The sequence below is a fragment of the Engystomops pustulosus genome, chromosome 2 (genome assembly GCF_040894005.1).
Source record: "Engystomops pustulosus chromosome 2, aEngPut4.maternal, whole genome shotgun sequence".
Lineage (NCBI taxonomy): Eukaryota > Metazoa > Chordata > Amphibia > Anura > Leptodactylidae > Engystomops > Engystomops pustulosus.
Genome location: NC_092412.1, coordinates 244,315,892 through 244,460,070, shown reverse-complemented (window position 1 = coordinate 244,460,070; position 144,179 = coordinate 244,315,892). Strand labels below are relative to the sequence as shown.

Sequence of the window (144,179 nt, the reverse complement as noted above, 5' to 3'; positions counted from 1 at the left end):
CACCACATGCCTCCCAGTAGATAGGTGGTCCCAGTACATGCCTCCCAGTAGATAGATAGCCACAGCACATGCCCACAAGTAAATAGGTAGCCACAGCACATGACCCCCAGTATATAGGTAGCAACAGCACATGCCCCCCAGTATGTAGGTAGCCACAGCACATGCCCCCCTGTATATAGGTAGCCACAGCATATGCCCCCCAGTAGATAGGTAGTCATAGCACATGCCCCCCAGTAGATAGGTGGTCACTGCACATGCCCCCCAGTAGATGGGTAGCCACAGCACATGCCTCCCAGTATATAGGTAGTCACAGCACATGCCTCCCAGTATATAGGTAGTCACAGCACATGCCTCCCAGTATATAGGTAGTCACAGCACATGCCTCCCAGTATATAGGTAGTCACAGCACATGCCTCCCAGTAGATAGGTAGTCACAGCACATGCCTCCCAGTATATAGGTAGTCACAGCACATGCCTCCCAGTATATAGGTAGTCACAACACATGCCTCCCAGTATATAGGTAGTCACAGCACATGCCTCCCAGTAGATAGGTAGCCACAGCACATGCCTCCCAGTAGATAGGTAGCCACAGCACATGCCCCCCAGTAGATAGGTAGCCACAGCACATGCCTCCCAGTATATAGGTAGCCACAGCACATGCCCCGCAGTATATAGGTAGTCACAGCACATGCCTCCCAGTAGATAGCTAGCCACAGCATATGCCCCCCTGTAGATAGGTAGTCACAGCTCATACTCCCAGTAGATAGGTAGCCACAGCACATACTCCCAGTAGATAGGTAGCCACAGCACATACTCCCAGTAGATAGGTAGCCACCGCACACGCACCCCAGTATATAGGTAGTCACAGCAAAAAAAAAAAGCAGCCATCTCCTCATTGCTCCTACACTCTTCTCTTTGACCCAGGCTTAGACGATGGCGGCGAAGGCGCCTGGGTCGTACAAAGGCTGAGGCAGTGGTAACATCGCTGTCTGTATCCAGTGATCGATCAAAGAGACACACAGCGGCCATCACTATTTATTAAAGATCTGCCTGAGAACCAGATGCAGCCAACAAAAGAGCCATATATGGCTCCCGAGTCGTGGGTTCCCTACCCCTGAACTAAAGACTCGGCCACAAACTGGGACTAAACATAAGATCAGAGGCTACTGTAATTGTGATGACCAGGAGGTGGCCTTGGGCGGTCGAGAAGATGTTGGCAAACATGAGATGAAACGGATGGCACATGAATGTTATGGATATAGAGCACTTGCTGCCCAACTAGAAAGAGTGGCCTAAGAGAAAATCAGGAGGCATTTATGGTGAGAAACTGAATTATCTGTGTGGGTGGCTTAATGTTTCATACAGCTTGTAGATATGCACCCTTCTATTTGGATCATTCCAAGAAAGAAAAGTGTGACCTTGAGGAGCTTGGGATAGAGAGTCTGCGATAGGTGTCAGGAGATCCTTCTAGGAGTGAGTGATGCCTGGAAGGATGACCTGAGTCTTGAGGAGCACATGTGGGTCTCAGCAGGCAGTAGGTCCTGGAGACAGTAAGTCAGGTGAGCTGAGGAAAGATATAGCATGAGTCAGGGCTGACCTGGCCAGATTTGTATTTTGGTGGCCCATAGAAGAGCAATGCAACATTTTCACATTAAGTGGTGAGGTTTGAAGATTTAGACTTCCATATCCTATTGATATGCAATAATTACAGTCCCAGTTCTTATAATTGCTGGGATCCTGTTGGTGATACTCTCAATCGGAAATTTTGGGGTATGTCGGAATACCATTGAGAATCTCGCAGTAAGTATAAGTCTGGATACAAGATGCAACACGTTGTAGATCTTTCCCTATAATATGGAGCTTGTCTATAAAATGTATGCAGCTTTCACATACGTACAAGCAGCACAAGTTTAATTTTCCCAGTGCTCCGAGCTGAGCAAACATAAATAATTAATGCGGAAAGGAAACTCTGCCAAATGCACATTAAAGCAACTGAGCAAACAGTATAGATCTGTCGTGTCTGGCTCGATGGTGCCCCCTACTGTTTCTGCTTTGTAAACACTATGATTTGCAAGAGCTTTGCACAGCAGGATATGTTGGGGGGGCTGAGCAGCATTACAGCCTAAAATCGGAAAAATCACGTCTTTTTAGTAGTTTCTGGAAGGGATGAATAACGAGTCATATGGAGACCATCATAACTCTACCAGTTTTCACAAAGTAGCCTCATACTCTAAATGGTTAATTTGGCCAGTGTTACTAAAGATACAGGACTGCTACTCTTGTGCTGGATGACAACATAATGGGGGTCATTTACTAAGGGCCAAATCGCTATTTGTCTTTGCGTTTCCCAAAAATGACCATTTTGCGCCAAATTGCCCAGGTTTTTTGCGCACGTGATCGGATAATGGCACATCGGCGCCGGCATGCACGCGACGGAAATTGAGGGGTGTGGCCATCGGAAAAAACCTGACGGCGTTGGAAAAACCACCGTCATTTTTTAAAAAAATGTGTCGCTCGACACGCACTTACCTGCACCCAGCAACGGATGGTGAACACCAGTGAACTCCGACGGACTTCAGCGCAAAAAAAATAAGGAAATGAGGAATTGATCCAAGGCTTATAGAAGATAAGGAGAGAGGGAAATATGCCCTTTGCCCTGTCACCCTGGGTGGTACCATAATGCAGTATCAAATATACCACAGCATAAATGATAGAGGTCTAGGACCTCCACAACCATGATGGACGGATGGAGATACTTGAGTACCACAGCTATCTTCATCTGTCTCCTAGACTTTGAATGGAGTGGGGAGTAACTACTGGATGTGACTACAATTATTTGTAGTCTGTAACCATGGCAACACATAGGAACTGCAGGTACAAATGAAAACATATATTCACCTAAAAATCTTTGAGTAGAAAACATGATTCTAATCATGTATGTGTATTTATCAATCCGATTCCTATTTAACAATTACGTATGGTAATTATGTATTGAACATACTGAGAATCAGACTTATCTATAAATCAGTATCTGCCGCGCCCAACCATAAACCCACTTGAATTTATCTAATATGTAAAGTTGGATGTATGTGTGTGTGCATGTATGTATGTATGTCCGCTACAGGAATCTGTACTGTCGCGTTTACAATCACCAAATTTTGCGCAGTTGTTGCCTGAGACTGGAACATCTTCGACCAGGTTTTGAGCCGAAAGAGACTGCAGGCGACAGGCAGACAGTCACTGAAAGAGACTGTCGGCGACAGACAGGCAGTCACTGAAAGAGACTGCCGGCGACAGACAAGCAATCACCAAATTTTGCGCAGTTGTTGCCTGAGACTGGAACATCTTCGACCAGGTTTTGAGCCGAAAGAGACTGCCGGCGACAGGCAGACAGTCACTGAAAGAGACTGTCGGCGACAGACAGGCAGTCACTGAAAGAGACTGCCGGCGACAGACAGGCAGTCACTGAAAGAGACTGCCGGCCACACAGATAGTCACTGAAAGAGACAGTCTATAGATACATATAAAATATTTTTTGTTAACCCATTCTATTCTGTTGTAGCCAAGAGCAGTTATTTACTATCCCGGCCAATGTCAGGAGCTACAGCTAGTATAAAATATATCCCCATCTGTTCCAGTATAGTCTCCAGGATAGAAGGAGATTATCATTTTTATATTTTCTGTTTTATTTGCTTACAATTTGGAAAACAGAGAAACTATTAGAAGATAGTTGCAAAAACTTCCATCCAATTTACACTCAAATAATCACTCGCAATAATAAGCAGGGAGAACCAAAGTGAGGAAAACGGACACTAACAGAAGCCATTACGATTCCATTGTAACCAATGAACATTTCAACGGATCCGTTAGACTTCTCTTATAGTTTAAATGACAGAAAATAATCCTGGAGGTCCAAATACAGGTGTGAACTGAGCCTTAGAATTTGCAGTGAATAGAATGTAACTACGGGTCACAGTTTTGGTATGAAGTTTAGGTTGAGAAGCAGTTCAGGTGATGGGGTCTTAAAGTGTCAGTTAGTACCGAACCACCTGAAACAAGAGGTGCCTGTGAGTCCGAGTTTACATGTTCCTCTTTACTGACGTTGTAGGACTAGCAGGAGAGAGGAACCATTGCCCATGTTCTTAAAAAATGATACATCCAACACAGGCCCGGCGTCAGCACCCGGCTGACCAGGGCAAGTGCCGGGGCCCCAGAGCTCCAAAGGGGCCCACCCACCACGGTCTATTACTTGCCCGCGGGCCGGTCCCCCCTGCCCTACCCACCTCACATGTGACCTGCCCCAACCTACCCACCTCTCCTGTGAAGCGGCGCGCCCTGCGCCTCGCGTCAGGCCCGGCCTTCGCGTTCCGAGTCCTGCCGGCCTGCACAACTCGCATCCGGCCTGCACAACTCGTGTCTGGCCGGTCTGTGTGCCTCATGTCCGGCCTGGCCCGTCCGCGCGCTGTCCACCTTCTCCTGTGCAGTCTCCTACCTGAGCTTGCCACCACGTTCCCACCGGGGTAATTATAATTGCAACATATGTAAATGCATGCATATGTGTTTGTGTATATATGTGCTGTATATGTGTTTTTTGTGTATATATGTGCTGTATATGTGTTTTTTGTTTATATATGCTGTATATTTGTGCTTAGGTGTGTATATATGCTGTATGTCTGTGTGTATGTGTTGTATATACTGGATGTGTGTGTATATATGCTGTATAGCTGTGTGTATGCTGTATATACTGGATGTATGTGTATATATGCTGTATATCTGTGCCTATGTGTTGTATATACTGGATGTGTGTGTATATATGCTGTATGTCTGTGCGCATGTGTTGTATATACTGGATGCGTGTGTATATATGCTGTATGTCTGTGCGTATGTGTTGTATATACTGGATGCGTGTGTATATATGCTGTATGTCTGTGCGTATGTGTTGTATATGCTGTATGTCTGTGCGTATGTGTTGTATATGCTGTATATCTGTGCGTATGTGCTGTGTGTATATATTGGATGTGTAGAGTTCACTGTTAAGGGGCCCGCGGAGGCTCTATCGCCCAGGGGCCCACTGAAACCTGGAGCCGGCCCTGATCCAACATGATCTATGCCTTTCCTCCTAAGGCACCATACCAGCCATATGGATGCATCTGTAGGCACCATACCAGCCATATGGATGCATCTGTAGGCACCATACCAGCCATATGGATGCATCTGTAGGCACCATATCAGCCATATGGATGCATCTGTAGGCACCATATCAGCCATATGGATGCATCTGTAGGCACCATACCAGCCATATGGATGCATCTGTAGGCACCATATCAGCCATATGGATGCATCTGTAGGCATCATACCAGCCATATGGATGCATCTGTAGGCACCATACCAGCCATATGGATGCATCTGTAGGCATCATACCAGCCATATGGATGCATCTGTAGGCACCATACCAGCCATATGGATGCATCTGTAGGCACCATATCAGCCATATGGATGCATCTGTAGGCACCATATCAGCCATATGGATGTATCTGTAGGCACCATATCAGCCATATGGATGCATCTGTAGGCACCATATCAGCCATATGGATGCATCTGTAGGCATCATACCAGCCATATGGATGCATCTGTAGGCATCATACCAGCCATATGGATGCATCTGTAGGCACCATACCAGCCATATGGATGCATCTGTAGGCACCATACCAGCCATATGGATGCATCTGTAGGCACCATACCAGCCATATGGATGCATCTGTAGGCACCATACCAGCCATATGGATGCATCTGTAGGCACCATACCAGCCATATGGATGCATCTGTAGGCACCATACCAGCCATATGGATGCATCTGTAGGCATCATACCAGCCATATGGATGCATCTGTAGGCACCATACCAGCCATATGGATGCATCTGTAGGCACCATATCAGCCATATGGATGCATCTGTAGGCATCATACCAGCCATATGGATGCATCTGTAGGCACCATACCAGCCATATGGATGCATCTGTAGGCACCATATCAGCCATATGGATGCATCTGTAGGCACCATATCAGCCATATGGATGTATCTGTAGGCACCATATCAGCCATATGGATGCATCTGTAGGCGCCATACCAGCCATATGGATGCATCTGTAGCACATATGTCCAGGGGTGTATTTGGTATTTTGGGGTGATGCATAGCTCCACTCTGATTGGCAGAGCAGTGAGACTATTTCTCCCTGCTGCATCATTACTGTATTGGGATCGAGAGGAGGTCAACGTGGGACCCTGGGGTGGATAAAGACTAGACTGCCATGGGCCCTGATCTGTATGAATATTACAGCCCCTATAAGTCTTGAATCACTTTCTACATCTGGTACTAGAATCAGCTTCTTGGGGAATGGAGGATGCGTCCCTTCTGCTGCTTTCAATCTGCAGCTTCAGGACCTTTGGAAGACCTTCTAAGGTCCCAAAATGACTCTTGTGTACAAGTGTATTGAAGGCGGGAACAGATGTATGAGGATTTCATGGGTTTAAAATTTGGATGGCCATGGGCCTCCTAGAAGGCTTTGGGCCTGGGTGACTGCCCCAAACCGCCTATATTATAATCCACTACTGGTAGGACGCCCTGAATTACTTGGGTTGATTTATGGGTAATACCACCCCTCTGTTTATTGTGGTTAAAAAAAAATTACCAGACTGATGATGACTGATATTATCAGGACAGAGGAACAGAACATCATTGGGGGTTAGCACTTTTTAACATATTGGACCTAATAGGCACCATGATGGGATCCTCACTACCGATCATTTTATAAAAGCTCCCATCTAGTGACCAATGGCTTTCGGTAGGCGGCAGCCCTTAGGAGGATTATATCCCTGACAGCGGCTCTAGCGGTTCTATATGCAATATGGGGTATCTTACCACAATGGCTGGAGCCACCAGAGAGATACCGTACATGGAATACATAGGAGGAAATAACAACAAAGACAATTCTCACTTCACATCAATGCAATTGGCACACGATTCTGGAAAGCGCCGCAGTCTGTCAGCCTTTGCCAGCAACAATAGAGAAAGTTGTGAAAGTTCTGTACTACAGTGTGAAGTCTGGATGCGATGTATCTTCTCACCCATCCAGAATATATCAGCACCTTTGTCTTTAAGTGTCGTTGTTGTTTTAAAGCGAAGGATCAGCAATTTATATTTCTATAGAGAATTCTCATTAAAGTGAACCTACACCCAAAATGTATACATGTCCAAGTCCATGGGACACATTTACTTACCCGGTCCCTGCGCGATCCCCGATCCGGACTGTACGACGAGGATGAAGTCTGCCGCAATTCACTACCAGCGTGCACCCGATATCCTGCATGTGCCGCTTCCCCGCTCAGGTCCGACAGAGTTCACCTTCTTCCCGGTGTATGCAAGTGCATGGCTTGCGACACAATTTGAATCTTAAATCCCAGCTCTGGCCAAATCAGTCGGATCGTCCAACGCGATTTGTGTCGCGTGAAAGCGGGCGCGATTGCGACACAATCCCCGGCCGACTAAAATGCGGCCGCGGGACACATAGTAAATAAGCCCCCATGTGTCCATGCAAAATTTTACAGAGCGTTATCGTAATGGACCAAGGATGAGGACTTGGCAGCCACTGTGCATTATTCTGTGACTATATTGTATGTATTAGGTGTCCAAGGATTCCCCTTTAAGAAGCAATCACAAACCTTAAGAGCTGAACAGTAGAGCGAAACTCCACGACATCAAGCACAGTTCAGTAAATCACAGGGACAAACCCTGAAGGACAAAATACAAAGGGTCATGGGGAATAAGGCTCTTAAAGGGGTTGTCCAGGTTCGATTATTTTTATATAATTGACCACGGGTACTAAAGAACGGATACTCACTACCAGTCCAGTGCAGCACTTACCATCACCGCTTGCTGTTGATGGTATATAGAGGCTCAGGGGTAAAGCTGCGTCCTCAGCCTGTGTATGGCTGCAGCAGGTCACCGCTGTGCCTATGCTTAACACAAGAAACAGACCGGCCAATTTAAAAATGACAATATGGCCGGATTTCCTAAAAAAAAATGGCCGCCACAAAACAATAAAATATAATGCAGCAAATATAATACACAACATTAAAAATCAAAGATAAATGTAATGTGGGGTTACAGGAGGCAAACTTTTTTTTTGAAGTTAGAGTTGCCCTTGAAATAATCTGAACCTGTATAATATCCCTCCTATTACTGGCTCCGCATAACCGGGAGCGTCTAATAACTTCTTTCTTACATCTCATATCCCTTTAATTACACGTCGCTTCTGATATTGACTTCTCGGAGATGGAAGTAGCTGCTTTGAACATTTTACAGAAGGTTTTCAACTCAGGAATAATTTGCCTTCCTTCGGGCCTGTACGGACAGGCATAAAAGGGCAGAAGGAAATAAATCAGATTCTGTGAGGTTTTGGATCTCGTGACTGTGAGGTTTTATGGTGTCCCACGTACAGAAAAGATTACAAGGTAACTGAGCTGGGAAAATCACTTAGACCTTACAAAAACATCGTTCCTGCATAGGTTTTTACGAGCCTTGGCGCGGCGCTGATTTTTGTCACCTGTATGATTATTACTAGCGGGAGGACGGTTTACGCTACATTGAAAAAGTGCAGAGCGGTTCCCAGGACTTTTGGAGAAAAGTTCCCCCTTTATGTCTCACCGATCCGCACTGTGAGCCGTAGAATAAATCAAATGTCAAACATGTGCGTCAAATGAGGCATCAGTTTTTGGTATGAATTTCAGAAATATAAAAACTTGGGTAAACTTGTCATCATCGCTATCAAAGACGTGAGTCAGAAAGTGAACGTCTACGTTTTACGATCAACGTTCTTTGCTGATTCATTCCTTGATGTATTTTTGTAGCGATCAGGGTTTAGGTCGTCTGCTACAGAGCCCCAAATCCCCCGCGTAGACAAATGATCAGTTATAGGTTGTCTATCCCTGTTCCCAAACCCGTTCCCCGCAAGTATCAATGTGCATGGAAATTTATAATCTTTCCCTTTTCCCAATGATCTGATATTTTAGACAAAATTATGGGGCAGATTTACTTACCCGGCCCATTCGCGATCCAGCGGCGCCTTCTCTGCGGTGGATTCGGGTCCGGCCGGGATTCACTAAGGCAGTTCCTCCAACGTCCACCAGGTGTCGCTGCTGCGCTGAAGAGCATCGGAAGGTAAGTGCAGTGAAGGTAAGTGCAAGCTCCGCGACACATTTTCCGTTTTTAAATGCGGCGGTTTTTCCGAATACGCCGGGTTTTCGTTCGGCCACGCCCCCCCGATTTCCGTCGCGTGCATAGCCAGCGCCGATGCGCCGCAATCCGATTGTGTGCGCCAAAATCCCGGGGCAATTCAGGGGAAATCAGCGCAAATCGGAAATATTCGGGTAACACGTCGGGAAAATGCAAATCGGGCCCTTAGTAAATGACCCCCTATATGTTAATTTTTTATTGAAAGAAGGTTCCTGCTGCACAATTTTCCTTTTTTACCCCTCTACACAATGGGGCTCATTTACTAAGGGTCCGAACGCCGTATTTTTGTCGGGTTTCCCGAATTTTTCCGTTTTGTGTTGAATTGCCCCGGGTCTTTGGCGCAAGCGGTCGGATTGTGGCGCATCGGCGCCGGCTTGCATGCGACACAAATCGGGGGCGCGGGGACGTCGGACAACCCGACTAATTCGGACAAACCGCGGAATTTAAAAAGCAAATTATGTCGCAAGATCAGCACTCACATGCACCGGGAAGAAGAAGGTGAACTCCGGCGGACCTCAGCGGGGAAGCGACACATGCAGGAAATTGAACGCACAATCTTGGTGAATCGCATCAGACCCGAATCCTCATCGGACAATGCACGGCGGGGATCGCGACGGGACGGGTAAGTAAATGTGCCCCAATGACTGACATCCCCCTATAGTACACAAATAACTGGTACATCAGTAGGAATAGCCCCGCCCCCAGTGCACTGAGAAGGTCATTTGCATATAGATTTATAAAGCTTTTTTTATCTACATATAAGATCACTGGTAAACAAGAAAGTTATGTTTCCAAATCTTGCACAGTTCTCTACAAAGTGCTTTTTGTCACTGTCGGGGTGTAACTAAGAGCTACATACTGCATGAATTCATCCCTTCAGGTCAGCTTAGAAATTATGATTGTCATGATTAAGGGTGGGCGTTCTGCTTGAAACCCGTTGACGTTTTATATTTCTATGGATTGTTATCGGTGATTTTACTCAATAAAGAGGTTTGATGTCGGGAACCTAGCTGGACCGTGACCTTACTTCAGCTTAGAAGTTGACTGCATAATGTGCTGTTCAGTGTATAAACAGAGGGAAGTAAACTCTTGAGCTCCCCCTATTGGTGGCTGCAGGAAAACAAATTTTACCAAGCAAATATATAAAAAAAAATTATACAGTATCTTCCCAAATGCTTCCCCAGTATCCAATCCTTTCACAGTGGAGCCATATTATACATTACAATAGCCGAGGGGGGAGCGGAGAAGCTGAGAAGAACAAGATAGATACAGGATCAGCTCCAGATAACAGTAAATTTTGGATGACTATTGTCAGTGCAAGACTAATCAACTTAGAATGCAAGTTGTATCATAACCAGGAATAGTGTTACTCCTTAGGTACAGAGACTGGGCTACTTCTCAAAGTTAAAGGAAACCTACCACTTGAAGTGGCAGGTTTCTGGTGGAAATACCGGGCACCAGCTCAGGGTGAGCTGGTGCCGGCGCTTATTTTCGTTAGTGTTTTAAACGCGCTCGGCGCTTACCATGCGCGCGGCTACATAGGAAGTGAAGGAGAGCCGCGCGCATGGTAAGCGCCGAGCGCCTACCTGCCTGCGCCGGCAATAAAGTTTAAAAAGTGTTTTAAACCGCGGTTTACAACACTAACGAAAATAAGCTCCGGCACCAGCTCACCCTGAGCTGGTGCCCGGTATTTCCATCAGAAACCTGCCACTACAAGTGGTAGGTTTCCTTTAAAAAGGTGGAATACCGGTTAATTTATTGAGATTTGGAGCACAAAATACAAAAAAATTAGCTTCAGCCTCTTTTTGGTCATTGGATCAGAAAACTGAAAATAGCAGCACTAGATCTGTCGTGTGATGAACCACTTTTCATGGGGCTTTTCCCAAGGCAATTGTATTTTTACTTGAAAAGTTAGCAATGCATAGTGCCCCCACTATCTTTAGGGCCCACATCATTCTACCCATTGTAAGCAAGAGCGTTACTCATCTTGGTTTCTTCTGTGGTGGAAAAGTCCCGTCATCCAGGTAGAGCTATGTGTTATATAGAGGTCGAGACCCGCAGTTATACTGACATGTCGTAATGTAATACACTACTCAGCTTGGCACATTATAATTTAATAGGGATGTCTAGACGGGAGAAGTTTCCTTAAATTGGGTCACCGATCCCGTATAACCATTGAATTTCCCAGCACATCAACAATTCATACTGTCTAATATACTTAGCAGAGACCTACAGAATTCACTGAATTCATCTGAATTTCTAGACTTCCATAATGTAGGATATACTGTGCGACTTTTCAGAGCAGAATACTGAATATCTTTGAGATGCTCCTTGGTGAATATGGTGCAGTCTTGGCAACAGATTTTACTTTAAAGCAAACCTACCACTAGATCCCGAGTGAAATGACCTCCTCACACCACCCTCTGGGCTATGCACCCCTGATCACCTATTTTGTTTAGGGACAAAAACCAATAGTTAAGTTACCCTGGCGATTCCGCGCACCTCCAAAACTTAATTATGCATGCCTCCATCTTTGTTGCGTTCCTCCTCCTTGGACTGAGAGGCGGTGATGTCACTCGGCTCTCGGCACTTCTCGCGCATGTGCAGTCAGTGAATCTCGCGCAGCTGCAATGTGTCGCTGCCAGTGACCCGGCATGCGCAGACACTCGTAAGTATTGCCGTGGCTGTGCTTACCCGTGACACATTGCAGCTGGGCGAGATTCACTGACCATAGGATACATTCCTGACTTTTACAGACAGAGTGGCACATTTACTTACCCGGCCGAAGGAGTTAACCCGAAGTGCAATGTCCGACGACAATGCACTGTGCGGCGCTTCACTAAGATCGTGCGTAAATATCCTGCATGTGTCCCTCCCCGCTCAGGTCCGCTGGAGTTCATCATCTTCTTCCCGGTGAATGTAAGTGCATTGTCTTGCGACACAATTTGAATATTAAATCCCGTGCTCTATCCGAATCAGTCGGATGAAAACCGGCGCCACTGCGCCAAAATCCGATCATGTGTGACACAATCCCCTTCTAAATATCTGTCCCAGCGACGCAAACCCCAAAAAACATGAACAGTCCGACGGAAATGTGATCCGCAAAACCCTTAGTAAAAGCCCCAGAGTGCCGAAACTACCCACTTTATCGCAAAGTGCCAACATCAAGCAGTAACTTAGTTTTCCCTGCTTTGTCAGAGCTTCCAATCATATTGGTGTCCTGCGAAAATCAATACAGCAGAAAGAAGGATGAGACATATGGGTTTGCACTGTAGCTTTCCTCTAGGATTTCTTGAACAACAAGAATTGCTGGGCCTGCAGAAAAAGAATCAATGATAATCCGGCGCTATCCGCACCTTCTCGCTCCTCCTGCAGTCCCTGGTAGCCAAAGACTTGCACTGATCACGGCACTTCCTGGGTGACCTGGGACAGCAGGAGGAGGCCTTGAGTCCTCGTCGGGTAAACTCTGTGCTGGGGTGATGACCTGGGTGCCCACAGAGAGGGCTCTGAGTACCACCTCCGCCATAGTGGAAAACCCTTGGCTCAATTTCCTTTGAATCCTGGGACTGTAATGGGGACCACAACCTGGACAACACTGCCCTTTAGACCTGCAATAAAATTTACTACTTGCTACAAAACATAAAATTGAGTTTTGCAAATCGAAAATACATAAAAAGCCTGGAAAATGGCTTCTCCACTGAGGTCGGTCTCCGATGTCCTGTAATACATCTCATTAGCGAGGAATGCTAATTGTAGCTCTTATCTCCTGCCTGTATCAGTATACATATCCTCAGATGACTTGCAGCGTGCCGCAATTATTATTAGGAGCCAGCATCTCACTGCGAGCGCTCCAGGATTTAAGAGCAATGGATTTTTGTGGATAAGCATTAAGTGCTGGTAATGATAGTGGTAATGGGGCAGAGCACTCAGGGTAATGGGCTTATCTTTATGATATACTTGGTCTCTACAGTTATAGAAGGTATTAAACGTTTTATGTGTATTTTGTCTAAATTAATAAAAATGTTTAAAAGCCAAGAGTCATTTCTGTTAAAGGGGTATTCTCATGTGTACATTCACATTTAATGTAATTCATGTGCTTTATATATACATTTCTTCAATTATTTGTTATATAATAATATAATATAATATCCTTCATATATATGTTAATAATAATGTACATGCATGAAGACTTTCCATAAATGTGGTGACATGGTCCCTTAGAAATGAGTTTGTTGTCCTTGGATACGACCACTTCTGCTGGAGTGATTGCACAAAGAAACTATTTGTTTTTGCATATGAAATGACTTGTAGTTACTGCATATCCCACAGCCGTCCTGTGGTAATGAACTCTGAATAGTGAATGTCTGGTCACTGCATTTAACCAAGGGGGTATTAAAGGAGCAATACATCCTCTGCCCACAAAAGTCCACATGCAGTGAGCCCATTTAGGATAAAGGGCCCTGGTCAAATGCAGCCACTAACGCCAACCCTGCTACTACCTTTATGGACTCACTACTGCCTCATTCTCCTGACAATACCTCAGCATCATCATGTTATCAGTATCTGGATTTAGGATACTGGGCCTAGTCGGTCCTCCATGCCTCTCTCTATCACCAAGGAGACCTTCCATATTCTTGTGGATCCTCCAGTAGGTTTTGGAAACCATTGAGACAACTGAAGACAACCTAATTTGGAGGGTGGTTGTGTCTGTTTCCCAAGGAAGGATGAAGGGTAGCCCCCCAAAAAAATCAGTCTGACACAGACCCTTACCAACTTGCATGGCCATATATGTATAGTACAACACATCTTATATACAGTACGTAATATAACCAATACATAGGGGGAGATTTATCATAAGTCTCTTAGAGCAGAACTATTCTAGCAGCCCACAGCGACCAATCAGAGCCCAGCTTTCATTTCCCCACAGCTGTTTATAAAATTCAAGCTGAGCTCTGATTGGTTTCCATGGGCAACTAGAACAGTTTTACCTCAGAAACTTGATGATAAATCTCCCCAATACAGTACTGTCTATTAGTAAAGTTGTGGTTCATTAAAAATAAAAAGACAGCAGCGATCCACCATGACATTTTCAGATGGGAATAACCCCTTTAATTGTCCCGTTGTTTAATAGACTGGAAAATACTACTCTGGAAAATTGCTTTTTTGGCTTTGCGGAGTTTGCACAGCCGGGACATCTCTAATCCCTGATAAAGACAGTGGTAGGGACTTTTTGGATTACTAAAACATTTAGCTTCTTAACATTGAAAAGGCTGAAAAAGCAACGCAATAAGGTTAATGCCTATAAAGGGATCAAGTGGAATTAAAGAAAGTCATTTTTCAGAACATTATGAAAGCAAGAGCTCAACTAAACGGAGGGAGAGATGTCTGAACGACAATTCCTGGGGCAGCGCCTGGAGAAGAAGCTGTAGAATATAGAGACGTAACAGACAGCCCAACGTGAAAGTTGTAACCGGGCCTATAAGCCGTACTATATGTAGTATTTTGGCTTCAAGTACCAGGGTCCAGTTGCATCCACTAATTACGTATTACTTCTGGCTACAGTCCCTTCTCTGACCATTCCTGTTACACTAAAAGGGACCATTTACTTTATAAACCCCCCGTCCTTGTAAAGACTATGGGGGAGATTTATAATAAGCGTCTGAGGTAAAACTGTTCTAGTTTCCCACGGCAACCAATCAAAGCCCAGTTTCAACTTTGTAGATAGCTGTGGGAAATTGAAAGCTGAGCTGTGATTGGTTGCCATGGGAAACTAGAACCGTTTTACCTCAGACACTTAGAAATCTCACACAATGGGGCACATATACTTACCCGGTCCTGTCGCGATCCCCGATCCGGACGGTCCGGCGAGGATGAAGTCTGGCGCGATTCACCAACATCATGCGCCCGATATCCTACATGTGTCGCTTCTCCGCTGAGGTCCGCCGGAGTTCACCTTCTTCCCGGTGTATGTGAGTGCGTGTCTTGCGACACAATTTGCGATGTTAAATCCCGCACGTTGTCCGAATCAGTCAGATCGTCTGACGGCCCGCCCCCCGATTTGTGAAAGCCGATCCAATGCACCAAAAACCCCTTCTAAATGCAACGCAACGCGGAAATCGTCAGAAGACCTGGCAAAAATGCAGTGCGCGGACCCTTAGTAAATGAGCCCCAATGACTGTAATAAAGAGAGGTCCTGAGGCCTGACCCCATGGAAAAGCTCATCAGTGACCTTTGATATGAAAAGTGAAACTTAAAAGGAACTATTCCCCCAAAAAGCACTCAAGCCATGATCTTCTAATCAACCTCTATTGAAACCCCCATCAATCTATAGAGGGTTGCAAGGAACAAAACTGTAGAGAAAACTGAATGTAGAGCAAATTATGCAAATGAGCCTGAGGGGCTCAAGGCTCCATAGCTAATGGGCTGGAGGGTAGGTCACTGGTTGTGCCACCCTATGTGTAAAAATGGGACGTCAGAAAGGTGCTGGTCATCAGGGGCAAGAGGTTTCCTTTTATTCAAAGATATTTTGGACAACGCGTTTCGCACTCCAACGAGTGCTTCCTCAGGTGCACAACAAGCCTAGACCTGAGGAAGCACTCGTTGGAGTGCGAAACGCGTTGTCCAAAATATCTTTGAATAAAAGGAAACCTCTTACCCCTGATGACCAGCGCCTTTCTGACGTCCCATTTTTACACACAGGGTGGCACAACCAGTGACCTACCCTCCAGCCCATTTGCTATACGCCCTTGTTACCCAACCTTGGGGCGAGGGTGGGGACGCGGCAGTGGTTACTTATCACATATGCCTGACCCAGCGTTGTGCCTGTCTCTAGCACAACCAGCAAAGGTGAGTACCCAATCTCACCCAAGAGCACCTCTTCCTCAAGAGTACCCCCAAACTAACCAAGGATAATCTCGCACTAGGTAGCGCTGTTTCTCTCTGTCCCCATCCCTTTTTCTCTGCATATCCACAGGTTCCATAGCTGTTAATGATGGCTAGAGCCCTCAGGCTCATTTGCATATAATTTAAAGCTATTTTTTCTTAAAAAATGAGGTCAGCAGAAGCTCAAAGTACAGCAGATCTTGCCAGAGGGGGCACACACCAGGATGCCAGTGTGTTTGGTTTACAATCCTTCATCCTGGTGGTAGATGTCTTTTAACTAACCATAGCTGGCACTGTTCATTGTCAGACTGGCCTACCAGAGTAGCAGAGGATCTCCTGGTGGGTGCAGGTTTCAGAGGTCCATTAGAAGACATCCCAACTATAAGGCTACTAAAGTCTACTTCCTAGTATTGATGAAAGGGGGGGCCTTGGAATTATTTAATCTGGCGGGCCCAAGAATCCCTAGTCTAACAATGGATTCCTGATTAGGACATTGGAGCTGCTATTTATTGAGGGCCATGACTGGTTCAAAGAGGACACTTTAGCACAAATGGGTTGGGGGACAGTAAGTTATAATGCTGGGGGCATTATGGTTACTCGCACTGTGAGTACTAATTGATAGATACCTAATGTAATACTATGCAGGACATTGGGGCTAATTTACTAAGGTCCCGCGGCAGGTTTTCCAACGTTTTCGGGGATCGCACCTGGGATTGTGTCGCACGTGATCGGATTTTGCCGCATTGGCGCCGGCTTTCACGCGTCACAAATCAGGGGGCAGGGCGACGGCCAAACCGATGGATTCGGACAACTCGCGTGATTTTACATGTCAAATTGTGTTGCAAGACAATGCACTCACATACACTGGGAAGAAGATGGTAAACTCCAGCGGACCTCAGCGGGGAAGCGACACATGCAGGATCTCGGGTTCACGATCTTGGTGAATCGCGCCAGACTTCATCCGCGTCGGACAGTCCAGATCAGGGATCGCGACTCGACCGGGTAAGTAAATGTCTATTGGGAACATAATATCTGCCACAAATGTAAACACTAGGAATAGACCCAATGGCAACACTGTTATAATGGGGCACTGTGTACTTATGCAGGGTATATAGGATGGAATTCATGAGGGGCATTGTGGGTACTCATTTGGGCACGGTGTCAGACCAGGTTCTACAGTGGTGAGTGGTTAGTGCAGCCCTAGAGCTGGAACGTGGCTGGAGGTCATTGTGGCCCATACCGTCTACCATCTGTCTGCTTTAAGACTGATCAATAGTAAGAGTGGTACAGCAGAACAATCTCTGTATGTGCCCTCTGCAGGAGGCGTGATGACATCATCACGCCACCTGTGTCTCTCTACGGACAGAAATCCTGGGTTAACCGCGCAGCCAGGAACGTGGACAGGTAAGTGTCAAGGTGGGCATCATGGCCGGTACTAATGTAATAAAGGGTAACACTACTATAGGTTCACAAAGGCAAATCTGCTAACTTTATACATGAGAATATTTGCTGTTCAGGATCATAGTAAAGCTGGGTGGGCACCTTATTGCCAGTCTTTATACAATCCATTATTTTCTAATTTTGGAAGAAGAGATAACTGCGTGATATACCTTAATCGTGGAAGTAACAAGAACAGTAGAAACTTTCGCTCTGATCCGCGGCTTGTATTACCGGAGTATATAGAAAGTTAGTGCTTAGCAGACACTAATTGTAGGCACTCACAGGCTTTCTGTACCGCGGCTGTCGTGATTCACATCGCTCTGTGTAGGAGAAATCATCCGCGGCTCTTTGTTACGGATGACAGCGTATATACTTATTCTGTAAGATAACGTAGTTTGCTACAGAAATGGAACCGCAAACAGCGCAACGACGTAAGAGCCCAGAACTGGCGGGTCCTGCGGATGGGCATCCCCATAATTACACAGCAGTTATTTATAATCCCCCCACAGCCCAGGATCAAGGCCAGAAAAATAAAAATAATGTTTAGTGCGCAATTTCCCAAGTGGCGTGTAATGTCAGGGAGATTAAAAATGACATTTCATTCCTTGCATCAATATTTATAGAGATTATCACATGTTATTTCAGGGATTCCCATCATTTGGGCGTAGCGTCATGCACATTATTATGTCAAGGTAAGGGGGCGTTCATCCGTATGGACGTGCACATACAGTACGTATGAATCAGCGCACCGACACAATACCATTACCATACACATAACTAATGCCGCCATACAATGTCCTGTCCTATGTAGGGGGCACATCAAGGATATAAATGAGGGGGCTCTGCTCAGGAGACCAAAACTAATGGCAAACCCACCGTCCCCACTGTGAAGAATAAGCAGAGAAAATCATGCTGGGAAAATAGATGGACCATGGGCCCTGGGCTGTATAAAAAGAAAAATAATAATGGAGGAACCTCCAGCCTCTAGATGTGCAAAGAAGAATGGGAGGAACCTCCAACCTCTAGATGTACAAAGAAGAATGGGGGAAACTCCAGCCTCTAGATGTGCAAAGAAGAATGGAGGAACCTCCAGTCTCTAGATGTGCAATGAAGAATGGAGGAACCTTTAGCCTCTAGATGTACAAAGAGGAATGGGGAACCTCCAGCCCCTAGATGTACAAAGAAGAATGGGGGAACCTCCAGCCTCTAGATGCACAAAGAAGAATGGGGGGACCTCCAGTCTCTAGATGTGCAATAAAGAATAGAGAAACCTGCAGCCTCTAGATGTACAAAGAAGAATGGAGGAACCTTTAGCCTCTAGATGTACAAAGAGGAATGGGGAACCTCCAGCCCCTAGATGTACAAAGAAGAATGGGGGAACCTCCAGCCTCTAGATGCACAAAGAAGAATGGGGGAACCTCCAGCCTCTAGATGTACAAAGAAGAATGGGGAAAACTCCAGCCTCTAAATGTATAAAGAAGAATGGAGGAACCTCCAGCCTCTAGATGTACAAAGAAGAATGGGGGAACCTCCATCCTCTAGATGTGCAAAGAAGAATGGGAGGAACCTCCAGTCTCTAGGTGTGCAAAGAAGAATGGGGGAACCTCCAGCCTCTAGATGTACAACGAAGAATGGGGGGAACCTCCAGCTTCTAGATGTGCAAAGAAGAACGGGGGAACCTCCAGCCTCTAGATGTACAAAGAAGAATGGGGAAACCTTCAGCCTCAAGATGTCCAAAGAAGAATGGTGGAACCTCCAGCCTCTAGATGTACAAAGAAGAATGGGGGGAACCTCCAGCCTCTAGATGCGCAAAGAAGAACGGGGGAACCTCCAGCCTCTAGATGTACAAAGAAGAATGGGGAAACCTTCAGCCTCAAGATGTCCAAAGAAGAATGGAGGAACCTCCAGCCTCTAGATGTGCAAAGAAGAATGGGGGAACCTCCAGCCTCTAGATGTCCAAAGAAGAATGGGGAAACCTTCAGCCTCAAGATGTCCAAAGAAGAATGGTGGAACCTCCAGCCTCTAGATGTGCCAAGAAGAATTGGGGAAACTCCAGCCTCTAGATGTCCAAAGAAGAATGGGGAAACCTTCATCCTCAAGATGTCCAAAGAAGAATGGGGGAACCTCCAGCTTCTAGATGTGCAAAGAAGAATGGGGGAACCTCCAGCCTCTAGACGTACAAAGAAGAATGGAGGAACCTCCAGCCTCTAGATGTCCAAAGAAGAATGGAGGAACGTCCAGCCTCTAGATGTCCAAAGAAGAATGGAGGAACCTCCAGTCTCTAGATGTACAGAGAAAAATGGGGGAACCTCCAGCCTCTAGATGTACAAAGAAGAATGGGGGAACCTCCAGCCTCTAGATGTACAAAGAAGAATGGGGGAACCTCCAGCCTCTAGATGTACAAAGAAGAATGGGGGAACCTCCAGCCTCTAGATGTACAAAGAAGAGCGGGGGAACCTCCAGCCTCTAGATGTGAAAGAAAAATGGGGAACCTCCAGCCTCTAGATATGCAAAGAAGAATGGAGAATGGACTGTCATTACAATTGATGGTGGTACTACAAAGTAATGAGGGGGAAATACAATTGGGTCCCATTGAATTTAATGATATTTATTTAGGATGTTCTCTGTTAGTATCATATCTAGTAGCTATGTCCATCCTGTGCTTCCTTGTGTTTGTGGGTTCCGATGTTCAGTCCATCTCTGGGGAAGGTAAGCCATCAGTAAGAGCCGGCTGAGCACTAGCACCACGAGTGGTGTTTGCATTGATGCTGATTTCCTCCGTCATGTTGGTAAATGACCCTGGAGTATAAATAGATGAAGGGCCTGAGGTTAGAGGTGCATTACTGGGTTATTAATAGACCTGACACAGAGGTCACATCGTGGAGGTCACAACATAGAATGAGCCATCAGCCAGTCACTCTTCCCATTATTATTTACTTCTTCTGGATCTTACATTGTAGGATTACAGGTCGGACTTGAAGAACCTGCGTTTGAAGACCTTTCAACATCTCCAAACTTTTATAGTTGCTGTTTCACTGATTCCGATGCGTTTGGAATTTTATCTCTAGCTCTTCCTGCAGCGCCACCACAGGTAAAATCAGGCATTACACATTTCTACTCTAAATCAATGGGACTAAGTTTCGAGTGTTGACCAGGTTTTTTCTGACTTTACGATACTCACCAGATGACCCTAAACAAACACATCTATGATGGTCCCTAAGGGGTTGTGTCATAAACTGCAGCTTATGAAATGTTTTTTTAGCATTTACTGATATTGTTTTAACTTAATTTCGGGAGAAATTGTAGTCCTTAACCAAATTTGAGGTAACTTTGTATGACCCACCAGAAGTCAGGACACGGGACGTCACAGGAGGTCCCTGTAGGTGGGTTAAGATCCCGTGGCTCCGCTGGGCAGAAGTAAGTGCACTATGGGGGACCCTGTTAGGGGATTGTACTTACCCTGATAAAAAAAAGGGTCCTAGCTGCAGTACCGCACACAACCTGTATACCAGGATGGGGCTGTTTTTGGTAGATCACTGTCATATTTTCTAGCCCTAGACAAGGCATTTAGGATTATTGTTTAGGCCATATTTTTTTTTTTTTTAGGAATGCTGAAGAAAAAGCTGTCTCCGAAAGAAATACATGAGAGATTTTAGAAACAATTATTTATTCATTGTTTGGTTCTTGTCCAACACAGCAGAAGGATTGGAGAGGCCATGAGGCAGCTGTCTGTGGCTTTTCCCAGCCAATTATGTCTGGCATCATACGAGATCACGCTGGAGATTGCTAAGTGTGACACAGGAAGCCGCATAATCCCTAGTATATAGCCAACCCATGTCCCCCAGTATATAGCCAGCAAGCCCCCTGCCCCCCAGGATATAGCCTGCCAGCCCCCTACCACTGAGTATATAGCCAGCCCCCAGTGTATAGTCTGCCAGCTCTTGCCCCCCATTATATAGCCAGCCAGCCCCCTGCACCCAGCATATAGCCAGCAAGCCCCCTGCCCCCCAGTATATAGCCTGCCAGCCCCCTACCACTGAGTATATAGACAGAACCCTGCCCCAGTATATAGCCAGCCAGCCCCCAGTATATAGACAGCCAGGCCCCAGTGTATAGTCTGCCAGCTCCTGCCCCCATTATATAGCCAGCCAGCCCCCTGAACCCAGTATATAGCCAGCCAGACCCCAAGTATATAGCCAGTAAGCCTCCTGCCCTCAGTGTATAGCCATCCCACTGCCCCCAGTATAAAGCCAGTCAGCCCCCTTTTTCCTACTATATAAGCCAGCCCCCCAGTATATAGCCAACCCCCAATACATATATTGTGTAAACATTATATAGCCTGTCAACAGTATACAGCTTGTCAGCCCCAGTATATAGCTTGTCTGCCCCCATTTTATAGTCAGCCCCCAGTATACAGCCAGTCACCAGTATATAGCTTGTCAACTAGTCTGAAAAGGCGGCAGCCCTTGCCCGGCGCATGGCTCTGCCTGGTACATCTAGTCTGTGGACCGATACATTGGTGCTTGGCCTTAAATATCTCTATTTCACTAACTACAAAGCTGCTAAACTTGATACAGATGGGTACATTATTTACATGCATTATACACAATCAATGATTTAATTGGTTTCGTAAAAATCCTCAGCCAAAGATTTTGTGAAAAAATTCTAAAAAGACTGGGCTATTTTTTAAAGTAATAAGATGGCCACCATCGAAACCTGACTGATCGTGAAGAATAAAAATGGACCAGCAAGTGCTGATGGTGTCTATTGAATGTTATATCTCCAGCTTTAAGCCCTTTTAAAAGAAAACAGAATGGGACCCAGTGGCAGACTGTCCCACCAGAGTACCATCGGATCCCCCGGTGGGCCCCCTCTCCAACGTAATCCTGCAACTCAGAGAACACAATGTAATTTGGAGGCAACATTGGATGAAAGGTTGGCCCAAGGAAACCCAAATCAACAATGATGTGGGCAAGGTATCAAGACCCATGCTTGGAGGTTTCTAATTCTGGTGCATCACTGGCCATTGGATGGCGTATATTTTGGCTGCAGCCTGCGCTAGCGTTTTGACACAGTTTATAGTAAATTTAGTTGGCCATGGTGTTCCTATACTGACCTGCCCCAAACTAGGGATACAACGGACCCAATGTCCAGCACAGTTCAAGTACCAAATAATTTTTTAAGTTCCTTAAGAAATTTTGTCCCATTTTACCGGTCTGGCTTTCTCTATGTCCTTATATCAGAGGTCGGTTTGTCCCAGTCGCTGCCCGATGTAATATAGATCTGGTGCCATTTGTGGACGAGGTCAACTGTTGCACGATTTGTGTCCATAAGGGATTTGTACATATTTTCGTGTTTTAGCTGCGCCGTAGATCACCCCAGTGACAGATTCTCATTAAGTCAGACACTGTACACATATTGTTCTCATTGAATATTCGTGTCCTTCTGCAGTAATGATCCTTATTAAGCCACAGACGATCTGTCACGTCCAGGATTAGAATATCTGCGTCCCACTTCCGCCATCTTTATATTTGTAACATATTCCCATTCACATCCTCCGTGGGAGTTCGCTGTGTACTCTCTGATTTCCGATATAACATTGACCCATTCTCCGTGTGTTTGTCTTAGATTTTTATCAGATGGCAGCCGGGAGGGGAGGGGGCAGGGAGCAGGCGAAAAGCAAACAACTGCTCAAGAGCAACCAAAGACCCAAGTTATAAAAATAGAGAGTTTTTATAGGGACATCATAGACCAAACCCAGATCAGGACTACACGTCGTTAGAGAAGGTCTATAGATACCATGCAGTGATGGAAGACCCCGAGAACACCACGTTATACGAGTTTTATTACGATTACTTGGATCCGGTTTCATTCGATGAAAATGAATTGAAGGCCAACAAATGTGAGTACAAGCCGGACCTATTATTTGGTATAGTCCATGGATATATTGCATAAGACTACATGTACACCTAAAGTGACTGTAAGGGACTCTTAATTGTATAAGATATGTGATGCCCTGGGGTAGCTACTCAGAATCCCAGTCCCCTCGCGCTGTGTGTGCATGGTGCATTATCACATAGTGATGCCCAGAACCAACTTACTTTTCTGAATAGTTTAGGTTAATATAAGAAACATTGTAATATCTTATTGGAGGAAACCTTTTTCTCAAGTTATCAGCCAACTCCAGCTGCTTAAACTGCTCACTTCACTGCTGAGATCTTCAATGAGGAGAAGGGTAGTGTCCAAACATAAGCCTCTGAGTAGATACTAACTAATGGGGCTTCACTATGTATGTTGCTGAAACCTACTACAAAACTGTCTTTCATATTTAGCTTCTTTAGAGATGTATGTGCAACATTCCCCACCGGGGCCTAGCCTTTTCTTGGGGCCTGGAGGCAGCCAGGGCCCAGAATACCGGAGTGGCTGGCGATGGGGGCCTAGGGCATGCTGTGGTCATAGTGCTTGATATAGGGATCGGAGGGTTGATGTACAGCCTGGCAGGTCTCCAGCAGGTGGTGTGTGCAAGAAATATGGAAGGAGAGGCTGATGCAATGGTTTCTCCAAGGGCAACCCCTGAGGTGTCTGTAAGATGAGTCCCTGGGTCATGGATGGAGAAGACCGTGGTGGTAACAGCCGTATCCAGGGATCAGACGGAGGCAACGTTGTGCAAATCGACTTACAGTTCTAAAATGAATGGCAGGCAACAGCCAAAACGATGAACAGCAGATTTTTGTGAGCCGGAAGAGTCATGGAGAGCGAGTCCGCAGGAAGGTTGCACACTGCTTGATCGTACATGCAGGCTGGGTAAGCGCAGGTGGAACTGAGTCCGGATGGTGGAGCTGCAGTTCTTGGCTTAAGTCGCCAGACTTGCCCTTGGTGCTAGGCAATAGGCCTGAGGCACTAGAAGTTCCTGGGCCTAATGGCTGGGAGCACTGGCATGTGCTGCTCACTTTGGCTAGACTTTGTATCCTAAGACAGACCATGTGCTTCCGCCTAGCAGGGGTTTATATACTCTCTGGTCAGGTGGTAGCACCTCTCCCATCACCTTCCAGCTTGTGTAACAGAAACATCATTGGACAATTACATCTCAGAATGTTAACTGTTGCCTTAACAGGCAGTAACTACATCTGCAATTACACAATATCCTAGAAGGTTCATGACTCCCCCTAACAGCGCTATTCGCAACTACCAGCCTGCCTATGCATTGGCAGGGGTGTTGCATATGAACTACATTCATTTACTGAACATGGATCTGAGCAGTGGACTAAGCAGATTAGCAAGTAGGAGAGGACTGGTAACAGGAGATAAGGGTACGTCCCTTACAACATAAGGGTTGTATTAGCGATTCCAAAGTTAGAATGTCCACAAAACGCGTCCATATCTCTTACTACTCCTGTGTAACTATATTACAGTATTAGGCTCCATGCTCCACCGGATGTAGGCCACAATTTGTGGCCCTATCTCAGCCCCCATAGAGGTCTATGGTGAGTTAGCCACCTGTCTTTCAATGGAGAGGGGTGAGGAGCGCTCAGTCCCCCCTCCCTTCTCCTCCAGGCCATGTACCAAGCCCGGGTTACGGTCCTCTGCATGAGGCCTTACTGTGTATTTCTAGCCACTATTCACACTGATGCCGTATAATTGCATCCAGCCTCTTGGCTTTATGTAACTCATTCACTTACGCCCTTGATTATATCTGCAGATTCCATTGTTATCGCTGTATGGATCGGCCTTGCTGCTTTTTCAGTGTTCCTGTTCCTTATTTTACTGTACATGTCCAGGACAGACTCCCCCGCAGCCAAGTAAGTGGATGGATTGTACTGACAGCTACAGGTGTGGAGGACACGTGCGCTGTATTTATATTCTTTAAAGTGCTCAACCTTGTCATTTAAAGGGGATGTGATTTAAAGGGGATGTCATCTTGACAAGGAGCCTTTACAAATCATCCTAGAAGTACAAGCAGCATTGTGTAGAGCACGGCATCAGCTTTCCTGTCTCCTATTTTATATTCGTACACCCATTGTCTTCTTCAGGGAATGTCAAATATTGTTTAAAGGAAACCTATCATTTGATTTGATGCATTATGATGCAAACATACCTTGAGAATGCTGTAGCGACACTGATGCAGGATCATATCTTGCTTAATTCCTGGTTTTGATGATAAAACTATGATATAAAATTATAATAATGAAGCTCTGTGGCTTCTATATCTGCTCTGACTCTTGTTTTGCTGCTTCTCATAGCAGAAGAGTTTCTCTCTGATTACATCATCATCTCCTGTAGTTCCCTTCCTGCCAGACAGAATAATCAATTGCTGCATCATCCCCAAGCTGCTGTGTACGAGTCATTCAGCTCAGGTTGATTAGTGCTTGACTAGTCATGCTTTACATAGCAGCCATTTGTAATTCCAAGCTTCAGGGTCTGTCCCAGCTTTCCCAAGGTCCTGAATGGTATAATTGTTTTTTTTTAGCAAAACCTCTCAGCTCAGGGATTAACCAAGATATGATCCTGCATCAGTGTAGCTACAGCAGTCCCAAGGTATGTTTGCTTCATAATGCATCACATCAATTGGTAGGTTTCCTTAAAGGAGACAGCAATGAGTGGAATAGAAAGACGGAAAAAGGGTGCAACCGCTCTTTAAAAAGAAGATCTGCAAAACCACAGACCTTTATGTATGTTATTAGTAGCAGCAGGACTGTGCAGTAATTTGACGTTTCTAATGAATCAAAGTGCAAAAAGGGAAAATAAAAAGTTGGAAAAATCATTCTAACTATAGGTACCCAACTCTGTTCCTGGGTGTTTGCCCATCATCAGTGCATAGCAGGGCTACTGGATGGCCAATAGACAGAAGGCCTCGAGTTCCCAGTTACAGCATTTCAGAATCGTTCTGCGCCCCATCCCGATACCACTTTTGTAAAAAGGAAAACTTAGAATTTGTAGCAGGTCACAGAATGGTCTAACATTCACGTTTTTTACAGCGTCACAGCCAGGAGAACCGGTTTGGCCCGTCTTAACAGAACCGAAGAAGATAATGGAGAAAATCCAGGACGGTCAATGCCCAGGCTGACATGTTTGGGCCACACTGGAAGAAAATGTAAGCAAAGACCAATATTAAAGCTGGATATTATAATCCTGCAGGGAGAAGGGGTCATTCAAAAGTTTTCTGCACAGGAGCACAGGAATCACATCACACAAGTCTAGTAAGAACAGCTCAGTCCAAGCAGAGGTTGTAGTATAAAAGAACTGTCAGCTCCCCCTAGTGGTAGTCGAGTGCAGCTTGAATTTTATAATATTAAACTTACCTCTCATCAGGATAGTTCATAAGCGTATGATCTCTGGGACCCCCATAATGTCTAAAACAATTAGCCTCAGCCGCCCCCCCTCCCCCCCCCAGACATTAAAAGGACACGGTCATCAGATTTAGCAAATTAAAATACTAGACCCTTTATGCCCATTCTAGAATTCCCTCTATTATGATAAATGTCATCCAAAAATCATGTGAAAATGAGTGAGTAGGGTCATGTATTGCCTCAGATGAGTCACTTTTAGAGTCTGAAGGATGACCCAATCTTGGACTATGTAGTACCTAGAGATGGACAGATCCTACCGAACCAGAGATAAAGACAGTGAAAGATATAGTTGGAAATGTGACTTGCAGGTAAATAAGTCAACGGAAACTGAATCTTTACCTGCCCATTCCTCCGGTTCTATAGATCACTGATCCACAAGCCTGACAGTCTGAAAGAGGGGATTCTTATATTTAAAAAGACACCATGGTTCTCGGTTCTAGGTGCTATAGAGCTGCAGATAATGGCCTCTGAAGTGACGTTTTCCCCTCAAGCCTCTAAAAGTGACTCATCTCCGGCAAAATATGACTCTTCCCTGCTCATTATCAGGAAAACAGACAAAATTTCACATAAGAAGAGGGAATTCTAGAAAGGACATTTCACCCCCTGAGTGGACTGGTAATTTAATGGGGTAGAATCTGGTGACTGGTTCCCATAGGCGACCACTGCTGAAGTAGGGCAGAGAACAACAACTTTGGGTCTAGTGGAGGTCCCAGATGTGGGTATTATACAGTCCACTGTGATACAACTCTTCTTAGAGGTAAATAAGTCATCAGAAAATTCATTTTACTAACTTTTTTTTTTTTATTAAAAACTTTCTTTTTGTTGACTCTACATACAAAAATATTGAGACATTTAAAGTCATTGGAGTCCTGGTAATGGTGATGACTGGCTGGTGTATTTGCATTGCCTAAAATTTCCTTCTACATGATGAAAGTAAATCTTACAGTTCATTTTTTGGTCTATTAAAACTTTATACCATGTTGATCAACTTTTACTTATTAAATGGACCCCCACCCACCAACAAGGGAAGATGGAGACGCACGGCAAGCTGCATACTCGCCTCTACCCCAGGCGAGGAATCAGGACCTCAACTCTTTCCTCCCGCAGGCAGCGCGGCGCTTACGTGGTCCCAGGCAGCGCGGCGCTTACGTGGTCCCAGGCAGCGCGGCGCTTACGTGGTCCCAGGCAGCGCGGCGCTTACGTGGTCCCAGGCAGCGCGGCGCTTACGTGGTCCCAGGCAGCGCGGCGCTTACGTGGTCCCAGGCAGCGCGGCGCTTACGTGGTCCCAGGCAGCGCGGCGCTTACGTGGTCCCAGGCAGCGCGGCGCTTACGTGGTCCCAGGCAGCGCGGCGCTTACGTGGTCCCAGGCAGCGCGGCGCTTACGTGGTCCCAGGCAGCGCGGCGCTTACGTGGTCCCAGGCAGCGCGGCGCTTACGTGGTCCCAGGCAGCGCGGCGCTTACGTGGTCCCAGGCAGCGCGGCGCTTACGTGGTCCCAGGCAGCGCGGCGCTTACGTGGTCCCAGGCAGCGCGGCGCTTACGTGGTCCCAGGCAGCGCGGCGCTTACGTGGTCCCAGGCAGCGCGGCGCTTACGTGGTCCCAGGCAGCGCGGCGCTTACGTGGTCCCAGGCAGCGCGGCGCTTACGTGGTCCCAGGCAGCGCGGCGCTTACGTGGTCCCAGGCAGCGCGGCGCTTACGTGGTCCCAGGCAGCGCGGCGCTTACGTGGTCCCAGGCAGGACTTTTAGTCAGGACTGATTTGTTCTGGGATTCTGCTGCTTTTATTGTTGAGGGAAAGTTTATGAAAGAGAAAAGGCACAAGAGTATGGAACATGTGAGGCTTTACCCAGACCTTCCTGACGCTGAGCAGCAAGTCCATTACATGCTCTGTGACTGGAAGTGCGATCCAAGTAATTCGCTTTATGCGGTCCAGTATTTAGCTGCCGGGACGTAGAGTAGAGAGCTTCCTACACACAGACACCATGGCCTCTGGCTTTTCTGATCTTCTCTTCTTCCGTACAGGAGTCTTTTCTATGTAGCCCGATACGTCCAGGTCCGATGCTTCACTTACGAGCCGCACGTGAGTCCTCAGCATCACAGGGGAGTCCGCGCCAAGCCAGATATCCCCAACATAAAGGGAAGCCATGAAACTGGCCGCAGCTGCAACGGGAGGAGAATTTATTATGGCATTGCTAGTATATAAAGACCAAAGAGCAACCTGCAATGTCACCAGGGCAACGGTGCTATAGTACTGCTAGGCATCTACTGCTATACACATGGTCCCCCCTCCTGGGTCCCTAGTGCTATACATGGTGCCACCTTTTGGGTCCCTAGTGCTATACGTGGTGCCACCTTTTGGGTCCCTAGTGCTACACATGGTGCCACCTTTTGGGTCCCTAGTGCTACACGTGGTGCCACCTTTTGGGTCCCTAGTGCTACACGTGGTGCTACCTTTTGGGTCCCTAGTGCTACACGTGGTGCCACCTTCTGGGTTCCTAGTGCAATACGCGGTGCCACCTTCTGGGTTCCTAGTGCAATACGCGGTGCCACCTTCTGGGTCCCTAGTGCTATACATGGCGCCACCTACTGGGTCCCTAGTGCAATACGCGGTGCAACCTTCTGGGTCCCTAGTGCTATACATGGTGCCACCTACTGTGGTCCCTAGTGCTATACGTGGTGCCACCTTCTGTGGTCCCTAGTGCTATACAAGGTGCCGCCTTCTGTGGTCCCTAGTGCTATACAAGGTGCCGCCTTCTGTGGTCCTTAGTGCTATACGTGGTGCCGCCTTCTAGGTTCCTAGTGCTATACAAGATGCCACCACCTGTGTCCCTAGTGCTATACAAGGTGCCACCTCCTGTGTCCCTAGTGCTATACAAGGTGCCACCTCCTGTGTCCCTAGTGCTATACAAGGTGCCACCTCCTGTGTCCCTAGTGCTATACATGTTGCCACTTTATGGGTTACTAGTGCTATACATGGTGCCACCTTCTGTGTTCCTAGTCTTATACATGGTTCCACCGTCTGGGTCCCTAGCGCTATACATGGTGCCAGCTTCTAGTTTCATAGTGTTATATATAGTGAAATATTGAATACATAGACTTTATCCTCTTAATGCCAGATGCCCATTTCAAGTCTGTGACCTATATAGACGCATATCAGGTATGAAGTACCTACCTCTCTGCATGTCATCTGCATCATCTCCAGGATGTAGACAAAGTTCTTTCACAGCATTAAAGGTTATGTCCGTACCGAGGATCTGACTCTGGATCAGGTTCATCATAACATGGTTAGATAAATCTAAAATGTCTTGGGTGGAGTCACAACTGTCCCAGACTCTGTAGAAGAGTTTATAGAGGGTGCTCCTTAACACTGGGTCCTTCACAAGTTCCTGTACTACTTGGCGATGAGGTAAGACGCAGGCCTTCAGCCAGTGTAGAGAAGAACATAGATCCTGCAAACTTCCAGGGTGGGCACCTTCTACCACCATGATCCACTTTGCTACCAGGTAGGTGGTGGCACACACCAGATCATCGGTGGTGGTGGTGTCCTCATCATTGGCTCCTGCCTCGGTCTCCTCCATCTGATCTGTACTTGATTTCTTCTCTTTTGTAGAGTCTGAAGATGAAGAGTTCAAAAAAGTAGGGCTCCAATGTATCAATATGGATTTCATGTGTTTTTTGGATTCTTCGAGATCTGAGACCTCTCGCACATCTGTCTGAACTTCAGCTCGAAGTTTCTTCTTCGAGTGGCGGGATCCTGCCTGCCTGAACTTCTCCTTTATAGAACCTACAAGACAAAATCACAACAGAATCACCAGAAGACCGATAACTGCGCCATAGCAATGGTAAGAAATGTCTCAAGATTTCGGTCAAGAAGTTCCCTGGTCAATGAGAAGAACACTAATAAGCATTCATTATGTAGCTGGAGTAGAGGTTCTTCAAGATCTTAGGTTCCTCAAAGTGAATGGTCCTATCCTTTCATATTAACATATGTGGGATCCTTCTCTTTATTTGGGTCATGTGTTCCTATGTTGACCCTCTGTAAATCTCTGTGTCTAAATTGTTGTCTCAAGGGGTCACCATCTTAGGTACCAGGCTGTCTGGACCCATCAAATAGAATGTCGGAGATTCAAAGTGAATGCCCATCTCTGACATCACTTCCTGCTTTTCTGTCATTGGATTAAGTTTCATCTTAAAGACTTCCTATGTGTCCACCCCTTGCTCACAATCTGGACTTCATTATTAGACTTCTTCCTGGATTTGGACAAGGAAGCAGGTAAAATAACCAGAAAGAGAATTCAAAGTAGTAGGATGTGTAGAGCGCATGCAGGAGTAGGAAGTGCGCAAGATCTCCCCCCTTCAGCCAATAGCTGCAGAGCAGGAAGTGATGTCAGAGAAAAAGGGGAGCCATTTTGGCAACTTGGGAGAATACATAGTAGAGCTTAATGATATCAACCACCAGGATAAAATACTTTATGCAAATGAGCCTGAGGGGCTCCAAGCTCCATTAACACCTATGGAACCTGGAGCCCCTCAGTCTTTCATCCGGGAGATAGGTTCCCTTTAAGCATACAAAATGTGAATGGACTCCTCTAGTATGTCATCCAACCATAATAGCCCCAAGAATACCAGCCTAACCGGGGATATAACTTTAAGAAAGGGCCCGTCAAGAGAATCTGAAATTCAATGAAGTGTACAAATGACAAGACGACAAAGTTGTGATTGATCGGCTGAAAATAGAGGCTGCCTATAAATAGCGGCTCCCGCACCCACGTCCTGCAGAACACATTCAAGTCCTTGTACTCGTTTCGCTCTTCCCCATCATTTCCCATCCCACATAACACTTTGCAGATGGTAATATGTTGCCGTCTAGATCACAGAGGCCTCTGCCGCCGAAATACTTCTACTTCCCGTCTAATTAAAGAGCAATTCAACGCTGTGACTGTGTAGTGCGGCCCGGGATTCATTACACACACAATGGAGGCAAGCGCTGCCTTAAAGGGGACAGTCACAGGCCAATGCTATGTTATGAATGGCTGACCTCGGAGCCATGTATAATAGAGGACAGCCTCATTTCAGGCTGGTCAATCCAAGAGTCGTTACTATTGTGTCTTAAAGGGATTCTACCACCTCCAAAACGACTCCAACAGTAAACGCACCGCTACGATAGCCACTTTTTTGAGACATACATTGCCCCTTTCCCAGCAATGTGTACTGGACAAGTTTTTTATCTTTATGCTAATTAACTTCTCAGTGTCCCAGGGGTGTGGCCATGAAAGCTGATGCACCCATTTTAATTATTTTATGTTGTCCGGCGCCACCGAGTAATCCCTCTTAAAAAAAAAAAAAAAAGATGGATATCCACAACAAAATATTGTCTACAGGAAAACACCAAATGACGTGGTCCCGCCCCTGATGCACCAAGCAGCTAATTTACATAAAGGAAAAAAAAAATATTTTTTTTCCTTTAAATTTTTTTTTTTTAATTTTCCCAAAAAGGAAAGCTGTTCCTCTAGCACCACCTGCTGGCAGGTACCAGGCAATGCCAGGGATGATGCTTTCTTCTATAAGAATGAGCTGCTTTCCCTCACTCAATAGGATCACGTGTACTTTGAGACATGAACCTTGGTTGTTTTTCCGGGGCCCAAATCTGCTTCTCTATTCTAGCACCTGCTTGCGATATCCACATACCCAGCTTGATTTTCCATCTAAAAGACATGTAGCCCTTAAATTTGGGGAAATGCCACTTACTTTTCAGCTCCTTGATTTGGTATTCCTTGGCCAGACTGCTCAGCTTCTCCTGCAGAGCCAGGTCCTTGTCGATGACGCTCCACTTTTGCAGCAGCAGCAGCGCTTTACTGTTCGATATGATCTGCAGGTTGATTGCAAAGCGTCCCATTTCTTCAAAGGCTTCCAGGACTCTCTTGCGGTATCTCAGAACGGAGCTCAGAGTCCCAAAATATTGGTTGATGTGGATGAGATCTAAATTTGCCCTACAGTAGGGGAAAATGAAACATAAAAGACACCATTTAGATCCATCAGGCTCTATTTACACAGCATTACAGTGGCCCATCGGGGGGGGGAGGGGGAGGGGGGTTAAAGGGGTTGTCCAGGATGGGAAATCCATTACAGGTAAAAGTAATAAAGATCTTATACTACTTGGTGCATTGATTCTTTAAAGGGGATCCTTTGGCGACTGAGATGAGACTAGTCTTTGCCATACGAGGTGGTCATAGTTGGAGAAAAATACCTGAGTCTGCTTTTCTATACTCCACCCATAATTCCCATAGACGATAATTGCAGTAAGTGGTTAATAATAATAATAATTCTTTATTTATATAGCGCACACAGATTAGGCAGCGCTGCACAGAACTTGCCAAATCAGTCCCTGTCCCCAATAGGGCTCATAATCTAATCAACCTACCAGTATGTTTTGGAGTGTGGGAGGAAACCGGAGGAAACCCATGCAAACATGTAGAGAACCTACAAACTCTATGCAGATGTTGACATGAACCCTGGTCCCCAGCGCTGAAAGGCTGTAATGAAGCAGCAAGGTTCATCGTATTATACTGTTTCTGTAACTTCTCTTCAACTCTACAGGAGTTACGGAAACAAATAATAACAGATGCGTTTAGCCATTTCTGCAAAACTGGCCATCTGAAGCCACGAATGGTTGAGACGTGAATACTCCTAGTGCTGCAATTAGATAGCTCCCTTTAAAGAGGCCCTTACAACACCTCAAATGTGTAGAGGAACGTACCATAATGTAGGGGTTTCTTCACACTTTCTATTTTCTTTCTAGCCCTTGCTGAGATATCAGTCCCAGTATCTGACCATTGTAAAACTCGCTACTGTCAGAGAAGAAGTTCTAGTGCAGAGAATGTGTGTTATGATAAACACAGAGAAAATTATCATAACACACACCCCCTTCTCTGCTCCAGTGCCTCCTTTCTGACAGTAAACAGAATTACAAAGGTCAGATACTGGGACTGATATCTCAGCAACTGTGGGAGCTAGAAAAAAATTTTAAAGTACCCCACAATCTGTGAAGTAGTCCATATATTAAGATATTTTCATCCCCAAATGTGTGAGGTGGTGAAAGGTTCTCTTTAAATTAACACTTCAGTTCCCAACATGAAATCTTGAATAAAAAAAAAAAAAAAGGCTGTGACTTGCCTAATGTGTCTAAGAAGGATCAGCAACACTGAAAGGAACTCATTCACCAAATGAAGAGGAAGGAACTTTTCTTGCTCCTCTTCTCCTTTGGACTTGGGCTTCTCTTTATTCCCGAGATTCGTAAACCATAGATTGTGCAGTAATGTGATGACAGTGCCCAGGAGTTTATTCTCCACATACCTGGCAGAACAAAACATGACAAAGAGTTTTCGGAAAATATTCTTACAATCAAAACAGGAACATGGGCTTGTGCAGGAGAGTTAGAAAAGATCAGGGATTGCCCACTGGGCTCTGAACTTTCAGACCCACAAGCAGATTCTATGCAGATTAAACCTCTTAAGGCACACACACATATGAAACAAAGTATATCTGTTTGTAAGAAAGATATTTTGGGTGTAAATGTGTGAACATAACATACCACTTCCCCAGTATATTCTGTATCCAGGTTAGAAGGCTGTGATCTTGGATCAATTGATAAGCTGCTTTGGGGATTTTAGAGGCTTGGATGAACACATCCATGACGAGAGTCTGTAATAGGAATATAGGCCGGTCATATGAAGAAGACATTTCTATCATCAAGAAGAATTCATGATAAGTCATAATTAGAGATGAGCAGACCTGTAGTTACAGTTCATATCCATGGCTATTAGTAAGGGGCGTCCATTACGCCGGATTGGCTATTCGGCTGCCGATACAGCAATACTTCCGGTTTGCACAGCCGAACCTGAACCATGACGTCGGGTCCACTCATCTCTAATCATAATGTGTCCATGTGTGACGCTAAAACTGGAGACCATCAATTTACATGGTGCCATAAAGTGTATAATGTAAATTCATGGACTACAGACACAAGACTAGTCCCCCTGGTGCACCAGGGACCCCATTTTCACTAAAGACAGATTGTAGAAGCCCATCACACCTGCAGTGCACATCTGCTTTTCTGATTTCTCTCAGCATTTGCATTACAATATAATTGCGTGTTATAACTTACCTGGTTTCCTGACAGAATCCTCTGTGTAGTCCCAGGGGTTGGGCTTTGGATACATACCAAAAAAAGCACATGTGACTTGTCTGTGCTAACAGGAAGAGAAAATATATGTACAGCTCACCCTTGTCCTTGTATTTCACGTGCCGGAGGTTCACACAGGCATTTCTGTTGTGCTTCAACCAAAAGGAAAAGGAACGAATCTCGGGACCAGTGTAGATTTAAAATCTTTGTATTTACTGTAAAGCTTTATTTCATTTCAAGATCCAATAAAATAAGTAGACATTTTCTTACAGTGTACGAGGAATAAAGCCTACGTGTTTCTAGTGCTCAATGCACCCTTAGTCATGACTTGTCTGTGCTGCAGACTCCTCAATTCTCAGCCCTCGCCTTCTCCCTCCCCCACTGATGTCAGCTCAACACACTAAGTTTTGTGAAGGAGCAGGAGGGAGGAGCTGTACAGGAGCACAAAGGTGGGGGCTGATTTTTTTTTAAATGTATCCAAACCAAAGCCCAGCCCCTGGGACTACACGGAGGATTCTGTAAGGATGCAATGTAAGTTGCAATTATATTGTAATGCAAATGCTTAGATAAAGCAGAAAAGCAGATATGCACTGCAGGTGTGATGGGCTTCTAAAATCTGTCTGGTGACAGGTTCCCTTTAAAGATCCCCAAATATTAAGAAATATCCCCAAATGATATTACCTGAGACACCTCATCTGCTAGGGGGCTGTTATAATAACACATGATGACCATGAAGAGCCTCTGGTAGTCATACAGGTCGTAGCAATACTTGTCCCTCATTCCATCGCTCAATAACAAGAGGATCCACTCCCGCTCCGCCTTATGCTGGTCAGGAAATCAGACGTCACAATCATGATATAACGTGACTGTCATGTAGTTTATCTCTGTACTCAGATAACAGACACCGCTCATCACCTACCTCTACGTCTGAGCTATAGAACAGTCTGTAGAAGTCTGGAACTTTCCGCAGATCCAAATATTCATGAGAAAGCAAAAACCTGGTGGTCCGGATGTACATGTGATCCTCTGTACCAGAGACAAGAAACATAGTGAGGGAGAAGGTGGAATGTGGTGGCTTTTGTGGCCCAAATCCTCCACAGCTTTTGTATTGCAAAGGATTAAAAGAGGTTTCAAGGGGTCAGGGAAGGAAAAAAAAAAACATACTTGGGCTACATTCACACAAATGTATGGGGGACCTATATACCACCCATATACGTCCCCCAAACACTTCTATGGGCTTACGGCCCTGTACGGGAGAGGTATGGTGCCGTACTGCTCCGTAGCCCGGGAAAAGATAGGACATGTCCTATCTTTTCCAGTGATACGGTGCCGTGCTCTGTATCTTACTATGGACTATGCACTCATCCGCTGCTCCTCTCCGCAGCGCCGATGGATGCCCGCCGTACTACGGTACGGCGGGCACACATCGTGTGAATGTAGCCTTACCCTTCTCCGGCGCCTATAGCAATGGGGACTGGAGAAGGGTAAGTATGTGTGATGTCACTTCCTGTGGTCTAAGGAGGCCACTCATTGGATGCAGTGAGTCCGGTTACCCGCCCCCAAAACTTATGGTTGTGAGCAGAACCCAAAAACTGAAGTACAATGGAACCGGGTAAACAATTTTTTTTTTCCTGACCCTGGTCCCCACGACCAGGAAAATTTGGGAGGTGCCATATTTCAGTTTTTGTAGGTCTTGCACGCATGGAGGCAGGATATTAGGAGGCAGGATGATAAAAGCCAACGTATGTAGAGAAGATTAGGACAAAGTTTCTAAAATTGATTTAGTTCAAAGGTTGGGGAAAATTTAAGTCCCATTCACTGTACCGCAATACACATAACCGTATCGATCATAATACCTGCTTTCAGGAGCAACTGGGCGGCTCTGGCGCTATAAAGACCCAAAGCGTACGGCAGTCGGATGTTCTCCAGATGGATTGCATTCTGTACTACATCAAGCAGACACTGCAGCTGCACGGGGACAAAAAGGTTAGGTCTATATCGATTGTCTCACCACAGCAAATCAGAAATCAGTATTCAGAACACTGGATCTAATACAGAGTTACACAAACCCCTGTGAGGACCAAGATAAACTGGGGAAAAGGATATCTGTCTTTGCAGAGCTACCACTAGGGGAAGCTAAGGAGATAACCGCATACAGTTCTACTGGAGAATACAGCAGAATGTACAGAATACACCCTCTAGTGGCAGAAGCTCCTTTTTCTTGAGCTATGTATTAGAAGACGTATTAAATAGTAATGGTGGTGGCTGACTTAGACACAGAATGACAGTCCTTACTTGCATCTTATCCCTGAAGCGTGCCCCTTCCATGTGAGAGACAAAGCTGCCCAGAATGTGATAAGCGGCTGCCCGCACGTTGTAATCGTAACTACTGAGAGCAGCGAACGTGAACCCCAGGGCGTTCGTTTCCACAAACTTCAAACAGTCCACCAGGAACTCTGCAAAAAGAGAAACAAAATTGTCCCAATTCCATCACCGATTGGACCTCCACAGGCCGGTCCTGCCATGACTAGCACGCTCACCTCAACATAACGGTGCATGGCCAAAACAATAAGCACCATAAATAGTCCATAAATGGCTGCATAGGGCTGATCCAAGGGCAGGTGATCTGTATGTGACCCTGCGAGGACTATCGACCACTTACCTGGTCTGAGAAGTTCACTGAAAAGCGGCAATAAGAAGCAAGGATCATAGATATTATGTAAATCTGGTATCGCCCGATCCTCATACACGGAGTTAGGCTAAAGTTAGGAGAAAAAATAAAAAGTCTTACTTGTTACAATAGTTAATCAAAAAACTGATGCATACAGTCAAACTCCAGGAGAGGATCCCTACGGATCATGAGAACAGGGGTATGTTGTACCCTAAATGAATGTAGAGGCTGCTCTCATACTATACTATATACATCAGAGAATAGATGTATATGACATCTTGCCTGTTTAACTATCAAAAAATACTCCTCTAAAATCATGAGAAAATGTGCAGAGAAGAGTCATATTTGCCAGAGAGGAGTCAAGTTTAGGGGCTGCAGGGGGAGTGTCACTTCAGACACCCCCCCCCCCCCATCCTTAGCACCTAGAAACAAGAGACAATTTAGAGAGATTTATCGGATGTGTCTGAGAGCAGAACTGTTCTAGATGCCCATGGCAACCAATCAGTGCTCAGTTTTTATTTTTCAACAGCTATTTCTAAAATGTAAGCTGAATTTTGATTGGTTGCCATGGGCAACTAGACCAGTTTACCTCAGAAACTTCTGATAAATCTCCCCTAATAATCCCATCAGGCTCGTGGTTTTGATGAGTTATGGAACCAGAGATACAGGTATTTAAGAGTTGTAAATGGGAGCTGCAGATAAAAAAAAATTGGATTTCTGAGCCTTGAATGTTGTTAGCGCCGCTCCCCGATCTTGGCGTCACACCAGTGAAGGTCAATGGCGCCGGAGGCACTTGTGCCTCATACTCCGGCTGTCACCGAGGTGACGACCATGGGACGTCAGCGGGGATTTCAATAAAACGACCTTCACTAGAATTTACACACAGAAGAGCGGCAGATAATACATTACCATTATCTCTCGTGTAGCGTTATCAGAGATCAGTACACATCCCTCATATACACTCACCGGCCACTTTATTATGTACACCTGTCCAACTGCTCGTTAACACTTAATTTCTAATCAGTCAATCACATGGCGGCAACTCAGTGCATTTAGGCATGTAGACATGGTCAAGATAATCTCCTGCAGTTCAAACCGAGCATCAGTATGGGGAAGAAAGGTGATTTGTGGCCTTTGAACATGGCATGGTTGTTGGTGCCAGAAGGGCTGGTCTGAGTATTTCAGAAACTGCTGATCTACTGGGATTTTCACGCACAACCATCTCTAGGGTTTACAGAGAATGGTCCGAAAAAGAAAAAACATCCAGTGAGCGGCAGTTCTGTGGGCGGAAATGCCTTGTTGATGCCAGGTCAGAGGAAAATGGGTAGACTGGTTCGAGCTGATAGAAAGGCAACAGTGACTCAAATCGCCACCCGTTACAACCAAGGTAGGCAGAAGAGCATCTCTGAACGCACAGTATGTCGAACTTTGAGGCAGATGGGCTACAGCAGCAGAAGACCACACCGAGTGCCACTCCTTTCAGCTAAGAACAGGAGACTGAGGCTACAATTTGCACAAGCTCATCGAAATTGGACAGTAGAAGATTGGAAAATCGTTGCCTGGTCTGATGAGTCTCGATTTCTGCTGCGACATTCGGATGGTAGGGTCAGAATTTGGTGTCAACAACATGAAAGCATGGATCCATCCTGCCTTGTATCAACGGTTCAGGCTGGTGGTGGTGGTGTCATGGTGTGGGGAATATTTTCTTGGCACTCTTTGGGCCCCTTGGTACCAATTGAGCATCGTTGTAATACCACAGCCTACCTGAGTATTGTTGCTGACCATGTCCATCCCTTTATGACCACAATGTACCCTGTAACATCTGATGGCTACTTTCAGCAGGATAATGCGCCATGTCATAAAGCTGGAATCATCTCAGACTGGTTTCTTGAACATGACAATGAGGTCACTGGACACAAATGGCCTCCACAGTCACCAGATCTCAATCCAATAGAGCATCTCTGGGATGTGGTGGAACGGGAGATTCGCATCATGGATGTGCAGCCGACAAATCTGCGGCAATTGTGTGATGCCATCATGTCAATATGGACCAAAATCTCTGAGGAGCTTCCAGCACCTTGTTGAATCTATGCCACGAAGAATTGAGGCAGTTCTGAAGGCAAAAGGGGGTCCAACCCGTTACTAGCATGGTGTACCTAATAAAGTGGCCGGTGAGTGTACATGGCAGTCCAGTCCTGCTCATCTCCACAACACCATCTCTCTGTGCCCCTGCAGTTCTGTCATGTCCTCCTCTTCCTTGTTACGTTCCTAAGTCCGACTATAAGGTTACATTCACATATGCATACAGCAGCACGCTGGAGAGGAGGAGCGCTGCTCACTCCTCCCCTCTCCATAGGAAACAGCACCGCACAATCGTACACACAGAGAAAGATTGACCGTACATGCTCTATCTGCAGTTATAGCCTCTATGATACTCCAGTCACAGCATCTATGATACTCCAGTCACAGCCAGAGCTGCAGTCTCATATCTGCAACTACTTCTTGTACTTTGGTTTGCAATTAATATAGTGCTTATAGCCAAGAACAGTTACTATCCTGGGCAACACTGGGAACTACAGCCAGTGTACACTCACCGGCCACTTTATTAGGTACACCTGTCCAACTGCTCGTTAACACTTATTTCCTAATCAGCCAATCACATGGCGGCAACTCAGTGCATTTAGGCATGTAGACATGGTCAAGACAATCTCCTGCAGTTCAAACCGAGCATCAGTATGGGAAAGAAAGGTGATTTGAGGCCTTTAAACGTGGCATGGTTGTTGGTGCCAGAAGGGCTGGTCTGAGTATTTCAGAAACCGCTGATCTACTGGGATTTTCACACACAACCATCTCTAGCGTTTCCAGAGAATGGTCCGAAAAAGAAAAAACATCCAGTGAGCGGCAGTTCTGTGGGCGGAAATGCCTTGTTGATGCCAGTGGTCAGAGGAGAATGGGCAAACTGGTTCGAGCTGATAGAAAGGCAACAGTGACTCAAATCGCCACCCGTTACAACCAAGGTAGGCAGAAGAGCATCTCTGAACGCACAGTACGTCGAACTTTGAGGCAGATGGGCTACAGCAGCAGAAGACCACACCGGGTGCCACTCCTTTCAGCTAAGAAGAGGAAACTGAGGTTACAATTTGCACAAGCTCATCGAAATTGGACAGTAGAAGATTGGAAAAACGTTGCCTGGTCTGATGAGTCTCGATTTCTGCTGCGACATTCGGATGGTAGGGTCAGATTTTGGCGTCAACAACAAGAAAGCATGGATCCATCCTGCCTTGTATCAACGGTTCAGGCTGGTGGTGGTGGTGTCATGGTGTGGGGAATATTTTCTTGGCACTCTTCGGGCCACTTGGTACCAATTGAGCATCGTTGCAACGCCACAGCCTACCTGAGTATTGTTGCTGCCCATGTCCATCCCTTTATGACCACAATGTACCCTGTAACATCTGATGGCTACTTTCAGCAGGATAATGCGCCATGTCATAAAGCTGGAATCATCTCAGACTGGTTTCTTGAACATGACAATGAGGTCACTGGACTCAAATGGCCTTCACAGTCCCAAGATCTCAATCCAATAGAGCATCTTTGGGATGTGGTGGAACGGGAGATTCGCATCATGGATGTGCAGCCGACAAATCTGGGGCAACTGTGTGATGCCATCATGTCAATATGGACCAAAATCTCTGAGGAGCTTCCAGCACCTTGTTGTATCTATGCCACGAAGAATTGAGGCAGTTCTGAAGGCAAAAGGGGGTCCAACCCGTTACTAGCATGGTGTACCTAATAAAGTGGCCGGTGAGTGTATATGTGTGTATATAATTTTTTTTTGGGGGGGATAGCTGAAAACTATAGTGAGAAGGGGGGGGGGGGGGGTTCAAAACTTTTGCAACTTCACGACATGAACTTCTCCAACTTCATAGGTCAAAGACATCTATTTGACTGCAGTTTCGACAAATTAAAGTGTAATACTAAGAACAGCCACTGTATGATATCCAGTGCTGTGTCTGGTACAACGAGCTGAGGCAACTGGTTTCATCCAAAACATTACTTTCTCTTTAAGCATTCAACAGTGCAGGGGCGCCGGAAATCAGACCTCCACCACATTTCCTAAGGATAGATGATCATTTGAACAAAAATAATGGAGAACCCCTTCAAGTCCCTATTCCTTTACTAAGACGAATACTCAGTTTATCTATTTTCATCCCTCCCATAGACTTGAAGGAAGGGAGTCTGTACATGTGTGGCCAACTTTACCTTCCACAGATCTGTGGGAAGGGGATCAGCACCCTCGCCGATCACCCATGTAAAGACCATTAATAGTGTAGGTCCAAAAAATCCCCTCCAAATCCAAGGCCTAACCTCTAGTGTTTCCTGTTATCAGCCATTTCACTCTATATCAAAACTAATTAGACTATTTAATGGGATAACGAGCTTTAGGTTTATCGTCCCTTTCACAATCAGTGATGAGACCCGACCATTGTCCAGCATTGTGTATCACCAGAATATCATCTCATCGCCCCCAAATGTGTGAAAATGCGACTCTATGGTTCTGAATAGACTATTCTACTCTGCGGTCAATAAAATAAGCACCCATTCACACCCATCCCCTGCATGCACTCCATCTCTCAGCACCCACGCGGATCAGCTCCATCATGAAGCCCTGATCTTTGTTACGTCTCCTCGTAATTTCCCGTAACAAGCAAACAATCGCTGAATCACTAGATGTGACTCAGCGACTTCTCGATGCGACTCTGATCCTGACCCTCGGTGGCAGCTAAATAGAGAGACCGACGGATTATTTTTAGATCATTTTTTTCATTATGGCGAGATGTAGACAAACAACATTGGACATCGAACCGCTCACCTGTATGATATGAGGAGGTATGAGGATGCCCCTATACTGCTCAGCTTTAGGACCCAAAACCTGGAGACCCCAGTACTAATCGGGAAAAAGATGATGGCTGCGCACCAGTCGTATCAATGTAACTCATCACAAAAATGGATTCTACTATAAACGGCAGGACAACATGGAGAAGTAAGCAGAGCCTTATTCATTGTGGGTGTGTCCTCACACTGCTGTGCTCTGAACTCTCAACACAGTACAGCTCCACTGGCAGATGTTAGCTTTTTCAAGTGCACTTGGGCATGTCCTCACACTGCTGTGCTCTTAACTATCAGCACTGAACAAGTAAAGCGCTCTGCTTTGAGTAAAATCTGTAGCAGGTGTCTGGTTAAACAGTGCATCATGCACTCAGAGAAGAAGGGAGGGGCTTTGGTGCCGCAAAAAGCACAGTGCAAAGCAGTGTGAGGACATTACCCTAATGCAACATTCCTGGAATATGAATACATTTTTCACAGTCCCGCCGTTACAAGCAGCATAAGCAAATGGGGTCATGAGTGATATATCATGGCAAACCTCAGCTTCACTTATCTGCTTTAGAATTCCCAGCCAAAATATGCATTACATTATTTGCCGTGTAATCACCTAACCTAAGGGTGGATGTATATAACATCTGTAGTCACTATAGAAATCCTCTATACTTCCATAAATGTGATAGGATAAAACATAACATACATTATGTATAAGAACATTACCTCCCCAGTCAGTTTCCGGTGCAGCGGGAAGTTCAGGATGGTGTTCATCATCTTTTCCCTGTCTAACAAGGTAAGTATTTCCTCCATGCTGGGCTGCTGCCAGAGGGATTTCCCTAGACTCTTCCGGGTCTTGTGATGCTCCACAGCAGCCGGGCCCCATAACAGCAACCTGGTGGTTAGAAAATGGTTAGCGGGACAGTTAACACTTGATCAAGGACGAAAAATGTGTAATATAATGTACAGTTTTCTAGTAACATCAACGTTGTATGCAGAAAGCTCCCCCTAGGGGTGACACACAGAAGATCTAAGTTTGTGATGTTGATTTGAGGGAAGGGATGGGTGGTCCATGAGTCATATGCACAGTCTATACGACCCACTGCTTTACCTGAAATCGGTGAGGCTTAGGTTGTTCTGTTCATAGGCCTGCAGCAGGGTCAGGATTTTCTGGTCTAGGATTTAACAATATCAATATAGAGATCAGGCTTTTTTACCCCATTACAAGAAAAATGTGCCCACATATGATGAACAGGGCTACACGAACTGTACCTGTTGCACTGAGGGTGGCGCCGTAGGCCCCAAGCAAAATGGCAAAATGGTTTCTATCGCAAACAGATGGACACTTGGTAACAATGGTTCGTAAGAGATCAGCAAGGTTTTCTGTAAGAAATAATAACACAATAATTTGATTTTATCTGCCACTAGAGGGCTAGGAAAGGAAGAATGCATCTGAGCTCACCACGCCCTGCTAGCAGGGAGCCAGGTCATATGAAAGAACGTTTTATAAAGTAGAGGCAGTACTCAGAACGCTGATAAGCGCATTTTTAAAATCTGCACAGCATAGGCGATTGGAACTTGTCACCAGCTAAAAATGACATTCCTGATGACAGGTTCGCTCTCAATCTAGGTGCACTGGGGGGGGGGGGGTCCTCACACTGCTGTACCCTTAACTCTCTACAATGAGCCAGAGTCCACTCCCCTGAGTAAAAGCTTTAGCCCTTGTATGGTTTAATAAAACATCATGTCCTTAGAGCAGAAGGGAGGGGCTAGAATTTAGTTAGAAGCACAGGGCACAGCAGTGTGAGTACTCACTTAATAGAGGGGCTATATCAAGAGTCTAAATATATTGAGTTGGGGGTAAGAAACTCTGTGTATTTATATACATAGAGGGAAAAATTTGCAAACTCCAGTTTGGCAGCTAGTACATAAAATTGAGATTAGTGCAAAAATTCAGTTCCGAGTTACAAGAACTATAAGGAACACAATAGCACCGACCCAGATAACCCACAAGTATTATGTATGGCAACAGTCAGCAGGATGGGTGCTCGAATTTTCTAAACTACAAAAGAAGTATTCGGGGCAATCTGATTGGTCGTCATGGGCCGAGTGCTATATTTATTTTCACAATAAATCGCTATTTTTAAGGTCACTGGAATACAGGTGTGAATGGGAGCCGACGTTGCCAGGGAGATGCCACAAAGACAGGGACAAAGTGATGACGCAGGGATGCGAGGAGAGAGCAGCTATCCATCACACAGAACAATGTCACACACAGAAAGAAAAGAAGAACCTCGGATCACTCTGCACAAGCTCTCATCCTCCTCTCTGGAGCGAAGGAAACTTGGGAGAAACAGCGAATGTTGTGTCACCATCATGTGGATGGCCGGTAACTGCACCAAATCCTTGGTACGGGGTCCGTCCGGCTCATACCAGTGCTCGATCCCGCAACGTAAAGCTTCCAGAAATGCAGGATCCTTATAGCGATACCTAAAGGAAAGACACAATGTGAGTATGAGAGACGTAGAGAAGTCAACTGAGAGGTAGAAGTAAAATAGCAAGGTCTGCGTCACTCATCCATGAAATGAATGGACACTTACTTCAGGCCGCTCTTAACTAGGTTGTTCCATTCAGACGGGACATCATCCTTGACTAGTGGCTGGAAAAAAATATTAATAAAAAAATTTAAATGTTTTTTTTTTTTTTTGCAATATTTTTTTGGCAATTTGAGTCAGAGAAAAGAATAGACATGCACTGGCGGCCCCACTGCAAAAGAAGGAGCTGACATACCGGTGTGTGCCCCCTCTGGCAGGATCTGCTCTTCTTTTAGCTTCTTATGCCCTTGTTTTTAAGAAAAAAAAAGTGCTTTGAAAATTATGCAAATGAGCATGAGGGCCTCCAGGCTCCATTAACTCCTATGGACCCTGGAGCTCCGCAGGCTCATTTGTTTAATTTTAAAAGCCCTTTTTCTCAAAATCAAGGGCATAAGCAGCTAAAACAAGAGCAGATCCTGCCAGAGGGGGCGCACACCAGTATGTCAGTGTGCTTGGTTTGCAATCCTTCATCCTGGTGATAGATGTCTATTAAGCTATTACCACAGCAGACATATCACACAGAAACCTGCTACACATCAATTTTCAAATACGAAACCTCCCAGGTCTAATATAAATGAGGTTTAACAAATAACTTTAATTCATAATATTAAAACGATTTTAAAAACATGGCCAACATGGTTCATTATGGCGAGCAATGGGATAGCTAAAGGTAAAGCGGAGATTTGGATTTTCCTACCATGAGCTCCTTAAGACGAGAGAGTAGAGCCATCTCCGCTTCCGGTGTCGCTTCCTGCAGTTCTTTATTGGTGCCATATGTGGTAGTCAGACACTTCATACATGATGCCAGGAGAGACCTCTGCCAAGAACAGCCCTTCACCCCGGCACAGTCTGCAGCTTGTGATACACAGTCAGCGAGAGCCCATCTGTAAGACGTTAATTGATTACAAGAATTCGGATGACTATGGAGTCCAAGACCAACAACCAAGTCTTAAAGGGACCAAAAAAAGTACATATTTAAAGGGTTTTGGGGAAAAAAAAATACTATAACTGACCAATCTGTAAAAGATTGTGGGAGGAGGGGCCACTAATTGTACTTTATAATTTGCATAACATGATTTTTAAACTTAATTTTAGTCCCTAAAAGTAACTTGCTCACATTTGCTAACTTCCATATAGAAGCAATAATACAGCTCATAGTCCTAGTGCCAGATTCCTAATACTCCCTGCCGCAGGCAAAGAATAATAGGGAGCCGGTTATGGCTGAGCCTTTATAAGGGTCCGGAGAGTCATAGCAACCAATCAGCAATTTTCCTGAGAGGGGTGTGATCAGTGGGAGAATTTTTTTTTTTGCTAAAAAAGTATCTAAATAATATGTATGGTATGTAACATATACAACCTATGCTCTCTGCACACATTGCAGGTTGTCATGTGGAAAATCCAAATCCAATACGCACGGTTTTTATGTGTGCATTTCATGCAGATTTGTCTATTTAGTTGTTGGAACTACAATTTTTTGGGGGAGAAATCCACTCCAAAAAGCGCCATGTATGCACATATGTTGACACGGTCACAATTTTATATGTATATATACACACATACATTAATATAGAAAGCTGAGTTTATGTGTGAGTGTACGTATGTATCTATGTCCACTAAAGGAATCTGCACCGTCATGTTTACAATCAGCAGATTTTCAGCCGCTCCCAGCTTTTGAGCCATAATTGGCACCCCACACTTCGCAAAAATACACTTATAAACCACCATATACAGAAGCCATTGTCTGTTGCTGCTGCTACATTGTCTGCTGTTGCTGTTCTGCCACATGTTATTAATATGAGCTCTGAGCTTCGATTGGTTACTATAGGCAAAGATGATAAGACACAGGGAGAGTGAGTGGCAGGCAGGCAGGGAGAGAGAGAGTGAGTGAGTGAGTGAGTGAGTGAGTGAGTGAGTGAGTGGCAGGCAGGCAGGCAGGGAGAGAGAGAGAGAGAGAGAGAGAGAGAGAGAGAGAGAGAGAGAGAGGCAGGCAGGGAGAGAGAGAGAGAGAGGCAGGCAGGGAGAGAGAGAGAGAGAGAGAGAGAGAGAGAGAGAGAGGCAGGCAGGGAGAGAGAGAGAGAGAAAGAGAGAGAGAGAGAGAGAGAGGCAGGGAGAGAGAGAGAGAAAGAGAGAGAGAGAGAGAGAGAGAGAGAGAGAGAGAGAGTGGCAGGCAGGGAGAGAGAGAGAGAGAGAGAGAGAGAGAGAGAGAGAGAGGCAGGCAGGGAGAGAGAGAGAGAGAGAGAGAGAGAGAGAGAGAGAGAGAGAGTGGCAGGCAGGGAGAGAGAGAGAGAGAGAGAGAGAGAGAGAGAGAGAGGCAGGCAGGGAGAGAGAGAGAGGCAGGCAGGCAGAGAGGGAGAGAGAGCGAGAGAGAGAGAGAGAGAGAGAGAGAGAGCGGCAGGCAGGGAGAGAGAGAGAGTGAGTGGCAGGCAGGGAGAGAGAGAGAGTGAGTGGCAGGCAGGGAGGGAGAGAGAGTGCGTGGCAGGCAGGGAGGGAGAGAGAGTGAGTGGCAGGCAGGGGGAGAGAGAGAGTGGCAGGCAGGGAGAGAGTGAGTGAGTGGCAGGCAGGGAGAGAGTGAGTGAGTGGCAGGCAGGGAGAGAGAGAGAGAGTGAGTGGCAGGCAGGCAGGAAGAGTGAGAGAGAGTGAGTGGCAGGCAGGCAGGGAGGGTGAGTGAGTGAGTGATCTCCGTCTACTCCATAGAAATTAATGGAGCAGAAAGGACATTCGCGGCTGTCTGCTCTATTAGTCTGAGGAACAGCGAGGGGACCCCTCAGCACTGATCCACTATCCCGTGCATAGAGCCTAACTTTGCTTCGTGGGAAAACACCTTTAAAAAGACATTTTCCTTATGGTTCCTTTCCATGGCTGCAACGTTACAAAAATCAGTTTGTAAACTTATATGCAATTCACTGCGCTGCCCTGCCTTTTTTGTAGCAATTGACAGGTCTCCCTGTAAGTACATGTTGTTGTAAAAGAGATAGTGCTCTGTTACAACATACGGCCCCCTATGTCATGTGACCAGTTCTGTTACAGTTGCAACGTCTACCACATGTATGCACCTTATCACATGAAATCATAGCAGCCTCCATGGAGGATGGGAAAGGGGGAGAAGTCCATGGAGGATGCTGTCATTTCATGTAATCAGATGCATACATGGGGTAGACAATGCAAATGATGCAGATATTGCAAACTTGGTAAAGGACCTTAGATGACACCCCCATTGGTCAAATAGCATGCTGATAATGGGACATAAAGAGGGGTAGATGGGAGGGGCCAGATGCGCAGGACACGCCCCCTCTGATGCCAGGGAATATAAGATAAGTTGATTTATGGGGATATAAAGGAAACAATTTTTAGCTAAAAGAAGGGGGTCAGTGAATAGGGCTCTATGGGATCCTGTCACATCTTATCAAAACCAATTGAAGGCTGAAAAACCTCATTGAGCATATATCAAACACATTGCACTTTTGGAGGAGTCTCAAAAATAGATTTTTGAGGACCACAAACAATTTTTTTTTAATATTTTATAAATTGAAAGACTAGGGGGAAGAAACATTTCTTTTGCCCGGTTTTCCGAATCATTGTCTCGGCCTCCTGTAGATTACACTGGGTTAGGCTACATGCACACTGCCGTGTGCCCGCCGCACCGTAGCACAGCGGGCACACGGCAGCGCAGGGAGAGGAGGAGGAAGTGAGCGCCGCTCACCCCCGCCCCTCTCCATAGGAAGTTATGGCGCACGGCGCCGTAATACGGGAAAAGATAGGACATGTGCTGCACTGTACCGCTCCCTTACAGGGCCGTGCGCCCATAGAAGTGTATTGGGGACGTATATCAGCCGTATATACGTCCCCCATACATGTGTCTGAATGTAGCCTTAGTCCCATCAGGGCTCGTTCTATCATTAATGATTATTTAACACAAATAGGGTTTATTTTCATGCAAACTCATGTACAGTTATTCCTCAGCAGCCAAGAGCTCTGCCAGCAGGGGATGAACAGACGGTGCCCGCAGCTGGCGCTCCATCGCTGTACCGACAACAGGCTGACTAATAAACGGGAAGCGGAGCCGCTCTGCCATGTACCGCCACATGTGATAACAGGACACGCTATATGGACACTGCAGGAACAATCACGGCTTTGCTACAAGGAGAAATTGCATGTATTATCCCTGTACTGTGACATCGGTGTGTGCATTATCCCTGTACTGTGACATCGGTGTGTGCATTATCCCTGTACTGTGACATCGGTGTGTGCATTATCCCTGTACTGTGACATCGGTGTGTGCATTATCCCTGTACTGTGACATCTGTGTGTGCATTATCCCTGTACTGTGACATCGGTGTGTGCATTATCCCTGTACTGTGACATCGGTGTGTGCATTATCCCAGTACTGTGACATCGGTGTGTGCATTATCCCTGTACTGTGACATCGGTGTGTGCATTATCCCTGTACTGTGACATCACTGTGTGTATTATCCCTGTACTGTGACATCACTGTGTATTATCCCTGTACTGTGACATCGGTGTGTGCATTATCTCAGTACTGTGACATCACTGCGTGCATTATACCAGTACTGTGACATCACTGCGTGCATTATACCAGTACTGTGACATCACTGTGTGTATTATCCCTGTACTGTGACATCACTGCGTGCATTATCCCTGTATCGTGACATTACTGTGTGTATTATCCCTGTACTGTGACATCACTGCGTGCATTATCCCTGTACTGTGACATCACTGTGTGTATTATCCCTGTACTGTGACATCACTGCGTGCATTATCCCTGTACTGTGACATCACTGCGTGCATTATCCCTGTACTGTGACATCACTGCGTGCATTATCCCTGTACTGTGACATCACTGTGTGTATTATCCCTGTACTGTGACATCACTGCGTGCATTATCCCTGTACTGTGACATCACTGTGTGTATTATCCCTGTACTGTGACATCACTGCGTGCATTATCCCTGTATCGTGACATTACTGTGTGCATTATCGCTGTATCCACTTACTTTTCCAGAGAAGACGGCGATGCCAGGACCTCGGGGAGCTCATTCATCAGTTTCTCCAGGTCACTCCTGTCAGTCAGGGGGATGAGCTTTAATAATACAGCGATGTGTTCTGATGTCTGCTCCGAGGTGTCAGTCCCCAGAACCATATTCACCAGCTTGTCCCAGAAAGCCTCCATCAATATGCGGATAACGGAAGAGGACACTGAAAATGAACAAATAATAACATCCGAGATTCATTCATACAGAAATTCCCAAACCTGCAAGACAACAACAATACAGAGAATCCCAAAAGCAGATGAATAATACTGCAGCCCGCGGAGAAGACAAAATAAATAAATCCTCTCCTTTCCTGGCGCGTCTTCTCTTCCCTGCACCGCTCTGCCTCGCGCTGGTTGTATGCGGTGGCATCAGGACCCGGAGCAGGAGAGGACCCGGGAGCAGCAGGTGAAACCTGGGAGTGGTGAAGACCTCTCAGCTGTACTCACTGCTAAAGCACCAGCACCAATGAACACTAATGAATAACAAATAGTTATGGGAGCTCTCATCGGACTGTCAGCAGGGCACAGGACGCAAATCGGCAACAGGTTGTGCATCCTCTTATAGGTTTCTAGTTGAGATAAATGTGGCTGCACTTTATGTACATGCTCAGTAGTGAAGCTACAGATCAGAGGCATAAGGCACTGGGGAGGAATAACCACTCTAATGTTAGAACTGCTAGCGTGATCAGGGCTATGACCACTGTGGTGGAGTCTGAAATTTGGCTTACCAATGCTGAGGAAGCTCATGAGTGATGGCACCTATTTTTAGCCATAGCTATTAACCTCTTAACGCTCAGCGTCCGATATATCGGACGCTGAGCTCAGTGACTTAGCGCTTAGCGTCCGATATATCGGACGCTGAGCTGATGCCGGTTTGGCTCAAGATCTGAGCCGAACCAGCATCAGGAAAGACGGGGTCCCGGCTGTGACTGATAGCCGACACCCCAGTGTAACACCTGCGATCGGAGTGGTCTCCGATCGCAGTGCTTAACCCGTTAAATGCCGTGGTCAGCGCGACCGCGGCATCTAACATGCATCTGGGGGATCTTTCCCCCACGATCGGCCCCCCGAACTGTTTTCGGGGGGCGCCGATCGTTGCTATAGCAACTTGCTATAGTTACTTGTAAGAATTGCCAGTAAGATGGCGTCTGTGACGTCATCTTACTGGCACAGTGCCAGCCTATGCAAGTGCATAGGCTGACACTGATAATACTCTGCAATACATGAGTATTGCAGAATATTATCATGAACAAGCAATCAGAGGATTGCTTGTTCATGTCCCATGGTATAAAAGTGAAAAAGTAAAAAAAAAAGTTATTCAATAAAAAAAATAAAGTCATAAATCACTAAAAATCCCCAAAACATATAAAGAGACATATAACTCAAAAAAAAGTCTAAATCATAACACAAACCCCACATATATGGTATCACCGCGTCCGTAACAACCCGTAGAATAAAAGTAAATCATTATTGAACCCCCACGATAAACGCCGTAAAAAAAACTGTTATAAACCCTCCAAAAATTATGATTTTGACCTTTTCAATCGCACAAAAAATGCTATAAAATGTGATCAAAAAACCATATGTACTCCGACATGATACTGGTGCAAAGTACAACATGTCCCGCAAAAAACAAGCCATCAACCAGCTCCGTAGCCAAAAACGTAACAAAGTTATGCCACTTGGAAGACGGCAATACAAAAATTATAGATTTTTCCCCACATTAGGGTTTTGTTTGACAAATTTAGTAAAACGTAAGAAAATATATTCATGTCTGGTATCCCCGTAATCGTATCAACCCATAGAATAAAGATAACAGGATTATTAGTCTATACGGTGAACAACAAAAAAAAAAAGTTAAAAATCCAGTACAGAATTGATGCTTTTCTACTCCTGCCCTCAAAAAAAGTTCCTAAATTTTCAACAATAGGTGATACCAACCCCAAAATGGTAACACTGGAAAAAGCATCTCATCCCGCAAAAAAAATGGCATCACATGGCCCAAATAACGGAAAAGCGAAAATTTTATAGCCTTCAAAAAGGGCCAATGAGGAAACTAAAATCCTGGCAGCTATAGGGCCCTCCTTCCCTTCTGCACCTCGCTGTGCGCCCATAAAACAAGTCACAGCCACATGTGGGGGGTCTTTGTACTCAGGAGAAATTGCAGAACAAATTGTATGGTGGGTTTTCTCTTTTTATATTTTGGAAATGTGTAAATTTTAGGGCTAAATGAACGTATAAGGGAACAATATGACCATTCTAAATTTCACCTCCATTTTGATTCAATTACTATGAAGATCTCAAGGGGTTAACAATCTTCGTAAAAGCTGTTTCTGATAGCTTGAGGGGTGCAGATTTGAAAATGGGTTGGTTATAGGGGGGGTTTTGATGCCAAATATATAAAATTTCATTCAAAACTGTATTTATCCCCAAAATAGTCAATTCTGAAAATCCGGAAAAGCGATATTCTATTTGTAAGCCGCGTAACATCAAAATAAATTATCCAGACATTTCAGAAATTATGAAAATGTAAAGTAGACAAATGGGAAATGTTATTCAGCAACTTATTTAGGTGGTAAATCTATCTGCCTGAAAACGCAATGATTTAGAATTTCGAAAATGGCAAATTTTTCAAAAAATTTATCATATTTTCTTTTTTTTTGTAAATAAACGCAAAACTTTTCAGCCAACATTTACCACTAAAATGAAGTACAACATGTGGGGAAAAAACAATCTCAGAATCGTTTTGATAAGTAACAGTGTTCAAAAGTTATAACCATATAAAGCGAAGCAAGTCAGAATCCAAAAAATCGGGCTGAGCCTTAAAGGGGTATTCTCGTCTGGGCACTCACATTCAGTTTCACTAATCTTCCATATATAAACATTTCTTCAATTAGATGTTATTAAAAAAATGTTCCTGTGTGAAGATAATTTCTCATAAATGTAATGATGTTGTCCCTTAGAAACCAGATAGCTTCCTCGGATACGACCACCTCACACTCTGGCAGCGGTGGCCAGACTTGGGCTATAGATTCCTGCCGGACCACCAGGATTCAGCAATCATTACCACAGGACGGCTGTGAGACATGCAGAAACTCCCAGACATTTCGTATACAAAACCTTTTTGTTTATTTGTGCAATCTCTCGGGCAGAGGTGGCCGTATCCAAGGAAGCTATCTCGTTTATAAGGGACAAAATGACTACATTTATGAGAAATTATCTTCACACAGGAACATTTTTTTTAATAACATCTAATTGAAGAAATGTTTACATATGGCAGATTTATCAAACTGAATGTGAATGCCCAGGCGAGTATATGGCTGCGTCCTTAAGGGGTTAAACCGCAGTGTAGCCACAACACTAGTATGATGCGGCCCTACTTGGCGAGACACACAACATTGGATATAGGTTTATGGAGGTAGGCGAAACAGGACAGGCAACAAGGAGGTTTTGGCTCCATCAAAATGCTGTGGGCATGCTCTGTGCCTGAGCAAAGGTCGCTGCATAGGGACGGAAGACGTGAAGAATTGTAGGATCTGTATATTGGCGACACTGGTCATTGTAATGCCGATTTTGCCAATAATTCAGTGATCTCTACAGAACAGGAAGTATCATATGCACATTCACAGCAGCATAAATTACCTTTAGTGATCTGCGTAAACTGTAAATGGCTTGTGGTCTTCAGGTAGGCATTGATCAAGGTCAAACAAGTCTCCATTTTCTTGTTCAAGACCTTTACTCTTCCAGGATGGAGACACCAAAGCTCAAACTGCAGCCTGTGAGTCCTGCTGTGCTCAACCAAGAGACTGGCAATAGCCAGGGAGGATTTATTCATCTTACCAAGACAGTGTGTGAGAGTGTCCACCGCCACCACATGTGCCAACGCTGGTTCTCTCTGCAGGGCGTCCACGAGGACAGACTCTAGGTCAGACCCAGCTGATGTGGACAACAGATGGCCGATACCCCTTGCATGTTCTACTGAGAAGGTCAGATCCTCCTGACAGTGTTTCCTCCGGTGACTATCACTGAGGAGTTGAACTAAAATCCCACCATAATTGGTTAACTTCTGATCGGAAGAGTCATCCTTGTCCTCAAGAAGAAGCTCCTCAGGAAGCTTCAAGAGGGTCATAGTGATTTCATTCAGCTGCAAGGTGTCCATGTACGGATGTAAGGACTGCAGAGCTTCTAGGGCTTGGGGCATCTTCGCTGTCGGCTTCTTGGATGATTCTAGAATTTTAAGGACACTGACAGAAGTGACCTCAAAATATTTGGCCACCAGATGGAGATTTTTGGTTTGCTGCAGTAGAGGAGAGCTGGACTTCAGTAACTTCAGCAGTCCCTGGTTAAGGTGGGAGGAAAGCAGCTTAACAGAGACCGGGTTTAGGTTGTGCAGGGGTGCGGATTCTCGCTCTAAGGCCAAGAACCAACTTTCAAGCAGAGGATGCTTGAAGATGATGGACATCACAGAGTCCAAGATCTGTAAGATGGATAACAAAATAACAAAGATGAAAAATAATAAATATTTTACTATAACTTTATACTCGTCAAAGAAGGGTTTGCCATTTTTGCTACATAAGAAAGCAGGATTCTCCGCTAGGAATGATATCGGTCATTACCGTGTTTCCCGACGTCTCCGGAACGATCACATCGCTTTCAACGAAGAGATCAGATTCTGTGTTTTGTGCTTCCTCCTTCTTACTTTCATATTCTTTCTGGTATTTGCATAGGAGGAGACTCAGCAGGTCCAGGTAGAGGGTAACCAGCCCGGATCCAGTAGCTTTATCAAACTGGGATGAAGTGTGGGGGAAGGGGATTATACATTTTATTAGAGTTTGATACAAAATGCACAGAAAAAAAGTCACATTTTTAAAAGACATCTATCACCAGGATGAAGGATTGTAAACCAAGCACACTGACATACTGGTGTGTGCCCCCTCTGGCAGGATCTGCTCTTCTTTAAGCTTCTTATTCCCTGGTTTTAGAGAAAAAAAGAATTTATAATTATGCAAATGAGCCCAAGGGGCTCAACGCTCCATTAACACCTATGGAGCCTGGAGCCCCACAGACTCATCTGCATAATTTTTAAAGCCTTTTTTGTGAAAACCAGGGCATAAAAAGCTAAGTGAAGAGATCCTGTTAGAGGGGGCACACGCCTGTATATTAGTGTGCTTGGTTTATAATCCTTCATCCTGGTGGTAGATGCACTTTAAAGGTCCTTCGTAGCAGTTTGGAGGGTAGTCTAACATCCAGCAGCCTCACAGATACTTATCTCTGATTCAAATGAATGGGAGCTCATCTGTAGCAACCTGGTCTGGCTGGCCGCTACACAGATCACGAGTGGAGCTCCATTTATCTACGGAGGTTGCCGTGTGTCGAACCTACACCAAATTGTATAATGAGGATTTGTGCTTGGCACCATCAAAAGTTGGCCGAAATAATGGATTATACTACAACCTGATGACATCCTCTGTATGAAGACCTCACAATCTCCCCTAGAGAGGATGCAAGAACAATTCTGTATGTGGAATTTCAGCCCACCTCCTTGACTAAATCAGATATACACCCAAAACTGTCCGGACTTAAGCCTAATTCAGAAAACATGCACAAACTACTTAGCTGGGAGGGCTAGCTTTCAGTTAAAGGTATTGTAGCAATAGTGTGCGTAGTAATATTGTAGTATGGTGTTGAAGTTGTCCACGGTAGCCTATTTTAGAGAACCTGCACACACTGCTTAGATGGGAGTGCATGTATACTGTGCAGTTGGGAGGACTAGCTCTTGGTTAAAGGTATTTTTGGCAATACAGTGTGTAGCAATATTGTAGTATGGTGTTGAAGGTGTCCAGAGTGGCCTAATCTGACGAGCATGCACACACTACTTAGCTGGGAGTGCGTGTATACTGTGCAGTTGGGAGAACTAGCTGTTGTAGTAATAGAGTGCATTGTAATACTGTACCTTGCTGAAGTTGTCCACTGTGGTCCTCAGACACAGCAGGGTATGTCTTACTGCTAGAGGAAATTCCTCTTGGGGAATCCGAGCTATGGAGTTCTTCAGGTTCTTTTGGACCTCTTCTACTAGGCTGCTGCTCACAAACACATTCTTCAATAGGAAATGATAGGACGAGTCCTCCTCCTGCTCGGAGACCTCCATACTGTCATCACTTAGCTCTGTGAACTAAAGAAACAAAGTCACTGACCTCATGTGGTCATAAGAAGCTAAAATCGTCATTCAAGCTTAGAGATATCATCTGGACCAATGTCTCAAGACACCCGGCACCCCAACCGATCAGCTATCCAGACAGAGAACAGATATGCATTCTCTGTGTAGTGGCCAATCTAGGTACTGCAGCTCAGCGACCACTAATCGAATATACTGAGGACTGGCCATCAATGACCCGATAGGAATTCTAACCCCTTTACCCCTCATAACGTTGTGAGAAGTCACTTACTAGAGAGTCTTTGGCCGATGGAGGAAACCACAAGCTGTAATAGTTATACAAGTTCTGAAGATAAAGGATCTCCGGGGAACTTATATCCAAATACTGCAGCACCTCATCATAGGAGTGGAGGGCGAGGCAGAGGGGTAGAGGGTCCCGCTGGGCATGGAGCACGTCCACCATGATGGAGGTCAGGTACCGGATCATAGGCTCTGCTATAAGAATAGTTTCGTTTATAGTGAACAGTGAGTAGAATGTAGGATACTAGTAATATCTTATATAAAGTGATGATACCGTACCGTGTCCGGTCTCCTCAGATGTCAGCAGCTTATTTCTGGCTTCAAGAGCGGCAGGGACCAGAGCGCTGAATGGGAAGGTCTGAAGGATCGTCTCCTCGTCCAGGGCAAAGCCGACCTCTTCATCCAGACCGTCACTGCTCTCAACAAGGACGTCCACCATATCCATTACATCTGGAGGACACAACATTATTAGTACTAAGTCCCCCTGAGCTTTCCGATACTGCACAGGACCCAAAGAAATCCCATCCAAATCAATGGAGTGAAGTGTGAGGACATCCAACCAGAGGCAACTTCTCGCCCTAAAATATCCCGTTATCTGTAGTGTGATACAAAAATACAACAAAATACAAACCATCAATGTGTGAGATGGGAATGCTGACCGAGTCCGAATCCACCTTCCCCAGGTTCATCTGCAGCATGCCCGCTTCTTGTACATACTCCGAAACTTTATCGGTGTACGGGTACGGGTTAGATATCACCTTGACTAATGCCTGTGCAAGAAGAGAGTAAATAGATATCAAGAAACACTAATCCTGTAGTGACTGTCAATATTTTATACTTTAGATCTCCATCTACAATTTATACAAAAGGAGAATAAGCTGGAGACATTGTCCCTGGAGATCTGTGTAACCTTTTGTGAGTGTTGTTGAGAACGGTGAAAGATCGATTTATAGTCCAGGATTGTAGCTGGACTTTAAGCACGGGAGCTCCTCACTGAATACAGCACGACCCTCTTAGTAACTGCTTTAATAGTCAAATAGAAGCAACTACAGCAGAGGGGAGGGGCAGTGGAGGAGTTCAATGAAGAGATCTCGGAGCACTGTGGTAAATTGGCGTGTGGTGTGTGAGATCTCTTTACTGAACTCCTCCACAGCCCCTCACCTCTGCTGTAGCTGCTTCTGTTTGAATATTACAGCAGCTACTCAGAAGGAGGGGCTGTGCGGTATTCAGTAAGGAGACCCCGTGCACCAGAGTGTTCCAAGTCCAGTTACAATCCACCAAACAGTTTTGCCACTATTACAACACACACAAAGGTAGTACACATCATCACATAATAAAGCGGTCTTGCAGTTCCCATATGGCCGCAGTCCCAAAACTGAACGGACTGCAGCCAGGTGAATCTCTGAGTAATAAGGCGATTTTCTCTTACCTGTTCTAAAAAGCGGATGACCCCCTCCTGTGAGCTCTCCGGCACTTTATCCAGTCTCCTGAGCCACATTTCCAGCTCAGACCAGGTATGCTCAAACACCCCGCTCTCACGTAGAATCTAGGAGAGGGTTAAGAGTTCGAGCTAAACTAAGTTGCCGGCAGAATATCGTGTGAATGTTGTGTTCAGAGTTCTAGAACTTGGAACTAATTTTAATATGAAGATGAATTATGATAAATATATCAAATTACCATATGTTATGGATTATTTAGCACAATTTTTATTATATTTTTATGTACTTTGAACTGTGAATTGCTTCTGTCTACTGTGCCGCTGCAGAACACATATAGAAATGCTGCGCTGTGCACACATGGGTCCCCTGGGATGTGTCCGCACTAGCAGTGAACACCTAGGCGCTCGCTGATAGGGGGAAGCCATTGCCACGAGAGATAAAATATTACAATGGATAAATACCTTGATAATTAACCTTCTGGTTGAGGACTTCAGATGCGCCTTGTTACATGTCACGTACATCTTAAGGAGGAGATAAAACACGGACCGTTCTCCTCCGGAATCTGCCATCTCCTGCAAAGCGGAAATAAGGAATAAGCGCAGATATGTGCAAGTGATAAAACTACATTGTGCATAACATGGAAGGACTCCTTTACCTTCCAGCGCTGCAATATGGAGTAAACGAGTAGAGAACGCTGATTGCAGATTAAGGGGGTTCTTGTTATATTCATTTATGGCACATCCTAAAGATGTGTATTAGGTGCTAGTTTGAAAGCTTGAAGGGTTCCTCTACAGGTGGGGAATGAGGATAGATGTGGCAGCTTAGGACCAATTCACTTCTATGGGTGGGAAAGCTACAGAAGGAGCAAGGTAGCAAATCCCATAGAAGTAAATAAAAAGATCTGTTCATACATGCAGCCACCTTCCAGTAATACTATACTTAGAAGCACAGGTGAGATAGGGATGGATAGAACAATATTCTGCAGACAGGCAGCCCATGAGACCCCCATTTTTACCCATACCAAGGCTGAAAAGTGTGGCTATTTGCAGCCACCACTAGAGGGAGCCGGTCGACTCTTTGAATACAAAATAGTTTTCAAGCTTCATAAAAGAAAGAAATAATTTATAAATATTGTTATAAAGATATGTAAATGACCCCACACAAAGACTATAATACATTTTGGAAATTTACTTTAAAATGCAACATCAGCAAAGTCTAGAAACTTTCACTACCAAAAGTGATTGGTCAGAGCAAGTCCTGTAACCCCTGGCCCACAGTGCTGAAGAACCACAAACTACAGAACCAGGAACTAGAGCAGGGCAGGTACATTTTTAGTAAATCCTGTTCCCAGGAAATTCCTGGAAAACCCCTTTAAAAAAAATCTACAGTCAAAATGATGCATAAATCTACACTTGCTCATAGATCCAGGCACCGTGACTGTGAAAATCTTTTTATATTTGTTATCCATGGTCTCCTTCCTTCTAAAAATCAATGTACAATTATGCTAATGAGTCGGTAGGCATCAGTGCTACCAGAGCCCCCTCCCTTGTACTCCTAAAATGTCACACATTGAGAGGGAAGAAGTGCTTGTGCACAGTGTAACAGCCTGTGAAGCTACAACATGGATGGGCTCTGGTAATGGCCCTAGAGCCCTTCTAGCTCATTAGCATAATTATAAAAGTTGATTTTTAGAAGGAAGGAGTCTGTGGAAACAAATATAAGAGGATTACCCCCACGGTGCCTGAATCTAAAAGTAAGTGTCCCTGGTTTATCATGATGGAGTTTGATGGTAGATTTCCTTTAAATATTGGGGACCAGTGTATTGAGAAAGGTAAATGACATAGGACAAACCTGCATTTTAAACCAAGAAAACTTGCTGGCTGGAAGCTCTAGTGCCACCTGAAGGATCTGATGCTGGAGCACTGGAGGCACCTCCTTCCTCATACCACTCTCATCTACAATTCCTAAAAAAACAAAACAAAAATTTTTTTAAAAAGCAGAATGGTAAAGTATAGTATAAACTGCTTCAACTTTTCAAAACTAAAAAATAAAGCAATGTCGTCTTATGTACGGAGCCCCTGAGCACATCCGTGTGTCTGTAGTCTGATGCGTTGCTGCTGCGAATAACAGAAGACAGCTTCGCCATTTGGTTGTCAGAGGATAGTCCCAATTTGGGGACCCTCCTGTGATGTCCATGTGTCCTTGGTTTGTATGCATTAGACGCCCCCTTTAATGGGGTTTTTCCATGAAACAAGTTAGGCCCTATTCACAGGACTGATCGGTGGGGGTCTCAGTGATAAGATCCTCACAAATCACGAGAATGAGGTTCCGATGTACCCCAGTCGAACCCCTTGTTGTACCCAGAGGAGCAGTCGACAGCCCATGGCCAGGCTGCCCCATACATCTCTACAGCGCTCTGCATAGCTTCATAGAGACAAATGGGGCTGCCCGAACATGCACGTCCTGCTACTCTGTTCATCTCAGGGAGTGACGAGGAGTCCGAATGGATTAGAACATACCCCATCAGACACAAAGTTGTTGTGATCTGTGGGGGTTCCATCACTGAGACCACCACCGATCACAAAGTTAAGCCCCATCTTGTGGATAGGGCCTAAATTGTTTCATGGGAACACCCCTTTAAGAGCACCTACATTCAGATATTTGCCATTCATTATTCTTCTATTAAAAAGCCACAAAGAAAACTATACATAACGGCCCTTTTACATAATATCTAATTTGGTAACTCAGTTCTCAGATTAGTCACCAAAACAAGAGACGAAAATACATTGCGAGGGCAGCAATTAGTCGTCTCAATCAACAGAGCGGCAGGTGCCCCAGATACAGGCAGGAGCGCGCTGTTCCCCAGAAAGAATCAATTCCATCCAGGATGTGTGAAATTCAATTAACTCCTACCCGAAAAAGCCAAACTTTTATTCTAAATCAGTTTCCAAAATTAGAAACTGGAAACCAGGTCTAGGAGACCACCGCCATGCAGCCAGGTGTTGTGGGGGATGAGTGGCTACTGCAGGGGGTGCGCTGGACTTACCTCTCAGGAGTTTACTGAAGTCAAAGTTACTCTGCAGCACTAGATGGGGCAGCACCCTCTGGTACAGACACAGGACCTGCAGAAGCGAGGCCTTCACCAGGGTCGTCTGGAAGTCATCTGACAAAAAAAAACAAGAGGAGAGATTAGTAAATGTTGTCTCCATTTATGATGGGAAACGCAATGATAAAGTTGTGTAACACTTAAATGGATGACTCCATGAGTATTTTGGTGAACCATGGTCATGGCTGTGAGGTCCGGTGCACAGTCTCTTTCCCAGGTTCATTAGCAAGCGCCTACCACTCAGCCTCAAAGGGTTTGTCCCAAGTTTTGTTACCTCCTATCAACAGGATCAGACACAACAATCTGATTGCAGGGGTCCAACTGCTAGTCCTACCCCCAAATTACAACAAAAGGGGTCCCCACACTCACTGATGCAGCGTCAGGTCGAGCATGCATCTTTCTGCACCATTGAATACTATGGGAGCTTCAGAAATTGCAGAGCACGGCGCTCTGGCATCTCCTACTCACATAAAAAGTGAGTGAGAGAGCAGGAGATTTCCATGTGCTGTGCTCATCAAAGATCCTACACTGCCAAAGTAGAGACTGGTGCAGGAGGACGCATACTCCACCTATCATTCCTCACTTACTGAGATCTTGTGATCTAGTTGGACCCCCACCGATCATATAGTGTAGTTACAATCTAGTCAGTGGATAGACAGGGGTTAACAATCCAACTTGGGACAAATCCTTTAACTTACTCAGAAAAAGAGAATGTGTAGTCTAGCATTGCAACCTTCACCTGGTGCATGTCCTCCCCTCTACGCTAAAAGACTTTAGTATTCATCCAGAAATCTGTGTGAGCTTTTACTCTGAGCAGAGAGGAGATGCAGCTCAATGCACAGAGCTAAGAGAACAGCAGACACGCTCTTACACAAGGTGAGCAGCTACAATCCATATTTCACAGTCCAGCTTCTACTAACACCACACACAAAGGTCTGGTTATGTATCTCGCCGGGGACGATGCCTAACACCGTCTGCAGCTTTGTGTGGTCAACACTGCGGGCACACTCCCTTTAAGTTGTCATTTGCTTCTAAAAAAATATTCAGTTACCAGTCTCCGTTGCCAATCCTGGAAATTCCTCAGATGCGGAGGCCACATGTTTTTCAACCATAGATTTATCCTCCTCCTTTGCTTCAGTGTTGGTTTCTTCCGGTTTGAGCAGAGATTGCCAAGTGGAGATTACAGTGTTAAGATCTGGAAAAAGCTGAGAAGAGAAGACCCCATAAGTGCACCCCACAAGTTATGGATATGTGAACAGTAGGTGATGGGCAGCAGTTCTGTACAGAAACTACATGTACAAATCAATGGCCCGGTAACTGGGGAACTTATGAGAAACATTACTGTCAAACTGCTCTTGCCCAGTATTTGCCATCACTGGGGTTGACTGCACCCACTATAGTAGGAAACTCCCATTGCAGGGTCCATCCAAGACTTGATATTAATGGTCCGTCACAAGAATGGGTGCAACATAAGGGACCAGTAGTTGCTTGCGGCTTCACCGAATGTGCAAACACAGCAGTAAATTGGTGCTAGTACACAAAACTACAAACAGATAACTACAGGTGCAGCAACTGAGCTTTAGATGTACTCGGTGTCTGACACTCAACAATCTGACATGGATCACCTAAACTAAGAATCTGCCATTAATATTAAAAGGCATTTTCAAGGAATTCTGGAAAACCCCAAAGGGGACAAGACAATGGTGCCCAAAAGAAGAAACAATAGGGCCTATTTACTAAGGGTCCGCGGATCGCATTTTAGTCGGATTTCCCGACGATTTCCGTTTTGCGCCGCATTTACCAGGGGATTTTGGCGCACACGATCGGATTTTGCCGCATCGACGGCTTGCACGCGAAACGGGGATGGGCCGTCGGACAACCCGACATATTCGGACTACGCGCAGGAGTTAACATTGCGAATTGTGTCGCAAAACACGCACTTACAAGCACCGGGAAGAAGAAGTTGAACTCCGGCGTACCTTGGCGGGGAAGCGACGGATGCAGGAAATCGGGCGCACAAGCCACATAAATCACGCCAGAATTCATCTTCGTCAGACCGTCCGAATCGGGGATCGCGACAGGACTGGGTAAGTAAATTGTGTACTTAATGCTCTAGTACATCAGGCCGACACCAGGGAGTCATGGGGCCCACTTTGGCTAATCAGCTGCCACCTGGGACTAAAGGACGTCAGAGAAAGTGACTCTCTGTTGACCACGTAGACCATTGATTGGTGTATTCCATCACCTCCTGGCACTTCCTGCTGGTTGGGGGAATCACAGAGCATATTACAATATGTTTCTTTTTGACACCATGGCCCCAAAGAGACATTCCAGAATTCCTGAACCCCCCCTTAAATTATTAGACTTTCCCTTTAAGGGTGGCTTAAGGATGTCACAGTTTTTGTGGCACCTTTTACTGATGCTTTATGAGCCAAAACCAGGAGTAGATAGGGCTAAAAAATTGGACGGACCTAGAATTCTCAACCCCCCCCCCCCTTTCAGGTTTTGCCACAAAAAATACTAATGCAGTGTTTTCCCAAAAAATTGCTGTGCATGAAAAAGCAGTAACTGTAATAAGAGACACACGTCAGCCTCACCTTGCCCAGGGCTTCTCTGTATTTTTGGGCAAAGTCGGCCATGGTGGCCGGAGTGTAGATGTCAGACTTCTGCCAGACGTCTTCTTTCAGGCAGTGATGGATGTTCTGCTCTGCTCTTTTCAGGATGGAGGAGATGAGCGACAGGGTGGTGTGCTGCACTATTTTATTAGGCATCTAAAAGATTATATTAAAACAAGTTATAAATATATATATAGCAATTGCAAAAATCCCATAGCAGCGAATCCAGTGGCTCTATTTGGGTCTCAGTGATAAGACCCCCATAGATCCATTGGATAAATAATAAGGAAAATAATAAGGAAAATCCCTTTAAGGAATCTCTTACAAGTTACCAAGTCCTGCACTTACATTTAACCCCTGGGTGAACAAGACCTTGTTGCAAACCGGAGCCACGGTTGTAATCATCACCATACTCAGCAGACGTGGCTGCGGGATAAACTCTGTGGTCCTGAAAGCCACAGACACCGGCGGCTGGGCCTCGTAGATCTGAAATTTAGAAACGTCACAATATATTACCTGTGCACAATCATATGTCAGCGAGACAATGTATGATATGCAGAGATGCTATGCAGGTGTACAGGAAAGCTGGGTAGTAACAATGGCAGCCGTATTGGTTGTGTTTGGATAACAGAATATATTAGATTTCTATTGATTTAAGACCTTGCTGAACCAGTCATAAAGGAGAGGATTTACAGGATAATATTCGGTCCTGACCTTTTTAAGTAACTTTATGTTATCCAGCCAGGTTGACTTCATTCGAGGAACAAAGGAAAAGTGAATCTCCTTAAAGTATCGACTCAGCAGGTCCGGGCACACTTTTAGTATGTTCACCACTAGCGCCCCCACCAGGTCATCTTCAGTCGCCGTCTTCAGTGCAACAAGAAAACGAAGTAGACTCAGATTACCAGCCCTAGTGATAGAGAGATCAGCATCATCATCAAAACTACATCATTTATATTAACACCAATGTAAACTGCAGCATGATTCTCCTGTACATACATAACATTACTTATCCCGTACTGAGTTACATCCTGTATTATACTCCAGAGCTGCACTCACTATTCTGCTGCTGGTGCAGTCACTGTGTACATACATGACATTACTTATCCTGTACTGATCCTGAGTTACATCCTGTATTATACCCCAGAGCTGCACTCACTATTCTGCTGCTGGTGCAGTCACTGTGTACATACATGACATTACTTATCCTGTACTGATCCTGAGTTACATCCTGTATTATACCCAAGAGCTGCACTCACTATTCTGCTGCTGGTGCAGTCACTGTGTACATACTTGACATTACTTATCCTGTACTGATCCTGAGTTACATCATGTATTATACTATAATGTACACATCACCTTGCCGCCGTCCCAAGACTTGGGTCAAAGAAAGCGATACCGTGCTTCACAGAGCAGCAGAGATCCAGGAGGAAGTTGTGGACCAGCTCCCTTATCTGTAGCTTCCCGGCTTCTATCTTACCCTATATGAAAAGGATTATTGACATTACAATCTGCAAACATTGGGTAGTGTTCACACGGCGCCTGTGAGGTGCTTGTGGAACAAAACAACTATAGACATCTTTCTATGTATATGGAGAAGTCATAGGCCAGAGGGGTCTCCTCATCTGTATAGATTAGAGGGTACAATCTCTGTACTGTATTTAGGAAAAAAAAAGTAAAGCTGGTGAAAACTGGAGCCAAATAATATCCCCTACATAGTAACAATACCTGGACATTTTTAGTGCCCATCTCTACAGCGCCATTCCAGCGGTACAGGGAGGCAATGTGATTCAAAATGGCCACCGTAAAAAAACGGACTTTCTGCGTTTTTGAAATTGCATTATTGTGAACAACCTAGGAAACAGAAAAAAAGATGGCAAAAGTTATTTCAAGAACTTCACAGAAACCAGTTTTATCCTTTTGCACAGCAGAGGATGCGAGTCCTGCCTTCTGTTAAAGGGGTTGCACCAATCCCCTATACACAGGAAGGAGGTTAACAATCTTATCAGTGAGGATCTGACTGCTGGGACCCACCAATCACGCTGTAAGGTCGAACGCGGCCGATGTAAGTGACGGCGCATCAGGTCATGATCGCCTACTGTCACACTATCCAACACTACACAAGTGTTGGTGACTCTCATGGAAGTGCTATACACAGTCGAACTATGTGCTCTGCAATGTCCGGTTAGTGATCGATGGGGGATCTAGGGGTCCTGTGGACAGGGGGTGATAACAATCAAACTTGTTACAACTCATCCATTGTCTGTTCAATCACCTTGGTTTGCAGCAGAGAAAGCACCAGGTTTATGGTGGATATTTTGTCTTCTTTAATTCCAGTGCTGAATATTTCTCCAAGAAAGTCTATTAATGTAAAACATACAATAAATTATCGTCAGTAAAGCAGCAGAATACAGTGATCTCGTCTCTGGAGCAGTCACACACCCTTCCTATGGGATGAACATGACAAGCAGATAACAAATACAACTGCAATATCTTCAGGACAATGTCATGTCCTACACTATTAGTATCAGCTACGCGACCACCTATAATCAGTATCAATGGTTTACACAGATGTCACAGGATCCTGCCCCACAATGAAGTCCTCTTTCACACTGACGTATGCTAGCCCGGGCTACAGCAGCGAGCTGGAGAGAGGAGGGGCGAGCACTGCTCCCCCATCCCATCTCCATAGAGAGGCACGGAGTCAGCTGTACACATGGAAAAAGCTTTATCTTTTTCCCGTCGTTCATGTAAAAGTTTTCCATATTGTGATGTATTGTGTCACTTTCCTTATAACAAGAAACAGATCCATACAAGTGCCACATATATAGACAGGAGTCCAAAAATTGATTTTCTAATGATAAATGCGGGAAACTAACAAATACAATGATAAGCGGACCTCAATCAGCCCTTAACTGGAAGCTCTTTTCACATAGTAAATAATAAATCTCTGACTGCATGCTGCAACCATCTGCGGGAGCTCAAGAGGAGTCTCTATGCAGTGAGCTCCCCCTGGTGGAGGCCGCAGGAAGCAACACTTGGCTCCAGTCTAACAAGTGGCCGAATGGCAGTGATTTCACTAAAAGTACCCAACTGATTATCATCTTAGTCTACATCAAAGATTTAATTTTCTCCAGAAACCATTACCTACCTTTAAGCTCCAGGACCTGGACGATTGTGTTGTTGTCTCCAGAAATAAAGAAGGAAAGTGCAAACTGGATATAAGCCATTCGGACGTCCGGTCTGCCCTGAGATAAAAAGCAAAGCAATATATATGGACTTTGTCACCAATTATATATTTTGTCTGGATATTTTCATTGTTCAGTGTGTATGTGCAAATGTGTGTTTAATCTTCCCCTGAAGAATTTGTGTTAGGTCCTGTACAATCTCTCCCCTCCTCCTGAAGACTCTGTATGCTCCCCCCTGATGCTCCCTATGTGTACAACCTTCTGCCTTGCTGTAATACTGTACAACTTTCAGATAAGTCAGGCTGTCTAAAGCAGCGGCACAACCAGCTATGGAAAGCAGTTGTACAGATTTTACAACCGCACAATGTTAACAGAGATCCCTGGATTAAGTGGATGTTTCAGGAGTATGTAAGTGCTCGGAGGCTCTTACCAGTTTATCTCTCTTTCTTAACAAGGTGGGTAAATACTTGTTAGTAAAATCGAAATGACTGTAGACATCCCTGGCGCAGTCCGGACCTTGTGTGACCATCGCGGATAGTAAATTCAGGGCAATTTTGGCCATACTGCGCAGGTCACAGAAAAAGAGGAAAATCAATATCTAATGCATTTTATATACTCTATATACTGCAGCATGTACGGGCTGTACCGGTGAGTTGCAGAGTAGACGCCTGTATAGACCAGCTTCATGTGTGAATTCAACAGATTCTTCACTATGTTGACCCCCGCGACACCGAGATGTGCAAGGTCACCAGCTGTCCTGAGCAAAATGGCTTCCAGGACTTGAAAAATTATCATCATCTGCAAGGAAAAACATCAGAGATTAGCAGATATAAGATATGAGGGAAAACCATTATTCACATGGTCCTGAAAAGAGAAAAGCCCTTCCCATATTCTAGAAATATCACAGAACAAAGTCCATCAACTGGGACCAATGCAATGCCAAGTTCCAGTGTAATTCTGCCTCCTTTCCATTACCTGTAAATTACCTTAGAGTCATGTGTCTCTCTGTAAACAACACATGCACAGATAGTACTGTACATCTTATTCTTATTCTAAATGATGAAGGCACAGATAGTATTAACCCCCCCACCCCCATCTTCCTACAAATGACGCCAAGACAAGTAATACTATCTTCCTGTATATGAGATCAGCACAGGTAGGATTAGATTTGTGTCTTCTGCTATAAATGATGCAGATACAAGCAGTACAGCATTTCACTACAGTAAATTTGTGCTTCCTCTCCATTTTTTACTATATCATGTAGGCACAGATAGTACTGGCTCCGATTCTCCTTATATATCATGTAGGCACAGATAGTACTGGCTCCGTTCATCCTTATATATCATGTAGGCCCAGAGAGTACTGGCTCTGATTCTCCTTATATATTGTGTAGGCACAGACAGTACTGGCTCTAATTCCCCTTATATATCATGTAGGCACAGATAGTACTGGCTCCGATTCTCCATACATATGATGTAGGCACAGACAGTACTGGCTCTAATTCTCCATACATATCATGTAGGCATAGACAGTACTGTCTCTGATTCTCCTTATATATCATGTAGGCACAGATAGTACTGGCTCCGATTCTCCATACATATCATGTAGGCATAGACAGTACTGTCTCTGATTCTCCTTATATATCACGTAGGCACAGATAGCATTGGCTCCGATTATACTAATATATCATGTAGGCAGAGATTCTCCATATATCATTAGGTAGGAACAAATAGTCCTGCCTCTGATTGTCCTAATATATCATGTAGGCACAGATAGTACTACCTCCTTTTCTATTCCAGTAAATGATGTAGGCAGTGACATATTCACATCCCAGTCTCCCACTCTACGTAAAGCAAGCACAGATAGTACTGTCTTCATCTCTCCGTCTATGATGTAAGGAAAGATTGTACTCAACTTTTGCCTGCCCCTACAAATAACGTGAGCAAAGATATTGACTCTAGCTGTGAATGACGCAGGAAGAAAATGCTGTTCCAGACACACATACAGAGGGCATGGAAAGTATTCAAACCCCTTTAAATGTTTCACTCTTCGTTTCATTGCCACCAGCTGGTAAGATCAAAAAAGGTTTTTTTTGCTCATTAAAGGTAGTACTGGAGATCCTGCACAGTTACCTCACTTTCTGGACGTTTCTCCCCATCCAGAAGCTTCAGGATTTCGATGCACTCCACAGATATTTTAATATACCCTTCCACCACATCATAGAGGTCAGGATTTGGTAATTTCTTTGAAATATTGAGAAATTGCTGCAAACCTTGAAAATAAATAAATCATCAAAATAATTACAAAAACACAAAGTTCAGGCCATTTTAGTGCCATATTTATCGGTTTATGGGGTGGATTTTTCACTGTCCTGTAACAGATATGATCTTATCACTATTATGGGGCTGCTGGATGGATCCACCCAGAGATCTCATAGAAGAGAAAAGAGGAAGGACCAATCTTTCTAAGCAACATAGAAAGATCTCATCTGTATTGCCGCCCCTATAATAATTGTTACAATATTAGTAAGATTTTTTCATAATTAATAAGCATTTTGTTTTTGTAATGAAAACATATACATTATTCCAATGTACTTTCTGTATCAATTCCTCACTGTCCTCTAGATCTCTGCTTGTTGTCATTCAACAGGAAGTTCTTTTGTTTACTTCCTCTGCATGACATCAGGTGATGTCACACAGGTGCACAACTGCTTATATCAGTAATCAGAGCTGTGTTTTATAACGAGAGCCGTGGACCTGTGTGACATCACATGAGCAGGGGGTGTAACATCACATGACCAGGGATATGACGAGCCGTGCACTTTTATAAAAGTTATAACTATAAAACAATTTATAACTTTTCGTTACACAAACAATATCTTTTTCTAAAAGTGGACATTCACTTAACATTGCATAAAATCTGTCAGCTCATACACCGTCTGTGACACACATGCGCCGGCAGCTCATACACCGTCTGTGACACACATGCGCCGGCAGCTCATACACCGTCTGTGACACACATGCGCCGGCAGCTCATACACCGTCTGTGACACACATGCGCCGGCAGCTCATACACCGTCTGTGACACACATGCGCCGGCAGCTCATACACCGTCTGTGACACACATGCGCCGGCAGCTCATACACCGTCTGTGACACACATGCGCCGGCAGCTCATACACCGTCTGTGACACACATGCGCCGGCAGCTCATACACCGTCTGTGACACACATGCGCCGGCAGCTCATACACCGTCTGTGACACACATGCGCCGGCAGCTCATACACCGTCTGTGACACACATGCGCCGGCAGCTCATACACCGTCTGTGACACACATGCGCCGGCAGCTCATACACCGTCTGTGACACACATGCGCCGGCAGCTCATACACCGTCTGTGACACACATGCGCCGGCAGCTCATACACCGTCTGTGACACACATGCGCCGGCAGCTCATACACCGTCTGTGACACACATGCGCCGGCAGCTCATACACCGTCTGTGACACACATGCGCCGGCAGCTCATACACCGTCTGTGACACACATGCGCCGGCAGCTCATACACCGTCTGTGACACACATGCGCCGGCAGCTCATACACCGTCTGTGACACACATGCGCCGGCAGCTCATACACCGTCTGTGACACACATGCGCCGGCAGCTCATACACCGTCTGTGACACACATGCGCCGGCAGCTCATACACCGTCTGTGACACACATGCGCCGGCAGCTCATACACCGTCTGTGACACACATGCGCCGGCAGCTCATACACCGTCTGTGACACACATGCGCCGGCAGCTCATACACCGTCTGTGACACACATGCGCCGGCAGCTCATACACCGTCTGTGACACACATGCGCCGGCAGCTCATACACCGTCTGTGACACACATGCGCCGGCAGCTCATACACCGTCTGTGACACACATGCGCCGGCAGCTCATACACCGTCTGTGACACACATGCGCCGGCAGCTCATACACCGTCTGTGACACACATGCGCCGGCAGCTCATACACTGTGACACACATGCGCCGGCAGCTCATACACTGTGACACACATGTACTGGCAGCTCATACACTGTGACACGCGTGCGCCGGCAGCTCATACACTGTGACACACATGTACTGGCAGCTCATACACTGTGACACACAGGTGCTGACATCGCCCACCTTTCAGTGCAGTCTGGGGGTCCTTTAACATGGATTTGAAGGAGGTCCCTGTGAACTCCACTTCCGGGGACTTCGCCTTCTTGTCCTCGGGCTCCGGGACCCCCTCCTCAGCCCCTGAGCTCTTCCTCTTGTTCCCCATGATCTGTTGGCTGCACTGTCCCTGCTGTCACCAGCACCAAAACACGTGGGAACAGCACACGGGAAGCGGTCCGCGCACAATGTGCTCCCCCGGAAACCAGAGCCGATGTGAAAGGGGCCGGAGGCGACAACGTGTCCGGCTGAGAATATCCAATACATAATTTCTACGCTTTACTGAAGGTTTTAGTAGTATAAATACTTAATGCACAAGACATAACACAGGCATGTGAGGGACACAGCATAAGAAAGCCAAAAATGTCCCAGGGAACAGACTATCTGAAGTACCTGCAGTCTCTGTTATCTCCACTGGGGGGCAGTGACCTCTTATTCAAGCCGCAAAGCGCTGCCCACTGCTGCTGTGATAGGGCTGTCACCAATGGCAACGAGGAAAGCCTCTGAATACACATTCACAAATACCATGTTGTCTACATATTCACTAATATATTTTAATATTTCTAGAAGTGAAAATATAAATCCTAAATGTATATATTTTCACTTATGCCAGTCCTATATAAGAGCTACACTTCAGAGCTGCATTCATAGTTCTGCTAAATGTTATTAGAAACACTGTCAATAAGTTTTTTCTTGTACACTGCCTAAGGTATACCTCCCAAACTTGGGGACAAAAGTTGTGTGGGGGCCACAAGTTTTTCATTTGCAAGCACCGCCCTTACATAGACAGATGCTCAGTGGTGGGGCGGGTGTCACATTTTGGGGTGTATCTGTGAAATACCATTAGAATAAAGCAACTCTGTGCTGATTTTAGTATCATAGTATCATAGTTCAGTTTATATGGTTGAAAAAAGACACATGTTCATCAAGTTCAACCAAGGAAATGAAGGGATTGGATGTGGAAGGGATTTAGGGAAAACAATTCTAAATAACATAACCATCAATGTTCTTTAGGTGTAAAAAGGCATCTAGACCCTTCTTGAAACTCTCTGCTGTCCCTGCTGTGACCATAGTGGAGCCTCCTGATGTATCCGGCGTCAGAGGGGCAGGGACTCCATCATACACCAACACAGGATAAATGTCCCCCAATGACTCAAATAAAGATATTATATAGTATTCCCATAATTATTTTTTTTATAGGGCCTCCAGAATGACATTTAATATATTTGTATTACATATACTGTAATGCCCCACTCCTCAATTCATTATATAGAATTTTCTATAGATAACCACAAAAGGTGTAATGCAGACCCTTGGTGTCAGTTATATAATGGAACCAACTTTGCATTTTTTCCCAAAGCAGAGCACAGGTAATTGCAATGGCTATGGGGAACCTGTTTTACCCTCATTTGGGTTTGTACATATTTAAAAGTTCATAATGAAGCTGGTTTTATTATATATATATATATATATATATATATATATATATATATATATATATATATATATATCTTGTATGTAACACAGGGACTGCCTGTATATATATATCTTATAAACATTATGCAGAAATTTGTTTTATAACACCACCACTAGGGGGAGCTCAGTACATGAGAATTTATACAGCTTCCTTTGACCTCAATAGAAACTGTCAAAATAACTTTGCATTGAACTCAGCAAGTGGTCGCTACCTTAAAATGCAGTAATAACAATAAGCAATGGTAGATCAGCCTTGTGCCTCTTTCCCCTCATTGGCTCCATATCAACTGTGTGATCCACCTATATGGTAGCTATGCCTCTGCCTTAGGTGCCAGCAAAATAGTTCCAGGATTAAAGAAAAGACTGAGGCAGATTTCAGATGTCCCTTCATTCCACCTTCCATCTGCTAATATCTAATATGATAGATATTATACATAGATGTTGGTAGAGAGAAGGATTTTACATTATATATTTCACTTATACGTGCATATTGAGAACACATGCACACTCAGAGAAGCCAAGTGTGCATGTGTATATACAGTACTATCAGTAGAGCAAGCATTTGACTGACAGGTATCTTGTGTGCATGGCCACCCAAAGACTACCACATGGGGGTCCTAGTTTATTTCCAGGAAGAACTTTAGAACATAAAACAAGCTTTGTCAGAAGTGGACAGCCCCTTTAAGTAGTGAAGTTCAAGGGCCTCCAGACACACAAGGATGACAGTCTACGATCTTCATGGGAGTGGCCGGACAGAGATTTTAATGCACCTTCTGAAAGCCTGGGAGCATTCTTTAAAGATTGATGTCTTCTCTTCCAGATTTCTAATGAACACCATTCAGAGGAGGGAAATATACATCTTTTGTCATGCGGGTATCAAAGGAATCAAATCATGAGGATGGAATGTGTGATAGACGGGCTTATATTACCAGCCGCAGGTTCTCAGGCTCCCTGATGCCCTGTATTTGTCATGTTGTTTGAGTTTCTCTGCGATTTGTTTGAGTTTTTGTGATAGGAGCAGCGGATTACATTTTTGGCAATGGTTCAGTAAGAAAGTGTAGACTAGAAGATAAGTCTCCCTGCCTACACAAGGCCGATATCACCTCCAGCTTTTAGCAGAACTACTTGAAGTCTATTTTTACGCTAAGTGTTAAGTGTTGGAAAAATCGTCTTCTTCTTCCATCAGGAACATTGTTTATTCACTTTTATCATTAGGAAAGACGCTGGACAGTGCCTCAGTAGGTAAAGGTAAAAAAAAACGCGTTTTGGCTCCGGTTTCTTCCCCAACCTTCATCAGGTGCTCAGGACCTGAACCGAAACACATTGTGCAAATAAAGAATATGTTGCAGAACCGGACTTGAACATGCTCCCAATCCACTGTTGTCTCTGGAACCATGCACCACTACAGGCAATGAATCAGGCCAGCATCATCTATATCTCGTTACCAGAACCCCTCTGTGTTGCATCTTCACAGTCTGTTACACTATGTCAGATTACAGCAGGCTGAGGGAGTGGGAAGTGTCAAGGGAACAGGCAGGGGTGTAACTTGAAGGGGTGCAGAGGGTGCGGTCGCAACCGGGCCCAAGAGACTTAGGGGGCCCATAAGGTGCCACTTTCCCATATGAAGAGACTAGTATTATAAACCATAGATCATCGTGGGGGGCCTGGTACAGACGTTGCACTGGGGCCCGTCAACTTCAAGTTACGCCACTGGGAACAAGGGGTGTGGAATATACAGCCTATGAGGCTAGAGCACTAACGGGCTCTGGTATCACCTTGCAGAGTATTTGTGGATCATTAGAATAATTATAAAAATTGTAGGGAACTTGTAAGTTCATGTCTAGAGACCACGTAGGAAGTGGGGATTTTTTATCAATTCCTGTATTTTTATGTTTATATTATTATTGTTTTTTTAATGTTTTTGTATTGTTGTACACTACTAAAGCAAAAATAATTTCCCCTTTGGGGATTGATAAAATTTTACCTAACAGCCTATTAAGCTAGAGCACTGGGGGGGCTCTGGTACCGCCCTACAGAGTCTTTCTGGATCATTAGAGTAATTATTAAGGTTTATTTTAAAGTGCTGTAAAAATTTATAACAGGGAATTTGTAGGTTCATGTCTAGACACCACTTAGGAAGTGGGGATTTTTTTTCTTATTCTTTTTTCCATTCCTGTATTTTTATGTTTATATTATTATTGTATGTATTTGTATGTCTATGAAGCTAGAGCACTGGGGGGGGCTCTGATATTTCCCCCGCATTATTTTATAATAATTATAAAAGTTGTTTTTAGAAGGAAGGAGGCCATGGATAACAAATATAAGAAGATTTATATATAAGAATATGGTTTATTATGATGGATTTTGATAGTAGATTTCCTTTAACTTTCTTTATATACAGATGGTCAAACTTTTGCTGCTTTAATGAAGCAGCGACACTAAGCAAAGACAATAAAATCATAAGTGACCATGAAAATTAGGGAGGGGGGTACTAAACTACGTGAATCGCATTCAAATTACACAGTGCAGCTTCAGTCACCCAAATCCTGGGAATCCGTTTCCTAGAAACTCCTGTAAACTTCATAATCTGAAAAGATGGAGGCATCACAGAATAGGACGTGAAGATTTATCTGCTAAAAACTTTTTTTATCGGCATTAAGACATTAGCTTCTTTTTTCGGAGGTTGCCACTAGATGGCTTCAGTCGCACATAATCCCAAAGTCTCATTGACTCCCAAACAGTAGAAGTTGTGTAAGTGGGAGGATGTGTCTGGGTCACCAAACATTCCACGTGCGGCCGGAGCAGGGAGCTGGTTTATTCCCAGTCATCAGTGAAGATGTCACAGACCACTCCAAGACCATCCGGACCTTCTTACTGATACGCAACCTGCCCTGGAGCCAACGCTTCATCCCACCGCAATCCTCGGAAAAACCTGGCTGCTCCTCTGGAATGATGTAAGGAGTATAAGGACACGTAGGAACAGATCCAGCAGCAGGAAAGGGGGTGTGTGAGGAATGAACCCTGACTCATACCGTACACGAAGAGTCCTGACAACCTGAGACATGACTCCTTGTTGTTTCCCAGGACAGGCTGGATAGGAGATCGGATCATGTGAGTCCCCAGGCAGGAGCTCCACATCATGATCAAGCGAGATGGGAATGAAGGGAGACAGGTGAAGCCGGTGATCCGAAACTGCATCGCCCTTTGCATCTTCTTACTCTGGACCACAGAGGTCTCTGCCCTGGCCGACTTCTCAGGTAACCCTGATGGAGATGACTTGTGATGACGCAGAACGTATCAATTGAGACGATGAAATATTTATCTGAGAATGTCACAGATCTTGAGACAAAGATGGGAAATTTCATAGTTTTATTTTTATTTTTTAATTGTTTACTTTTGCCTTTTTGTAGTAGAAAAATACTGTATTTGCTCTCTCAGGTGGCACTTTTAGAGTAGTATGCCAGGTCCCAGGAGGCATGGGCACACCCTGACCACTCCTATACTATAAGATGCTAAATCTCTGGAACATGATCTAATATTGTTACTGTATTATTTATATGATGATTGCTATATATATTATTTCATTTTATTTTTTTATTACAGTATCTTATTCGACTCACCTGTATATTCAGAGCGTACAGAATAATTTCCCCAGAAGTCTTATGAAAATTATAGGGACTTTCCACAGCATTACGTTTGTGGTGCATGGATAGGCAATACATGACTGATTATAGGTAGATCCCATAAAACCCAGCAGTACGGTAGATCCAAAATCAAGAAATACAGTAGATGTCTCTTCTTACCAATTGTGTCTGTGTCCACTAGGAAAAGATTTCTAGGGTTCTAGGGATTTCTGGTTAAATAAAGCAGCAGTGCTCAGTGTCAAGCAGCTTCTGCAAAAGCAGTCTGTCCATCCATGAAACAGAATTTGCAGGAATAAGTACCTTATATACTCGAGTATAAGCCTAGTTTTTCAGCTCAAAAAAATGTGCTGAAAACCCAAACTCGGCTTATACTCGAGTAAAAAATATATAGGTTTTAACAGGTTTGTGTGGTAAAATTAGGGGCCTCGGCTTATACTTGGGTCGGCTTATACTCGAGTATATACGGTAATCCAGTGTATGTGCATGAGGAGTAACATTATTTCCAGTCATTATGTAATTTGTAATCTTCAGTTTCCGGCAGCTCTCCTCTCTGCAGCCTTGTCTGTGAATTTGCAGAGCACTTTTAGCTACTAGGAGGGCTGAGCCCTCTCCATACAGGGCAGGTGTCTGTGTATTACTACTATATAATTGTTGGCAGTAGTGCATTATAATTAATGCGGATTGGGCAGTAGTCCCCAAGCCTTCTAGGCAGCCCATGGCCACTCAAACACCAACCAAATTGTATACTAAGAAGGATCTTAAAGAAAATCTTCCATTTTATTTCATTCATTATGAACCAAACATACCTTGAGAATGCTGTAGCTACACTGATGCAGAAATATATCTTGTTTAATCCCTGTGCTGAGTGGTTTTGCTGGAAAAAACAATAATAAAATTCAGGACCTTGGAAAAGCTGGATCCACATTACAGACAGTCCTCGGGTTACATACAAGATAGGGTCCTTAGGTTTGTTCTTAAGTTGAATTTGTAGGTAAAACGAAACTATGTTTTATCAATGTAGATCCAGACCAAAAAATTTTTTGGCCCCAGTGACAATTGGAGTTTCAAATTTTTTTTGCTGTAATTGGATCAAGGATTATCAATAAAGCTTCATTACAGACACTTTACAGCTGATCATTGCAGCCTGGGACTAAAGTAACATCCAGAGAGCTTCAACAGAGGTCACAGGGGTCCATCTTTAACTAGGGGTCGTCTGTAAGTCGGGTGTCCTTAAGTAGGGGACCGTCTGTACACACGAGCTTTCTGAGCTGCCAAGACAGAACTAATGAAACTGAGAAGGATCACTCATACACAGCAGCTGGGGGATGGTACAGAAATTGATTATTCTGCCTGGCAAGAGCCCAGGCACAGGAGTGACAGAGCCTCATTATCATAATTTTAGAAGTTTATTCAGCAAAACCACTTCAGTTCACAGATTAAATAAGATATGCTTCTGCATCAATGTAGCTACAGCATTCTCAATATGTGTTTGCTTCATAACGCATAAATACAAATGGTAGGTTCCCTTTAACCCATGAAATCCTCACACATCTGTTTCTATTTTCAAACACAAGAGCCGCTTCAGGACCTTTAAAGGTCCTCCAAGGGTCCTGAAACTGCAGATTGAAAGTAGGCAGAAGGGATGCATCCTCCATTCCCAAGGAAGCTGATTCTAGTACCAGATGTAGGAAGTGATTCCAGACTTGTAGGGGCTGTAATATTCATACAGCCCAGGGCCTATGGCAGTCATAATCCGCCCCTGATTGTTGGTGCCTGTTGTGTGCCGTGGTCTGAGGTCTTGGCATGTATGGAGTGAAGCCAATTGACTACCATGAAAGCAGATAGACTTTCAGGTTCCCATGGCTGTAATTTGGTATTTAGTATTACAGCCTGTGAGGATGGCTGTGGTAGAAATGTATTCAGGATATACGGCAATACAGTAATAGAGGGCCTGAAAAATTTGTAAAAAAATAATTGCCCCCATTGCACCCCAAAATGCCATATCAAAATATAAAAATAATTATCCCATACGGTGAATGTTGTAACAGAAAAAAAAAACACCCAAGTGTCCAAATTGACATTTTTTTCTCCATCTCACCATCCTTAAAAATTTGAATAAAAAGTCATAAAAACATCATACAGTTCTCAAAATAGTACTGATGAAAACATCAACTTGACCCACAAAAATGACACCTTACACAGGTCCGTACAGTGCAGGATATACAAGTTACGGCTTCAGGAATACGGTGAATCAAAGACATTTTTGTTTGCAAAGTTTTAAACATTTTTTGAGCTATTAAAGGAAACCTGTCATCAGGAGCCCTTTTACTGGCTCCCCCATATGGGTTTTTATAATAAAACTGACTTTTTCCGATAAAAAGAAAAGTTAGATTACCTTTCTCTCTGCAGATCAGTGTCCCATGTCCCATGGGAGTGGCCAGTGAGGAGCCACATAGACTTAAAGGGCCCAGGCCATGAGTGGGTTAATATAATCTAAAACCTCCGTGAACTTCTGTTTTATTGATTGCAAGAAGGAATTAAGTAGAAATTTAGGCAGTTTAAGAGGGATGGAGTGAGGATGATAAAAGCCAAAGTAAATGGAGAAGGAAATGTTTTCCTCTGATAAGATGTACAGTATTACAAAGTTTCTTATAGTCATGTATTTACCATGGACTATAATATATGGTGTCTAAGCATATATGACCACTGTACAAGACAGATTTTTATGATCTATAATTCAGACTTTGCATTAACGTGTGTACCAACATCATAGACGCTTGTACGGGCAATTTTGATCATGAAAAAAGTCTTGTGCATTTACGTAGGGACATGAGACTTTTCACCCCTTTACCTCTATCAGGGCAAATTCATGTTCCTTCACTGCTGCATGTCACAGCCGCTAGAGGTCATGTGACTGGAGCACAGTTACTCGGTACAGGCTGCTGATGCTCCAGTCACATGACCTCTAGCCGCTGTGCACATGACACTGCGTGTACCTGCACTTGATGCCATTGGCAGAATCCGGTTGTCACAAAATGAATTATATGGAGGGTAGCACCCCTATGTGTGACTCCTCTACTAGTACAAGGGCAGACAAATATTGGGTTTGATCTAAAGTTTTTTATTGTTCTATATTCTGGGTCTATTTTATGTTCTGTATTTATTTTGAAGTTTGGGTCTGTAGTCAATTTAGGGTCTTGTCTGTATTTATATTTTGGTCCTGGGGTCAACAAATTACTATCTAGGACTTGAATACCCACTGGGTTCTCTGACCATGGGGGGAGGGGGTCAGTATGTGTTTAACGTTTTTTGCCATCAGTTAAGTCTGAGTTGTGATGACTGGGCATAGCCTGTATAAATCTACCATCAACATCCATCATTATAAAGCAGGGAAATTATAAGACCCAGGCACTTATATTTATTATCCATGGCCTACTTCCTTCTAAAATCAAGTTTTATAATTATGCTAAGAAGGGCTCTGGGGGTGTTACCAAAGCCTTTTTTGCTGTAGCATCACAGGCTGTTTCACTGTCTCACCCCTCCACTGTAAACTCCTGCACAGTGTGACAGTCCGTGAAGCTACAGCACGGATGGGCTTTGGTAACGCCCCACAGAGCCTTTAAATCTCATTAGCATAACCTTAGAAGTAGATTTTAGAAGGAAGGAGGACATGCTGCTTTATCATTTTGATTTTAGATTTCTTTTCAGAATGCTATAATGTACTATGATTTTTATTTCCGCAACCAATACAACAGGCACAGGTTGACTGAGGTTTTTGGCAGTACATAGCGGGATGTGGAGTCTTATACCAATGTAACACTGTGTTATAATGTCAATGAAATCACAAGGAAACAAGCATATCCTGCTGTCACTTCCAGCCTCTCCCTTCACATCCATGACCTTCTTCCACATAGAATTCCAAGTGTCTGACGGGAGGATTAGGCTCATAGGTAAACGGGTGATATAACAAACAAAACATATCTCCTATTCAATAGCAATAGTTCCAATCCTGACCTTTAAACACCTTAGATGCAGAGGTCAAGAGTGATGACAGCATCTAAGTGGTTAGACAGGGGTAATGGCTCACTATGTCACCAAGGGCCTAAATAACCACCCGTAGGCCCGCCATGTTCACAGGCTTACTAGAAGGCTAATAGTGATAGATATGTAATATATATAGAATAAGTGATCAAAAAGTCATATATAAACCAAAAATGCCATGTACTGACTCACTGATCTAATTGAAAATTAAGAAGGTCAAGATTACTACAAGAATAGTGAAAATGCAAAAATATGAATTAAAAAAATTGAAGTGGTCATAGAAAGAAATGCCAAAATATCAACAGGATTTCACCAATATAATAATAAAAAGTGATCTGAAGATTGTTCACTTCTTAAAATAGTCCTGTAAAAAATTATACCCAACCAGTGTGGGACTGGCCCACCAGAGCATCAGAGGATCCTCCGGTTGGGCCCCAGCTTGAACCCAATACTGCCCCCCTTATGACCAGGACCAAATACAGTAACAAGCCCCCATGTGGCTCTAGAAAAAAAAGGGGTTTTTTTTTGTTTTTTTTTTCAGGAAACACAAAAAAGGAACAGGATTTGAACCTTAAAGGGAATCTACCATCACAATCCAGGGACACTTAGATACAGGCACTGATTGTGAAAATGTTCTTATATTTATTATTATCCATGGCCTCCTTCCTTCTAAAAATCAACTTTTACAATTATGAGTCAGAAGAGCTCTGGGGGGGGGCATTGCCAGAGGCCCTCCATGCTGTATATTCACAGGCTGTTCTACTGTCTCCCCGGGCTCCTTTACAACTCCCTTGGTCTAATGTAATCTCACATAGTGGTAGGGAAAAGTGCTCCTTCACAGTTTAACAGCATATGAAGCCAGAGCTTAGAGGGGCTTTGGTAATGCCCCTCTGAGCCCTAGTGGTTCATTAGCATAATTTCAAAAGTTGATTTTAGACGGCAGGAGGCCATGGATAACAAATATAATAAGATTACCAGAGTCTAGGAATTAGTGTCCCTGGTTTATTATGATGGATTTTGATGATAGATTTCCTTTAAGGGGTTAGTCTGGCCCTGATAGTATTGATAATACTAGGGATGTTGCGCTCCTGACTCCAGAACATTCCTCGTCTCCGGTGCAGTCAGGATTGTACATTTGCAGGGGGGATTATTGTGGGGAATTCTTTCTTGGGTCATTGGTTTTTCCGCTCGGTGTAATCTGTAGGATCGGATCTCTCCTTTAGCTATCTCCCTGGCCGGGGCTCTTATCCCTCCCTGCACGTTCTAAGGCTTTCTCTAATCGCTTCCACGCCTGCTGCGAGGGAATGCATAAAACAACATTACGTTTGCCCTCCTCGGCCTTCCCCATCCTGCGCAGTTACTTGTTCTCACACTCACAGCCGGCGCTCAGGAAGAACGATCACAATGAGTTCTGCTTTTCCCTTTCCAGCCTTTCACTTTTCTCAGACTCAATGGGCATCTAAATATTACAGGTCTATGATGTCACCTGCGCTGCGGACTACCAGGGGGAACCTATCAGTCAATTCTGGACTTTGATACAAACCCGTTATTTGCCCCTCTCCAGCATTCTTCCCTGTTGTGCTTAATTTTACTCACTCCCTCTTCCTCGCTGACCTCACCACCTTCTCTTCATTGTCCCCTTCCTGTTTCACCTCTGTCATGCCCCTTTCTTCTGACCCACACTTTATAGTGCCCTGCCCCTGTACACCTCTACACTGTAAAATGTCCCCCGACTAATAATGACTCCCCTACTGTGGCCCATTGACACAGTCCTCCGTGTCGGCTGCGGGCTTACTCACCCGTCCACGCTCCAGCGATGGCTCCTGTGGTCCGGCATGCCCTAGATTGCGCGCACGCCGGCTTTGTGAGATTTAAAGGGCCAGCGCGCCGCTAATTGGCGCTGGTCGGTTGCTTCCCTGATATATAGCCTGCCTCTTCCTTTGTTCCCTGCTGGATCTTTGTAACCCTGTTGCCTGAGAGAAAGCGCTATATTGAGACCATTGTGATCTATTCGTTGTGCTCAGTTTTTTGATGTTGATTCTCTACCGCTTGCCTTGAACTTTTGCTACGCCCAGACCACGATCCTGTGCTGCCTGTCCTGACCTCCTGACTGACTACGACTCTGATTTTGCCTGACGTTTCTGTACCTCACCTTGGCCACTACCGCGAGTAGGTCCCGCCGGTGGAGCAACCTGGTGTTATCCCACTGCAGCAAGTCGAACCCGCTTTGCGACGGGCTCTAATGAATACCGAGTGCCACTTAGACTCTGCTCCCAGGCGTCGGCTTACACCATCACTCGCGTTGGCTCAGTGGGTCCACTACCCCTGATCCTGTCAATCCATCTCAAATCCTGACACCCATTACTGATAATACCAATCTTCTTTTAGTTTCCACATATAACCCCCATCCCCCTAAGCAGTAGCCCCTACTTATAAGGCCTCCTATACTGGTGGTCCCCATTTATAATGCCTCTTTTATAAGTTCATTAAAGGACATCTACCACCAGGATGGATGACTGTAAACCAAGCACACTGACATACTGTTGTGTGTCCCTCTGGGAGGATCTGCTCTTCTTTTTTAACTTCTTATTCCCAGTATTTTTTTTTACAAAAAAAAAAAGGATTTTTAAATTATGCAAATGAGAGGCTCCAGGTTCCATAGGTTTGAATGGAATCTGGAGCCCCTCAGGCTCATTTGTATCATTTTTAAAGCCTTTATTCTTAAAACATGGGGTGTAAGAAGTTTTAATAAATGGGGATCCTACCAGAGGGGGCACACACAAGTATGTCAGAGTGCTTGGTTTACAAGTGCTTGGTGGTAGATTTCCTTTTAAGTGTTAATTTTAAACTCAGGAGAAGCTATAATTAGATTGGAATATTTCATTACAGTCTGCGAGTTATAACATACATTAAGAGCATCAGCAATTTATTCGAGTGTTAATTTTCCAGGGAAACCGTGTGAGTACATGTATGTGCCACGTGGTAACATGTACCCAGCGCCAGGTTACAGGTAGTGATGTAACAAATTGCAGTTTGTAAAGTTTGTATATAGGAAATACCCAAACCTGCTAAAAAATGCATCTGACCTTAAGTTTTCCCTTAAGGGCATATCTAGTAACCTTAGTTACTGTTCTTAGTAAATGTGCCCCATTGTACGTTTTAGTGGTATCATTTTATATTCTGTGCTATGTACTGGGAAGCTGGAAAAAAAAAGCGCAAAATTTTGGTTAAATTGACGAAAAACACAGGCCATTTTACTGCCTTTTACTGCTTTCACTGTGTGATCCAAATGACACACTCCCTTTATTGTTTGGGTCAGTACAATCAGAGAGATACAAAATGTATATAGTTTTATAATGTTGTATATCCAAAACTTTCTAGAAAAAAATATTTCACTGTAACACGATTTTCTAACATTTCGTAATTCGGTGTACAGAGCTGGTAGAGGTGTCATGTTTTGCAGGATGAGCTTATGTTTTATCTATACAGTTTATTGGGTAATGTACAACTCTTTGATCAGTTTTTTTTTATTTCAATTTATATGAGTGTTGAAATGGCAGTGAAATTATGGGGCACATTTACTTACCCGTCCGGAGGAGGTGCATTGTCTGACGCTAATGCACTGTGCCACGATAAGATCGTGCGCCCGATATCCTGCAGGTGTCGCTTCCCCGCTCAGGTCAGCCGGAGTTCACCTTCTTCTTCCTGGTGCATGTAAGTGCATGATTTTGTGACACAATTTCAAAGTTAAATCCCGCGCTCCATCCGAATCCGTCGGATCATCCATGCATCGCGTGTTAAATATCTGTCAAAGCCGTGCAAAACCAAAAACTTCAGGAAGTCCGTGCGTCACAGACCCTCAGTAAATAAGCCCCTATGTGTACTTTTTTTTCGTAAAGGTATGATAAACTTTATATTTTTTATTACCATCACGGTTTTCTATACAGCAGACACCCACCCGGTATAGAAAAGGCTCAGCCTGTGAGTCCACTCTATACAGGGAGAACCTTTTCTCTTGTTCTCATAACCCCAGAGTGATCAGTGGCATAGTTATACTACCCAATAAACTAATTATACTAGCTACTCTCAGGCTGTGTGCTCCAGCAAAGGGCCACCCACTTGACAATAGCCCAATTAGCATTTTGGGTGCCAAAATTGACGGCACTTATTTCTCAGGAATGGTGGGGGCTACAAAAAAATATCCAACTGCTCTGAAATCGTTGGAGCGACGCCTGTTAATTGATTCAGCGAGTTCTGACGGCTGACAGGTCCTTCTAGATGTCACATTACTTCTTTAATGACCACCTACCCAGATTTACCTTTTGGCACTGGCCAACAACTCACAGTTATGTAAGAATCGTACAATGACTTATGTGGTTTAGAATGTGCTGGAAATAATGAGTTAAAAGACTAATAAACACACACGAAATATGATTCTAATCCTCGCTCCGTCAATATGGCCACATTAGTCACAGTATCTGCACCAACAACAAAGACCTCTCAGATATTCTGAGGCGATGTGCTGGCCGCAAGCTCCGTGCACAGATGGAATAGCACCTTGAAGAAGGAGCAGGGGCTGGATCCACCCATTAAATGTCCATCTACTCTACTATGTACAGTCAGGGGTAGCGTAGTCAGAAGGTGGAATCTTTTTGTTAGAGTTGTGGTATTATTCTATAACATCTCTTCTCCTGGGACGGCAATTTAAGCAGTAACTTATTGCTCTCTGTCACAGCTTTCAATTGTATCAGTTTCCAGAAGTCACCAATACAGCAAAAAGAAGGAGGATATATTCAGGAGCTCCTCCTGCAGTTTCAGGCAGCCAAGGATGAGTCACTTTAAAATATTGCTGAACCGAATATTCTGGGTTGCCTGGGAATGTAGGAGGAGGTCCTGTATGGTCAACTCTATTAGATGTTATGTGTCCCATAGAGCATGATCACCTCTGCTGTCTATTAATAGTAATTCAGCTGTGTTATATCTACCTGGGAAGGAATGTTATTTATTTTGGCCAATAGAATGTAATGTTTTTCACTTGTTTATTATATATGTTACAAAGGTGCTGATTGGATAACCACTCCCAAGGGAAGTGCATATAAACCCTTGGGGTGGAAAGTTCTGGGTCTTCTTAGGATGGTCTATCTCCTCACAGCACTCCTCACCACATGGCCTGCAGCCATCAGGCCTCTGCAGGGCTCTGAGCTTCCCACCAGAACCTGACTAAAACCCTGTTCATCTCCAGCCTGAAGCTCCATACACCAGGCTGTGAGAAACCTCTGCCGAACACCACCCAACCAGCGATCTTGGACCAGCTAAGCTGTTGTCTTCTGCTGTGGCCGTGTTCTGGAATAAAGGAGCTTTAAGGTTATGGATGACATCCCTTGTCTCCGTATAATCCCTGCCAAAAGCTGCTAACATCAAGGGCCTCCTATCTACCAACCACCCAGGGATTCCTACACCTACATCGGTAGTGCCCTAGGGAGACCTATCATTCACTTGCAGCATCTCCCTGTCTTTTCTTGCAATCTACCGGACGGATACCTGCCGGACATGGACAAGGCCAGTTCCTCCGGTACCCAGTGACCGTGATCCCCGTCAAGCACTAGGCCATGCTCAGCCAGCCACTCGGGTACCAAAGGGAATCCAGCTGCCCCCAAGCCCAAAAAGGTCAGGTCCCAGTGGGGGGATGTTGCATCTACAGACAAGATAAGGAGCCCCATGGTGGACACAGTAACCCAACAGCCTCACACTTGAAGGGACTAGATGCCAATAATCAGGAACCACAGAAATATTGGACCCCTGGATAATAACAGTATCCAGTGACGTAACTTGAAGCTGATGGACCCAAGTACAAAGTCTGGGGTAAGTGATACCTTATGGGCCCCGATTGCAACTGCACCCCCTCAAGTTACGCCGCTGACAGTATCCTTACAGATAGCATTCCCAGCATTCAGCTGTTATCTACAGTGAAAACTGTCAGTAAGTGGCTTATCTTCCTACAGCGCCACCAGAGGGGAAATGAAACATTGCACACTTTCCATTCAAATGGATGGGTAGTCTGAGTAATGCAGGAAGGGACAGGTCCCCCAGAGAAAGAGTTCCTGCTTGTAACCTCTAAGAATCGGGAAATTAAGAATGATAAAAAAAAATCAATGAAAATGAATATTCAAATCCGGAGCTACTCCATTAAAAAGAAAATATAGAATGAATGTTATTTGGTGGATTTAGACTATAGGCTCCCCCCACCTGCCGGTGAATAAAGTGACCTCAATAAACTCCAGTAATGTGATCCTTTGAGCCTCTCGTAAGGAATAGCAATTTGTTGTATGTAATTGACTGTAGTTAATGGCTTTCTATAAGGAAATGCTAGTGGGAGACAGATCCCCCGCTGTATGTTAGATGGGTGCATACCAGAGGAAACCTGGGTGGGTCAGAGCCAAGAGATAATCGAGCTCCGAGCCCGTATCTGCACAATGGTCTGTGCAAAATAAATACTTCTCACTTACATCTTCACTCAGCGTTCCCTGGAGGGGGAGGATTATGGACGATGCTGGAATTCAGAAACTCTGCTCACAATTCATAGATGAGATGAAAAATCTGAGCTTCCAGAAGGAATATGAAGCAATACAGAGATAAATAGGTAAATCACCCTGCAAGTGCAAAGGGGGTGGACCCACTATGCCCGATTTGTCACAAGTTTGCATGTCAACCCCTGGGATCAATTCTAACACTGCCCCCTATAGTCCAACACTGATCCAACACAGGTGAGAATCAGTTTATATCGTATGATCCAGCCTTGGTCATGGTTAGTCATGGACCATAAGAAACGCGTAGGTCAACAATTGATAACTTGTCAGAGAGGTGACCGTGTATATTTTATTGCTGGGTTGTATAATAAAAGCTGATTTTAACCGTCACTAAATATTGGTGTTGGACTCAATTTCTTCAAGACAGATCGTAGACTTGCTGAGGTCACATTGGAGCCCAATATTCGGACACAAAGGGGGCGAGCTGAAGTTTTTCTTCCTGTCTCATGACTGTATGTAGGAAGTATGTGCTAAGGTCCTCCCCCAGTGCACTTATAGGCAGATTTACATATTCATGCATTGCCATACAGTGACCACAAATGTATGGTCTCGATCCAATTTAAGGCCCCTACATAGCAATATCATGACCCGGCAATGACTGAGTCCGAGGCTGGGAAACGACCACACACTTCTAGCCTAACCACCCATCTACCTAATAAAAACACAGACACAATTTTCTGTTGGAAAGATGAATGGTCACAGCTTTATTAATACTTTTTGAATACAATCTGAAATAGAAAAAATACAGTTACACAAATGTCATAAAATAAATAACAATCAATTAACAATCAAATAATGATGGCTGAGTTCTTGGCAACACCACTAAAATTCGCAAGCCTTCCAGGCTAAACGCAACAACTTACAGTATAAGTTATAGTCTCCATAAACCAAAATTACACGCTCAGCGCACGAGAACCACACCCCCAGCTCCACTTGCCGCCAACCTCCTAGCTCAGTGGCGAACGAAGGTGTGGCCCTAGACCAACCATTGGAGACTAAAACACCACCTTCCTCCCGGTAAAGCCCCCCGGGGGAAAACATTTATTGTTCTCAAACCACCAAACTTATTATAGTGGTTAAATTGCATAACCACCGAAATTTAACTGCACAAACTGGGTATTGCCAAGAACCCGCCCTCTCACAATAACAACCTAACTACTCCTATCCTACCCCTCCTAACAATTAGCTTTTGAAACTATGTGTATCCCTACTCCCCGAAATACGCATATGCGTCCCTATACAACAAAACTAAGGGAGGGTGGGTGGGACAAAAAATTTTTTCTGGCCAGAATGAGGCCAACCCTTCCTGTCTGACCTTATAAACCCTATTAACTCCTCCCCCCGTTATACAACCCCCTATCACCTCACACTGCATTTTCCTCCACCAATAAACTCACACCCAAGTTTATAGCCCCTTCCCAGTCCAGCCAGTCATGCCCGCTCTCCGCCCACTTGCATCAGGCTCCGTTCTCACATGACCCGGCAATGACTGAGTCCGAGGCTGGGAAACGACCACACACTTCTAGCCTAACCACCCATCTACCTAATAAAAACACAGACACAATTTTCTGTTGGAAAGATGAATGGTCACAGCTTTATTAATACTTTTTGAATACAATCTGAAATAGAAAAAATACAGTTACACAAATGTCATAAAATAAATAACAATCAATTAACAATCAAATAATGATGGCTGAGTTCTTGGCAACACCACTAAAATTCGCAAGCCTTCCAGGCTAAACGCAACAACTTACAGTATAAGTTATAGTCTCCATAAACCAAAATTGCACGCTCAGCGCACGAGAACCACACCCCCAGCTCCACTTGCCGCCAACCTCCTAGCTCAGTGGCGAACGAAGGTGTGGCCCTAGACCAACCATTGGAGACTAAAACACCACCTTCCTCCCGGTAAAGCCCCCCGGGGGAAAACATTTATTGTTCTCAAACCACCAAACTTATTATAGTGGTTAAATTGCATAACCACCGAAATTTAACTGCACAAACTGGGTATTGCCAAGAACCCGCCACGCATGGCCACCTGACCCCTTAGGTGGCCATGCTACCCCACAACCTCACGCCAAACTCAGCCACTTCAGACAAGCCAAAATTAAAAATGTCCAGGCCCACATCCGTGAGGTGCACCCCGTCTGGGCCTGTGTAACTGACGTCCTCATCCAACAAAGAATGTCGTACCACCAAACCCCCATTCAAACGGACAAACTTGGCAACACTCTTGTTAATTTTCACTCTGCAACGATTCAGAGCTGCCACTGAATTCGCATTGCGCCACCTTTCCCGCCTGATGATATCCGACCACACTATCAGCATGTTGGGGTGACTGTCCAACAGGCATAGCAAATCCCTTTTTATGGATTTTATCATAGGGCGCATAGGGAAACTGCCTATATCATTCCCACCTGCATGTAAAATTAACACATCAGGCGGACCCCATCTCCGAAAGTTCTCCTGCAATTTTTGCCGTACCCTCCCCCATGTGAGGCCTCTATAACCTAGCCAATGCACACTTACCTGGTCGGGGTTAAGCCCTAAGGACCTACCACACAACCGCAACCTTGCCCTCCTTTCGGCCCAGTAGACGAAAGAATGGCCAAACACCCAAATGATACATTTCTTCCCACCTGGCAAATAAACAACATATGTAATAAAACGGGGGTGGGCCGCAACCTGTCGCCCCCACCACTAAAGCCAACAAACAAGACCCAAGCTAACGCTCCAAGAGTCCCATCCTCACATAAGACCTAAAGCGATGCGACTCCCATCTACCAATCCTCTTAATTTCCTCCTCCCGGAGCCCCCACCGCGCAGCCTCTGTAGCTGCGCCAATCCTGAAGGAGTGCGAATTGTACTCACTTGGGCATAAACCAATCCTTGCAATGCAACTTTTAAAAATTGATACAAACTGATATCGCGACAACGACGACCCATCCTCATGAACTAACAATGAAGCACTACCCGGCCGTCTCACCTCCATGAAGGACTCTAAACTTCCCACCGGACATGCAACACAAGACGACATACGTCCAAGCTTGACCAAAAAACCCTTACCCCCTATATCAGTTTTTGACCCAAACAACCAAATACGAACCTCCTGAGCGCACCACGACACATGCCTCAATTGAATGCCGCCAGCCGACCCCCGGCTATTACTCACCAATTCCCCAATCCGAAATGCCCCAAAAAATGCCCAAGTGTAAGCCAGATGAAATAAACGAACCTCGTACGCCGAATGACAAACCTCCTGTAACTGCCCCAGTACCTCTCCCAAAATCTTCAGGGAAACCGGTCTTCTCCCGTCTGCCCTCACCCCCTTTGCAGCAAAACCCTTTACAGCTCGTCGTAACAAAAATGATTGAGACACATCCTCTCCCCCAGCCAGCCTGAAGAGAAATGACAATGCCGATAGCTGTTTCTTCACTGTCGCCCCAGACACACCACAATCAAACTGGTTTAACATAAAACAGAACAGCACCTCCGACCTTCCGCCCTCCATGCCCTCTAACTCACACACATCCGCGAACTCAAACCAAGCCCTCCATACCTTCTGATAAGCCGCCCAAGTGGACGGGGCTAAAGACCTCCTTACCCACTGTAAGAATCTCACCACACTAGGTCCCACAAATGCCCTGGACATGGTAAAGGATCCTGCGCCGCCCCCGGGTCCAACTCCCGAAACCTGTCCAACTGCAAACGAGACAGCGCATCAGCAATGTTGTTTTCCACCCCTGGAATATGCACCGCCCTAAACATCACATTCCATTCCAAGCACTGCAGCACCAGCCGCTGGAGTAACACCACAACCGGGGGGGAGGACGCCGTCTGCCTATTTATAACCTCCACCACCGCCATATTGTCGCAATGAAAAACCACGCTTTTACTATGGATCAGCCGACCCCAAAGCTCAACTGCTACTACAATAGGGAACAATTCCAGCAGACACAAATTGGCCGTGAGCCCCAACTCCACCCACCTAGCCGGCCAGGAGCCCACGCTCCACTCCCCTTGGCAATAAGCCCCATAACCAATCGCCCCCGCTGCGTCCGTAAACAAATGCAGGGTTTCGTTGGACACTGGCTCGCTCATCCACAACGTTCTGCCATTATAGTTTAACAAAAAACTGTCCCACACTCGCAAATCATCCCTAAGCTCTTTTCTCAAGCGGATTAGGAATTCAGGGCGCCGCACTCCAGCCGTCGCTTGCGCCAGCCTCCTACAAAAAACACGCCCCATAGGCATAATTCTACAGGCAAAATTAAGTTTTCCCAACAACGACTGCAACTGTTTTAACGAAATTTTTGTTTTCACCAGTGCCTCCTGAACAGCTAGCCTCAAGCCATTTAACTTGTCCCCAGGCAACCTGCATTCCATTGCCACGGAGTCAATCTCAATCCCCAGAAAACATAACACCGTGGTCGGGCCCTCCGTCTTGTCCCTTGCTAATGGCACCCCAAATTGTGAAAAAACGTCCGTCAATGTCTGCAACAAAATCCTGCAGCACCAATTGTCCCGTGGCCCAACACACAAAAAGTCATCCAGATAGTGGATAACGCCATCAAGACCCGACTCCTTACGAATGACCCACTCCAAGAACGTACTAAAGGCCTCAAAATAGGCACACGAAATGGAGCAGCCCATTGGAAGGCACCCGTCCACATAAAATTGGTCATCAAAGAAACATCCTAGCAGATGCATTGACTCGGGATGCACTGGCAGAAGCCGAAAAGCGGCTTCAATGTCCGCCTTCGCCATCAATGCCCCTTGGCCTGCTCCCCGAACCAATGCCACTGCCGCATCAAAAGAAGTGTATGACACCGCTGTCAGCGCCGGATCAATATCATCATTCACCGACAAACCCGCTGGGTATGATAGGTGATGGATGAGACGAAATTTTCCCGCCTCTTTCTTCGGCACCACCCCCAGCGGGGACACCCGCAACCCTTCGACCGGCGCCTCCGTGAATGGTCCTAACATTCTCCCCAAATTGACTTCCTTATTAATTTTTTCCCGCACGACCTCTGGATATTGGGCCACGGACTTCAAATTCTTAGCACGCCCCACGTGCCCCCCTTCTTTAAAAGGTATCCTAAAACCTTCCTTAAAACCCATCTCCAGCAGCCCCGCCTTTTCCCTATTTGGGTACATCCTTAGCCACGGCATCATTTCGTTGACCCGCACCGGAGTCGCCCCCTTTCTGAAAAGCGCTACTTGAACGCTGCTGACCTCCTTTTCCCCGCTTGAAACACTTAGCCAAGGGGTGGTTTGTTCCCCCACACCCCGAGCATTCATGCCGAAACGAGCAAGAGGAACCCCATGAGCATGCTCCCTCATTGAACTTCCAACACACCCCTTTTTTAAAGCTACCCGACGAGCCTCCCCCTTTTGCCCCGTCGGGTCCGGCCTGAAAGGACGACCCACTGTACCCAACGCTACCCCCGAACGGATTTCTGACTGGTGTCCTAGGGGCGTTCATGATACTCATCCACAGCGCTATGTCCCTTTGATCCCACTCAAGCGATGGCTGTACCGCCATCCGTTGCCTAAATTGCTCATCATATTGCATCCAAGCCGTGCCCCCATACGTCTTGTACGCATCCCAAATTGTGTCCAAATACCCAAACAGCCCAGAGCAACATTCTGGATTCTTTTCCCCAATCACGCTCCCCATAATCGCGAAAGCATGCAGCCAATTCCCAAAATTGCGTGGAATTAACCGATACCTCCTGCGTTCCTCATCTTCCTCTTTTCTATGCTCCTTCCCTTTTTCCCACTTCTCGATGCTAAACCGGTTCAATGGCAACAACGTGAAAATATCTATGTTCTCACGTTTCCATATTTTCTCCTTTACTTCCTGTTTTAGATGACCCCCCAGTGGTCCATTAAAACAAATATATAAACGACCCTTTGCCCCATCTGATACCGGTAGTGCCTTTTACGCCCCCTCCTTCTCAGTCTGGACGCTAACTTCCGCTACTACACTCTGCCCCGCCGGCCTGGTCGTCACGGGCACTACCTGTGCCCCGGCTACCCCTCCCCCAGGTGCCGGCGGGTCAGGATTCTCCCTCCACGCCCCCACCGGGCTACCCAACTGTGACCCCAGTGACGACTCCACTGATGTTAACAACCTTCTAAAACCCTGAAACAAGTCCCCCACTGCCCCCAAATATACGTTGCTAGTGTGAACCTGCCCCGCAGGAACCAAAGCCCTGTCCCAGCTACATCCTTGTTCTGCGTGTGTTGTTTGTGTTGGTTGTGCTGTAGAACCCCCACCTGGTTGTAGCAAGCCACCGCTAAGCGGCGCCGGCGCAGATCCAGCCTCCCACGCAGTCTGTCCAGCCGCAGATCTCCCAGCAGCATCTCTTCCCGCTCCATCTCCTGGCGTAGCCACTCCCACGGCCCGCCGCAGCACGCTCATCACTGCTCCATCCGATCCCCTTCTCTCCTGCAAAGGAAAAAACACGGACGAAACACCCTGATACATATCAACATTTTCCCCAGGGGGCGCTGCAGATGCCTCCTGTAAACCCCTGACGCTGCCAGGCCCTCCAGAATACTGATGGAGCCCATCAGCGTCCCTACGCCCGTCCCCACTAAACACCTGTGGCTGCACCACCACATTTTCGCTCCCAGGGGTGACCGCTGGACCTAGTGTCACCCCCGCTGACCCAGCCCCCAGTGAGGCCGCTGGCCTGGCCTCACGCTGCTCCAATGATCTCGCCCAAGGTGCCCCCGCCACCCCTGGGGGCGCCCGCTGCCTTGCCGCCAGCCCGCTCAAATCCTGGGCAACCACCCCACCTGGTTGCCCGCCAACCGACCCGTGATCCCCGGCATCAGCCGCCTGCCTCCCTGCTGAGCCCCCCGCCGCCTCCCCCTGCCACCTGCCAGCCGCTTGCTGGCGTTCGCCACTCACCGCCGACCTGGTGGTAGCGCTGTCCGGGCTCCTGCCCGGGCTCCTCCGGTCGGGACTCCGCTCCTCCTCTTCACTTCCGGCCGCCGCACTGAGGCCACACCTCCTCTTCCGGTTCCCTTCGCGCCTCTTCTCCGGACCTCCCCGCGCCATCTTCGCGGCCCCACGAGCCGCCGCCATCTTGATCCCGCCGCTCCTGCCTTCCGCTCCGCCTCGCCTGCTCTCCCTGGACACCGCCGACACCGACCTGGCTCTCTTCTGCGCAGAAGCTCCGCTGCGACGACTTCCCGGCACTCCGGTAAGACTCCTCCTCGGTAACCCTCTAGGCGGTGAAGGTGAGGGGCTTAAACGTACCGGCGGCCTCCTGGCCCGCACCGGTCTCTCCTCCGAGCTCTGTCCACCATCTCCTGCTCCCCAGGCCGCCATCTGGTCCTCCATCCACTCCGGGCCCCGGGCCTCCGCTTCCTCCCGCATCCTAGCTAGGAAGGCCTCCAACGCCGCCATTCCCGACTCCAGGCTCCAACGCTCCTATTAGCTTAGCAAAACAAAAGGCACGCTCACCGTCGACAAAAAATTTTTTCTGGCCAGAATGAGGCCAACCCTTCCTGTCTGACCTTATAAACCCTATTAACTCCTCCCCCCGTTATACAACCCCCTATCACCTCACACTGCATTTTCCTCCCCCAATAAACTCACACCCAAGTTTATAGCCCCTTCCCAGTCCAGCCAGTCATGCCCGCTCTCCGCCCACTTGCATCAGGCTCCGTTCTCACATGAGTTTGGGTGGTATTTTGGATCTGCTAGACTCCCTTTAATGTGACATAAAGCCAGGGGTGGGATCCACTTAAATCACTAGTTCGAAACAGGGCGGCTACCCGGCTCCCTCCCCTAGCATTTTGCAATGGAGCACAGGAGCTTTTAGTGCTGGCATTACACACAAGTTCATAATTCTGCTCTCAATACTCAATATTTTGTGCACTGAGCTTGGTTCTATGTACTTAGCTGTGTTCTGATTTTGCATTTACTCATTGAACTGGGTTCTAGTGCTGCATTTACTTACAGAACTGTAATCTGCTGCTGTATTTATGTACTTAACTGGGTTCTGGCGCTGTATTTTTTCTTCTGATCAAAGTTCTGGTGCTGTTTTTATGTGCTTGGTTTACGTGCTGTATTTACTTTAAGTAAAGGTACTGGTGCTGTGTTATTGTATAGAACTTATTAATGAATTATACTTATTAGGCTGTATTTATCATATGATCTTTGATCTTGTGCTGTATTTATGATACGATCTTGGTTCTGGTGCTGTATTTCACTTGGTTCTGGTGCTGTATGTGTTTTAGCTTCTAGATCTACGCAGGAACTGTGTATGTCTACATATGAGTTAATACATTAATTAAATTTGATTTACATAGTATATTAATATACATTTTTAAAATATTAGAATTTTTTCATTAGAGTATGTAGCATTTTTTCTTGCGATGCAATGGTAGAGCCTGTTGATAAAATTTTGACTCCCACCCCTGCATATAACCTTATCCTTGATGTGCTGTGTACATTAGCTTCAAGAAAACATAATCCCTCCACAAACTTGAGAATTCGAGTGAACCCGCGGCTCCACCCGGCCCTGCGGCGCTAGTAACGATGGAGCCAATTTATGTCTTATAATTAATTGTGTACCTGTTATAGGTTTATAACACCCTCATCTAACAATTTAATGGAAAATAGTTTGCGGATAGCTGCATTACTCTATGGGGGTAATTTTTCTTAAATTTTCTTATTTTTCTCTTATATCTTATCTTTTACCTTATTATTTTGGCAAATTGGTACACTTATGCCTCAATGTGTGACTTTTCCACTAGACTAGCAAAGTTTGCCACGCAATAATTTTTCAGTGTTATATCATTCAAATCCAACTGTGGACATATGAAAAATTTTGCCGCAAATTGTGGGTAAAAAGTCGCAAATAGACGCCAGTTCCAATCAGGCGTAGGAAACATTTTAGAGGAAATTGTAGAGGAGTTTGCGATTTTTTTGTTCGGACTTTAATAAAAAGTTCAAAAACAGACTCGGCTGCCTTATATATCAACCTCTAAGATCAATCAAACAAATCCAAAACCCAGGAAAAGCCACACACAAATGTCCTGACTATAGACTAATGACCCCCTATTACTGTTTCTGCCTGCTGGGAGGACAGTGGGATTATCCTTTTATGTTAACTCTCCTATAAATCTACCGAACCATAAGTTTACAGCCGTAAGCTGATGGGTCCCCGTGCAAAGTCTGTGCCAGGCCCCTGACTATAATGTATGGTTTATTTTACAAGTCTTTGCACACGGGAAAGTGACACCTTATGGGCCCCCTAGGCCCGGTTGCTAGGGGGTTTCTACTGCACCCTCTTCACCCCCTCAAGTTACACCCCTGGTGTCCACTATCATCATCTCCAGTGCAAGTTTGTATCTAATCCTTGTAGTATCTGTGATAGAACTTTTGTACTTCCATTCGGCTGCATCTTCCATGAAGTCTGGTACCCGAGATGGAGACCACCTGGTGATATGGACTACATTTTTTATGTTTGGGGGGTATAGGGAGATCATTTAAAAATGTATTTTAAAAGTTGTTGTTCTTCTTTAATAAAACATATTATTTTAGCTATCAGATCTTCTTTAAAGGATTTGTACCAACTATTTCAGTCCTCCCTAATACACAGGAAAGGGGATGACAGGCTGATTATTGCTGGGACCCCCAACTATTATGATTCCCACTTATCAGGAGAACTGGACCCCATCAATCTGGAGAATAGCAGTCTAGTTCTCACATTGTTGGAGCGGCAAGTTATGCATGTGACTAACTGCTCCATCTATTTGTATGGTAGTGTCTGAATTTGTCGGGCACAATGCTCAGGTATCTCCGGCACTCCCATTCATTGTCGATACCTGAGCGCTGTGCTCTGCAATTTCTGACACTACCATACGATTGAATGGAGTGGCAAGATGAGAATGCCTCCACCTATTAATGAAAACAGGAGCCCCGTTTGCCAGATTGCTGGGGGTCCCAATCTCGTGATCGGAAGGAGTCCCAGCAGTTGTTCCACCACTGATCAACTTGTTATCACCCATACTATGAATAGGGGATAACTTAAATAGTCTGTACAATCCCTTTAATTCACTAAAATCAAGGAAATTCTTGGGAATATACTATACCAGTCCTGAAATAAGCATCTGCAGGATACAACGTCTTCTTTCATATAGAAGGAACTTGCTGTATATTTTGGCTAGTATTTAGCAGCCGCCTCCTGGAGTGATGAGTGGATGTTGGATGGCGGCTCGGGGGATAACATACTGGTAACACTCTGACATCTCCTAGCGCTGGAGCACATCTGTTCTGCGCCCAGGATTTACATGATGTAAAGTAGATTATAGCCGGGCAGAGAATGTGGCAGGAATGCCAGATACCATCATTACTAGACATTTGGAACTGAAACAGAGAAATTCCTTGCTCTGGGCTTTTCATTGTGCCGATGACATTTCTCTATCTGATAAACACCTCTGGCACCATTTTCATTGCATTTCTTGTAAGCTCTAAATGGTGATTTTAATACAGAGCCCTGGGTAGGAGGCGCAGGAGCCCCTTACGTACAGCGCTAGGGTTACACCGCGCTTTGTCTGCACTATGAACGTATTATTCTATGGAGAAAAAGGCAAAAGAGGACTGTGGCACCTGGTAAATCATACGCAGAAATAAAGCTAGATGCAAAAGTTTATGCATCAAGTTACATTCTGATCAAAGACCAAGTAAAAGGTCTCTCAAAATTAGCGTAAAATCTTAACCTGGGCCCAATTCACACTTACGACTGGGCTGTCCTTTGGTTTAAAGGGGTTCTCAGGAGGTGTAAAAACATGGCTGCAGTCTTCCACAAACAGCACCACACCTGACCATGGTTACTGCCAGTACTACAGCTTAGCTGTATAGAAATGAATGGAGCTTAGTTGCAATACCACACACTACCCATGGTCAGGTGAGGCGCTGTTTTTGGAAGACTGCAGCCATGTTTTTACACCTCCAGAGAACCCCTTTAAGTAAGATACAAGGTCCTCCATAAAGGAAAAAAAGACATGGGCTGCTGCACAATTTTTTTTATTATTAATAACGAAACTTACAACAGGACCTGCCGGACACGGGTAAGAACATAGCCCAACCTGAGATGTTACACATGTGTGGGAACTTGGAGACCAGGAGGTGGTGGGATGCAGGAGGTAGCGGGATGAAGACCCACATCCTTCCTTGCTGCCCCTTGGTGAAGCATGGCCAAGCCCATCCCTACTCTCCTCTTCCTCATGTTGGTCTCATGTCTTACTCATCTGACTAGTTAGATACTGGCTGGAAGGGAACACATGGAGAAAGCATGGAGAAGGACAAGAGCAGTATCAGGTTGGGTTACATCACCCCAAGGGAAGGTCCCAAGACACTGAGCAGAAAAAACCCAGTTTGGAAGTTATTGGGGTTATTTATTGTAGTTATTTCCTACAGCGGTGTAATGGATACAAAAAAGAAACAATGTTCTCCAGCACTTCCATAGAGGATATAGCAGAGCTGTGTATGTTATGCCTTTAATAATAGAGCTGAGAATGTCATGTGTAATGTGCATCTCATGGATCTCATCATCTCTGATCTGTCTCATGTCTCTTTCTATGTGTCAGATACTAGTAGAATGTTCAGAAGATAAATAAAAGTGTATATAAACCCTATTCCCTGATAAACTAAGCACATTGTCAGCACACAGCATCACACAGCACAGAGGGATCATGAAGTGTCACACTCTGGAATCTTACACTGACCATCACATAGTGATAGGAGCTAAAACAACAACAAAACTGAGTACAGGCAGTCCCCGGGTTACATACAAGATAGGGTCTGTAGGTTTGTTCTTAAGTTGAGTTTGTATGTAAGTCGGAACCGTATACTTTATTATTGTAACCCCAGTCAAAATTTTTTTGTTCTCTGTGACAATTGGATTTAAAACATTTTGGATAACTGTCATAGCTGTTTATTGTGGCCTAGAACTAAAGTACAGTAAATTACCAAAATCCAGAGGACCGTTTGTAACTAGGGGTTGTATGTAAGTCAGGTGTTCTTAAGTAGGGGACCTCCTGTATTGTGAATTTTATTTCATGGGCAAACCCATTTAATGGAGTTCGAGATCACATATGGAATAGTGAGCAGGCTATCATATAGGATTTTGTGTTGTAAAATGTATTTCCCATAACTTGATAGAGGTTGGGTCAAAGGAACCCCTACTAGTCCTTAATACAAGGCAGATGTATCTCTAGTGTAGCACTGTGTACTTTCTATTTCATGGCAAAACTATAATGGGGGCACTATACTGAATTATCTCTTTAACACCTTCATTCTCAGGAAAGATCACATGATCATAAAGTGATGGGATAACCTTCAATATTTCCGGTCATGATGCGTTGTGTAATGTTCATTTTCTTACAGTTTTCCCCTTTTGAAAACTATTTATTTCTTGTGCAGTCCTCTCCTTGCTGCATGAAAATCTAGCTGCTGTAACTCACTGCCCCCCCCAGGAAATTGACATCGAGAAGACTTATAAATTGCCCTACATCATATTAACTTGTGGTGGATTTTTTGGGATCGTCGACACAACATTCAAAATCCACATTATAGTTTTGAAACTCGTAATTCTGCCTACTTTCTGCCACCACTAGGGGGAGCTCGGGAGCTTACTGTCTACAGTTTTTTTTTTTATTGGGTTCTTCTATGCAGAAGAGCATTTTAGTTTCACAAATGTCACATCAATGGGGCACATTTACTAAGGGTCCGCGGACCGCGATTACGTCGGGTTTTCCTGAATATTTCGGCTTTGTGCCGAATTGCCCCGGGTTTTTGGCGCACGCGATCGGATTGTGTTGTATTGTGTTGAAGCATCGGATGCAGGAACTCGGACGCACGTAAAAAGCAGTGTATTTTAAAGGGCAGATTTTTCCCATTGAATTATTTTCGGACGTGACACGGCTGCTGTGTACGAGGAAGGTTGTTGGTAAATATATATATATCCCGCATTGTTTACTGCCTTGTCCGAAAATCAAGACTTTCTGACTAATGAAGATAAGTTGCACATTTTAGTTTCCGCTCAGTATAAGCCAGAAGGCTGGTATCATCCGGCCCGGGAGATGTCTAGGACCTCGTTCCAGGGAATTGTCTAGCGTCGCCGGATGTCACCGCTTCACTTATCACTGAGCCCCAGCTGCCGCCCCTTTGCTTTTAGCACTATTTATATCTGCTGGACTAAATGTCTGTGTTTGGGAGTACGAAAATAGTCCAGCTGGTCCTGGGGAAAGGGAGAACAATACTCTCTGTGACGCCTGGTCTCTATTGCAGGAGGTGCATTATCTAATATCCATTATAGTGACAAGAAGATACAGGACCATGTGTATATAGACACAGTAGAGGAGGGTGTCTGGCATCACATGACCAGGGATATAATGAGCCATGCACCTGTATGATATCACATGACTAGGGAGATAACGAGCCATGCACCTGTGTGACATCACATGACCAGGGATATAACGAGCCATGCACCTGTATGATATCACATGACTAGGGAGATAACGAGCCATGCACCTGTGTGACATCACATGACCAGGGATATAATGAGCTGTGCACCTGTGTGACATCACATGACCAGGGATATAACGAGCTGTGCACCTGTATGATATCACATGACTAGGGAGATAAAGAGCTGTGCACCTGTGTGACATCACATGACCAGGGATATAACAAGCTGTGCATCTGTGTGACATCACATGACTAGGGATATAACGAACTGTGCACCTATGTGACATCACATGACAAGGGAGATAAAGAGCTGTGCATCTGTGTGACATCACATGACTAGGGATATAACGAACTGTGCACCTATGTGACATCACATGACAAGGGATATAAAGAGCTGTGCACCTGTATGACATCACATGACAAGTGGTATAAAGAGCCGTGCACCTGTGTGACATCCCATGACTAGGGATATAACGAACTGTGCACCTGTGTGACATCACATGACCAGGGATTTAACAAGCCGTGCACCTGTAAGATATCACATGACCAGGGACCAGTTTTTATCCACAGGAAGTAAAGAACATACTGTCCTAAATATATGAAAACTGGTGCTTTTGCCTTAGTGCAGTTTCCTCACTCATGTGCAGTTTGCGTCATATAATCCAGTAGTGTCGCACGCTCTTAGTATATCTGGTCTGTTTTCAGGGTATGACACAGTTTTACCTTCTTTTATTGGTACCTTTCTTCATGCTGTTGCGACACAATTTTGGCAAAGCGCAGTAATAAATGTGGTGCAAAGTCAGACTAAGCACCACCACTCTAGTGATGGGAATTCCGGCTCTTCTTAGTGATCTGGCTCATTAGGCTCCGCTCACTGAGAAGAGCCGGCTCTTCTGGCTTCTGAACGGCTCCATATTAAATATATAATAGGGAGGCGCAGGCCAGTCAGTCACTCCACACCACTCCACTTTTAACTTGATTTTATCGGGTTAAAGGGGGCGTGGTGAGCCATTTATGGGCGGGGTTTAGTGAGCCATCGGCTCACTGAGGTGAGCCGGCTCACTTAATTCATGTGAATGAGCCAGCTTTTTGTGCCGGCTCGTTCGCGAACGACCCATCACTACTCCACTCCCCTCTAAGTGCACAGTTTTTGAAAGTTTTGAACAAAAGTGGCGCAAACACTTCATAAATACTTGTGCAAGATGCAAGGATCTTCTTTTTAGTGCAAAGATAGATTTAAAAAAACGTAGCAGACACAATGATATATCTGGGCCACTGTCTCCAGTATCGCATATTATTTATTTTACTATGATATACACCTTTTGGGAGTATGTCGCATGTTAAGCTTTTATATATTTAATTTTTCACCTCATGTATGTTGGGGTCCATTCCCAAAATTCATGTGAAAGACCCTGCTTGCGGTTCCAGTAGCAGTACACATGAAATACTCTACCTGTATAACTGAGCCTGGTATAGCATGAGCAGGAAGAGTTGTCATAGGGGCTACGGTCACACTCTGATGTCTCATTGGGACAGATGACTACGTGTTGATGGTGGTTACTATGAGACCAGACCGCAGGAATCTGTTTACCTGACCACATGGCTCTAACTATATTAACTTGTGGTTTGTGAACAATATCCATTCAGCCCCATCCCATCACGTTGTTTTGTGAGGTCTCGTATACATGTTGGTTTTTGTACAAATTTGGTGCATTCTCTGGGAATGAAGGGTAAGGACCTACGCCTGTTGGTGTTTGTAGAAAATATCAGCCATTATTGGTTCTTTTCACAGAGAAACGCACAAACTGTGCAGTTATTGTAACTTTAAAGGGATTGTCCAGTTTCTGCAAATCAATCATAATGAATCTCTGCTTGCTGTCATTCAACAGGAAGCTTCATTGCTTACTTTGTGTGGATAAAAACAGTCCCTGGTCATGTGATGTCACACAGGTGCACCGCTCGTTATATCCCTTGTCATGTGATGTCACACAGGTGCAGGGCTTGTTGTATCCCTGGTCATGTGATGTCACACAGGTGCACGGCTCGTTATATCCCTGGTAATGTGATGTCACACAGGTCCACGGCTCGTAACATCCCTGGTAATGTGATGTCACACAGGTGCACGGCTCACCGCAACCCTGGTCATGTGATGTCACACAGGTGCACGACTCGTTATATCCCTGGTAATGTGATGTCACACAGGTGCACGGCTCACCGCAACCCTGGTCATGTGATGTCACACAGGTGCACGACTCGTTATATCCCTGGTAATGTGATGTCACACAGGTGCACGGATCACTGAAACCCTGGTCATGTGATGTCACACAGGTGCACGGCTCGTTATATCCCTGGTAATGTGATGTCACACAGGTGCACGGCTCATTATATCCCTGGTCATGTGATGTCACACAGGTGCACGGCTCGTTATATCCTTGGTCATGTGATTTCAGACAGGTCCACGGCTCGTTCTATCCCTGGACATGTGATGTCACACAGGTGCACGGCTCGTTATATCCCTGGACATGTGATGTCACACAGGTGCATGGCTCGTTATATCCTTGGTCATGTGATGTCAGACAGGTCCACGGCTCGTTATATCCCTGGACATGTAATATCATCTCACAACCAGTGCTCTCTATAGAAATGATCAAATTCAACACAAATATACAGTAAAGCCATCAATAAAGATTTCTTAAAGGCATACAGACACACTATTATTTTTGGCAGGAGTTTGAATTACAAGTCTATATTATGCAGGAAAAAACAGGATAAACATCACCCAAAATAGTAACAGCAAAGACTCTCAGCCATACATTACGTCTCTTATCAGTCTGGATCTGTCTAGACTCCGAGGCATCTGGGTATAGAGAGTCATAACCAGGGGGTGTTTTGTTGTTCTGCCCATTGTATATAATACAGATTAGTCACTAAGCACAAGATAGATCTGCGGAGACTGTTCTATACATTGTTTGTAAGATTTTGACGCGTTTTGGGTATAGCATTTACTATCACAAAATTTTGTGATAATCTTCACCCCTTGTTTCCCGAAATATGCATAATAACTTAATGCCAAACTACAGGAACCATTGTCTGTTGTGGCACATGGTCTGGATAGAAACCAATAACATCTCAGGTTTTATTTTGCTGCATTTGATTTTGATTGCGGTGCTTAGCCAACTTTGTTAATGAGGCATTAGATCAACTCTGATACTCCAGTCACATTCAGAGCTGCAGTCTTATCCTTTCCATTATATCATCTCCGATACTCCAGTCACATCCAGAGCTGCAGTCTTATTCTTGCAATTAGATCATCTTTGATACTCCAGTCCCATCCAGAGCAGCAACTATCTATCTATTTTTATATCTACTCAGGCGACTGCATCTCTGGATGTGACTGGATTATCAATTTGCTGTTATATCATCTCTGATCCAGTCACATCCAGAGCTGCAGTCTTATCCTTGCCATTATATCTTCTCTGTTACTCCATTTGCATCCAGCATTGTAGTTTATCCTTGCTATTATATAAGCATCAAACATCTATCTATTATATATCACTTCTGATACTCCAGTCACATCCACAGCTGCAGTTTTATATCTGCCATTAGATCATCTCTTTAAACTCCAGTTACATCCAGAGCTGTAATCATTTATATATTGTTATATCATCTCAGATGACTGCAGTTCTGGATGTGACTGGAGTATCAATTAGCTGTTATATCATCTCTGATACTCGAGTCACACCCAGAGCTGCAGTCTCAAAGTACTTCTTGAAGACACTCACACAATCCCTTGAGAAGAAGACATTGACCATTTATTCCAGGCTTAGTAATTCATGAATAGAATTCCAAAACTACAATGAAGACTGACACCGGATAGTGTGAGAAGGAGAGTTATCAGGACATATGGGTGTCAATAACATGCTTTATACCCTTTGAAAAACTCTAGGAAAGGGGAGTATTACATTTGAAAATATGGCAGAAGTCACATGACAGTAGGGTTGGCTTCTAATGACTCCAATTGCTAATGACCTCCGCCAGGAGAAACTTTCCGGCTACAGGATCAGGGGACAGTAGTGTGAACACAGGCCGATACAAGAGCAAAGCAAATGTCTGTCTTAAGTTTGTGCTAAATATTTTTTCTATTTTGTTATAGCTAACAAATAAAATGCACATTGTCATTGTACTGATGAATGCATCATTGCCATCTAATGGTTAATGTTATCATACCATAGATTAGTCACAATACTGAAATTCTGTCTCCTGATGCTGCGGCTCTATAAACCCTGCAGATGTCTCTGTTTGTATATGAGACGCTGTTAGTAAATATTAGTCAATAACAGTATGAACCAGTGTCAGGCAGCTGCTGTTAAAGCAAGTCAGATGATGGATGCTCAGGACGAGAGTAAAGTACTACTACTCCACCAATCACTTGTCAGACCGCACATATTTACTTACTCGTCTGCGGAGTTCACCGAAACTGCATTGTCCATGTATAATGCCCTGTGCCGTGATTCACTAAGCTCGTGCGCCCGATATCCTGCATGTGTCGCTTCCCCGCTCAGGTCCCTGGAGTTCACCTTCTTTTTCCTGGTGCATGTAAGTGCATTGTCTTATGACACAATGGGGCAGATTTACTTACCCGGTCCGTTCGCGATCCAGCAGCGCGTTCTCTGCGGTGGATTCGGGTCTGGTCGGGATTCATTAAGGCAGTTCCTCCAACGTCCACCAGGTGGCGCTGCTGCGCTGAAGAGCATCGGAACGCACTCAAGTTCGCCGGCCTATTCCTAGTGAAGGTAAGTGCAAGCTCCGCGACACTTTTCTTTTTTTAAATGCAGCGGTTTTTCCGAATCCGTGGGGTTTTCGTTCGGCCACGCCCCCCTGATTTTCATCAGGTGCATGCCAGCGCCGATGCGCCACAATCTGATTGCGTGCGCCAAAATCCCGGGGCAATTCAGGAGAAATCGGTGCAAATCGGAAATATTCGGGTAACACGTCGGGAAAACGCGAATCGGGCCCTTAGTAAATGACCCCCAATATGAAACTTAAATACCACGATTTTCATGCGGCAGAAATCGGGGGGCAGCCGTCCGATGATCCAAAATCCTATTACGTGCGACGCAATCGGAACGCAAACCCCTGTTAAATACCTGTCAAAGCCATGCAAATCCCGAAAAAAGGCACACAGTCCGACAAAAGTGCGATCCACGACCCTTGGTAAATAAGCCCCTTAGTGTTGGGTATAGTTTTTGTCGGTGTATGACAAATCTTTTTTTATTTTTTGTAACTTTTTTATTTTTACACGTAAAGAGTTCTGTGAGTTCTTGTTTTCTGCGTAACAAATTGCACTTCATAGTGATGGTATTTAATATTCCATCCCGTGTACTGGTAAGCGGGAAAAAAATTCCAAATTCAGTGAAAATGGTGAAAAATCGCATTTGCAACGTTTTCTTGTTGGCTTGGATTTTATGGCTTTCACTGTTCGCCCCAAATGACTTGTCTACTTTATTCTTTGGGTCATCATGGCGATAACAAATTTGTATAGGTTTTATAATGTTTTCATACATTTACAAAAATTAAAACCTTCTGTACAAAATTTTTTTTTTTTATTTTGCCATCTTTTGGAGCCAATAACTTTTTCATACTTCAGTTTACGGAGCTGTGGGTGGTGTCATTTTGTGCGACTATTGATGACGTTTTCAAGGCTACCATTTTAAGGACTGTGTGACCTTTTGATCACTTTTTATAGAATTTTTTATATATTTTTTCAAAATGGCAAAAAAGGAAAATTTTTGACTTTGGGCGCAATTTTCCGTTACGGTGTGAAAACAGTGAAAAAACGTTATTATATTTTGATAGATCGGGCATTTTTGGATGCGGCGATACCTAACGTGTTTTTGATTTTTACTGTTTATTTATTTTTATATCAGTTCTAGGAAAAGGGGGGTGATTTTAATTTTTAGTTTTTTTCATTATAACTTTTTTTATATTTTTACTATTTTTCAGACCAAGGTTGTCTGATCGACACAGTTTGGCAGCATATGGGGATTTTCCACCTCATTCATTAAAATGTGCAAATCGCACATTTTAAATGAATGGGTTAATATGAGAGAGCCTTGGGTCTTCGGAAGACCTGAGGCTGTCGTAGCGACCGATCGACACTCCCCGATGATGTCACAGGGAGCCACGATCGTCACCCCATGTGCTGACATCTTTTTGAAGTGTGATTGGCGGGATAACACCCGTGATCGGTGCTAGTGGGTGTTACCGGTAAGTCTTTACTGCAATTTGCTGCAATATGTGGTCTTTTTCCAAAAAAAAAGATAATTTAGATGAAAGTTTACCTTTATATGCAGAGAGTCCCATGGGAGTGGCCAGTGATGTGTGGGGCAAACATGTATGAGGTCCAGAAGTGAGAAGCGATTGGGGGAGGAGATATGGGGGAGATGGGAGGATTTTTAAAATTTGAAATAGAGGCATAACAGAGCGGTTTCCTGAGGGTGGGGGGGAAACCACTTCTTACTGGTCACTCCCAGGGGACTAGGGACACAGCTATACATACGGATAGGTAAACTTTCATCTGTGGTCGTCCTGTTAGTCTGGCGCAGTTGCCCCCTTAGTCTGGCGCAGTCTCCCCCTTAGTCTGGCGCAGTCGCCCCGTTAGTCTGGTGCAGTCATCCCTTAGTCTGGTGCAGTCGTCCCTCTAGTCTGGTGCAGTCGTCCCATTAGTCTGGTGCAGTCGTCCCGTTAGTCTGGTGCAGTCGTCCCGTTAGTCTGGTGCAGTCGTCCCTCTAGTCTGGTGCAGTTGTCCCATTAGTCTGGTGCAGTCGTCCCATTAGTCTGGTGCAGTCGTCCCTTTAGTCTGGTGCAGTCGTCCCTCTAGTCTGGTGCAGTCGTCCCATTAGTCTGGTGCAGTCGTCCCTTTAGTCTGGTGCAGTCGTCCTTTTAGTCTGGTGCAGTCGTCCCTTTAGTCTGGTGCAGTCGTCCCTTTAGTCTGGTGCAGTCGTCCCTTTAGTCTGGCGCAGTCGTCCCTTTAGTCTGGCGCAGTCGTCCCTCTAGTCTGGTGCAGTCGTCCCTTTAGTCTGGTGCAGTCCTCCCGTTAGTCTGGTGCAGTCGCCGCCTTAGTCTGGTGCAGGCGTCCCTTTTGTCTGGTGCAGTCGCCCCTTTAGTCTGGTGCAGTCGCCCCTTTAGTCTGGTGCAGTCGCCCCCTTAGTCTGGTGCAGTCGCCCCCTTAGTCTGGTGCAGTCGTCCCTTTAGTCTGGCGCAGTCGTCCCTTTAGTCTGGCGCAGTCGTCCCTCTAGTCTGGTGCAGTCGTCCCTTTAGTCTGGCGCAGTCGTCCCTCTAGTCTGGTGCAGTCCTCCCGTTAGTCTGGTGCAGTCGCCGCCTTAGTCTGGTGCAGGCGTCCCTTTTGTCTGGTGCAGTCGCCCCTTTAGTCTGGTGCAGTCGCCCCTTTAGTCTGGTGCAGTCGCCCCCTTAGTCTGGTGCAGTCGTCCCTCTAGTCTGGTGCAGTTGTCCCCCTAGTCTGGTGCAGTCGTCCCTCTAGTCTGGTGCAGTCGTCCCATTAGTCTGGTGCAGTCGTCCCCCTAGTCTGGTGCAGTCGTCCCTCTAGTCTGGTGCAGTCGTCCCATTAGTCTGGTGCAGTCGTCCCCCTAGTCTGGTGCAGTCGTCCCTCTAGTCTGGTGCAGTCGTCCCATTAGTCTGGTGCAGTCGTCCCTCTAGTCTGGTGCAGTCGTCCCATTAGTCTGGTGCAGTCGTCCCCCTAGTCTGGTGCAGTCGTCCCATTAGTCTGGTGCAGTCGTCCATTTAGTCTGGTGCAGTCGTCCCGTTAGTCTGGTGCATTCCTCCCGTTAGTGTGGTGCAGTCGCCCCCTTAGTCTGGTGCAGGCGTCCCTTTAGTCTGGTGCAGTCGTCCCATTAGTCTGGTGCAGTCGTCCCATTAGTCTGGTGCAGTCGTCCCTCTAGTCTGGTGCAGTCGTCCCTCTAGTCTGGTGCAGTCGTCCCGTTAGTCTGGTGCAGTCGTCCCGTTAGTCTGGTGCAGTCGTTCCGTTAGTCTGGTGCAGTCGTCCCGTTAGTCTGGTGCAGTCGCCCCCTTAGTCTGGTGCAGTCGCCCCCTTAGTCTGGTGCACTCGCCCCCTTAGTCTGGTGCAGTCGTCCCTCTAGTCTGGTGCAGTCGTCCCTTTAGTCTGGTGCAGTCGTCCCTTTAGTCTGGTGCAGTCGTCCCTTTAGTCTGGTGCAGTCGTCCCATTAGTCTGGTGCAGTCGTCCCTCTAGTCTGGTGCAGTCGTCCCATTAGTCTGGTGCAGTCGTCCCTCTAGTCTGGTGCAGTCGTCCCATTAGTCTGGTGCAGTCGTCCCATTATTCTGGTGCAGTCGTCCCTCTAGTCTGGTGCAGTTGTCCCATTAGTCTGGTGCAGTCGCCCCGTTAGTCTGGTGCAGTCGTCCCTTTAGTCTGGTGTAGTCGTCCCTCTAGTCTGGTGCAGTCGTCCCTCTAGTCTGGTGCAGTCGTCCCATTAGTCTGGTGCAGTCGTCCCTTTAGTCTGGTGCAGTCGTCCTTTTAGTCTGGTGCAGTCGTCCCTTTAGTCTGGTGCAGTCGTCCCTTTAGTCTGGTGCAGTCGTCCCTTTGGTCTGGTGCAGTCGTCCCTCTAGCCTGGCGCAGTCGTCACTTTAGTCTAGCGCAGTCGTCCCTCTAGTCTGGTGCAGTCGTCCCTTTAGTCTGGCGCAGTCCTCCCGTTAGTCTGGTGCAGTCGCCCCCTTAGTCTGATGCAGTCGTCCCTTTAGTCTGGTGCAGTCCTCCCGTTAGTCTGGTGCAGTCGCCGCCTTAGTCTGGTGCAGGCGTCCCTTTTGTCTGGTGCAGTCGCCCCTTTAGTCTGGTGCAGTCGCCCCCTTAGTCTGGTGCAGTCCTCCCGTTAGTCTGGTGCAGTCGCCCCCTTAGTCTGGTGCAGTCGCCCCCTTAGTCTGGTGCAGGCGTCCCTTTAGTCTGGTGCAGGCGTCCCGTTAGTCTGGTGCAGTCGTCCCTCTAGTCTGGTGCAGTCGTCCCATTAATCTGGTGCAGTCGTCCCATTAGTCTGGTGCAGTCGTCCCCCTAGTCTGGTGCAGTCGTCCCATTAGTCTGGTGCAGTCGTCCATTTAGTCTGGTGCAGTCGTCCCGTTAGTCTGGTGCAGTTGTCCCGTTAGTCTGGTGCAGTCCTCCCGTTAGTCTGGTGCAGTCCTCCCGTTAGTGTGGTGCAGTCGCCCCCTTAGTCTGGTGCAGGCGTCCCTTTAGTCTGGTGCAGTCGTCCCATTAGTCTGGTGCAGTCGTCCCTTTAGTCTGGTGCAGTCGTCCCTCTAGTCTGGTGCAGTCGTCCCTCTAGTCTGGTGCAGTCGTCCCTCTAGTCTGGTGCAGTCGTCCCTCTAGTCTGGTGCAGTCGTCCCGTTAGTCTGGTGCAGTCGTCCCGTTAGTCTGGTGCAGTCGTCCCGTTAGTCTGGTGCAGTCGTTCCGTTAGTCTGGTGCAGTCGTCCCATTAGTCTGGTGCAGTCGCCCCCTTAGTCTGGTGCAGTCGCCCCCTTAGTCTGGTGCAGGCGTCCATTTAGTCTGGTGCAGTCACCCCCTTAGTCTGGTACAGTCGCCCCCTTAGTCTGGTGCAGTCGCCCCCTTAGTCTGGTGCAGTCGTCCCCTTAGTCTGGTGCAGTCATCCCTCTAGTCTGGTGCAGTCGTCCCTCTAGTCTGGTGCAGTCGTCTCATTAGTCTGGTGCAGTCGTCCCTCTAGTCTGGTGCAGTCGTCCCATTAGTCTGGTGCAGTCGTCCCATTATTCTGGTGCAGTCGTCCCATTATTCTGGTGCAGTCGTCCCCTTAGTCTGGTGCAGTCATCCCTCTAGTCTGGTGCAGTCGTCCCTCTAGTCTGGTGCAGTCGTCTCATTAGTCTGGTGCAGTCGTCCCTCTAGTCTGGTGCAGTCGTCCCTTTAGTCTGGTGCAGTCGTCCCTTTAGTCTGGTGCAGTCGTCCCTCTAGTCTGGTGCAGTCGTCCCTTTAGTCTGGTGCAGTCGTCCCTCTAGTCTGGGGCAGTCGTCCCATTAGTCTGGTGCAGTCGTCCCTTTAGTCTGGTGCAGTCGTCCCTTTAGTCTGGTGCAGTCGTCCCTCTAGTCTGGCGCAGTCGTCCCTTTAGTCTGGCGCAGTCGTCCCTCTAGTCTGGTGCAGTCGTCCCTTTAGTCTGGCGCAGTCGTCCCTCTAGTCTGGTGCAGTCCTCCCGTTAGTCTGGTGCAGTCGCCCCCTTAGTCTGGTGCAGTCGTCCCTCTAGTCTGGTGCAGTCGTCCCTTTAGTCTGGCGCAGTCGTCCCTCTAGTCTGGTGCAGTCCTCCCGTTAGTCTGGTGCAGTCGCCCCCTTAGTCTGGTGCAGGCGTCCCTTTAGTCTGGTGCAGTCGCCCCTTTAGTCTGGTGCAGTCGCCCCTTTAGTCTGGTGCAGTCGCCCCCTTAGTCTGGTGCAGTCGCCCCCTTAGTCTGGTGCAGTCGCCCCTTTAGTCTGGTGCAGTCGCCCCTTTAGTCTGGTGCAGTCGCCCCCTTAGTCTGGTGCAGGCGTCCCTTTAGTCTGGTGCAGTCGTCCCGTTAGTCTGGTGAAGTCGTCCCTCTAGTCTGGTGCAGTCCTCCCGTTAGTCTGGTGCAGTCCTCCCGTTAGTGTGGTGCAGTCGCCCCCTTAGTCTGGTGCAGGCGTCCCGTTAGTCTGGTGCAGTCGTCCCTTTAGTCTGGTGCAGTCCTCCCGTTAGTCTGGTGCAGTCGTTCCATTAGTCTGGCGCAGTCGCCCCGTTAGTCTGGTGCAGTCGTCCCGTTAGTCTGGTGCAGTCGTCCCATTTGTCTGGTGCAGTCGTCCCTTTAGTCTGGTGCAGTCGTCACGGTAGTCTGGTGCAGTCGCCCCGTTAGTCTGGTGCAGTCGCCCCCTTAGTCTGGTGCAGGCGTCCCGTTAGTCTGGTGCAGTCGCCCCCTTAGTCTGGTGCAGTCGCCCCCTTAGTCTGGTGCAGGCGTCCCTTTAGTCTGGTGCAGTCGCCCCCTTAGTCTGGTGCAGTCGCCCCCTTAGTCTGGTGCAGGCGTCCCTCTAGTCTGGTGCAGGCGTCCCTTTAGTCTGGTGCAGTCGTCCCTTTAGTCTGGTGCAGTCGTCCTTTTAGTCTGGTGCAGTCGTCCCTTTAGTCTGGTGCAGTCGTCCCTTTAGTCTGGTGCAGTCGTCCCGTTAGTCTGGTGCAGTCCTCCTGTTAGTCTGGTGCAGTCTTCCTGTTAGTCTGGTGCAGTCGCCCCCTTAGTCTGGTGCAGTCGTCCCTTTAGTCTGGTGCAGTCGTCCCGTTAGTCTGGTGCAGTCGTCCCCTTAGTCTGGTGCAGTCGTCCCATTAGTCTGGCGCAGTCGCCCCCTTAGTCTGGCGCAGTCGCCCCCTTAGTCTGGTGCAGTCGTCCCCTTAGTCTTGTGTAGTCGCCCCCTTAGTCTGGTGTAGTCGCCCCCTTAGTCTGGTGCAGTCGTCCCGTTAGTCTGGTGCAGTCGTCCCCTTAGTCTGGTGCAGTCGTCCCATTAGTCTGGCGCAGTCGCCCCCTTAGTCTGGCGCAGTCGCCCCCTTAGTCTGGTGCAGTCGTCCCCTTAGTCTTGTGTAGTCGCCCCCTTAGTCTGGTGTAGTCGCCCCCTTAGTCTGGTGCAGTCGTCCCGTTAGTCTGGTGCAGTCGTCCCGTTAGTCCCAGGCGGTCTCACAGACGTCTTATCGATCACCCTACAGCAGAGGTCCCCAACCACCGGTCCGCGGACCAGGACCGGGCCGTTGGGGTCTATCAGCCGGTCCGCGCAGGGGCGAGCGCCTCCTGCTGTACGAGGGGGCGGCACCGTGCTCCTGCCAGCCGGCCCGCATCCTACTCCCACGCGCGCTCCGGCCCGCACTCCAGACAGCAAGAGGCTCCCTCCCCAGCCGACACTGAGCTGCCGCCTGCCCCTTCTGCCGGCCGGAAAGCGCCGAGTTCCCGCCGGCCGCCCGGAACCGACCTCCCGTTTGCACGCCCTCCACCCCCTGCCCGGCATGCACCGATCTTCCGACCACCTGGCACCGAGCTCCTGCCCGTATGCCAGTTGGCCGGCACCATGCTGCGGCAGCCCACTGGACAGCACCGGGTGCCCGGCTCCTCCACTCCCCGCATACCTGTCAGGACCATAGAAAAAGGTAATGTAACTTTATCTGTGCATGTATATATTTATGTGTTCGTGTATGTATATGTGTGTGTGTGTGTATATATAAGTGCATATGCTGTATGAGTGTTTATGTATATTCTGTATATGTTGTGTATGTATGTATGTGTGTGTGTATGTATGTATGTATGTATGTGCAGTGTGTGCATATGCTGTATATACTGTTTGTATATGTGTGTATATATGCTGTATGTATATGTTGTATTTGTGATATTTATCAGAGCTTCTATTTTGTACTACATGGCAATACGCTGTATGCATTTTATATTACATGGCGATACGCTGTATGCATTTTATACTACATGGCGATACGCTGTATGCATTTTATACTACATGGCGGTATTCTGTATGCATTTTATACTACATGGTGATACGCTGTATGCATTATATACTACATGGCGATACGCTGTATGCATTATATACTACATGGCGATACGCTGTATGCATTTTATACTACATGGCGATACGCTGTATGCATTTTATGCTACATGGCGATACACTGTATGCATTTTATACTACATGGCGATACGCTGTATGCATTTTATACTACATGGCGATACACTGTATGCATTTTATACTACATGGTGATACGCTGTATGCATTTTATACTACATGGTGATACGCTGTATGCATTTTATACTACATGGCGATACGCTGTATGCATTTTATACTACATGGCGATATGTTGTATGCATTTTATACTACATGGTGATACACTGTATGCATTTTATACTACATGGTGATACGCTGTATGCATTTTATACTACATGGCGATACGCTGTATGCCTTTTATACTACATGGCGGTATGCTGTATGCATTTTATTCCCTAGAAAATCTATTCTAAAGAAGCGAAATCAAAAACCCAAGGTCTCCTTTGCATCCTCGGACCAAGAATCCACAGACTGCAACACGGACTTATCGGATAACGAATCAGCAAACATGGCGTCCAATCCTCCTTATGTGAACGGTGCCCAAAACCAATATAACCAAAATCCACAGAATCGGACCCAACAGCAACAACAAAAAAACTATGGCAGACAAGCATACCACAAACCACCGCTAGAAAAAACACACGAAGAGCGGGGAAGAAACACAGGAACAAATGCCACACAGTATCCGAACACGAGGAAATATCAGAACAACAGAAATCCCAAGAATTAACAGTAGTAAACTTATCAGCTTCCATCATAAGTCCAATACAAGTGTCAGTCCTGGAAAAAGGATTAAATTACGTACCCTCAAAAAAGTTTAATTTCTATAATACTTTACTAGACGTTAACAAATTTATAAGAACTTTGACGGTAAAGCGCCACTTCCATGGAATAGATGACAGTCGAATCTCATATAACCATCGTATATACACCAGCCTAAATAACGAATTCAGGGACCTTAACTTCCAAGACCAGTGTCTCCTTTCTCATCTCAAGGATTTACAACATGAAACTATACAAGACCAGACACAAAACAAAATTCATTTGGATCAACTACCCCCTTTTATTTCCAAAAATCCTCATTTTTACCCTATATCGTCTAGGACCACAGATATGGACAATTTTCAATTTTTGGTGGAAAGAGATCTCAAGAAACTCTATGACCAACAGACAATATGCAAGAATAATCTTTCCCTATCACAGAGACGGGCTATCTCAGATCTGCAGAGGAATTCCAATATCTGCATAAAAAATGCGGATAAGGGTGGTGCAGTGGTCATACTTGATTCTGGGTTATACGAACAGCTAATTAAAATAATGCTAGCAGATGCTTCAGTATATAAACCCGTATCCACTGATCCTACTGCACAAACTAAGTCACTACTAACTGAACATATCAATTGGGGCACACAACTAGGCATCATTAATACTAAGGAGGCAGAATATCTGATTCCTGATGCACCCATGATACCGATCTTTCATGCAACACCCAAAATCCATAAAAATAAGTTTCCACCACCATTACGTCCTATCATATCGGGAGTGGGATCTATTACAGAAAGACTCAGCACATGGGTAGATAGATTTCTACAGCCTATCGTGAAACAGACCCCGGCTTACCTACAGGACTCTAAATCAGTCCTAAATGCCATGTCTAAGCAAAATTGGTCCGAACAACACATATGGCTAGCATGTGATATTTCTGCCCTATACACGTGTATCCCCCATGACAAGTCACTAGAAGCTCTTAGGTATTCTATGAATAAATATACCACATATACTTCAGATTTAAAAAATTATATTCTCAATACCACCCTTTTTCTCCTTAAGAATAACTATTTTTCATTCGATGGTTGCTTCTTTTTGCAGACCCTGGGATGCCCTATGGGATCCTCCTTTTCTCCATCACTGGCCAACGTCTATGTATCTATGTGGGAAGACCAATTTATTTACAATGTCAACAACCCATACCAGGAGTTTATCTCCTGGTATGGTAGATACATAGACGACGTGCTCATTATATGGAAGGGCCCCCCAGACGAGGTGTCTAATTTTATCAAATACATCAACTGTAATACCTATAATTTACAATTTACGTATACTCAAGAAAATAACGCCATACCTTTTCTTGATCTCCTTCTAACGGGTCATCCAGACAAAAATACTATCACATCATGTTTATATAGGAAACCTACGACTGGTAACTCTCTGCTACATGCAGAAAGCAATCACCCCAAACATGTTACTCAAAATTTACCAGTGGGGGAATTCACTAGAGCCCGCAGGAGCTGTAGTGACGACCATATGTTTAAATCAGAATGTGTGGTCATGAGACAACGCCTCCTACACAGAGGCTATAATAGCCATACCATTAATATTGCAGAGAAAAAAGTCATAAACAAAGAAAGATCATCTCTTTTAACGGAAACAAGAAAAACTTCTAATAATGAACTACAACAGGTAGTGTTTTCCACCCCATACAGTAATGAATATTACAAAATAATAAATATCATAAAAACCTACCTACCGATCCTGACAGGAGATCACAAATTGTATGACATCCTAAAAAATGGCTGCCGGTTTGCAGCTCGGAAAGCCACTTCTATAGGCGATATTCTCTCACCTTCTGTGTATCTTAGCCAGAAACACACGCAGTCTGAAACATGGTTAAATGTAAAAGGCTCCTACCCTTGTGGAGGAACCAGATGTAATGCGTGTCCATATATCTCACCTACCAAAACATTTTCTTCTGTTGGCTCGGACCACATATATAACATTTTATCAATGAATAACTGTAATACCCGTTATGTTATATATTTGGCTACCTGTACCGCATGCAAAATTCAATATGTGGGCTCTACTATACGACCACTAAAAATTCGAATATCAGAGCATGTACGAGATGCCACTAAAAAAGATCTTATTTTCAATAGAGGCATGTCTTGCCTATCCAAACATTTTCTAAATTTTCACCAAGGTAACACTACCACTCTGCGAGTGACAGCTATAGAAAGGGTCTCCACCCCCAAACGAGGAGGAGACAAGATTCGTAAGCTCCGCAACAGGGAGATATTTTGGATATTAAAATTGGACACACGAGCACCTGTAGGACTAAACAATAGGTCGGACACAATGTATCTGTATTAGGGCACCAATACGCCAATAGTTTCTATATGCCTTTCACTAATTTTGTGCCCTTGTCCACCATATGACCAACAACCAATCCATTCACAAACTACACGCAAGCGCATCACTAGCTTACCCACGCTCAGCATTCATTATAAAAATCCCCCATACACAGCACACGCCAGACCATGACTAAGGACGAAATATACTACGTCCGAAACGCGTAGGTCCATCTGTGTATTTTTATTTGACATGTAAGCTTACATTCTCTTTTCCCGATGTTTGTATTTTTCTCTAATTCCTTTTAATAATGCCTAAATAAAGAAAATGGACTTTTTAACTCTCCATGAATGAGTGCTGGATCCCTTCACCTGTGATTTCCATGCATTTTATACTACATGGCGATACGCTGTATGCATTTTATACTACATGGCGATATGCTGTATGCATTTTATACTACATGGCGGTATGCTGTATGCATTTTATACTACATGGCGATACGCTGTATGCATTTTATACTACATGGTGATACACTGTATGCATTTTATACTAAATGGCGATATGCTGTATGGATTTTATACTACATGGCGATACGCTGTATGCATTTTGCATTGCTTTATTTTTACACCAAACCAATATGATGGATCTGGTCCGGACACTCCCTGATATCTTATATTATAAGCTCCACCCCTCCATAACCCCACCCCATATGAACAAAGCCCCGCCCCCACCCCCACCGGGCCATGGAAAACTGGTCTAGCTTAAAGCCGGTCCCTGGTGCAAAAAAGGTTGGGGACCTCTGCCCTACAGGACGCCCTATCTGTGCTAGATGCTTCCAGTAATCTGTGAGAAGCCGAGTTACACTACAAGCACAATATAAGAAGGAACAATGTGAGGAAACTTCAAACACTTGTAAATTGCGGAAAGGAAATTGTATACCCTCAGTTGGCAGAGAGCGAGCGTGCGCCGGTGTGAGAATGAGCGGAGAGAAGGTGACAAGAAGGCACTTGCAAAAAATCAGGGACTCGGGAAGTCATCAGCATTGGAATTAGAAGAGGGTGTGTGTGACCTGGATATGGGAGAGGAAGGGAGTAGATCGCTAATGTGGTGGCATGTGAGATCATCAGGGTCACCTTGTATGTGTACAAGAAATGTTATTAAGAGGAACCTGACGCTGGTTTGGTGCCAACTCCCTTGGAGTTTTATGGTATAAATCCAAGTATTATAGCCTTATAGCCACCCATCCATCAATCTTATTTCCTTATGGGGGAAATAAGGCTAGGATTCTGTTTCAGAATATTGGTGCATTTACATTGTACCCAATGAATCACATGACCGTACACCTTGCTTTACTGTACAGTCCAGCCTCCTCTTCAAAAACTAGAGAGGGACAGGAGAGGTATATATAAACCATTACCTGTAGGATATGCTAAATTCCTGTCTAGTCTGGGCCTCTGGCTCAACAAAAGAGTGGTCATAACCTTCCCCCCTCTATAAATAATGAGTTGACTCTGCACATCCTGCCCTAGTCTATACAGCAAAGCTAGTAAACTACAGAAATGTCTGCCTATTATGTTTACCTTAGTGGCTTATATTAAAAATGCTATATTTCTTGTATTTCCTTTTAATAAATAATGAAATGACTCTGCGCATTCTGTACCATTCTATACAGCGAAGCTGGTAAACTACAGAAATGTTTGCCTATTATGTTTAGCTTAGTGGCCTGCACTAAAACTGCAATATTTCTTGGATTCCCTTTTTGTTAATAATGAGATGACCCTGTGCGTTCTGCCACAGTCTGTACAGCAAAGCTAGTTCATTACAGGAATGTCAGCCTCTTAAGTGTACTCTAGTGGCCTGTATTAAAACTGTAATATTTTTTTGTATTCCCTTTTCTATCTTATTCATTATAGAATATAGAGTGATGCAAAAAACACAAAAAAACTAAAATATTTAAAACAACTATACAAAATGATGATAAATTACGGGTTCAAATAAAATAAATTTCTTGGGACACATTCCCTTTAAGAAATGTATTTTTTTCTATTTCTTTCTACATGTTCTGTAAACAAGAGTTAGTGAAGTTGTGAGAAAAGTTGGTATAAGAGCAGATGTCATATTTCTGGTTTATGTTGTTTATTTTCGCTTTTATTTCATGACATTGATTCTCAGATTGTGGTAAATACTTTCCATGATCTATGAAGATTCTCAACTTGCTCCTGGGGGTGGGTATTGTCTGGGGAGCCGTACAGGACATCAGCGCAGCTGCCCCCACTGAGAAACAAGCGTTTCATTCCGTCCATCCTTGCACCCCGGGGGGTGTGTGTAAAATTGAAATTGGCAGGACAAACTGATCTGTGGAGATCGCTGTACTGATGGTATAACCAAAATCCCAATTGTGGATGTGCGGCACGTAGCAGTGACACACAAAGGATCCTTCCTACACTCCCATAGATGGGGTAGGAAGAAATTTAGTAGTACTTTGCATAGGGGACTAATCATTGGAAAACTAATGATATTACATTCTAGGAATTGGGAACCTATTGCCAAAATCATACCAAACCGGCCATGAAAATGCCACAACTCTCCCCACAAGAACCCACCAGCTCTCCAACTGGCCATTTTTACTATGCAAGCCCAAAACACATCTTGTGAACCAAGTCATACCCGGCCAGCCAAAAGACACTGGGGCTCATTTACTTACCCGGCCCAGTCGCGATCCAGCGCCACGTTCTCTGAGGATTCGGGTCTGCCGGGATTCACTAAGGTCGTGCGCCCGATATCCACCAGGTGTCGCTGCTGCGCCGAGGTCCGCCGGAGTTCACCTTCTTCGTCCTGGTGTATGTGAGTGCTGGTCTTGCGGCACAAATTTTTTCTTAAATTCCGTGTTTTTTCCGAATCTGTTGGGTTTTCCGACGGCCACGCCCCCCAAAATTTTTGCTGCGTGAAAGCCGCCGCCGATGCGCCACAATCCGAAATATTCAGTAAACCTGACAAAAATTCTGACCCTTAGTAAATGAGCCCCACTACCTCGACTTACCATTGTGACTATTGAGGCCCAAAACATCTTGTTGACCAATACCAGGCCAGCCACAAGACGCTGCCTCAACTGGCCTGGCCATAAAGCTCGTAGTTCTCCAACTGACCATTGTGACTACCCAAGCCCAAACCACATCTTGTTGACCAATGTCTTGTTAACCAAGTCATATCAGGCCAGCCACAAGACACTGCCTCAACTGGCCAGGCCAAAAAGCTATCATTTCTACAACTAGCCATTACGACTACTCAGAACCAAAGCACATCTTGTGGACCGATGTTTTGTAGACCAAGTCATATCAGGCCAGTCATGCTCTACTGCCCCAACTCGTCCCCAAAGAAAATGCCTGTTCTTCCTATAGCGACCTCCAAGGCTAAAACACATCCTGTGGACCAAGTCGTCCAACTTTGTTGTTATTGGGCACAATGACCAAAATCATGCACTTTCAGTTTGGTTCCATTATCTTCACCATCCTATAGATATAATCGCATAACTTGGCAACTCATCCTATTTCTAGCTCCATTAGGTAAGGTAACTCTGTTCTTGACAATCCCTTTCCTACTTCTTCTTCTTCACATATCTACCAACAGGCAATAGCAGGATTGGACCGGCCCAATAAAGCACGAGAAGAACTTCCAGTGGCCGCAGGTTCTACAACAATAATAGGCACTAGACTATAGAGCCTACTTTGGTTTATTTTTAGGGAATAATGAAAGCCCATAGAACTGGTTATACAGTGGCCAACCATGGATCTCTTGGATATGTATAGGTAGTGGTGACCATGGGCCCATCATAATATTTTCTTTGCTCGGCCACTATCATGGACAGTGATAGGTACTGCACTCAAGAGATGTTTAATAATAATCTTGTCTATGTTGCTAGTGGCAGCAGAACTGTTAAAATGTTGCTGTGTGTCCTTACACTGTTGTACTCTTAGCACACTCAGCATCTCCACTTCCAGTGGGTAAATACTATAACATTCTACTAGTTTTATACTACAGAAGTAACTTACAGAAGAGCACAGAGCACAGCAGTGTGATGACCAGTGGTGTTACTTGAATCTAATGGGCCCCAGTGCAAAGTTTGTGCCAGGGCCCCGACTATAATGTATGGTTTATACTACACGGTTGCGACCGCACCCTCTGCACCCCCTCATGTTACGCCCCTGGTGAAGACACTCCTAGTTTATTGCAGGCTACAATCCTGAAATCATATTTCCTATTTGCTTTTCCTTGTAACAAACGAATACATCTTCAACATAGTCACTACTGACCCTTCGACCAAGATACTCAGAACGTACTGAATAGTAAAAGGATGTATTGCCTCATTTTCATGCAGAAACTTTGCATAAAGATCTTCTTTTTTTGAAGTCCTCATTTCTGGTCTCCAGCATGGTTTCATTGAGTAGATAACCACACCTCCAATTAGCTGTCCAAATTTTTTTTTACCTGCAATCCAATCTAAAATCTCCTGTACTAGTTTTTGTAACCTTACCCTGAAGATTTACAGACTTTGGAAAAAAAAATGGGAACAGTGAGTATAGAATTACCTCCTACGACACGGATGCAACAAGTACAACAAAGGCCACTCAGAACAAGTACAAATACAGCAGGAACATTCTTCTATTGAAGATGTCTGTGTGACGTCAGGGCACAGGCAGCTGTTTACACACAACGTAAATCATCCTGCAAGGTATGTCAGACGTGGTCGTCTGGAGGTGTGTTGCGACTTGATGAAAGCTACATGGAATGGGAGACAATGGAGTTCAGTAGGTAGTTGGCTTCCTCACCTTACTTCAAAGTCTTCTTCAAGGTGAATGTATTATATATAATCTAATCTGGAACACCAAATCCCTGATAATCAGCCACCGGTCCAATATAATCTTTCACCATTCAAGATGGAAATTTGCTTTTATGAGATGAACTGAATATGAGATGCATTGATTTAAGTGATATGCTAAGTAGATGTCTCAAAAGTTTTGTATGGACAATTACACTGATTGGACCACAGAAGCGATGGGATTATAAATTCACCCCACATAGGCATTCTTGGACCATTCTTGAGTGGGGCTGATATATTCTAGTTTTTGACTAACAAGTGCAGTCAAAGATGACGAAGCTAGAGACTAGAAACAAGAGAGGGAGCCATACCGGGGGCTAGAAATAAGAGGGGAGGTGTATTGGGGCCTGGAATAAGAGGGGAGGTGTATTGGGGCCTGGAATAAGAGGGGATCCGTGCTGGGGACTAGAAGTGAGAGGAGGAGCTGTGCTGGGGACTGGGAATAAGAGTGGTAGCCATCCTAGGCATCAGAAATGAGAGGGAAAGCCATTCTGGAGACTAGAAATTACAGGAGGACCATGCTGGAGACCAGAAATGAGCGAAAGACCATGCGGGAGACTATAATTTAGAGGAGGACCATGCTGGAAAACAGAAATGAGAGGAAGAGACTAGAAAATTAGAGGAAGACCATGCTGGAGAACAGAAATGAGAGCAATAGACTAGAAATTATAGGAGAACCCTGCTTGAGACCATTAATGAGAGGAGGTGAACAAGATGGCTTAGAACAGGTGGGGTCCACCTATAGCTATCTGTGTGGACTGTGGTGACTGGTGTATAATACAATCTAAATAGGTTCTGATGAAGTAAACTAGTACAAAATACAGGTTTTTAGACTTTCATGTAACACTTTAAACAGCATTCAGTTACTGCAGTTATCAGGAGCACACAGTATATGGGTTTTTACATTTCGACATGAATATCATGAGGAGCTCTTTCCTCCTCAGATATACCATTTTACAATCCTGAATGCCCCATAAAATTAGAAACATTGAACTTTTTTTCATAGAGCTATGTGTTTCCTAGAAATTTATGAATCACTGATAGACTGTCTAGGTTGGCGTAGTGGAGACACCAGTTAAAGGGATTTTTCAACTTATATCCATAGGTTAGGTCTTCAGTAACCTATTGTGGGGGGTTGTGAGGGTCCAGCAGTAAGAACCTCCATGGATCAGCTGATTATGGAATGAGAATAAACAGAGAGAATGAAGGAGTAAAAACAGCGCCTGTTTTCTGTATAGTGGCCAAGCTGCGTTACTGCTGCTCAGCTCCCATTCACTACACTTTTTGTTCTATTTTAATCAATCAATATTAAGTCGGTGGGTATCCAACATTCGGGACCCCCACAAAAGAATCAACAAAGGGAGGGGACTCCTTTTACTGGTGTCAAAATCATCTAATCTATAGTTTCCTAAGTGTCAGCCCCCTCTAAGCTGTATGGGTTACCTCTTCTATGTATTTTAGCTTTAAATGTACTACATAGGGCACCATCCAATATAAGATGCTCTTGCCAGGCAGAGGCCAATTGAGTATAGGTGGTTGTCCACCAACAATTCTCAGATGACAGTCCTCGAGATTACAGGAAAAATGTGGAATTCAACTTCAGGAGTGAAAAACTTCACTGGCGACAAAGCAGAAACTATGAAGCTGTAACGCAATTAGCTGAACAAAGATGTCCAGACAAGAATTCCACCTCCACGATGTGTGCAACCAGTCAGGCGTAGACCTCCATCTCTGGACTACTATGAGGACAGGATTCGCTCTGGACAGGAGATACTGGCTCCACTTACTTCCCAATCTTTTAATCTTCTGCTGTTGTGACACCTCTGAATGCATCATCACACCTTCTTGAAAAAGTAATTGGGCCATAGCACAACATAAAATACCAGGGTAGCTCCCACCGCATACCTGATATGATGGGGGCTTGTGGATAGCGGCATAGACATAGATCTAACAAGTCATCCCATCATTCTATTTCTGTAATATCATCATGAAAGTGCTGTTACCTCATGTATATGCTGGCAAAACACTGTACATCAATGCTCTCTAATGCCTCTACAGCCAGGATCAGGTATATGATTGAGATCTCTGAGGGTCTGAAGGCTAAAGTCCTACCTCCTTACACCTGGAACATTCGTTACATAAAGTATTTCTTTTTTTTTTTAAATCTAAAGAAGTCTTAATGATAATATTTGTATGCAAATGAGCAGTTCGGTGCATTATGGGTGTGGCCAAGAGGTCCAGTGCACCCTCCCTTGCTTAGGGGTCACTCAAAGTGGAGTTGGATGTTCTGCGTGGGAAACTGTTCATACTGGCCTCTGCGCAGGACTTCAGGCCAATTTACCAAGTTATTTGTCGTTATGTATGAACCAGAAAACTGGGTTTTGATTTTTACTGTCTCCTTTGTCCCAGGATATCTGACGAAGCTTCTGCAGAATCACACCATGTCTGCTTGTGATGGAGAACATCTGACACTCCAGTGTCCCCGCCACTCCACCATCAGCATCCAGTCAGCGTTTTATGGCCGTCCTTCACATTCCCCTCCAATGTGCGCTGTATTATCAGAGGAAGCCATGGATAGTCCTCAACACAAGTGTCTTGCGAAAACCGCACTCCAGGTGAGTGTCCCAAGTGACAAATATGTTGTACTAATCATGTATAAATAGTTACGATACATTACACTAAATATAAGATCTAGCAAAAAAGTATCCCACTAACATTTACGATGTCTACTGGGAATATCCAAGATGGTGGAAGACTACATGGTCTTCTGCTCCACACAATGGGGTATATCTGTGAAAACTGCCAAACCTTTCTTCCCTTGTCATCATCTGTCAGGAGTGTCAGAAAGGCCCCATATATATAAATACAATGATAACTGTTACTATTAATCAGATTTTTATGAGGATAAAAATAGTTTAAACCAATTCTCCTCTTGTGTTTGTGGCCATAGACACCTGTTAACACAAGCCTCACGACTTTCCTTTTTATAAGAGCCAGTGATGTGATAATGACAAACCCATTGGGGCACATTTACTAAGGGTCCGCAGCCGCGAATCCGTCGGGTTTTTCCCGAATATTTCCGGTTTGCGCTGTATTTCACGGGATTGTGGCGCACGCGATCGCAGGTGAACTTCGGCGGACATCGGCGCAGCAGCGACACCTGGTGAATATCGGCGCACGGACCTTAGTGAATCCCGGCAGAACCCGATCAGCGTCGGAGAACCCGCCGCTGGATCGCGACTGGACTGGGTAAGTAAATGTGCCCCATTGTGTAACAACAAAACTGGCACTGTTAAACAGATTTTCCTGAAATTAAATAGGTTCTGACAACTTTTGTATAAGGCATTGGTTTATGGATTCCATTATTACAAGAATTTTTGCAGTTATGATAAATACATTGGGGCACATTTACTTACCCGGCCCGGAGCAGTTCCCAAAAGTACATTTCTGACGACAATGCACTGTGCCGCGATTCAAGAAGATTGTACACCCAATTTGCTGAATGCGTTGCTTCCCCGCTCAGGTCCGCTAGAGTTCACCTTCTTCCCGGTGCATGTAAGTGCTTGGGCTTGTGACACCATTTTTAAGTTAAATCCCGCGGTTTGTCCGAATCCGTCGGTTCGTCTGACGGCCCGCCCGCCCCGATTTGTGTTGCATGAAAGCCGGCACGATTGGGTTAAATCCGATTGCGTGCGACACAATTGCCTACTAAATACCTGTGAATACCTACGAAAACATCGGAAAACCCGCTGGAAATGCGGCCTTGGGACCCTTAGTAAATAAGCCCCATTGTGTATTAACTCCGATTGCATTGTTAATCAGATTTCTCAAAAAATAGGTGTAGTGCAATTCTCAGGGTTAATGACCTTTTGAGCTCTGTCACCATGTCACATGGCTTCCATGGCTTTCAAAACTGTTTTAGTTGCTCAGGAAAACCAATCAGAGCCCAGCTTTCATTTTTCCACAGCAATTTCTAAAATTAGAAGAGTTTTGCTCTCAGACACTTGTGATAAATCTCTCCCAACGCCTCAATTTATACAAAAAAGTCCCTCTGTGGTTACAATTACAAATAAGCTGGCACTGTTAATCAGATTTTCCTTAAAAAAAAAATGTATGGTTCATATTAGTTTTCACTCACGTTTATGGCGCCTTAAAGTTGTTGAAATTAGTTTGATGGCTATTATTGTTACAAAAGCCTTTGTGAATGTAACCTTACCCATTGTGCATCGACTCACTTAACACTATTAATCAGATTTTCTAAAAATAAATGAAGGCGGAGACTCTTTTCAATTTCTACAAATATCTTCAGGAAACTTCCAATAATTAAATATGTAGATTAGTGTCGGATTAGTTAGTTTCCCAACAGGGTCCCTTCTGATGAAAAGGAAATTATTTCATATATCATGTTTTCATATTCAGATAAGAAACACTTTAACATGACGACGTATGTAGATAAGAGGTAGAACAGGAAAACTACAGGGGATTGGGCTTCCTTCCTGTAACTCGCCTAATGTTATATTCATATTGTAGCACACAGCTCGAGATAAGATGAAGTGATTACCCATGTGATAGCTTATTGTTTCTATATACAGTCTATACATTGTTGTTGGGTGATATGTATTCACAAGGTTTTTATGTTTCCTTTTAGAAAGTCCTGGATGAATGCCAGAATCTGAGATCCTGCCAGCTGCTTGTGAATAGTCGTGTTTTTGGGGTAGACCCCTGCCCGGGGGTAACTAAGTATCTTATGGTGTCGTACAAGTGCAAACCTAGTATGTAGGTTTTATATTGTTATATTGTGTTATTACTTTTGCCATATTCACAATAATACATGATGGTGTTAGACCGATGTGTCGGACCCTGATAGTCCTTGTTATGGACTCATAATGGGGTCTTTCACGACTCAGTGTTGTGATAAAGGGATTAGCTCTGTATTCTCACCCATTTGATTCGGATACAGGTCCTTTCGACTAGATTATACCAGACCCCTTTATGCATCAATGGGATTTGTCAAGTTCTATGAAAGATCCATGAAAACAATAATGAATATTTTTATAAAAAATGACATATTACATTTCACTCCTGGGATCTGCTTCCTCATGGGGGCCTAAAAGAAAGCAGTAATGTAAATAGTAGGTAAGAGGCCCCTGTCCCAGATTAAGCAATATGTCCCAGGAGCCTTATATGAAGTCCCTGATCCTACTTTTGTGTTTTCAGGTTATTACTTGGCAACATGTCACCGTTTCATCTTTCAGCCCAAAAATGATTTCATATTTTCTGTGTCACATGATACATTTGTATACAAGTTCTGTGTTTGTTTCTTGAAAAAATTGAAATAATTTGATATTATTTGCTGAAAAGATGATATAAGTAACTCAAAAAACTCGATTTATTTGACGATTGAAATCCATCATGGTCACTGCACTTGCCTCCTTGTCATGCAGTGGATGCGTTTTAGGAGCTCACTAAATTATGTATGTAAACTGGAGTCTGAGTCTGTAGTTTCCTAATTAAAATACATCGGCGCAAGTCATGGTATCGCACATGCGCAGAGACCTTGATTTCAATGGCTCCAAAGATGGTAGAGATTTATAGAAAGAGTCTGGGAGCAATACCAATCAGAACTCAGCTTTCATTTTATAAACTGCTGTGGGAAAATAAAAGCTGAGTTCTGATTGGTCGCCATGAGCAACTAGAACAGTTTTGCTCTCAGACACTTCTGATTAATCTCTATCACCACATTTTGAGCCATTAAAATCATGGTCACTGTGCATATGTGATGTCCAGGACTTGCGCCACTGTATTTTAAAAGCTGTGTGGAAATTAGGAAACTCCAGACTTATAAAAATAGAGGACAGGGATTTATGAGGGGAGGCCGGTACCCCTCCCTGGTATAGTAATGCCCAGTGGACTCTTGAAAAATATAAATAAAGTTTTAACCTTCGCTGTGCTACCGTGATGACTGGGAATTTAGGGATCTTCACATATGTCCTGTCATGGCCACATGGGTTACAAAGATTGCAGAATTTCATACATATAGCATGTCAATCGGTGTAAATCCCATCCACTTTGATGCAATTGTAATTGCCCCAAATTAGTCAACCGAGGGTGGCTATCCCTAGGTGATTTCATCCCGGGTTTTACCAGGTTAAAAATTTGGGAGGCTGAAATATTCTAATGTACTTAGCCCTCATGAGTTTTTCATACTGATGACCCATCCTCAGCATGTGATCCGTGGGGTCAGCCACATAAGTCAGATGAACCGATATAGTAGATGTAACCTATATACAGGCGGTCCCCTACACCCGATTTACAGACAACCCCCAGTTACAAACGGACCTCTGGATGTTGATAACTTACTGTACTTTAGCCTTAGGCTACAATAAACAACTATAACAGTTATCACAGGTGACTGTAATGAAGCTTTATCTTGCTTCTTATGACGAGTCAACATTTTTCAAATCCTATAGACACAGAGACCAAAAACTTTTTTGACTGGGATTATAATTATAAAGTATACAGTTCCGACTTGCATACAAATTCAACTTAAGAACAAACCTACAGAACCTATCTTGTACGTAACTGTAATGGAAGCAGATGGTGTTTTCCACCGTAGGATCAGGAAACTCCCTGCTTTACTGGTGGTTGTCATACCACTTCGTAGCTTCTCCATTTCATCACCAAATGTGCCATATCAAGTTAAAGCTGCACTAAAATGGAAGTTTTTGGAGGTAGGATATGGAGGGAGGGGTATCTGGTTAGCCATATGGTAGTCAGCCCAATAGAAATGCTTTGACTAGGTCTTAAAAGAGTATTATTGAATGGTCACAAACCGCAATAACCTGAAGCAAGCTCTTCATATTGATGGGAGAGATGGATAAAGTATTGGGTTAGAGACGTATCCAGAAATGGGTTGGAGCCTGGGCCCACTGGAGATCCTCTGATTCTCTGGGGGGCCAGTCCGACACTGAATGTGCATAAATTCTTATTTCTAGATTTGATTGGGTTAATTCTCTGTAAACAAGTCTCATTTCCAGCGCTCAGACCCCTATAGCCCCTTACAGCTCACTTTTCCCCCTGAAGGCGTATTTCTGTATCTCTACCTATGAAGTATTACCCAGCGTCTGCCCCTGTACGGCTATGTCTACACTCGAGATGTTTTCCAACTTATTGTGCTGATTACAGTACATAGAAAAGGACTTTGTTTTCTGCTTGAATGGAGGGAATAATCCTATTAAACAAGTGTGCGCTCTCTGCCAGTGAGGAAGAGGCTTATTTTACAACAGTAGAAAGAGATTTTTCTTTTTTTCCAAAACCGTCTCTGGCAATTGACCAGCGACTTGTTTCCCTGTGTCTGATTCAGGAGGGAGATTACAGACGTCCATTTACCACCTGAAAATGTAACCCGTCACCTGTCTCTGCTAGTTCATGTCCAGGAGACCATCTCTAGTTGTTGCTACGATAGTCTTTAGGTCATTTAAAGTCTTTGTATATCTATGATAGATTCTTAGTGGTGGAAAAAATTATCAGCCACTTTGCTGACAAAGAGTATGGGTCTCCATGGTTACAGACTACAATTAAACCTATATGTAGTCTGATCCTGCAGTCTTCTTCAACTTCCTATGCTCTTTAGGTCTTTGGGTCAACAAGAATAATAGAAGGGATAAAGTAATACACTAGTGTACTCAATAATCATAGACACACATAGGTCTGCATATGAGCTGCATACATGAGATGGGATATTATCCAGTTCTCTATCGTTGCATTTCAATAACAATCACTAGATATAGAGATGAATACAGTAGTGTCTAATGCAGTCACGGGTTCATTCTGAGAAGTTGCTCCTGGAGGACCCCTGTATGTAGGGGCCTCCCGAGTTTCTCCAATAGATGAAGTGGTAGGATGACGGCCATGAAAAATCTCATCAGAGGTGTCTCACGGTGGCGACTCCCCATTAAAAAATTTACATATGCATAAAATCCTATTGGATTAGTTACAACCTAGTTGAGTGCTGGAGGCTCCAGAGTTCTTGTATCTAAGGAAAGATCTATTTCGAGTCTTCCACCCTCCATTCTCTGGCACTCAGGATGGCGGATGCAGAATGTTCACTCTTGTACAGAATGTTTATTTAGTTTATGCTTCTGTTTTTAGCTGAATACAAATCGACATCTGTCTGTGAAAACCACGAGCTGAAGCTTCACTGCAAGGAGCCCAAGTTACTCAACATCTACTCTGCTGTCTACGGCAGCCTCGCCAATGAAAAGAACCCTTGTAGCAACAATTTGGACCGAGGGACTCCATATGGTGAGTACTGTATATGTGTATGGGATGTATGGACAGCTGCCTGAGATTTATACAAGAATAAAAATCCCTATAAGGGATTTGAAAAAACAAGTTGCATGCCATACAATAGAACCACTAAAGTGAAAATGGCTGAGCTATGGCTGGCAGGTGCACCACTGTCTGTTATAGTAGGGATGGGAGTGGAGTAAAATATCCTCTTCCATACAGACAAGTACTTGGAAAATACTATAACTACGAGGCCTCATAGCTTGCCTTAGTTGACTATATATTGATCCTGAAAGGTCAATGATCTCCTAAAAGCATGGAAGGAATTGGCTGGCAGACTTTTGTATCATGAATCTCTTTGCAGAGAGCAGGAGGAAGGATTTATGACACTTAGACTGCCAGACATCAAAGGGAATAAGAGTGTTGGGAAAGGAACCTGAGGACTAATTATGGGCCTAATTGTAACTTAGACGGCTGTGGCCTTTACAAGGTACTCACATAAAGGGACCTGGTAGCGGTATATGAAGTCACTAAAGTTGAAGCCTTAAGATCTGACCTTCTTTACAGTTCATAATGAGCGATTCCTAGGTTAATGAGCAAACAGGGGTCATGAGATCCTCATACTCATTGTCAGTCCATTGGGCCTTGTATCTTTACTACTTGTGACTTGCAAAATCAGACCTTCTAACAGCTCCTGTCTTCCTCTGCTTTCCAGACTGTGTCTCGTACTCTGCCCTGAATATGCTGGCACGGAGGTGTTACGGGAAACAGAGATGCAGAATGGTGGTCCACGATAAACATTTCGGAAGTCCCTGTCTGCCGGGAGTCATGAAATATCTTACTGTAAATTATACTTGTGGTAAGGACAGGTGTATGTCCCTTTAAATTGTACTGTACCTTGTGACACTTCGGAACATGTGTGCAATCATTCCTAAAAAGTGATGACTGGTGGGGTCAGGGTATCTTGAAGGATCCTCTTTCGGGTCAGAATGACCCTGACCAATCACTCAACATTACTCATGAAATACTGTGGAAAAACACTGCATCTCTTGCCAACAATAATAATCATTTGTAACGGACAACATAGGATCTTTTTTTTTTCATTTATAGTTCCAAAAATCATTCTGAAAGAGGTCGACCCCAAGGTCTCTTATGTAATGCCCCCTACGAAGCTGAATGATGGTAAATATGGTAACTATCTTGATTCGTCATCGCTTCTCTTTTATGTCTTCTGTGTTGGACACTGCTGTTTTTTCAGGATTAGTCTCTACCCTCTGAGTGGTGGCTATGAGAAATATGGAGGTTCATAATTCTTTGCTGACCTCTGCCACCCAATTGGGAATTTAATCTGAGGATTAACAACCCCCTAAAATCTTAGTAATAGAACAGCGGTCTACATGCTTAATTATTTCAGCAAATAATTGATATTTGTTTGTGCAATGAAAAGTTCTACAATTTTCCATTACACGTTCTGTATCAATTCCTCACGGTTTTCTAGATCTCTGCTTGCTGTCATTTTATAGGAAGCTTCAATGTTTACTTCCTGTGGATAAAACCGGTCTGTGGTTATGTAATGTCACACAGGTGCTTGTTATATCCCTGGTCATGTGATGTCACACAGGTGGGCGGCTCCTTATATCCCCTGGTCATGTGATGTCACACAGGTGCACGGCTTGTTATATCCATGGTCATGTGATGTCATACAGCTGCACGGCTCATTATAGCCCCTTGTCATGTGATGTCACACAGGTGCACACTTTTTATATACCTGGTGATGTGGTGTCACACAGGTGTATGGCTCGTTATATCCCTGGTCATGGGATGTCACACAGGTGCACGGCTCATGTTATATCCCCGGTCATGTGATGTCACATAGCTGCATGGCTCATTATAGCCCCTTGTCATGTGATGTCACACAGGTGCACGCTTGTTATATCCCTGGTGATGTGATGTCACACAGGTGTATGGCTCGTTGTATCCCTGGTGATGTGATGTCACACAGGTGCACGGCTCGTTATACCCCTGGTCATGTGATGTCACACAGGTGCCGTGCGCCTGTGTGCATCGCATGATCATGGACCAGTTTTTATCCACAGGAAGTAAACAATGAAGCTTTCTGTTGAAAAGTCACCTTCCTTTGCAACTAGAGAGCTTTGCGTTATGGGAACTCCTGCCTGACTGCAAAATGAGATAAACTGTAGTCTGTTTCCAATGTCAACCAACAGAATCTGGAAAAGCATGGAGGAAAAGTTTATAAATGTCACCCAACTTTTGTCTGTAGATTTAGCTTGTGGGATTTGTATAATTTGCTGCAGGTTTGATGCTCGTATACTGTGCATGGTGTCATGCAAGTTGTGTCCATTTTTCCACTGTATTTATGTTCAAAGTAGTTCAAAGTAAAAAAAAAATAGCCGAGAATAAGATGCAGTGGACTTACCCTATAGCAGTGATGGCAAACTTTTTAGAGCCTGAGTGCCCCGCAATTTAAGCAGTAATTTATTTCTCCTTGTTCTTTGACAACTTTCATCGTTCAGCCTCCTAAAGACACCAATGCAGTTGAAAGGAGGAGGGCAAATTCGCCTATCATTTTAGGAAGATTCTGGTGGCAGATTCTTTGAGTCCTGTATGGTGAACTTCATGCTGGGGTGATGGCCTGGGTGCCCACAAAAAGGGCTCCGAGTGCCGCCTCTGGCACCAGTGCCATAGGTTCGCCACCACTGCCCTATAGCATTGCATGGTTGGCTTGCATTACCTCCCCTACTTACATAGTGCAGACAACCAAGCTATGATCCCAGTGAGATTTTCCTCCACTGCCTTTATGTGTCATTTATGTGTTAAAGTCTATACTACAACTTCTACAATTTATCTTATTTCTTGTTATTTTCTTCTAACATAGATAGCAAACCTGACCTGTCAGAGTCGCGGCTTCCTAGTAGGGATGGACTCTTCTTCAGTGACCTTATTGCGGCGTATTCTTACATAAGAGGTGAGGATATTTCGTTGGATGAGGAAATTGTGCAGGGTTGTTTTACTTGTCCCAAGTAAAGTTATGTCTACTCCCACACTAAAATGTATTGGTGTCCTGGCTGTGTAGGTTATTTTAAAGCACAAGATAAAGAAGTGGGTACCATCTCATTTCAGGACAATGAGCTGCATCCCAACACTTTACATGGAACCACCTGATCTCTGGGGCCCCAAGCAATTCCATGAGTTGCTTCATGGGAAAATCCATTCCTTCCAAATGAATGTCATTGTGAAGGCCAACTCCATGAAATAGAGAATGGAGCAGCACTCTACATCACCCCATTGGTGGCTGCCATGTCATGTTAAATTTTCTTTGTAGTAGAGATGTCAACCAATAACGGCTCATCAACGGAGGTTAGAGGTTGCATTAATAGACTAAGGATCTGGTTGACGTTCTCCTGACTCTTTTAGATCCTGATTATGGTTGCCTTTGGTCAACCAACATTCTAAATAATACTTGTTGGGTCTCATTGCTGATATAACAAAGGAAATTTACCTCAGCCAAAAGACAACGAAGGGTCCGAAACAACAGGTTTCTAGAAATTTACCTCAGGCAAAAGACAGCAAAAGGGTCCAATTCAACAGGTCTCTAGAAATTTACCTCAGGCGAAAGACAACAAAGGGCCACATTTATCACTTCTGTGCGCCTAAGTGTAGTAGTTGCGCCTAAATTCTGGCGCACTGTTTTGCCAGAATTATCACAAGCTACAACCATCTGTGATAAGTATATTTTCTGCCTCTTATTAATCACTTTACTTTAACACAGTTTAGGCGCAGTTTAGGCGCAATGTTAGATTCGGGCAGTTACATGTGATCCTGCTACAAGCTCCTCTCTGCTTCTCCCACAGCCCAGAATGAAGATAACACTCACAGCAGCACCCAGGTGTGTGACACCCTGCACCCAGTGACCTCCTCAGCAGGGGCTTCTCCTGGAGGGGATCCCCCAGTGCTGGTCTCCTGCTGCACCCCTGTAATTCTGCACAATATCCCCCTCAGACACTGTGCAGAATTACATGGGGGACACTTGTTTGTAGTATCTGCAAACTTGTGCAAACTTCTCTTCTCTCTTGCTGTGAGCTCAGCGTTTTGCAGAATGTTTTGTAAATAGAAGGTGATGAACTGTAAATAGAGTCTGCAGCTCCTGTCTGTAATGTATCTAATTGTATCTATTATATGTTCTAGTGTCTGTAATGTATCTAATTGTATCTATTATATGTTCTAGTGTCTGGTTGAGCTTTGCTGCTAGAAATGAGCTCTTCTGCAAAGGGGCTCAGTGCTTTCTTCTCAGATAACGCCACCTTCGAGCTGGAGTGTTTTTGCGCCCGTTTTTGCGCCTAAATGCAAAAGTCGCACGTGATGAATATCATTAGGCGCAGCAAAACATCTGGAATTGAACGATAGATGAGGGAAAGGTGGTTATTTTTGCTGCGCGGCTAATTTGACGTTTAATCGCAAAAATGGCGCAAAAACGGTGCGCCTAAACGAAAAGGCACAAAAACAACAGAAAAAACAAGTGATAAATGTGGCCCAAAGGGTCCAATACAACAGGTCTCTAGAAATTTACCTCAGGCGAAAGACAACAAAGGGTCCAATACAACAGGTCTCTAGAAATTTACCTCAGGCAAAAGCAAAACTTCTCTTCAGAGCATTGGCTACTAAATTCCATTATGTGACCTCACGCATCTTATCGGAACTTGATGTCCCAACATGTAATGGGATCATTCTGAACTCTTTGAAAGAGATCACAGACTTGGCTGTTACACATGGTGGTTACAGTTTAGGTATCCATGAGGTTGCACCTTCTGGTATACTTTGGGTCTGTGTCAGGTATATATCATTATAAATGTAAAGTTCTTTGTGATTTGAGTCTAGCTATGGTGGCACCTTCTTACATTGTACCAGTCTTAGTCACTAACACATCTTCATAGAGGCACAGCTCTATATGGTTTCAATCTAGCTATTGCCTTGTACTTATTCCTTGCTCTCTTTGTGTCTCCAGATCATCCGGAAAGAACGGCCCTACTCTTTGTATGCAGTATTTGCATCGGATTGATCCTCACCCTATTTGCCTTAGTGATCCATATATCTTGGAGGAAGGACTGGCACAAATTCCAGAAAGCAAATGGACAAATCGTGCAAAGAATAGACTGCGACGAGACGGATGGGGACAGCAGTGAAGAGGAAGAAGAAGAGGACGAGGCTTCAACAAAGTCTCACTTTTCCCAAGACTTCAGAGAGTTATGCAAAACGTCACGGCTCGTCCATTGCACTGAAGATGCGGCGGACATCGCGGAACGTATCGAAAGAAGAGAACAAATTATTCACGAAATCTGGTTGAACAGTGGACTGGACCTTCCCCCTAGCAGACTTACAATGCCATTTGTTTAATGAGATTATCCGAGACACATAGGAACAGTGGGGCAGTTATACCCTAGTAGCTGTGGGCCTGTACACTGCCACAGCCATGGAGGTGCCACCGTGCCCCGAGCCGCTTAATACTCTTCTGTGAAGGGAATATTTTTTAAAAGTTATATTGAGAAGGAAAAACAGAATTTTAATTTTTAACTATGGAGACATGTGACATAAGAGCTTGTTTATATTTTTCTATGAATTTCTATTTATACATGTAAAAATATTCAGAGATATAAAGGGGAAGGAAAGTATTTTATTGTGTGATGATAGAACTTCACCTTAAGGAGAATTTGCCCCTGTGTTCATGCTGCGCTGAAAGTTACTGTTTGTAAGTTACTGTAAAATCACTATTTGGAGGCAGAACGTAATAGAGGGTGAGCTCAGGAATATATGATATCTGATATGATTCAGTATTTTTACACAAACAGCTGATGGAGAAAAAAAATGGATGGAAAAACAGGACTCACAGGCTTTCTATATGAGTAGGCAGAGTAGGCAGGACTCATAGGCTTTCTCTATGAGTAGGCAGAGTAGAAAGGACTCACAAGCTTTCTCTATGAGTAGGCAGAGTAGAAAGGACTCACAGGCTTTCTCTATGAGTAGGCAGAGTAGAAAGGAGAAGAAGAGGATGGACACTCCAGCGTGGACAAAATGGAAAAATATCAAAAAATATTTGGAAAAAACATATTAAAACCTAACATTTAATCATACGATTAAAAAGCCATGTGCACATGGAAGAGAGAAAGCCATTGACGCGTTTCGGAAGTTACTCCTTAGTCATAGTGGCGCCACTATGACTAAGGAGTAACTTCCGAAACGCGTCAATGGCTTTCTCTCTTCCATGTGCACTTGGCTTTTTAATCGTATGATTAAATGTTAGGTTTTAATATGTTTTTTCCAAATATTTTTTGATATTTTTCCATTTTGTCCACGCTGGAGTGTCCATCCTCTTCTTCTCAGTTTCACTTGGAGCGGCCCGACTCCTTTACTCCGTGGGACTGGCCAGATACGGCAACGCTTTCATTGTTGGTGAGCTGAAATTTTTCCTTTTTTCTTTTTTTCAAGAGTAGAAAGGACTCATAGGCTTTCTCTATGAGTAGGCAGGGTAGAAAGGACTCACAGGCTTTCTGTATGAGTAGGCGGGGTAGAAAGGACTCACAGGCTTGTTCTATGAGTAGGCAGAGTTGATAGGACTCACAGGCTTTCTCTATGAGTAGGCAAAGTAGAAAGGACTCACAGACTTTCTCTATGAGTAGGCAAAGTAGAAAGGACTCACAGGCTTGTTCTATGAGTAGGCAGAGTTGATAGGACTCACAGGCTTTCTCTATGAGTGAGCAGGAGAAGCAGGGCTTATATGCTTAGGCCTCATACATACAAAAGTGTGCAGAAACAGGTCACAAATAGGGGGGAGTTTGTGGGACTTCCAGTTGTTCCCCATGAGTCTAGCATTTACATGTTTTACATAAAAATACTGAATCAGATAATAGAAGACGATGTATCTTGGAGCTCAGCATCTCCTTCAGTCATATACTACTCTCACACAGATTTGTTTGGAGAATTTTCTTGAGCTCCAGGACATTAATGAAGGGATTCACTTCATACAGTCATCTCACATATTGCAGACATTTGATTCCTAAATTTCAAAATATTTAATCTCTTACCTTGTTCATCCTCAGAAGACCCAAAATTATGGAAGAAATGTTTTATTTCGCCTTTTGGTTTCCCAGAATTAGCAAAAATGTTCTGCTCTGTATCCAGTAACAGCTTCCCGATACATGTGTTCACATCTAGTATTGCAGCTCATTGTCACACATACCTATAATGCAGTACCTGACATAAACAGATGTGGCGCTGTTTCTAAATAAATACCATACAGAACTTTTTTTGTCCTGTCATGGACAATCCCTTTAATCGTTAGGTGGCCTATGGTTCTGGGGTGAACGAGAAATGAACATGGTGCCTTTGTCATTATTTACTTGAATATGGTTGAGCTGCAATACCAGACACAACCTTTGGATAAGAGTGGCGCTGTTTTATGAGGATAACATATTATAATATAATATTGTGAACCTCTGTTTATCAGAACCCATTGATTATATCATATATGTATTTATTTTACAGTGTTATTTTGTATGCTAGAATACTTACATGACTACTACATAACAAGTACTGTAATACAAATCATTGGAATACCTAGGCGGATCTGGAATATTGCACTAGATAAAGGTTCTTATGACTAGTGTATCAAACAATCATGTGGCGGCAGTCATAGGGGAAGTTGTCTGAGATCCAATGTGGTCTTTTTTAGCTGTATCCTATATGGAAGATAACTGGCGCTGCCATAACGTAAACTCCGCTACTGCTATGCAGAATCTCTACCTATGCCGCTCGCGATCACATTTGTTATATGTGACCTCCTATTGGGTACAGTGGCCATTGGGCCCCATCACGCTGCACCAACCTTTGCTCGACCTATAGGTAGGTCCCCGGTCCTGCAGACAATAATTAATATTGGGTGGACATTCCCTTTAAATGGGGTTTCCCATTAACAACACTAATCCCTTTTCCACTAAACTGGGTATAGGTGTCTTATCACAAGAATAGGGGTCCCTCAGTCCCCTCTGTAAGTGCAGCGCTAAGGACCACTGCTTCGTACGTGTCTATGGGATCACATGAAATACAGAATGTCATCTCTCCCATAAAGCTGAATGATGCTGTGGTCACACAGAGAACTCTTAGACCCTGATTCTCATGATTCTTGGTTGTCCTAATGGTTGAATCCTCTTTCCAGTGGATTAATAATAAATGGGTGAATCCCTTTAAGGGCCTTTTACCCCTTTAAAGTGGACCCTTCACTACCTCCAACTCTTCCCATACTTAAATTGATATCACTCCCCTGAATTCTGCAAAGTTGGAATTTTTTTTCTAGCCCTCACCATTAATGAGATATCAGTGGTATCATTTTTGGCTCTTTACTGTCAAGTGGGCAGAGTCTAGATTTTTTCCACTCCAGGACCTCCCACCTGACTGTACAGAGACAGATTAGCATATACAATTCGGAAATTACTGACCTTGATTTCTCGAGAATGGTTTGGGCTAGAGAAAAAATTCCAACTGTGTTGGAATCGGTGGAGCGACACCTACTAAACAATGTGAAGGGGTGAGGTTGGTGGAATTAGAATAAAATCCTCTGTTTACATTAGTGTTATAGCATTCAGACATTTGGGGAGGGAAGGGTGAGGCAAATTTCTAAGTGAGGCTTATGCAATAAATAAGTCTGACCTGGTGTAAAAGTACCCTGCACATCACCGCTGCCTGCCAGATGGGGCAGGGGCACCATCATATGTATGATAAATGTGCCCCTTTGTATACTGTGTCTTATAATAAAATGAGAAATAAAGGGAAATAAGTCAAATCCCAAAGAGAATGTATTTAAACTGTGGGGTAACCAGGGCCCCATAGCAGACTTCTGAATGAGGCCTCCATTTCCCCTTAAAAAAATAAATATACATATTTATATACTCACACCTGTCAGTTACAATCAGTAACAGTATATACACACCATATATACATACATACAGCATACACACATCACATATACACACATACATGCAATACCATATACAAACATACAGTGTATACACAACACACATACAGCATATTCACACCCAATACTATAGATGCCAGGGCCCCCAACACTGTGGGCCCCATAGCAGCTGGTATGACTGCTACCCCTTTAGTTATGCCCTTGAAAGGGACATTTGAATGCCCTGTTCTTACATTACTTAAATAGAAACGTTGCTTTGTTCATTTATAAAAATTATAGATGGTTCTATAATAATAATAATTCTTTATTTATATAGCGCACACAGATTACGTAGCGCTGCACAAGCAAGACAAATTGGTCCCTGTCCCCATGGGGCTCACAATCTAAACAACCTAACAGTATGTTTTTGGAGTGTGGGAGGAAACCGGAGTACCCGGAGGAAACCCACGCACACACAGAGAGAACATACAAACTCTTTGCAGATGTTGACCTGGATTCGAACCCATGATCCCAGCGCTGCAAGGCAGAAGTGCTACCCACTCAGCCACCATGCTGCCCTATAATGCTCAGATCTTCTGAATTAGCAGAAAGGTTCTCTCTACTCAGCCTTTGGTCCATTGAAATTTCTCTTTAAATCGTTCTGCTCTATAATCCAGAAATCTGACCAAATCCCTGTTCTTGTGAACATATTTTTAAAAATATTCTCTGCAAATCTTCCGACTGTAAATCTGGTTTTAGACCTTTTGGATTCTGAGATCCCGGAGTTAAGGAATGACCTCTGTCGCTGTATGTGTTCACTCTATTGTACAGTTTCTTGCTTCTTATTTTTTCATATTTTTATTTTGCATTGGTCTCCGTTCAAAGATTGCACCATGTGTGGGGCCTCTCTGCCCCTGGAAACATATCCTGATCTAGAATGACTGCGAATGATGATTTATCTTCGGCAATATTTGCCCCAAAGTGACAGACCTCAGCATAGATTTGCATAGAGAGAGACAGTCTTCATTCCCTTTAAATGACACCTGTCATCAGGTCTGTGTCACTTGTCCTGTCACTACTACCTGTTGGAGCAACTCACAAGGATCCCATCCCAGCCTTTATCTAGTTATTTCATACATTAATCATTGCAAAATCATCTTTTCTGTATTATGTAAATTAGGCTAGTCACATGGTCAGAGGCAGTGATGTCACCCCTGTTACCCCTCCCCTCTCCTCCCCCCTGCTCATGTCTGTGTGTAATGTATAGTAAAGCATTGCTAGTGTCTGTGCATTATCTGCTGACAGGCTGCAGCCTCCTAATACACAGAGACACAGACATCAGCTACACAAGTACCTGACATGTTCTGCTATAACATGTGTGATACACAGACATCAGCTACACAAGTACCTGACATGTTCTGCTATAACGTGTGATACACAGACATCAGCTACACAAGTACCTGACATGTTCTGCTATAACATGGCTGCCTGGAGCTGTTGTATCTCTCCTATACACACACACAGGCTGCAGGGGGTGCCAGCACCAGGAAGCACATCATTATACAACCTCACACCATTATACAGGCTGTCAGTCAAGTACTGGGGGTGTGGCTGTGCCTCCCACTCATGAATAAGCTGGACAGCTTGAATATGCTAATGACTTGGGATCCGGGATAACAGTGATATTTATATTATATATAAGATAACGTGCTGTACTGAAATAAATGATGTATTCAGATACAAGGCAGATCCAGTGTGTTACTGCAACCATAAAGCTGGGGATACCCCAATGTATAGCCTGACAGAAAGCATTCAGGAAAAAAAAGCATTGAAAAAAAAGCTAAAAACCATAATTGGAAATTTTTGTAAAGTGACTGACTCAATCATGAGATTTAGAAAAAAAATTTCGGATTTTAGAGATTTATATAAGAACAACTTTTCTTGATTAATTAGTATGTGTGACTACAAGAAACTTTGTAATATGTCTTATCAGGAGAAAGTGCTTCTTTCTCCAATCTGTTTTCCACTCTGAAATCTCTGCTGAATTCTGTTTTGCTAGCAACAAGACAGACAAAAGCTCACTGAGGTGTCAGATTAAATAGATGTCTACTGAGAGGGGAGGGTGAAGAGTGAGTCACATGAGATAGGCCTCCACCAACCAGAAGAGAAATTCAAATTACACCCCCTCCCATATTATTGTCAGCAGTGGTTCCTGCCTGCAGCTTCCATAAATGAAACAAACATGGGTGCACCCAGGGTCGGCTCCATGTATTAATAGGCCCCTGGGAGACAGAGCCTCAGTAGGCCCCTTTTCAGTGAACTCATGTGGTGGCATTACAAATTCAGAAACTAAAACAGTCTCCTGTTCCCTAAAATATTCCCTAGTTTATCATACAAAATAGACCCCTCATGGTTATTTTATATAAAGCCCCCCTCATTCCCTATGGATTAATTAGTTACAGCCCCCTCACCCCTATAGATTCCTTATGTACAGCCTAGGAGCTTGCCTGGGTATGGCTAGTGCTGGCACCGGCCCTGGGTGCACCTGCCATCAGGCCACTTGAGCCTCTTGTCTCAGTACGACACTAACTTCAGAAAGGTGGGGCTGCATCAGTACCTTGGTGTGCACCTCTGGGAATAGGCCTCAGCACTCACTAGCATCTCTTTACATCTGATGTAAGCAAGGTTGGAAAACACTGGATGGACACCCATAATGTATGACTCTGTGGGTGAGGTTAAGGGGGTGCTTTTCAATAGTTTGCCTCAAGCAGAAACTTGTGAATGCTCCGCGGAAATAGGAGACTTTGGTTTCAGCCATGTGAGTGGTTGGCCAACAGCTATCCACATACAGAGTCCTCTGTAAACTCTATTAACGGCTGATGTTGGAAGTTAGAAGGAGAGAGTAGTTGGATTTTGGCAGATCCCTTTATTTTTGGGGAGATAAGACACCCCCATGGTAGCTGTTTCTTTCTTACAGAACACATCACTGCTTTGCTAGGATATTGAAATGGATAAGTATAGGATATAAGATCATTCAATCGACAGTGTTTTAATCAATCTGGGCGTTCTATTTGATAGCTAACCTTAAAGGGGTTGTCTGTGTTCATAATTTACTACTAGTGCTCAGTGATGTAAAAATATAAAATAATTAATACTTAACTCCTTACCTCTGAACTAGCGCAACCCCTCCCATTTCCCCCTGGTAAATGTTGTTATACAGAGGTTTTTTCAGTAGAGTCTAATTGAAATGGCGCATGCGCTACAACCTGATACAGAAGGCCTCTGCAGGCTTTAGTGGGCGAATGCTGTTAAGGCAACATCACCACTGAGATGTTGGGGTGTCGTAGCACTGCACTGGACCAGTGGTAACTTAAGTATATAAGTTTTACACCATCTGGGGCCGATAGTCCGTAAAGTTATGTATCAGGACAACCCCAATGCACGTCGGGTGATCATCATCCACATACTAGAAGTTTGGCCAAACATCTTGTGGGTATGAAGCCTCCCAGCTCTCCTTCGATGTTGGGGGAGATAAGGATTGGGCAGACTGACATACAGTTGCTGTGGAGAGATAATCCAGAAGACTCTAGCAGAGAATTCCTTCATTCGTTACTTCATTCATTACACTCTGAATGATTCTGGATGAACAATCACTCACTCCACTGGGGCTGGTATTGAGAGAGTGCCTCGAAATACTCACAGATCCCATCCATCCCAACCCTACTAAGGTATTGGACCATTTCCCTGGACCTTCTATGAGGCCCCTTCAGGCACCATTACCTAGGTGCATCGGCTCCCCCCGATACTACGCCCCTCATAAGTTTTTATGACAAATTGTCTACAATAATAGAGGCAAATCAAGGCGAGAGCCCCAAGGCTGACAGATGATCAATGTACTCACACGACGGATGCACATAACACACAAGCTTCTCTCACACTAAACATGGAAAACACACACAGAAAAATGAACAAAAAAATTTCCGAAATTCCTCAGTAATGAGGTAGGATCACTCATCCTTACAATGAAATTCATTATATGGAACCGGACAAGTCAAAATATAACATACCTATCTGCTACTGAATGTATGACAGGGGGATCCTAAATAAACACGCAGTACAGTACTGGCAGGTATGACATGTTATCCGCGTGCTACAAATAGAACATGAATTCATGTATAGACTATGAGAGCATCAACACCTCTGGAGGGGTCTAGTCTTCTAATACAATCAATAGTGTAATATTAGGGCTGGTAGATCTATGTGACATTTATATCATGTGGTTTGGCACAAAATTTAAAGGGAACCTGTCACCAGGAATGTCATTTTTACATGGTAACATGTTCCAATAGCCTATTCTATGCTAGTGTTAAAAATACTGTTGTCAGCATTCTGAATCATTTCAGTACAGGCGGTCCCCTACTTAAGGACACCCGACTTACAGACAACCCATAGTTACAGACGGACCCCTCTGCCCACTGTGACCTCTTTTGAAGCTCTCTGGATGCTTTATTATAGTCCCAGACTGCAATGATCAGCTGTAAGATGTCTGTAATGAAGCTTTATTGATAATTCTTGGTCCAATTACACCAAAAATTTTGAAACTCCAATTGTCACTGGGGCAAAAGAAAAAAAATTGTCTAGAACTTCCATTATAAAATATACAGTTCCGACTTACATACAAATTCAACTTAAGTACAAACCCAAGGAACCTATCTTGTATGCAACCCAGGGACAACCTATGTTAGGTTTTTATGGTGGAAAATAGGTGCAGAGATAAGGGGTTAAACCAATGGAAGGTAAAGAGATACAAGTATATATTTCTTGTTTTTGTTTAATTTATTCACTTCCTTCCTGAAGTTTCCGCAACAGTCAGAGATTCCTTTACAGCAGCCACACGGGCCGTAGGGATCGGTAATAGCATTGGGACAGATTTGTTACTTTGTTTGCTTCATACTTCTGTCTTAATTTTTGTCAATTAATTGTCTAAAACAGCTTGTTCCACATTTCTCAAAGGTTTTATACAGATTTTGGATGTTTTAATAACCGGGATGATAAAAGGGGTGTGACCTAGGTAATGAGGGTGTGGCCTATAGTTTGCCAAAGTGCACGGTTAATGTAAAAAAATATGTTTTTTTTTAGCAGAAAAGAAGCGAACTAAAAGAAGGTGCAATATGTAAAACAACAGCAGATTTATAAGCCAATGTGAGACTAATCTGGCACAGTTTAAAGGGCATCTACCACCAGGATGAAGGATTGTAAACCAAGCACACTGACATACTGGTGTGTGCCCCTGTGGTAGGATTTGCTCTTATTTTGGCATGGTTTTTCCACAAAAAAAAAAAAAAAGCATTTTAAAATTATGCATAGGTGTTAAAGGGGTTTTCTCATGAGAGAAAATTCTCAAATCTCAATCCCCTAGTGATGTTAACACAATAAAGATCATTTTTAACCCTTTATTTTACAATTTTACTCAGTGTTATTGCTGTTTTAGCTCCTTTTACTTGGTGATGATCAGTGTAAAATTTCAGGGTGTGGGCGGGGACTCTCTAAGCAGACACTTCATGATCGTTCTAGTTCTGTGAACTGACAATGTGGTTAGATTATCAGGGTACAGGGTTATATACACTTCATTTACTTTCTGAACATTGTACTAGTATCTGACATAGGAAAGATGAGACAGATCAGAGATGATGAGATTCATGAGATGCATATTACACACAATGACACAGTCAGCTCTCC

The 144,179-nt window shown here is 44.7% G+C and overlaps 3 protein-coding genes across 9 annotated transcripts; 2 read left to right on the top strand and 1 right to left on the bottom strand.

Moving 5' to 3' along the window:
* The first annotated feature begins 23,216 nt into the window (after positions 1-23,216).
* On the top strand, positions 23,217-27,545 carry MRAP (melanocortin 2 receptor accessory protein). The gene is made up of 4 exons (XM_072133533.1): positions 23,217-23,514; positions 25,312-25,411; positions 26,588-26,703; positions 27,400-27,545. The coding sequence occupies exons 1-4, from the start codon at positions 23,421-23,423 to the stop codon at positions 27,543-27,545; spliced, it is 456 nt and encodes a 151-aa protein (XP_071989634.1). The 5' UTR covers positions 23,217-23,420.
* Positions 27,546-28,606: 1,061 nt separating this feature from the next.
* Positions 28,607-71,704, bottom strand: URB1 (URB1 ribosome biogenesis homolog). 2 transcript variants are annotated; one of them, XM_072138640.1, is made up of 39 exons: positions 71,302-71,704; positions 69,261-69,400; positions 67,775-67,926; positions 67,559-67,691; positions 67,092-67,188; positions 66,216-66,301; positions 65,669-65,794; positions 65,300-65,421; positions 64,655-64,850; positions 64,289-64,426; positions 63,923-64,096; positions 62,377-62,530; positions 61,266-61,382; positions 60,071-60,183; positions 58,681-58,791; positions 58,210-58,326; positions 57,412-57,550; positions 57,060-57,230; positions 56,773-56,972; positions 56,280-56,498; positions 54,943-55,113; positions 53,969-54,803; positions 50,289-50,490; positions 45,975-46,161; positions 45,284-45,342; positions 44,977-45,173; positions 43,956-44,066; positions 43,795-43,858; positions 43,410-43,578; positions 37,800-37,896; positions 37,433-37,593; positions 36,994-37,105; positions 36,057-36,163; positions 35,819-35,962; positions 34,547-34,656; positions 34,129-34,308; positions 32,704-32,945; positions 30,128-30,739; positions 28,607-29,115 (listed from the first exon to the last, which is right to left on the bottom strand). In XM_072138640.1, the coding sequence occupies exons 1-39, from the start codon at positions 71,438-71,440 to the stop codon at positions 28,892-28,894; spliced, it is 6,828 nt and encodes a 2,275-aa protein (XP_071994741.1). In that variant the 5' UTR covers positions 71,441-71,704; the 3' UTR covers positions 28,607-28,891. The 2 variants fall into 2 exon arrangements, with proteins under 2 accessions (XP_071994741.1, XP_071994740.1); XM_072138639.1 differs by having other exon boundaries at positions 56,773-56,975; positions 71,302-71,703.
* Positions 71,705-75,538: 3,834 nt separating this feature from the next.
* Positions 75,539-135,566, top strand: EVA1C (eva-1 homolog C). 6 transcript variants are annotated; one of them, XM_072138636.1, is made up of 9 exons: positions 75,539-75,761; positions 75,892-76,064; positions 123,599-123,804; positions 125,838-125,961; positions 129,341-129,493; positions 130,194-130,337; positions 130,589-130,669; positions 132,375-132,464; positions 134,502-135,566. In XM_072138636.1, exons 2-9 carry the CDS (start codon positions 75,947-75,949, stop codon positions 134,888-134,890), a joined length of 1,305 nt encoding a protein of 434 aa, XP_071994737.1. In that variant the 5' UTR covers positions 75,539-75,761; positions 75,892-75,946; the 3' UTR covers positions 134,891-135,566. The 6 variants fall into 6 exon arrangements, with proteins under 6 accessions (XP_071994737.1, XP_071994734.1, XP_071994736.1 ...); XM_072138633.1 differs by having other exon boundaries at positions 75,539-75,810; positions 75,897-76,064; XM_072138635.1 differs by having other exon boundaries at positions 75,539-75,810.
* The last annotated feature ends 8,613 nt before the right edge of the window (positions 135,567-144,179 follow it).

Coding starts and splice junctions, on each gene's coding strand:
- EVA1C (XM_072138636.1), top strand. CDS start 75,947: ATGATCAAGCGAGATGGGAATGAAGGGAGACAGGTGAAGCCGGTGATC. Junction 123,805..125,837: donor TTGCGAAAACCGCACTCCAG/GTGAGTGTCCCA, acceptor GTTTCCTTTTAG/AAAGTCCTGGATGAATGCCA. Junction 129,494..130,193: donor GGACCGAGGGACTCCATATG/GTGAGTACTGTA, acceptor TCTGCTTTCCAG/ACTGTGTCTCGTACTCTGCC.
- URB1 (XM_072138639.1), bottom strand. CDS start 71,440: ATGGGGAACAAGAGGAAGAGCTCAGGGGCTGAGGAGGGGGTCCCGGAG. Junction 60,184..61,265: donor CTTCAGTAAACTCCTGAGAG/GTAAGTCCAGCG, acceptor TTGTTTTTTTAG/GAATTGTAGATGAGAGTGGT. Junction 50,491..53,968: donor GTTTACGCAGATCACTAAAG/GTAATTTATGCT, acceptor GTTCATTTTCAG/TGTCCTCTTCCGTTATCCGC.
- MRAP (XM_072133533.1), top strand. CDS start 23,421: ATGGAAGACCCCGAGAACACCACGTTATACGAGTTTTATTACGATTAC. Junction 25,412..26,587: donor ACAGACTCCCCCGCAGCCAA/GTAAGTGGATGG, acceptor CGTTTTTTACAG/CGTCACAGCCAGGAGAACCG. Junction 26,704..27,399: donor GGGCCACACTGGAAGAAAAT/GTAAGCAAAGAC, acceptor TCTCGGTTCTAG/GTGCTATAGAGCTGCAGATA.